The sequence below is a fragment of the Manis pentadactyla genome, chromosome 15, assembly GCF_030020395.1.
Source record: "Manis pentadactyla isolate mManPen7 chromosome 15, mManPen7.hap1, whole genome shotgun sequence".
Taxonomy (NCBI): Eukaryota; Metazoa; Chordata; class Mammalia; order Pholidota; family Manidae; genus Manis; species Manis pentadactyla.
In genome coordinates this window covers 11,212,238-11,317,839 of record NC_080033.1, presented here as the reverse complement: position 1 = coordinate 11,317,839, position 105,602 = coordinate 11,212,238, and the positions used below count along the sequence as shown (strand labels likewise).

The window sequence follows — 105,602 nt, the reverse complement described above, 5'->3', positions numbered from 1 at the left end:
TCTCTGGACCCCCTGCCCCTGCCCCGGGTCTCTTCCCTCACCCACCTCGAGGGACACTGAACACCCACGTCAGACCAAGTCCGCCACTGCTCAGAACCTTCCGGGGGCTCCATCTCACCCAGTGCAAAAGCCGGGGCCCCCCCACGGTGGCCCGTGAGGCTCCACACCATCCGCTTCTCATTCCCCCTCTGACCTCATCTCCTCTGCTCTCCACCTTGCTGCCTTCTCTTCAGCCACATGGATGTCCTTGTTGTTTCTCGAAAATACCAGGCATGTTCCCACCTCAGGACCTTTGCATTGGCTGTTCCCTCTGCCTGGGGGCCTCTTTCCACTTGGCTCACTCCCTTGCCACCAACGGAGAATGGATAAGTAAACTGGGTAGTTACACAAGGGCGTTCCCAATGAGAAAACACACAAGAATGAATCTCACACCATGGTGAAAAAGCCAGACACTAGATAATATATATTTTTATCCCATTTACATAAAATTCAAGACAGGAAAAAACAATCTATGCAGCCAGAAGTCAGAATGATAGTGACCTTGAGGGGAGTGTAGAGGCAGGATGGAAAGGAGCCTCTGGGTAGGTTCTAGGGGGCTGGAAATGTTTCTCCATTTGGGAGCTGGTAACACAGGTGTGTTCAGCTGGTGGAAATTCACCCCGCTGTACACTTATGGTTTGCACGGTTTTGCATGTGCACTTATTTCAATAAGCAGTTAAAAAAATCAACACTGTAATGAACCTCCAACTTCTACCCCTCCAGTTTTAAAATCAGTGTTGCCGGGCAGTTGCGTCTGGGGAGGTCTCTCCCTGCACACCAGGTGAAACCTCAGGCTGGACAGGGGAGGGTTCTTGACTCTGGACAAGAAAGAATTCTTGAACCGGCCAGATGAGTGTAAGGAAGGAAGAAATTTATGAAAGCAAGAGCAGCAGGGAATGGCAGCTGCCTTGCAGGAGCAGAAAACAGGAAAGTGCAGAGGGAAAGAGGGAAAGTTCTCGGCCTAGGGCTGATTCCCTTGCCAATTCTTAAAGCCAGGGTTACTTGGCGTCCTGTGTCCGCATGGATCTGCACTGCGTGGGGACCAGCCCCTACCCCCAGGATTTTTGGGAGCTGCAGAGTATAGGATGGAGTGAGATTATGTTCTGAGAAGTTCCCAAAGAAAGGTGATTTTCAGGCAGGCTACTAAGAGCAGACTGCACAGCTGTAGTTCCCTCCAGGTCACCCAGGTGATGGAACTTGCAGGCCTAAATCTGAGCTCTGAGCAGCCCCTCCCTACTTATTAGGAGTAAAGCAGAGACAGAGAGAAGACTTGGAAATAGAATGAAATAGCAAAGAGACAAAACATGATAATTTGAGCAGTGAGAATACTTTAGTTGAAAGTACGCACTGAAAGAAAGGAAAGTGCAGGCGTCCTCAGGGAGGAGGTGCGCTGTAAGGTTGGGGATTCTGTCTTTTAAGGCTTCCAAGAAAGGCGCAAAGGGCAGAGGGGGGAATTGTTGGGCGTAGGCTTAACTTGTGGTCTCAAGATGCTTACTGCTGGTGAGAGACACCATGTCTCTTCTCCTCTATTAATCAGTCCTCCAGTTAATTCTGCTAAACAAACCCAGCACAGGGGATTTATTTGTCCTGTTTTTCTCCAAGACAGTGGTTACCCTCAGGCACTGGAGTCATATCAGTTGACTGCTGCCCTGCCTTAAGATTGGGTGGGTTACCTATGTTTATCACAGCACTATTTACAATAGCCAAGACATGGAAGCAACCTAAGTGTCCATCAGTAGATGAATGGATAAAGAAGATGTGGTACATATACACAATGGAATATTATTCAGCCATAAGAAGAAAACAAATCCTACCATTTGCAACAACATGGATGGAGCTAGAGGGTCTTATGCTCAGTGAAATAAGCCAGGCAGAGAAAGACAAGTACCAAATGATTTCACTCATATGTGGAGTATAAGAACAAAGGAAAACTGAAGGAACAAAACAGCAGCAGAATCACAGAACCCAAGAATGGACTAAGTTACCAAAGGGAAAGGGACTGGGGAGGATGGGAGGAAAGGGAGGGATAAGGATGGGGAAAAAGAAAGAGGGCACTACAATTGGCATGTATAGTGCGTGGGGGACACACGGAGGGCTGTGCAACACAGAGAAGACAAATAGTGATTTTATAGCATCTTACTATGCAGATGGACAGTGACTGTGAAGTGGTATGTGGGGGGGACTTGGTGAAGGGGGGAGCCTAGTAAACATAATGTTCTTCATGTAATTGTAGATTAATGATACCAAAATAAAAAAAATAAAAAAAAGATTGGGTGGGTTATTGTCTGATTCCACGGAAGATGTTAGGAATCTTACTTCTCGACTCTCTGCTTTTTAAAAATGGAATCTTAGCCTTAAGGTGGATGGAGATCCTCATGTTTTTAATATGCTATTTGTATTTTAGCATTTTTATGGAAAATTAATCATGATGCTTGTCTTCCGTCTTTGCCGTCCATCAACAGGACTCTCCCAGCCCTCAGGCCTCAATCTGTCATTATAATGTGCTTTTACATCTGCACACCTGGCCACCCCCTCAGCTCCTTTACCCAGTCACCAAGCACTCTCCCCATGCACACTCCAGACCGTCTGCACAGGTTCCAGGAAAGAACTCAGGCGGCAGGCGAATGCGACAGAAGCCCAGCACTGGACTGTGGAGGTGGGCTGGGAGCAGGAGAGACATGTTGTCCCTAGGAGTCCGGGCAGGGGGAGGTGACACTTCCAGGAGGCCACTGCCCTAAGTCCTGATGGAGGTGGGGTTGGTGGCTTTGCAGGGTGCCCCCCAAGTGCTCAGGACCCAGTGTCTGGAAGGTGGACTGGAGCCGAGACTTCCTGGGAATGCAACCTTCTGGCACGCGCACTCTGTCTCTCTGTCTGTCTGTCTCCATCTCCCTCCCTCCTAACCTCTCTCTCCTCCAGAAGAAAAAAACCTCACATTTACATGAAGTTTTATTACATCAGACTGTAACCAAAAGATGCAAGTTCAAACTTTGACTCTGTCCATAAACTTTGAAAAAATAATAGTGCTTTTTTCTTTTTTGTATTGTTTATTTATAATTTTTTTTGTTTACTGGCATGACTTTACATATATGAGACCCAAGAAAAGAAAATGTTCACTGTTTGCACTCCTCTTCTGGCCATTAATACTGTTTGTTTCGTGTTCTGATTATTACTGGAAATGATTTTGTCACATAGGGCAGGGAGGCCCTCAGCAGGCCTCTGTGATGTCCTGAAGGATACAGGAAGGTGTGGGGAGGTTCAGGAAGCTGGGGGGGCGGGTGGGGCTGAAGGGGAGTGGATCCCAGGGGACACAGAGAGAGGGCTGGAGGTCAGGCAGGGACCCAGGTGGGACAGGCTCTGAGACTCCGGGCCATGCAAAGGAGCAAATTCTAGTCACACTAAAGCGAAAAACCACAGAACTTAGCATCAGGCTGGCCGTGGGGGAGAGAGGGCAGGGACAGAGGGAGTGCACTGCTCTGCAGGCTCTGTGCCTGGACACGATGATTCAGCCCAGCGGCTGGAGATAAGGAAGGGCAGGTCAGACCAACCACTGCAAGCTTCTGGGTGCCCTCCCTAACTCACAGGGTCCTCCTTGCACCCACCATACAGATGAGGAAACCGAGGCTCAGAAGAGGAAAGCCCGAAGCTGGAGGCAGGCTCTGGAGCCCATGGAACCCGAGTCTCCTACTTAACCCCTGTGCTTCAGAATCTTAACTTCAGGGCTTAAACCACCTCCAGTTATTGCTTTTTCTCCAATTAGAAAAGAAGATCACAGAAACAGAAAAACCAACCCCTCTTGACTACAAAGCCCCAGGCACTTGTGGGAGTGACAGAACTGCCTGGATCCTGTTTGCAGGGGTGGTTACACATCCTAGACATTTGTCAAAATTCATAGAACTACAAGCTCACACACACGACTTCAACTGTTTGGAAATAATAATATTACAAGCCAGAAACAAATACAATGGATGTACTTTGTCTGGATCCCAATTCAAACAGAACACCTGTAAAAGATGTTTTGGAGACAATTGGGGAAACTTGAATAAGGTTTGGCTATGAAATAATATTAAGGAATTTGTTAATTTTGTTAGATGTGATAATGCATTGTAGTTAGGTCAGGAAATGCACCCCCACCTTTATCTAGATGCTCTTGCACTATTTAAGAATGAACACGAAGATGATGCCGGGGTTCTTGCTCAGAAAGCTGAAGAATGAGCTTCACAAACACTCAAGGTAGGAGAGCAAGGTGCAGGCTTTTATTTAGAGATAAAGTGAGGGGACAGAACTCCTGGCTCATGCCACGAGGGGACAAGAGAGCCTGAGGTGGTGCGTTGTTTAGGGGATTTATAGGCACTACAGGATTTTTGGGAATTGAGGGCTTAGGGTGTGGACTTGTACCACCTGCCCTGCCCCCAAGGCAGGGTGGGTTGTTGTCTGTTTGCTGGGGCTGTTTACAGTGAAGTCACGGGTTATGCTTGAAGGGGCCCCACCCATAAGATGGCAAAATTCCTGCTTCTCTTCCAGGTCCTCAGTTCCCGCCAGTGCCACCTGAACCCCAATCACCCCTCGCCCCCCTAATCCCAGCACCTAGCCAATAGCCACCAGCCCCATAGAAGTGACACCACAATCACCCCATGCCCCTTCCTATATAACCCAGCACCTTTCCCTAATAAAGCGGAATTCTCCGGTGAATTGCTGCTGTGTGTCGCTCCTTTCCTTTCATTGGTGCCGAAACCCGGGAGACGGGACACCCCAACTGGGCCCCGTCTTCCCCCCTCCCGACACCAGCAGCAGCTTGCCCTCGTCCTCTTTTTCTGGTGCTGGCTCCTCACACTCTCTGGCCTTTGGGTAAGTTTTCCCCCAGAGTGGGCCACTCTTCCCCGACGAAGAGGGAACTCTCCCCACCTCAGGCCTTCACGGCTGAGGCCGACCCTCAGGCCCCCTTCCAACAGCCATAAACGAGGTGACTCCTTTGCGGATGAGAACGCTCCCTTCCCCCCCCTCCTTCCGTTCCTTCCGCCGAAAATTCCTAGTACTAGGTCCCTCGTGACTCCGGCACTCTGCCTTCTTAGAGAAGTCTGGGTGACGACCCACACTTCCTAAGAAACCGACTCGTATATGAGTTTCCGCAGACCCCCAAGGGTCATCGGGGACGCCCTTTGTCTCCTTGCCGTCTGCTCCCAGTCTGAGGGTCTCCGTTCGTCTTCCCCTGTTTGTCTCCTTCTCTGTCCTTTAGCCATGGGAGCCTCCTCATCCCTCCCTGGAAGCTCACCTCTTGAATGCCTGCTCAAGCATCTAGCCACCCTCTCCCTGACACCTGATATAAAACCAAAACTTATCCGCAAATACTGCTCCCAAGATTGGCCGACATGCCCCCTAGACAATCACAACCAATGGCCCGCAGGGGGAGCTCTTGATCCTGACATCACTCGCGATCTTTTTACCTACTGCCAGCGCCTGAAAAACTGGAAGGAGATTCCCTATACCGAAGCTTTCCGCCTCCTCCCCCCGTCCAGCCCCAAGTTCTCCTAGCCTGCAAGCCGTCTCCCCCGCAGAAACCCCCCGTTCCCTCCCTTCCCCCTCCTCTCCTACAACAGCCCCTCCCCCTTCCTCCCCCACCATCTCCTCCCCCACCTCACCCCCCTGCAGATCAAGCCCGAGGCTTTCAGCCCCCCTCTAACTAAGTCCCAGGAGCCTCCTCTGTCTTTGCCCCCATCACCTGTTTCTCCCCCACAGACTGAGCCAGAACCCTTCAGTCCCCCACCGCCGTGGGTCTCCGCTCTCGAGATATCTTCGCCTGCTGCTTAATAGCAGGTCTGAAAAAGGCAGCTCGTAAAGTAGTCAATTTTCAAAAGCTCCAAGACATAATTCAAAGGAGGGAGGAGACTCCCTCTGAGTTCTTAGACAGACTCCCTCAAGCCCTATTACAGTTACCAGCCTGGACCCAGAAACGCCTGACGGGAGACACGTCCTTATGACATACTTCCTGGCTCAAAGCTACCCCGACATTAAAGCTAAACTCAAAAAGTTAGAACAGGGCCCCGCTACCCCACAGACTGAGATCCTAACAGTGGCCTTTAAAGTCTTCCATAACCAGGAGGAGGAGAAAGAACGCCATAAACAAAAGGCTGATCAGGCCAATTTCCAAATGTTGGCCCAGCTGATAAAACCACAACCTGGGCGCCCCTCTACAGACAAGCCCCCCCCACAAGAGCTTGTTTCAAGTGCGGACAAGAAGGACATTGGTCAAGGGCGTGCCCCTCCCCCAGATCTCCTACCACCCCATGCCCCAGATGCCACAAAAAGGGCCACTGGGGGTCTGATTGCCCAGCCACCCGAAGGGGAGGCTGGATGAACAACCCCCATCCTAAGCCCGCCGTAGTGGGGCTGGCAGAAGAAGATTGACGGGGCCTGGGGGCTTCTCGCCCGACCATTTCCATCACCAAACAGGAGCCCAGGGTTACTTTAATAGTAGACGGTCGCCCCATCTCCTTCCTCCTAGATACAGGAGCCACCTTCTCAGTCTTGTGGGAATACCGGGGCCCTACCACGCCTGCCATTACTCCTATAGTCGGGGTACGAGGTAAACAGATTTTCCCATTAAACCCCCCCTTTTATGCACAATCCAGGACAATCCCATACCTTTCTCCCACTCCTTCCTAGTTATGCCCCAGTGTCCCATCCCCTTACTAGGACGGGACATCCTTTCTCTCCTCCATGTTTCCATAACTATATCCACTCCCACAGCCCTCAGTACTCCCTTTCTATGGCCCTCATAGCCAACGACCCCCCTCTACCCAATGAAAGCTCCAGTCCCGCCCTCATACACCCTGCAAATCCCAAAGTTTGGGACATTACAAGCCCCTCCGTGGCTCTATGTCCTCCTGCCTCTATCAAATTACGTGACCCCTCTCAGTATATCTGTCAGGCCCAATACCCCCTAACCTCTTCAGCCCTCACAGGCCTCCAACCCATCATTCAAGATCTTTTAAACAAAAATTACCTCAGACCCACTCACTCCCTGTTTAATACCCCCATATTAGCTGTTAAAAAAACCAACGGATCTTTCCGCCTCGTCCAAGACCTTCGCCTCATCAACATGGCCATCGTCCCTATCCATCCCTTAGTCCCAAATCCATACACCCTTTTATCGCGGATCCCTGCCTCGGCCTCCCACTTCTCAGTCCTAGATCTCAAGGACGCATTTTTTTCTATCCCTCTGGACCCCTCCCCCCAAGATTTTTTCGCCTTCATCTGGACGGACCCATATACAAGACATTCTGAACTACTCACTTGGACAGTTTTGCCACAAGGCTTCCGAGATAGTCCCCATATTTGTGGACAGGTCCTAGCTCAGGACCTCAAACAGTTTCATCATGATCACTCCGAGTCCACCTTATTACAATACGTGGACGATCTTCCACTCTGCAGTCCCTCGTGGGAACAGTCTCAACTTGACACTGCCTCCCTACTTAACCTTCTAGCTTCCAGAGGTTACCGGGTATTCCCTGTCAAAGCTCAAATCTCTTACCCTTCTGTCACTTACCTCGGATTTCTTCTATCTCAACAAAAAAAGTCCATTACCTTAGACAGAAAACGGCTCCTCTCTGACCTGCCCGTTCCCAAAACCAAGACAGAAATCCTTTCCTTTCTAGGCCTGGCTGGGTATTTTAGAGAGTAGATCCCTAACTTCTCCCTGTTGGCAAGACCCCTGTACGACCTCAGCAAGGGCCCCCCTGAAGAACCATTATCCTCCTCACCCCAACACTCCTTCGTTAAGCTCCATCAAGCCCTTGTGGAAGCCCCAGCTCTCCATCTTCCTGATTTGTCGAAGCCCTTCTCATTATACATTCATGAGAGGTCCAGTCAAGCTCTAGGAGTCCTAAGCCAATATTATGGCCCATCCTTTGCCCCAGTAGCTTATCTTTCCAAGCAATTAGACCCCACAGTTCGGGGATGGGCCCCCTGCCTACGGGTATTAGCCGCTGGACAGCTCTTGCAGAAGAAAGTTCATAAACTGACATTTCGGGGCGCCCCTTACCATTCTGTCCCCACATCATCTAAAGGATCTCTTAACCTACAAAAGTTTACAGACTCTCCCTCCCTCCAGACTCCTGACCTTACTGTCCTCTTTCCTCCAAAATCCCGTTCACCCCCTTTGCCATCCATACCCGAATCATGACTTTTTCCTCCTTTACTGCTCCCTGGCTCTCTCTCGCTTTTTTCCCTCATTCCTATTGTCTTCCCCGCCACCCCAGCCTCCTTTGTATGGCGATTCAAAGTCAGACAGACTTACACACAGCATCAAACAAAAATTACTGCCCTCATTGCCACATCAGACTGCCCTCTGAAAGGCTGCTCCGAGCCTTTATACCTCCACTTTCCTCCCTCCACCGAAGTGTTCACTAGCAGCTACCTTTATTCTCCCTACCTCTGCTTCCTCTATGACCAAAAACAAGCCTGTTGCAGGCGATGGCCAGACACCTACGGGGATGTCCCTACTGGTCTTGCGCCATTCACTACATGGGTAACTCCCGGTACCCACAGTATTGCTCCTCCAACCCATTCTCTTCAACACTAACAAACCCCTTCCTTACCTGGCTGTGGCCCATTGCAGGCCCTATAATAATCATTCTCCTCGCCTGTCTCTTCTTGCCTTGTAAAGTTTATCAAATCCCAAGTCGGTAAAATCTCTAATCAAACTTTCAACCAGCTTTTACTCAGGAACTACCAGCTTTTAGCCACAGAAGATCCCTCACCCTCACGTAACCTCCTCACCACACGCTGAGATGGACCCCTCTCTCCGCTGGAAACTGTTCCTAGAAACAATGGCCGCAGACGCCTGGCTCCTGGCACCCGTATCCTCTTGGCACCATTGGAATCAACAAGTCCTCGACCTATGGTTACAGGGAACCTTCACTGATTTCCAACCTGAAGAAGTCCACATCTACTCGTCCTTACTGTCGGGAGTCCTATCAACCCTTTCCTCCCAGTCCTCAAGCCCTCACTCCCTTCTCCGCCCCCGTTCAGCAGGAAGCAGTCAGAGAGAAAGCAACGTCCACAACCCCATAGAGGAGAAAGGGGGGAATGAAGGGCCCCCACCCATAAGATGGCGAAATTCCTGCTTCTCTTCCGGGTCCTCGGTTCCCGCCGGTGCTACCTGAACCCCAATCACCCCTCGCCCCCCTAATCCCAGCACCTAGCCAATAGCCACCAGCCCCGTAGAAGTGACACCACAATCACCCCATGCCCCTTCCTATATAACCCAGCCTCTTTCCCTAATAAAGCGGAATTCTCCGGTGAATTGCTGCTGTGTGTTGCTCCTTTCCTTTCAATGCTGAGATGCCCTTGCGGAACACTCAGACATTCCAGGCCAAGTTGCTCCTGGCCTTTTGACCTTTAACTGATCTCACTGAAGATGTCTATATTCCTAGTCTGGTATCTTTACCCTAGAGAATTAGTGTGACCTTGACTTTGCATAATGCTGAACACAGAGTTTCCATAGGGACTCTACATTGTTACATTGCTTTGACTGTAAATATCCTGCCTTGTTTTTTCCAGAGGCCCTCACCCTACTCTGACTACACCCATGGTCCCTGACTCAAGGTCCATCACTTGGGTTTTTCTTAAATATTAAAAAAAATAAAAAATGGAGATGGGAAAGATGAAATGGCAAGATGTTGATGGATCTTAGAGTTGTGTGATGGGCCACAGTGGTTTATTGTCTCTGTTTTTATATCTGTATGGAAATGTTCATGATCTAAGTTAAAACTTTTGAAAATGGCAAAGAGCTCATTGTTCTTTCAGCACTATTTGGAAAATACAGGAAACTAGAAAGACAAAGATAGCTGCCCCCACCTAAATCCCACATCATTATTGTAATTCATATTTTGATGTATTTCCATTCAGCCTTTTAAAAATGTGTCTATATTTTACATAACTGTGTGAGCAAATTGTTTATACAGTCTTGCTTTTTCCCCTCTTAAAACGTAAGCTGTTCCCCTGTTAAAACATCTTTGTGTAAACACAATCTCTAATGTTTGCCTGATGTTTACTCAACGGGCCAGTGTTGCCAGACGTTGAAGCTGTTTCCAGTTTCCTCCCATTGTAAATAATGCTGCGAGGCACTTCCTCCCGCGTCCCAGAGGTGGGATTTCTGGGCCGAAGGGTGTGGCCCCTTTGGCAGCTCAAGGTCAGACTCTCCACAGCGTTTCTGCCTGACCCGAGGTTGAAATGACCTCATACGGTTAAAGTGAGCTTTCACTGCTATTTGTTATTTCCTAAAGGTTTAATTCATGACTCAGCTTCATGAAAGGATGTCTTTTTTCCTTTTCCAGTTGCAGGAAACAGAAATCCATTCACACTAGCTCACGTCAAAAGGGAGTTGTCTCGGCAAGCAAAGTTAATATTCAGCTTGGACAACCTACCCTGCTTTATCAATTGTTGAGATGCTAAAATACATCTGCAGTGGTTGATAAGTCATGCTGCCTCACAGCCCAGTAAAAAGCCCCTCATCGTGATCTCGCCAACTGCCCTGGCCCCTCCCCCAGGACTTCGCAGACCTCCGCACGGGGCAGCAAGAAACGTGCCAGTATCGGCACAGCAATGGAGATTCTGATCGCTCAGTGTCCCAAGTATTGGCTGTTAGGCATGTTGATTCGTCTTCGATACAAGTAACAGAAAAGCTGACCTTAATGGCTCAAACTGTAAGGGGAATTTGTAATTGGAACATCCATATTTGGCTGGCTTCTCCTAAAACGGACACATTTGTCCTCCAGTGTCACCACGGACCCCATTTCTTTTCGTTCCTCTTCCCTCTTTCCAGCGGCAGGTCCTTAGATGGCTGCCAGCAGCCTCCAGGCCACAGGTAGCCTCACCCACGCTCTGCAGGTAAGCGAGGGGCCTTTCTCTCGCGGAAGTAGTGAGGCTGACTTTGATTGGCCTGATGAGATCGCGTGTCTGTGCCAGCGCCAATCACTGTGGCCTGAGGGGACCCGAATGCCCAGATTGGCAGAGCCAAGTCACATGTCCCTCGTTGGCCATCAGAACTACAAACGCACTGAGTGGTTAACACCCGCTGGTGAAGCCACAGCAGGGGCTCACATTACATTTTTAGCTCAGGAGTTCAGTTTCCCTTCTTACCGTCCTCTGAGTCCAGTTTGCTAGGTGTAAAATGGAGATAATGACACTCACGTCCTAGGGCTGCCGTGAGGATTCAGTGAGTTGCATATTGCCGGTGAGACTAGGGGTCATACAGGGAAACACTTCAATGTTAGCTGCTGGTGTTGTTACAGGACCATTCTCAGCTCTTGAGGCTGTAATTCTCTGCAAGCTCCTTATTTTCTGCACTCCACCCTCTTTCTTAGTTACTATTGCCGGGTAACAAATCACTCCAAAACATAGCGGCTTAAAACAACAACAGTGAGCCTATCATCTCACCATGTCTGTGGCCAGGATTTTGGGAAGCGCCCAGATGGGCAGTTCTGGCTTGGGTCTCGGTTCACTCAGGTGCTGGTTGAAGCTGGGGCAGTGAAGCAGCTGGGGGCGGGGTGCGCAGCTGTCTCTGTCTCCATGTTGTGTCAGGGCTTCTTCACGTGGCCTCTCCATGTGGGTTAGTTTGGGCTTCCTCACATCGTGGTGGTCTCGGCAGTGGGACTTCTCACTGGCAGCTCAGGCACCCGGTGCCAGTGTTTGACCACAGAGGTAGAACTGGCTCACAGGCAGCAGCACCTCCGCCACAGTTAACAAGCAACTCACTCGGATCCCAGGAGAGGGCAGACAAAGCCCACTTCTCAGACGGACGGGTGTCCAGGTTCTAGAAAAATACGTGGAGTGCGAAACGTGATTGCAGGCATCTTTGGGAATCACCCTCTGGCTCTTCTTGGTATTTGAGTACACTCTGTGCCATCAGGGTCCAATGTCATCCACCTGTGACAGTCGCCAAGTCCCAATTCTGAATGGAAATGGTTTATTGAGAAGCTTCAATTCCTTGGGATGGAAAACATAATAGTTTTCCTTTTGTTTTTTAGCGATTGCCTCCCATCTGCTAGCGATGTTCATTTCCTCTCACCTACCAGATAAAGGCCATAGGGAACCTAAGTGACAGTTTCATCAGGTTCTTTAAGGTTGCTCTCGTTTTTATTCATTTTAAAATATAGTCTTGGATAGTAGGTCATTTTGTGAAATGATGGCTAATTTTTTTCCCCCTCGATAGGTATTGTTTTTATTGCTCTTGTACAGATGGGGATACAGATGATGGAATAGGAAGCTCAATAACTTGTATGAGGTGATGCAGCTAAGAAGTAGCTGAGACTTGAATCCAGATCTTTGACACCAAACTCTTTCTCCAAGCAGTGAAATATGCTGTCTCCATTACAGGCTTCTTTTTTTGTTTTCACTGTAAAAAAATATTGAAGTATCATTGATATACAATATTGGTTTAAAATATACAACACAGTGGTTCAGTAGTTACCCATATGATTAAATCTCCATGATTGCTCCTGTTTAAGGTGTGTTAATGGTATTGTCATTCTGTAAGAGAATGTCCTTATTCTTAGAGGACATATACAAGTATTCAGGAGCCGAGACTCAGGAAGGTTCAGCAAATGCCACACGTGTGCGAGCATGCGTGGGTATTCGGAGAGAGAGGAAGCAAACGGCATGAAATGTTTCCTGCCACTGATTCTACGTGGAGGGTATGTGGCAGTTTATACTGTACTATTCTCTCAAGTTTTCTATAGATTTAAAATTTTCATTACAAATGTTTGAGGGGAAAAACTTTGGCTGGAACCTGATTCAAAGTTCATAGGGGACAGAAAGGTCTAGTTTCTCCTGAGCACTCTACCCATTCCTTTCCCTGCAAACAGGCTGGCGCTTACTTTCCCCACTGCATCCTTTTTTTTGTGGGGGCTGGGGGGTTGGGGTGGAAGTTGGGCCAGCCCTGTATCCTCTCACAGAGTTCTTTGGGTAGGTGGCTGGTCCTGATCATTCGCCATGAACTTTAGCTAGCAGGCAGTTGGCCACTTTTGTCCCCAGCTTTGGGCCCTATGAGCAATTCTAGAGGTCCTGGAAAAATTCATTTCAACATCCTTTTACAGATGTCTGAAGGACAGAGGCTGCAGTTGGCTCTCAGCAGCTGATGGCTGAGATTCTCACCCAGGGACAATGTCGGGGACATTTGGAAATGTGCAGGTTGGTTTTGTGATTGTCACAGTGACTTGGGAAAGGGTTGTTATGGGCAGGTGTTTTGGAACTTTTTAATCTCAGCATCCTTTTACCCTCTTGAAAGTATTGAGGACTCCAAAGAGCTTTTATTTGTGTGGGCAATACCTATTGATGTTTACTGTACTAGAACTTAAACCTGGCAATTTCAAGATACAAGAATGCAGACGCACAAGCTCCATTAGTTGGCAGAGCAATGACATCATCACATGTTGTGGAGCCTCTGGAAAACATTGTGCACTCATGAGAGAATGAGAGCGAAATAGGCAAAAAACATGTTGCTATTGTTATGAAAATAGTTTTGTGTTTTATGGATGAAAGTTCTCAGGGACTCCCAGGGGTCCCTGGGCCAGGCTTTGAGACCTGCTGCACAGGCATATATAAGCCTGGAGTGGTCAGGCTTGCCAAATGCGCTGCAGTTTAGGGGACAATGCAACCCCCAATGTTGAAGGTGCCCCTTGGATGGACTGGTATCCCTTTGGTTCAGTTATCTGTGGCCTGAAGGGGGTCCCTTGTGTACAAACAAGGCTGGGGAGGAGTTGTGGTAGGGGGCATCTCTGCTACAGTGTTCAACTTGGCACTAAATACTGGAAACCTCAGACATATACAGAGCCTCTGGAGCTACTGCCTGGGTTCTAATCCCCACTCCATCACTTCCTAGCTATGTGGCTTTGGGCAAGTTCCTTAACCACTCTGTGACTCAGTTTCTCAACAGAAAAGTGGAAACAATAACAGCATCTACCTCCCAGGCTGTTGGGAGAGTTACCTCAGCACATATTCAGTGTTAAACAAGTGTTTGCTCTGAGCATTATTGTTACTCCAGAGATCATTCAAATGCAAGAGGTCATCAATGGTAAGATGCATTGTTACTTTCAAATCACTCAGAAAGAAAAAACAAAGCTGCCAATTAATTTTTGACACGCGATCATTTGTAAAATGCATCCTGATTTCAGAGGCGTTAAAAAGTGGGGAAGAAGGAAAGCACAATAAAAATGTTTTGTTATGTACAGGTGTGTACAGAAGAATAGCTGGCAACAAAGGTGTCCACTATAGTACTGCTTACAATAGCAAATCATCCTGAAACCCCACAATCATGGATTAATCACAGAAGTTATGGGACAGCCACAAAATGTGAAAGGAGTTTTCAAAGATTGTTCTAAAACCCAGGACCCTTAAAAGTGAATCTGCCTCTCTCTTTCATTCTCTTTCTCACCTCCTCTCTCCTTCCTATTCTTTCTCTCCCTTCCTCTCTTTCTCCCTTCCTCCTCCCTTCCCCACCCTTTGCCATGAGTGCATAAAGTAAGTAAAAAGTGAAACTCTTCTACAAATAAAAGACTCTGAAAAAGGAATTCCATTCCTAGGAATTTACCTTAATAATGCAGGAACCCAGTTTGAAAAAGACATATGCACCCCTATGTTTATCGGAGCACTATTTATAATAGCCAAGAAATGGAAGCAACCTAAGTGTCCATCAGTAGATGAAGGGATAAAGAAGATGTGGTGCATATACACAATGGAATATGATTCAGCCATAAGAAGAAAACAAATCCTACCATTTGCAACAACATGAATGGAGCTAGAGGGTATTATGCTCAGTGAAATGAACCAGGTGGAGAAAGACAAATACCAAATGATTTCACTCATCTGTGGAGTATAAGAACAAGGCAAAAACTGAAGGAACAAAATAGCAGCAGAATCACAGGACTCAAGAATGGACTAACAGTTACCAAAGGGAAAGGGACTGGGGAGGATGGGTGGGAAGGGAGGGATAAGGGGGGAAAAGGGGGCATTACGATTAGCAGACATAATGTAGCCAGTGGAGCGGGGACACGGGAAAGGCAGTATATACAGAGAAGACAAGTAATGATTCTATAGCATCTTACTACACTGATGGACAGTGACTGTAATGGGGTATGTGGGGGGGGGCTTGATAATAGGGGGAGTCTAGTAACCATAATGTTGTTCAAGTAAGTGTACATTAATGATATAAAAAAAAATAAATCTCTGAAAAAAATGTCCCAGCCCCAATCTAGTGCTTTGTGGCCCAACTACCCAGAAAATAAAGTGTGTGCCCCAGAATGACTCACTCCAAGCCCAGCCTGGCCCATTCCCCACGGGCCTTTGCCATCCATTGCACAGCTTAAGCTAAATTGAACAGCTGTATCCAGAGAGTGCCGCTGTCCTTGTCCAACTGCCCATGTGCCCACCTGTCTTCCAGTGAGTGCATCCCTAGTGTCTCCCACGTCTGGAGCAGGCCAGCCCTGCCTTGGATCTCTGGCTCTACATCCCAGCACCTTCAGGACAAACCTGTTTTTGGAGAGGTTCGGCCAGTCTTACTGTTTATTCTAATCCTTACATTCAATTCTCTCTGTTGAAATATCTCCTGTGGTTTCTGTTTTCTTGACAAGCCTATGACCTCTGAGTATGTCCTTCCTAAACTGTTGATCTCCCCCTTCACACCAGTCCCCTCCACCACCATAGCCTTCTCAGTCTCAAATCAAGACTTCCACCTGCCACAGAGGAGCTCAAGCCAGGAACCCAGGCAGTGGGGACGCAACTTTGTCTCCTCCCTCCGCAGATCCAACCTGTCAGCAAGTCTGGCCTACCTCCAGAACAGGTGCTTCCACCTCTCCAATTTTTTGTTTTCCACAAATTTTTTAATGTGCACAAGATTTGAAAGAAAAGTACAAGGGATACCCTCCTTTTTATATGGATTGACCAGTTTTTAACAATTAGCCATCTCACTCTATATATCTGTATCATCTATTCTATAGATAGATATAGATATACAGAGAAGTACAAAGAGAGAGATGGCTAATTGTTAAAAACTGGTGAATATATATAGACATTTATTGATATTTTATAGGTAAATAGGTATAGAGAAAGAGAGAGATCCATTTGAAAATTGCTTACAGTCATTTTGTGAGATTTCACTGCTGTTATTTCACCAGACATCTCTCAAGAGCAAGGGCATTCTTCTACACAACCACAGTACCATTATTTACACCTGGAAAATCAAATATTAAATCAATACTACACAAAATATATAAAGAGCTCACATACCTCAACAAACAAAAAGCAAATAATCCAATTAAAAAATGGGCAGAGGAGCTGAACAGACACTTCTCCAAAGAAGAAATTCAGATGGCCAACAGGCACATGAAAAGATGCTCCACATCGCTAATCATCAGAGAAATGCAAATTAAAACCACAATGAGATATCACCTCACACCAGTAAGGATCGCCATCATCGAAAAGACAAACAACAACAAATGTTGACGAGGTTGTAGAGAAAGGGGAACCCTCCTACACTGCTGGTGGGAATGTAAATTAGTTCAACCACTGTGGAAAGCAGTATGGAGGTTCCTCAGAATGCTCAAAATAGAAACACCATTTGACCCAGGAATTCCATTTCTAGGAATTTACCCTAAGAATGCAGCAGCCCAGTTTGAAAAAGACAGATGCACCCCTATGTTTATCGCTGCACTATTTACAATAGCCAAGACATGGAAGCAACCTAAATGTCCATCAGTAGCTGAATGGATAAAGAAGATGTGGTGCATATACACAATGGAATATTATTCAGCCATAAGAAAAAAACAGATCCTACCATTTGCAACAACATGGATGGAGCTAGAGGGTATTATGCTCAGTGAAATAAGCCAGGTGGAGAAAGACAAGTACCAAATGATTTCACTCATCTGTGGAGTATAAGAACAAAGGAAAACTGAAGGAACAAAACAGCAGCAGAATCACAGAACTCAAGAATGGACTAATAGTTACCAAAGGGAAAAGGACTGGGGAGGATGGGAGGGAAGGGAGGGATAAAGGTGGGGAAAAAGAAAGAGGGCATTACGATTAGCATGTATAGTGCGTGGGGGGTATAGGGAGGGCTGTGCAACACAGAGAAGACAAGTAGTGATTTTACAGCATCTTACTATGCAGATGGACAGTGACTGTGAAGGGGTATGTGGGGGGGACTTGGTGAAGGGGGGAGCCTAGTAAACATAATGTTCTTCATGTAATTGTAAATTAATGATACAAAATAAATAAATAAATAAATAAATCGATACTACAGTCTATATGCAAACTACCCTGACTGATCCATAAACGTCCTTGACTTGACAGATCTTGATTTTCTCTTCCAAATTCTGCCCGATTCATGCTCTCTCCCCTCCCTGTTGCTCTGGCCCCGGTCTAAGTCATCATCCTTGACCCCCTGTTGGCCACCCATAGTCCTTTCTCCTGGTGGCAGCCTGGGCAAACCTTTACAAGTGTAAATCAAATCATGTCACTCCCCTGCTGAAAACCTTCCAGTGGCTTCCCATCCTCCTTAGACCAGAAGGCAAACTCTTACCTTGGCTTCCAAGACCCTGTCAGATCCGGCCTGCTGTACTCTCTCTGCCTTCACTTTGGATGGCCATTCCCATCCCTCATGACACTCCAGGCCTCCCAACTACAGCTTACTCCCAACTCCAGGACTTTGCCCTGGCCGTTCCCTGCTTCCAGGAACACTGTTCCCTCAGATATGGGCATGACTCCCTCACTTCAGTCAGGTCTCTGATGAAATGTTTTCTTCTCAGAGAGGGGTTCCCTGATCACCCTAAAATCACCCCATCACTCTCTATCGCTTCCTCTTGAGGTCGGGCAGGGATATGGGACAAGCATCATGACTAAGTTTTTCTGCCTATGATGAAAAATGCCAAGATATAAACAGCATAGTAAGAACAGGAGAGACTCCATCTTAAAGCTAAGATTCCATTAAAAACAACAACAACAGGGAGTTAGGAGGTAAGATTTCTAACATATTTTATGGTAACCAATCAATAACCTCACCTATCTTAAGGTAGGGCAAGCAGTCCTAAATGATAAGTGCCCAGTGGTTGAGGGCAACCACTATCTTGGAGAAGAACAGGATCAAGAAATTCCTTATGTTAGGTTTATCTTACAGAATATCTAGAGGACAGACTGTGGATATTGGTAAATGTCTCTCACAGGAGACAGATATCATAAGAATGCAACTGAAGCCTACCCACCCCACCCCCTGCCACCCTTTACCCCATTCTTGAAAGCTTTATTAAAAGACGGAATCCTAAGCCTTTGAGTGCGCCTCCTCTCCGAGTCTGAGGTTGCCTGCACTCGCCTTTCTTTGTGTACTTTTTACCTTAAATAAAGACTTTTCACTGCTCAGCTTACTGCATTTTGTTTGCCCTCTTCCAGTGGTAGGCATCTTTGTTACTTTGCTATTTCATTCTTTTTTCTACACTTAAGCACAAGTTTCACTCTCTCTGTCCTACTACAGACAAGTAGGGAAGGGCTACTGAGATCTGTGATTTGCGCTTGCAAGTTCCCATCACCTGGGTGACCCCGACAGGACTGCAGCTGTATGATCATGCTCATTAGTAGCCTGCCTGAAAATCTCTTCTTGCCTTTGGGAAGTTCTAAGAACATACTTTCACACCATTCAGTGCTCTGCGGCTCCCCCAAATCCTGGAGTGATAGGGGCCAAGTTCCCACACTCTGCAGATTCAAATGGACACTGGATGCCATGTGACTCTGGCTTCAGGAGTTGGCAAGCCATTTGCCCTATGCTGAGCAGGAGTTCAATGAACTCACCTTTCCTCCCTCTGCTCTTCTTTGCTCTCTACTGACTGCAAGGTAGCTGCCATTCCCTGCCACTCTAACTTTAATGAATCCCTTCCTTACCTACACTCATCTGAACTGCTACAAGAATTCTTTCTCATTCAGAGTTGAAAACCCTCCCCCCATCCAGAGTGGGGTTTCATCTAGTACGCAGGAAGAAACCTCCCCAGACACAGCTGCCTGATAATACTCTTGTTTATTTTTCTTCATATTTGTCACAACCAGCCACTTGTATTACACAGTTACTTGTTTATTTCTTTATCTTTTTATCCCTTCATTAAAATATCAACTCCAGCAGAGGAGGTTTTTTGTCTTTGTTTCCCCCCTGCTATGTCCCTAAGTCCTAGAATAGTACCTGGCACTTCGGAAGTGCTTGATACATACCAGTAAATATTTCCAAATGAAGTAGTGAGTGGACATATTTTCCCATTAGCCACTGCCCCAAACAGATTTTGAGTTCCATGAGGGCAGGGCCTGTGTGTGTAATTGTGAATCCTCAGCACTCAGTATCTGCTAGAAGCAAATATTGAGAAAGCGCATGTGAAACGAAGAAAAGAACATATATCTTCCGCAAAGTAGATGACTGGTTGCCTGAAGCTGGGATAGGAATGGGGAGGACTGCAAGTGGGCACAAGAGGTCTTTTTAGGGTGATGAAATGTTCTAAAATTGGATTGTGGTGATGGCTGTACAACTCTGAAAAGTCACCCTGAATCGTTAAAGCAATTAAAACGCATGAATTTCATGATATGTACATTATACCTCAATAAAACTACTGAGCAAAACAAAACAAAAATACTTGTTGAGGGACTAAATACTCCCTGGGAGGTCTGCAGGTCAGCTGAGCCTTACTTTATACCCTGCCCTGGGCGACCCTGGGCACAAAGTGGTAACCAAGGCAGCATTTGTCCCCGCCTTCACAGTGTCCCCCGACAGTGACAGCCCGGGGTTGGGGTGGAAGGCGGGATGGGGAGTCAGAGGCGGAGGAGTCAAGGCCGGGATTGGGGAAGCAGAGGGGGACCCTGTGCGCTGTGCAGGCTGCTGATCCAGATGGGAGGGGTCAGGAGGACTTCCTAGGGGAGCGAACAGCTGCGCCTGAGCCTGAAGGACTACGTTGTTCAGGACTGCGACGCCAATTTTTTTTTTTTAACACTTTTTCTGCCTTAGCACGGATGTGGCGGGCCTCTCCTTCGGAGCCACAAATCCGGCCCTTCCGCGAGTCCCTGAGGACAGGGCCACAAGGGGGAGCTGTTCCACCACGCCGTGTAGTGTCTTGATCCACTTGGCCTTGCAGGGGCCAGTGATCTGGCGGTGCGTTGACCTGCGCGGTTGTTTGTCCGGGCAATGTTCCCTGAGAGGCCACGGCCACACCAGGGCGCGTGGCCCGCGAAGAGCAGTGGAAGCGTACAGGCCTAGGGAACCGCGGATCGAAGGCCCGCTGGGGGGTTGGCCCGGAGCGGCCGCCTCGAGGGGGCGGGGCTTCCCAGAAAGACGGGAAAGGGGGCGGGGCGCTGAACACTGCTGCGTGGAATGTTCTAAACAGACCTCGCGGCCCGGGTGGATCCTAGTGACGGGGCGTCTCGTGGGGCGTGGCTCCATCAAGGGGCGGAGCTTTCCAACGAGATCGGGAAATGGTGGTGGCGCTCCACGCGCTGCAGCGTGGGCGAATTTCCGAGGGGCGGGCGGTGGGGAAGCTTGGAGCTGCTCTGGGGTGCGCGGGAATTTCCAAACGACTGAAAAGAGGGCGCTGAAGTACTCTGAACTGGAGGTACCCCCCCAGAATGACCCTGAACGGGGTGAGGAGGGGTGCAGTACTAGGCGTTAGGCGGGACGAGGTTACTGGTAGGGCGGGGTCGTGGTCTCCAAGTCGGTGGTCTGTTAGCCAAAGCTTGGGGAAAGTGGAAGGTGGCAGGTTAACCCCAGATCTACAGTCTATGGAGAGAGAAGCCCCACGAAGGGCGAGTCTCCATCTGGCCTGGGAGGGGAGGTGGGGAGAGTGGCCAGGAGGAGCCGGCGGGAGGTCCTTCGAAGATAATGGGTGTGGGGAGCTCCGTCCGGGACTGTTGGGGAAGGAGCTCTGAGAAAGACGTTGGGGGCGCAGGGAAGAATGGTTTTGTGTAGAGAGCTACCAGAGGGAAGAGGGCCTTAACTTTGTCCCCGATTTTCTGTGTACTTGTGGTCTGGTTAAACGGAGGGCAGGAGGGATGGGGCGGGCTGCCTGAGATGAAGTCAGAGAGCTCTGGGTCTGGACCTTTTCTGCCCCTCCCCGGCTAGCGCTTTGAGGAGGTGAATTGCTGAGATTGCGCCTTTGTGCCTGGCCCTGGGCTGGGACCTGAAGTGACCGAGACTGCCGCAGACCCACCCCTCACTCACACGGTCCAGTGGCGGATCAGATAGTGACAGCCCAGAACGGTCTGGGTGGGGACGGGGCGGCAGAGGAGTTGGTGGGCAGGGCACAGGGATGGGGGAAGCGCAGGGGATCCAACTGCGGAGAATGCCTGACTCAGCCTGAAGGACCAGAGCTGTTCACTTCAAAAGGACTGGATGCAGACGGGCCCTGGAGGAGGCTCCCCTCTGAGAAGAGGAGATCCTTGAACTGGGGGGCCTGAAGAATGAGTAGCGCTTTTCTTGGAGAAAGTGTGATGTCAGGACAGGGTATTCTAGGTAGGCAGCCCCGCATCTCCAAGGGCCTGGGAGTGTGGCCCATTGCCAGCAGAGGCCTTGGCTGTCTTCCTGGGCGTCCCCGTGGTGCTTTGGCAGAGCCGCCTGTCACCATCCAGGTCCCAGACCAGGATCCACAGCTGGTTGAGTTTGGCCACTAGTTTGGCTGGGATCACGATCATACGTGTGACCTTGGGCAAGTGACGCAACTTCCCCATCCATGGAATTGGGGGTAAGGTACTGGGTTTCACAAAATCAATCACCTCATTGTAAAGAGCTTTTAAAGAGTTAAACATATGTATCATATACTGTACTTAAAACACATAACTTGTAGATTATATCAAGGGACCCAAGAAACAACAGACTTAAAAACAATATGGTGCCATGTCAGATGACACTCTGGCCTAGGTTACTGAAAATGCAACTGCTAAAACAAGGATTTGCCAGCTCTGTCAAAGATACACTACTCCAAACCAGACTATATAAAATTTTAATACTGAACTTGTTAGCAGCAGATTATAATTTCTTAAATTCCTTGGTTCAAAATCTGTAAGAATCAGAAGTGGGGTGATGAATTTTGAGTACTCTTTAATACCCACCTCTCAAGGGCTGGGTCAGCGTTTGCTGCTACCCTTATGACAGAGGTTGTTCCCCAGAGACCCGTTTCACTCCCTCCTGTTTTAGGCGATGACTCAGGACGAAAGACTGTGTCACCACACCGTCTGCCCCCCACCCAGATACACACCCTGTTTTCCCCCGAGGGGCGCCGTTATATTCTTCCTTTATTGGCTGTCCTTGTATAATACAAATCTGTAAGTTTAGATACAAAAAAATCTGGAAATAAAAGATAGAAAAGTACCCGCCAGGCAACCCCCCTTCTCCCCGGACTCCTCCCCAGCGGGCACCGATGTGAGGTAACTGAGCATCTCCCTCCCCTTCCCCCGACCCCACCTCCTGGGACCCCAACTTGGCCCCTGCCCCCATGAGACCTTGGCCCAAAGATGTGGACCCCCGAGCTGGGGGGAGGGGTGATGGGGCGAGCCCAGCATTGGCAGTGAATGCAGCAGATGGGCAGAGGGAAGCCCTTTGCTTGTGCTGTGTATGGGGGGGATGCAAGCAGACTTGGGGCCCAGGAGAGCCCCTATATGGGCATCCCTCCTCCATCCCACCCAACACTGGAAGGTGGAAGGTCAACAACAGAAACTGGGAAATGGAGGTGGAACCGAGGGCACTCAGTGGAACTGTGGCCAATCCCGAGGCTGGGACGAAAGGGGGCAAGGCCAGCCCAAGTCTGGCAGTGAAATGGGTCCCTTAGCCAGGCTGGGGCTGTCCCTGAACTCCATCCTGCCACAACCTGGCATCACAATGTTGGTTCTGTAGTGGTTGTGGGGGGTGGTCCAGAGAAGGGGTTCAGGGATGATGGGGGCACAGCCCCAGGGAGCAGGACGAGGGGAGAGGCTGGGCCTCCACTCCTAGGTGTGGGGCACCTGGAGTTGACGGGGTGGGGTGGGCAGCTCAGGCTACAGTTCGATCTCGAAGGTCTTCTGCAGGTCGCCTGAGAAGGGATTGGATGGCTTCTCTACAGCAGGTTTGCCTTCTAGTGCTGCCCACTGGGCCTCAAAGGGGTCCAACTCGGGGGCCGGGGCTGGTGCTGGCTCCGGGGGCCAGGGCGCTCCACTGGGGCGTGGGTGGGCCTGGCCCCCCAGGGCGCTGGGTGCGGCGGGAGGTGGGAAGACCCCGGCTTTACCGAGCAGGGTGGCAGGCTGGGGCTGGAGCTGGGCGGCTGAGCAGAAGGCGTTGGCCACCATCTGTGAGGGGGTGATGCCCACCACGGGCACCCGGGGCATGGGCGGGTAGCCTAAACCCGGGTAGGCGGGCACAAAAGGGGGTTGCATGTGTTGGGGTGGCAGGAACACAGCCACCTGGGCAGGTGTGGTGTCGAAAGGCCCTAGGGGGGCGAAGGGCTGCAGGGCAGGGGGCACGGTGGGCACCGAGGCCGGTGGTGGCTGCTGTGCTTTGGCCGCCTGGGAAACCTCCTCCAGCCACCTCTCAGCCTCCGACGGGGTCCGCTTGTGCCCGGGCGGGAAGGCAGCTGCGGGGGGCACACAGGGCTCGCCCCAGGCCGAAGTCCCTGGAGAGAGGACACGGGACAGTGGCAGGAACCCGAGGCTGGGGAATCGGACTTGGGAGCCGGGCTGCCTGCCTTGAAGCCAGCTCTGCTCCTCCCTCACTGCACTGCCTTTGCGCAGTGGCTTGACCCTCCTGGACAGCATAATGGTTCTGCCAGGCTAAGAAAATACAGTTCTAAGATGCTAAGGTCCCAAGATGGAAAAGTATAGGCAAGACTGATGGTCACCCAGCCTGGCTTCCCTTCTGATTGGTCAGAGCCAAACCTGTTATTAAATATTTTTAATATCACCCTTGCTTCTGCTATTCTGACAATGTACTGTTTAGGAGGCTAAGATTCTAAGATCGCCTGGGTCTTTCTCGGCATGTTCTTTTTCTAACGTACTGGGTAAGGATCAGTGGTTTTAAATGTGTGTATTCCTAAGACTCTAGAGTTCTACATTTACACTACTTGCGATTCTAAGGTGCTTCTACAATTCTAGGATAAGCTCGTGGCTCTAAGGTGATTCCACGGTGCTGTGCTCCTCAGAGCACTTTTAAAGCTGTGAGATTCCAAGGTTTCATGGTTCCAAATCTGTCAGGTTCTAACATCCTAAGTTTCTAAGGCTGTAAGTTTCTAAATTTTATGGTTCTAAGACAAGGACGTTTAAAAATTGATCCATGGTTTTAAGGTGACCCCATGATTCTACTGTTATCTCCTGGTGCTAGGAAGAACCCAGGGCTCTTAAATGATCCATGGTTCAAACCTATGGTAAGCCCAGATTCCCAGGATCTCTGACATAGCTCTGAACAGAGCACGGGAGTGTGGGAGGGGCCCGGCGGGTGGCTGCCACAGCAGGAGGGCTGAGTTTACCTGCTGAGCCTGGCGGTGGCCCGGGTGCACCAGCACTGGCGAAAGAGGAGCTGATCTGCGTGCACAGAGCATTGATGCTGTCGCTGTCACTGGCCCCGGGAGGCTCCATTTCAGGCACTGGGAAGTCAGGGAAGGTTGGAGGTCAGCAAACAGGCTCAGGCCCTGCCCTCGACCCCATACCCTCAGGTGGCCTCTCTTAGGACCTGGGGTCCTTTCCCTCACAGGTGTGTGGGGCAGGGGGTCCACTCCACAGTGACTAACTGGCCTTGGCCACAAAAATGGTAACTCTGCATGTGTGTGTGTAAGACCTTAGTAGTACGACAGCCAAATAGTGTATGACATTTGATGACAGTCACAGGGACCCCCAAACCAAGGAGGGCCTCAAGAGCTGTGTGTAGCCACAAACCAGAAGAAATATTTAAAATGTTTAACAATAGATGTCAATAAAAAAATAGATCCAACCACATGTATGGCACAAGCATCAACTAGTCAGCATGGATGTCAAGCCATACTGTTATGCACTGCCTGGGGATCATTTGTCCTGTTTTGGGTGGAGAAGGAGGGCCCTGTCCACTCCACCGAGCCTGGCCTACAACACACATCATGAAGGCAGACAGGCATCTGTGCCAGCAAGACTCGAGACACTGAGCGGATGTGGTGGCCTCATGAAGGCTTGAAATTAGATACCATAGGGATAAACGAGAGGACGAGCAAGTGAGGTGTGCAGCCAGCGTCTGTGACATCTCAGCAAGCGGCTGTCTCCAGGGCAGCATGCATGATGTTGCAGTGAGCATCAGAAACTGGCCGCAGGAGTCAGCAGAAAGAAACATTCAATGGTGGGGTGCCCAGGTGGGAGGGTAAGTGGTTTCCAGATCAGTTTGTGATGACTGCATGTTAGTCCACATGAGTATGCAGGCTTTGAGGGTGTGGCATCAAGTGTGACAGAAATGCAGGTGTGCAGCATCCTGACAGGGATTCCCAAGAGTGAGCCCATCTGCCTGTGCGATGTGTTTGCACATGTGCATGAATCTGCATATGTGACTTCCAAGCCCGTGTGAAGCCAGGAGTGTGGTGTGTGAGTGTGTGCAAACCTGCATGTGTGATTTCTGAGTGGGACATCTGGATGTGTGCTAAGCGTGCGTAATGGTAACATCTGTTCTGCGACTTCCAAGTATGTGTAATTTTTGAGTGCACATGACTCTTAAGTGTATGACTTCTAAGTGTGTGAAATCCGTGTGAGTCTGAAATTTCTGTGTGGCAAGTCACATCCAAGCAAAAGTGCAGCCGGCTAGAGGACCATGCGGCTTCCAAATAAAGCCTGGGGAACCTGTCACTTCCTGGGGAGCATGTGTTACAGCTACCCAGGACAGCAAACCTGAGGGTTTGTGATGGCTGCAGGACAATGGAGTGAGTGTGCGTCACTCCCAACAAGTGGCATTTTACTCAGCAGTCACTTTTCAGAGTAGTCTAGCCTCCTGGCTAAGGATCAACACCTCCCACGCCAAGCCCCGAGGCTCTAACGGGCAGGTGTCTCAGAGTTGGCGGATGGATGCAGGAGAGCGGGCCAGACTGCATGGCTCCACTGTCAGCTGGGAGGAAAGGCAGCCCTCCTGCCTGTCTCAACTGGGGCAAAACATGGTACTGTGCCACCTCTCTCTTCTCCCTTTCCCAAGGCAGACGCTGCTTTCCATCAGGACACAGGTCACCTCTCTCCTTTGCCTGGCCCATGGCAGACATTAGTAATCAAACACGATGCTTTTTTCCCACTAAACTCTACTCACCTTACCCCTCACCTGCCCAGACTTCATGGCTCTACTGGCCAAATGCTGGAAGAGAGGACTGGTCTTTGGTACACCATCTCCCTCCAAGCAAAACGGGGCATTTGCATCGCTCCTCTCCCATCACTGCCCATGGCAGACACTGCTACCCGATGACGGTGAGGCACCTCCCTGCCCATCACTGTCCCCGAAGACATGCCTAATCAGTGATGAAGGGAGCTTCCTCTGCTCAATCCTTTGCCCACAGGTGACATCATGAATCTGTCACTGTGCTCCCTGGCCCTGTGATTCCCATGCACATTCATGCGCTTCACCTCATTTTTCCATGTTTGCAAATTCTGACAGCCTCACCTTGGGCAAAACAGAACATCCCTGCTGCTCTCTCTTTGCCCTTGCCCCTGACAAATTTTGCTAATTAATCATGTGGTGTGTGTCTTGCTCGTGGCAGATGCTGGAAGGAGACGGTGATGGGTGCCGTCACTCCATACTCCATGCCCTAGACAGACGGTGTTAATGCATCACGACCCTCCTGTCCTCCGAGCCTGTATCCCTCACCTGCCCAGACCTCATGGCTCTACTGGCCAAATGCTTGCACGGAGCATTAGCCTATGGCGCCTCGGTCTCCTCCTGAGCAACAACACGATCATCTGAACACTTTCCTCTTCTCCCTTGCCAATGGTAGACTTTGCTAATCAATCATGGCATCACCTCTCTCACTCCCCCTAACCACAGAAGACATCACTAACCGACTGTGACTGGTGCCACCTTTCTCCTATCCCTTGCCCGTATCGCGCACTGCCAGTCGGTCACGACTTATCCCCCCGTGTCCTCCCCCTTGCTGGTCGTGCCGTGTCCCGCCGCGCTCTTCTCCGCCCGCGGCAAACAGTCCCCGTCAGTCGGCATGCGCCTCCTCTGCCTTCTCTCTTGCTGACAGCAGGCGGTGGGACTGATCCCGGTGCTCCCTCCCACCGCGCCCGGGGCTCACCTGTGCCCGTCGCCTGGAAGTCGGTGCGGCGCTGCAGCGTGGACGGCAGCTCGTTCAGCCGGAGGCTCAGCTGTCGTTTGAAAGGCGAGTTCTTCTGGCTGAGCGCCGGGAAGCCCCGGAAGGAGCCCTGGCGAACCAGCTGCTCCAGGGGCGCGTGGCGCCGGGGGATGGCGGCTGCGGTGGTGCCTGCGGTCACGGGGGTGCCCGCCTCGCCCTTCTCACCGGGAGACGTGGTGGCCGGTGTGGGGGACACGTGCCCAGGCTGCGCAGGGCCAGGAGCTGCGGTTGGGGCAGCTGCTGCCTCTGCCAGAGACGCGGGGGAGACGGATGGTTGGCGGCGCCACCTCGGCATTCAAAGCCTCTCCCACCCAGCCTGCCGGACCTTTTTCCAGGGCCGCCTTCCTCATCCACTGTGGCCTGCCCTCAAGAAGAATGAATGAAGTGCCCTTCGTCCCCACCTGAGCCCAGGCCACCTTCCCCAGTGTCCCCCAACCCGACCCTCTGTGTGTCTCTAACTTTCTGCCCCTGACCTGTTTTTTCCGCAGCTCCTGCTATTTTTCCATCAGAGATCTCTGTCTCCCATTCTGATTAATTTAATGAACACGTACCCAGCGCACGACCAGTGTATCAGGCACTGTTCCAAGTGCCTTGCCAGTATTAACTCATCCGACCCTCACAGCCACCCAGGGAGGCTGATTCCACCATATTCTCCATTTTACACACGTGGAGACCGAAGCCCAGCAGTGGTAAGTGACTGGCCCGAGCCACAGTGCCGGGAGGGGGCGGGCGGACTCCAGAATCTGTGCTCCAAGCGGTGGCCCGACCTGTCCCTCCCTCTGGTCTGCTCCTCCACATCGTGCTCTTCCTCCGCCATTCTGTCTGCTCCTCTGTCTCTACCTCCCACCAGTCTTCCCACCTCAAGTACCTCCTCTCTTCTTCCAGCTGCTACCCATGATTCTAGGCCCAGATTGGCACACTTCCTCTACGGAGTTTCCAGATTGTTCTAGACCCTCATCCTGGGCACCATCCACTCTGCTCACACACGGACTGCTCTCTGCCCTCTGGGGTTCCTTGGTCTCCCCACGCAGCGCAAGAGGTGGGCTCTTCAATGGCAGGGTCCCCCACTCCTACCAACACACAGACACATACCCATCCATCCCCCAATCAGGACCCCACCCGAGCTGCAGCCTGAGTACCCGTGAGATTAAACTGAGGTCCAGAGAGGGCAGGCAGGTCACCCAGCACTTCTCCCGTCTTCTAGATGGAGGCAGCACGGTGCCCACCTAGGCCGGGTCTGGCAGTGGAACAGCCCAGGACAGGCTGGAACCAGGAAACCACCTCTGCCCCCACCTCACCATGTAACCTAAGCATGTCCCCTCCTCTCTGGGCTCCAGTTTCCCGAGTAAACCTGGGATAACCAGCCCAACGCCACCTCCCAGGCCTCCCATGAGGGTCAGTTCAGTGAACTGACTGAACTTCAGTGAACATTCAGTGCTTTGGGATCTGACAAAAGTTCGGTAAACAAGTTTGGGGGAAGGATCCTGTTCCCTGACGCGTACACTGCTAAGAGCTCTTTGTACAAGCGCAGGGCCCTGAGACTGTGAATCAGTGCCTTAAAGGTGAAACACCCCGTGATGTGTTCAGCAAAGCATCCTGCACTTTGTAAACTGTCGTTTTGCCGTGCCAGCTGCAAAGTGCTTTCTACAATACAAAGTACCTGGAAATTGTAATACCCTTGGGTGACAGCAAAACCTTTGGCCAACTGTAAAGCATATGACATTCTTTGCAAATTCTAATATCCTATGTAAACAGTAAAGAAGTATTTGTAAACTGTGAAGGGCTGTATGTGTCCCTTTGTCAACAATAAAACATCATACACTCATCAGGCCCTCTGTCAGCTTCGCTTTGAACCTGTTTTGCAGATGATAAAAATTCTTTACAAATTCTGAGAGATGATGTCAACAGTGAAGTCCCTGGTAAGCTATGAAGAGCCTTGTAAATGGTCACATAATTTATAAATAAACTGATATTGGTAAACTCCAACATTTCAGTAAGTGATAAAAGCTTCCGTTATCCTAACTTTTTAGTTAGAAATATTTGACACTTCCTGTGAAGACACACTAACGAACAATGAGCAGGTTCTCCTCATATATGCTACCCAGCGTTGAAATGTTACCCTATTCGATCTCTTTCTCCTTCCATAATTTTTTTCTGTTCCATGTAAGAGTGCTGTTGCAGACAGTTCACTCAACCCTAAAACCTTCAGATGCACCTCCTAAGAACGAGGACAGCCTCCCACAGAACCACAGTACAATTTCTCACACGGGAAATTTAACATGGATACGATCCCATTAGCTGAGCTAAGTCCGTATTCCAACTTCCCAACCATCCCCATCATGTGCCTTATAGATGTTCTTATACGTCTGTGATCCAGGACCCAGGATCCAGTTCAGGCTCACACACTGCACTTACTACCACTGGTCAGATCTCTCTGTCTCTTCTGATCTGAATCAGTTCCCAATGGTAGCTTCTTTGTAAATTCTAGGCAGTGTTTCCCAAAATTTTTAAAACTAGAATCCACAGTAAAAACCAAGTTAATTAATTAAATTACGCTGTAACTCAGCACATAATAACACTTATACTTAAAAACACACTGTTTTTAGAGCTTACAAACCACTTGGTATTTACCTAAAATGTTGGGAGTTTACTAGGTATTCTTCTAACTTTCTTGGTGGCAACCTGGGGTAAGAAACACCTTTACATGGTGACCACGTGTTTTCCACACACATATGTAAACACACACATATGCAAATATATACACTGAAATAAACTTATCTTAAACTATACTCACCCTTACTACATTCAACTACCCTGATATTTTCTAATCTTTTCTATTTCATTTTTTTTTAACTGCCTGACACAGTCCAACGAGCTGATCACAATCCACCAATCCCAACCAAGTAACAGATCTTGATATGCAATTTGAAAGTCTGGGAACCTTCCTGAGTGAGCAGATAATAAAATGCTTGGTGAGCTTTGCAGTGATTTGTGGCCCACACAGTACTGCCCCCAAAGACCTCCTTAAACTGAAGTGAGCTTTATAAACTGCAATCAAACTTTGTGGTTGGGGCTCTGCTCCATAAACTGTACAGTCCCTGTACCTCCATAGCTTTCCTGGCAAACTAGATCCCCGGCACCCCCCTGGCCCCCCCTGTGCTCAGCCCTGCCCTCTGGGCAGCACTCACCTTTCTTTTTGTCGGGGGCCTCTCGCTCGGCGGGCCGGCCGCCCCCAGACAGGCGGAAGGAGCCCTCCCGGGCGAAGCTGGTGCGGCTGGCGTCGAAGGCAGCTGTGACCCCACATTCCTTCTCCCGCCGCTGTTTCCGCTCCAGGCAGGCCGCAAAGGCACAGCCCACGGCGTGGCTCAGCCTCTCACCCTATGGGAAGGGGTTGGGGTGCTGAGGGACTCTATGGTGTGCAGACTGGACCCCAGGAGCCCTGGGTTCCAGCAGCCAGGTGCTGCATTTCCCCAGACAAGTCCCTTCACCTCTCTGGGCCTCAGTTCGCATCTGCACCATGAAGGAAAAACTATAGCCTCAGGTGAAAAAGCCAGAAACAGGAGAGCAATTCTGTATGGCTCCATTTATATGAAGTTCTCAAACTGGCGAAAATAAACTACGGTGAAGAAATTCAGAATGTGGCTGTTCATTAGTGGGCGGGGGTGGAGACTGACTGGGAAGTGGTGGGAGCCTGGAGCGCTGCCCATGTTCTAGATCTTGGTGGGAGTTTGGGCTGCACAGGTGCTAAAACTCAGCAAATGTACACTTCAGGCTTATGCATGCAGGTATTCTACTCCAAAAGAAAAAGGGCTGGAAACAAATACGAATTCTACTTAACGGTGTGCCTACCGAGATGTTTGGGGAAATCTTCTGATGGCCGCCACTTTGAAATGCATCAAAGTGAGATGGAAGGTAAGCGACAAAGTGAGTACAGACAGGTGTTAACAGGAGAATCTGGGTGGTGGGTGTACAGGTGACAGGTACAAGTCTTCTGACTTTGCTGCATGCTTAGAAATATTTTCTAATAAAACGTTGGGGGTAAAAGCACCAGTCCGCTTCTTCAGTGCCTAACTGGGGGCTTCCAAGGCCAGATTGATGCTGGCTTCCCATCTTCCATCTGTGTGTTCTCAAGAAAACTACATCACCTCTCAATGCCCAAGCCTCCTCATCTGTAAAATGTGGGCCCTAACAGTACCTACTTCACAGGGTTGTTGCAATAATTAGGCAAACTAATATATGCAAGGCATCTGGTGTGGAACCAGACACAGGGGCACACCACACATGTGTCAGTGTAAACCTGTCCATTCATTTTTGGAATCTTCACAACAGTGCCAGGAGATAGTCACTCTTATGAACCCATTTTTTAGATGAAGAGACTGAGGCTCAATCAACATACCAATTATAACAAATGAGTGGCAGAGTTAGGATTCTCATGAAATCTATCTGACTTCTGTTTCCTAACTAAGATGCTCAGCCACCTCTTAAACTTGGGGATAAATATCCTCCACAAAATACTAGCAAACTGAACCCAGTAACAGAGTAAAAAGATTATGCACCACGATCAAGTGAGATTTATCCTAGGAATGCAAGGTTGGTTCTACCTATGAAAATCAATCAATATAATACACCACATTACTAAAAAGAAGGAAAAAAACCACATGACCATCTTGATTGATGCAAAAAAAAAGCATCTGACAAAATCCAACACCCTTTCATGATAAAAAACATTCAACAAACTTGGAATGTAAGGGAACTTCCTCCACTTGACAAGGGACATTTGTGAAAAATGCACTACTAACATCATAATCAATGGTCAAAGACCAAACTTTTCTCTAAGAACAGGAACAAGACAAAGATGCCCATTTTTATCACTCTGAATTCAACACTGTACTGAAAGTTCTAGTGAGAGTAATCAGACAATAAGAAAAGCAGCCAAGTTGAAAAGGAAGAAATAACATAATCTCCATTTGTAGATGACATGACCTTATATGCAGAAAACCTTAATGAATTAACAAAGAAACCATTAGCGCTAGTAACAGATTCAGTGAAGTTGGAGGACACAAGAGCAACACACAAAAATCAGTTATATCTTACACACTAGCAATGGACAGTCCAAAAATGAAATTATAACAATTCCATTTACAATCGCATCTGAAATAATAAAATGGTTAGGAATAAATTTAACCAAGGAAGTGAAAGACGTGTACATTTTAACTATCAAATATTGCTGAAAGTAATTAAAGAAGATCTAAATAAATGGAAATACATCCTATATTCATGGATTGGGAGACTTAATATTGTTAAGATGGCAATATTTCCCAAAGTGACCTAGAGATTCAATACAAACCCTATCAAATACCAATAGATTCCTGCAGAAACGGAAAAACTTAAAATTCATATGGAATTGCATATGGACCCAGAACAGTCAATGAGATTTTGAAAAAGAACTCACACTTGGTGATTTAAAATTTTACTCCTAAGCAACAGTAATCAAAACAGTGTCATACTGGCTTAAGGTTAGGCCATATAGACCAATGAAACAGTATTGAGAGACCCACACATCCATGGTCAATTGATTTTCAGTAAAGGTGCTAAGAAAGAAGAGTGGAGAAAGAATAGTCTCCTTAACAAATGGTGCTGGGACAACTGGGTATTCACATGGAAAAAAGTGAAGTTGGATCCCTACTCACACCATTTACAAAATTAGCTCAGAAAGAATGTAAGAGCTAAATTTAGAAAACTCTTAGAATGAAACATAGAGTAAATCTTTATGACCTTAGCTTTGGCAATGGGTTCTTAGATATGACACCAAAAGCACCCAAAATAGATAAACTAAGCTTCATCAAAATTACAAACATTTGTACATCAAAGGACATTATCTATTTTAAAGTGAAGAGAAAGTATAAGTGTCTATATCTATATATCTGTACATATATCTAAATCTATGTAGATATCCCTATCTATAGAGACTTTAGGAAAATGAAAAGACAACCCACAGAATGGGGGAAAATTTTTGCAAATCATGTAACTGGTAAGAGTCTATTATCAAAAATATAGAAAGAGCTCTTAACAACAACAACAAAAGACAAACAATCCAATTAAAAAATGAGTGAAGGATTTGAATAGACATTTCTCTAAAGATACACACATGGATAATAAGTACATGAGAAGATGCTCAACATTGCTAGTCATTAGAGAAATGTAAATCTAAACCACAATGAGAGACCACTTCACACCCAGTAGAATGGCTCTAATAAAAAAAAGGAAAATAATAAGCATTGCTGAGAATGTGAAGAAATTGGAACCCTCATACACTGCTACTAGGGATGTAAAATGGTGCAGCTGCTGTGGAAAACAACTGGGCAGTTCCTCAAAAAGCTAACCCTAGATTTCATATATGACCCATCAATTCCACTCCTAGGTATCTACCTGAAAGAATTAAAAATGGGTATTCAAAGAAATACTTGCACACGAATGTCCACAACAGCACTAAAGGGTGGAAACAACTAATTCAAAACAACTAAGGGGTGGAAACAACCCAAATGTCTATCAACAGATGGGTAAACAAAATGTAGTACAGCCATTACAGTGGAATATTATCCAGCCATCAAAAGGAACATAGTACTGATATATGCTACAACACAGATGAACTCTTGAAAGCATTGTGCTGAGTGAAAGAAGCCAGTCACAAAGGCCCACATACTGCATGATTCAATTTGTATAAAAAATCCAGGCCAAGTAACTCCACAGAGATGGAAAACAAATGAGTGTTTGCTGTGCTTGGGTGGGAGCAGACAGGGGGTGACTGCTTAGGGGTAAGAGGTCTCTTTTAGGAGTAATGAAAATATTTGAAACTAGAGATGATGGTTAAACAACAATGTGAATGTACTAAATGCCACTGAATTGTACTCTTTAAAGTGATTAATTTTTACTTGAGTTTCACCTTAAAAAATAAAGGTGGAGAAACAGAAGATTAAAGATGGCAGCGTGAGAGGTGAGACAGAGGCCTCCTCCTAAAACCACTTATAATAAAAAAATATAATTATTACAACTAATCCTGAAAGAGTAACAGGAAAGAAGGCTGCTCCAGACTGCATACACCTGGAGAAAAGAACAAACCTCATGGAACAGGGTAATGTAACAAAGCCATGATCCGGCGGGACCCAAGCTCTTCCCTCACCTCAGCTCACCAGTGGGAGGGAGAAACAGAGCGGGGGAAGGAGTGGGGGCCTGGGACTGCTGAACATGTAGCCCTGAAAATCTGCTCTAGGAGCACAAACCCACATTGCATGGTGCTCTGGTGATTAGTGGGATTAGAAAGCTAAGACAGGCAGAATACCCGGAGAGACTGAGATTTCAGCCACTTGTGGAAAACAGGGATCCATATCTGGCTGCTCTGGGACAAAAGAAGGCGGGCAGTCTGAGAGACGTCCTAACAAGGAAACCCTTAGCAAGAGGGCTGCTAAAGAGGCAAGGATTGCACAAAGCTTACTGCTCAGGAGAAAGGACAGGTAGACAAAATTATCCAGGCACACTCTGCCCAGCAGGTTGGGAATTTTCAGGAGCTTGAGGCACTCCATCCCCCTGGTTGGATATGCAGCTCCAAGGTCCCCCCACTGTGATACGCAGCCTGCTGTGCCTTCCTCCCAGCCAGCCTGTCCCTGGCTCACAAACCAGCAGCCCCTGCTGTGGCATCAGGCCAGCCAGAGGGAAGCCCCACCTACAGCAACTACAATTGCAAAGCATAGAGGCTTACACCTGTGTGTTTGGCCCACTGGTTCTGGCAGTGGAGACAGGCAGAGCAACTGGGAAGCAGGAAACAGATCTTTCCTCCCCCCAGGCATCAATACCACTCCCCTGCAACCCCCGACATTACTCCAGGGGCTGAGCAGCTCCAGAGAGTAGAGCTTCTGGGCACTAGAGGGCGCCATATACAAATATGAAATGTCAAAGGAACCTGGTTCAAAGCAAAATCCTACATACACCAGAAAAAGAGTCAAACGAAACCGATCTCCTCAATCTTCCTGAAAGAGATTTCAAAATAAAAATCATAAACATGCTATTGGAGATACAGAAAAATAGTCAAGAACTCAGGAATGAATTCTGATCGGAGATCCCATCATTAAGGAATACAATGGAGGGTTTTAAAAGCATATTAGATACAGTGGAGGTACGATAAATGAAATAGAAATTAGAGGAGTACAAATAAGCTGAGGTACAGAGAGAAAAAAGGATCTCTAAGAATGAAAGAATATTGAGAGAACTGTGTGACCAATCCAAATGGAACAATATTCATATTGTAGGGGTACCAGAAGAAGAAGAGAGAGAAAAAGGGATAGAAAATGTCTTTGAGGAGGTAATTGCTGAAAACTTCCCCAATCTGGGGAAGGAGATAGTCTCTCAGGTCATGGAGGTGCACAGATCTCCCAACACAAGGGACCCAAGGAAGACAACACCAAGACATATAATAATTAAAATGGAAAAGATCAAGGATAAGGAGAGACTATTAAAAGCAGCCAGAGAGAGAAATAAGATCACATACAAAGGAAAACCCATTAGGTTATCATCAGACTTCTCAGCAAAAACCTTACAGGCCAGAAGGCAGTGGCATGATGTATTTAATGTAACGAAGCAGAAGGGCCTTGAACCAAGAATACTCTACCTGGTAAGATTATCATTTAAATTTGAAGGAGGGATTAAACAACTTCCAGATAAGGAAAAGCTGAGAGTATTTACCTCCCACAAACCATCTCTACAGTGTATTTTAGAGGAATTGCTATAGATGGAAGTGTTCCTAAGGTAAAATAGCTGTCACCAGAGGTAATAAAACCACAATAAAGAAAGCAGAACAATTAATTATAAAGCAAATGTGAAATTAAATCAACTACTTCCAAAGTCAGTCAAGGGATATACAAAGAGTACAGAATATGATACCTAATATATGAAGAATGGAGGAGGAAGAAAAAGGAAGAGAAAAAAACACTTTAGATTGTGTTTGTAATAGCATATTAAGTTAAGTTAGACTCTTAGGTAGTAACAAAGTTAACCTTGAACCATTGGTAACCATGAATCTAAGCCTGCAATAGCAGTAAGTACATACCTATTGATAATCACCCTAAATGTAGATGGTCTGAATGCACCAATCAAAAGATATACAGTATCTGAATGGATAAAAAAACAAGACAAGTCTATATGCTGCCTACAAGAAACTCACTTCAAACCCAAATACATACACAGAATAAAAGTGAAGGGATGGAAAAAAATATTTTATGCAATAATAGGGAGAAAAAAGCAGGAGTTGCAGTACTTATATCAGACAAAATAGACTTCAAAACAAAGAAAGTCCCAAGAAACAAAGAAGGACTTACATAATGATAAAGGGGTCAGTCCAACAAGAGGACATAACCATTATAAATATCTATGCACCCAACACAGGAGCACTGACATATGTGAAACAAATACTAACAGAATCAAAAGGGGAAACAGAATGCAATGCATTAATTCTAGGAGACTTCAATACTCCACTCACTCCAAAGAACAGATCAACTAGACAGAAAATAAGTAAGGAGACAGAGTGACTGAACAACACATTAGAACAGATGGACCTAATAGACATCTACAGACTCTATACCCAAAAGCAGCAGAATATACTTTCTTCTCAAGTGCACATAGAACATTTTCAAAAATAGATCATATCCTAGGCCACAAAGAGAGCCTCAGTAAATTCAAAAAGATTGAAATTGTACCAACCAGCTTCTCAGAGCACAAAGGTGTGAAAGTAGAAATAAATTATGCAGAAAAAACAAAAAATCCCACAAATACATGGAGGTTTCACAACATGGTCCTAAGTAACCAATGGATCAATGACCAAATAAAAACAGAAATCAAGCAATATATGGAGACAAATAACAACAATAATTCAAAACCGTAAAATCTATGGGATGCAGCAAAGGCCATGCTAAGAGGGAAGTATATTGCAATACAGGCCTATCTCAGGAAAAAACAATCCCACATGAAAAGTCTAAACTCACAATTAACGAAACTAGAAAAAGAAGAATGAATGAGGTCCGAAGTCAGTAGAAGGAGGGACATAATAAAGACTTGAGCAGAAATAAATAAAATTGAGAAGAATAAAACAATAGAAAGAATTAATGAAAGCAAGTGCTGGTTCTTTGAGAAAATAAACAAAATAGATAAACGCCTAGCCAGACTTATCAAGCAAAAAAGAGAGTCTACACACATAAACAGAATCAGAAATGATGAAGGAAAAATCACTCCAGACAACACAAAAATACAAAGAATTATTAGAGGATACTATGAAAAATTATATGGTAACAAACTGGATAACCCAGAAGAAATGGACAACGTTCTAGAAAAATACAACCTTCCAAGGCTGACCCAGAAAGAAACAGAAAATCTGAAGAGACCAATTACCAGCAAAGAAATTGAACTGGTAATCAAAAAACTACCTAAGAACAAAACTCCTGTACCAGATGGCTTCACCGCTGAATTTTATCAAACATTTAGTGAAGACCTAATACCCATTCTCCTTAAAGTTTTCCAAAAAATAGAAGAGGAGGGAATACTTCCAAACTCATTCTATAAGGCCGGCATCACTCTAATACCAAAACCAGGCAAAGCACCACAAAAAAAGAAAATTACAGACCAATATCCCTGATGAACATAGATATAAAAATACTCAACAAAATATTAGCAAACCAAATTAAAAAATACAGCAAAAAGATCATCCATCATTATCAAGTAGGCTTTATCCCAGGGATGCAAGGATGGTACAATATTTGAAAATCCATCAACATCATCCACCACAACAACAAAAAGAACAAAAATCACATGATCGTCTCAATAGATGCTGAAAAAGCATTTGACAAAATTCAACATCCATTCATGATAAAAACTCACAACAAAATGGGTATAGAGGGCAAGTACCTCAACATAATAAAGGTCATATATGATAAACCCACAGCCAACATCATACTGAACAGCAAGAAGCTGAAAGCCTTTCCTTTCAGATCGGGAACAAGACAAGGATGCCCACTCTCCCCACTTTTACTCAACATAGTTCTGGAGGTTCTTGCCACGGCAATCAGACAACACAAAGAAAAAAAAGGCATCCAGATTGGTAAAGAAGAAGTTAAACTGTCATTGTTTACAGATGACATGATGTTGTACATAAAAAACCCTAAAGAATCCACTCCAAAACTACCTGATCTAATATCTGAATTCAGCAAAGTTGCAGGATACAAAATTAATACACAGAAATCTGTTGCATTCCTATACACTAATGATGAACTAGCATAAAGAGAAATCAGGAAAACAATTCCATTCACAATTTCACCAAAAAGAATAAAATACCTAGGAATAAACCTAAAGAAGGAAGTGAAAGACCTATACTCTGAAACTACAAGACCCTCATGAGAGAAATTAAAGAAGATACTAATAAATGGAATCACATCCTGTGCTCATGGGTAGGAAGAATTAATATTGTCAAAATGGCCATACTACCTAAAGCAATCTAGAGATTCAGTGCAATCCCTATCAAAATACCAACAACATTCTTCAATGAACTAGAGCTAATCATTCTAAAATTCATATGGAACCACAAAAGACCCCAATAACCAAAGCAATCCTGAGAAAGAAGAATGAAGCTGGCAGGATTATGCTCCCCAACTTCAAGCTCTACTACAAAGCCACAGTAATCAAGACAATTGGGTACTGGCACAAGAACAGACCCATAGACCAAAGGAACAGACTAGAGAGCCCAGATATAAAACCAACCATATATGGTCAATTAATACACAATAAAGGAGCCATGGACATACAATGGGGAAATGACAGCCTCTTCAACAGCTGGTGTTGGCAAAACTGGACAGCTACATGCAAGAGAATGAAACTGGATTATTGTCTAACCCCATACACAAAAGTAAACTCAAGATGGATCAAAGACCTGAATGTAAGTCATGAAACCATAAAACTCTTGGAAGACAACATAGGCAAAAATCTCCTAAATATAAACAAGAGCAACTTTTTCCTGAACGCATCTCCTTGAGCAAGGGAAACAAAAGCAAAAACACATGGGATTACATCAAACTGAAAAGCTTCTGTACAGCAAAGGAAACCATCAGTGGAACAAGAAGGCATCTTACAGTATGGGAGAATATATTTGTAAATGACATATCCGACAAGGTGTTAACGTCCAAAATATGTAAAGAACTCACACACCTCAACACCCAAAAAGCAAATAACCCGAATAAAAAATGGGTGGAGGATATGAAGAAACAATTCTCCAAAGAAGAAATTCAGATGGCCAACAGGCATATGAAAAGATGCTCCACAACACTAATTATCAGGGAAATGCAAATAAAAACCACAGTGAGATATCACCTCACACCAGTTAGGATGGCCAGTATCTAAAAGACTAAGAACAACAAATGCTGGCAAGGATGCAAAGAAAGGGGAACCCTCCTACACTGCTGGTGGAAATGTAAGCTAGTCCAACCATTGTGGAAAGCAATATGGAGGTTCCTCAAAAAACTAAAAATAGAAATACCATTTGACCCAGGAATTCCACTCCTAGGAATTTACCCAAAGAATACAAGTTCTCAGATTCAAAGAGACATATGCACCCCTATGTTTATTGTAGCACTATTTACAATAGCCAAGATATGGAAGCAACCTAAGGCTCCATCAGTAGATGAATGGATAAAGAAGAGGTGGTACATATACACATGGAATACTATTCAGTCATAAGAAGAATACAAATCCTACCATTTGCAACAACATGGATGGAGCTGGAGGATATTATGTTCAGTGAAATAAGCCAGGCAGAGAAAGATAAGTGCCAAATGATTTCCCTCATTTGTGGAGAATAACAACGAAGCAAAACTGAAGAAACAGAACAGCAACAGACTCACAAACTCCAGGAAGGAACTAGAGGTTACCAAAGGGGAGGGGTGGGGGAAGGCGGGTGGAGAGGGAGGGAGAAGGGGATTGAGGGGTATTATGCTTAGTATACATGGTGTAGGGGGTCACAGGGAAGACAGTGTAGCACAGACAAGGCAAATAGTGACTCTGTGGCATCTTACTACACTAAAGGACAGTGACTGTAATCGGGTATGGGGGAGAATCGATAATATTGGTGAACGTAGTAACCACATTGTTTTTTCATGTGAAATCTTCATAAATAAGAGTGTATATCAAGAATATATAAATACATACATACATACATACATACATACGTACATACATAAAATAAATAAATCCTGGGAATTTCACTGCTTAATGTTTAGACCCCAAAACTGAAAAGTGGAAAGGAATTCTGCCCAAATCACTCTCTACCCAGAGGAGATGGCCCTTCTCCTTTCTTGCTTGGATTCTCATCCCCAAATACTTTTCAAACGGTAACAACCGCTCCTAGTTACCACACCGAACACCTACTATGTCTAGAACTTCATGTGTGTGACCATAACGAATGCTTCCCCAACAAGCCTGTGAGCAGCCACTGCTACTATCCCCGTTTACAGAGCAGGAAACCGAGTGCAGAGAGAAGTCACTTATGCCTAAGGCCCCACAGCAGGTGGTGTGACACGGATCCACACTAACCACGTGGCAGTGTATTTTCCAACAACAGTCACAACAAATTTGCCCACATGCTCTTCCAGAACCTTGTCACTCCCAAAGTGGAGTCTGTGTTCTCTCCCCTTAGCCTGGGAAGACCTCTGTGACAACCTGGACAGACAGAATTCCACAGAAGCAATGCTGTGTGGTTGTGGTTTCCAAGACCAGCTCCAAAAAGGCAACACAGCTTCCTCCTGGCTCGCTTGCTCTCTCTCAGTTCGCACTGCACCACCTTTTAAGAAGTCCAGCTCTCCTGCAGCCTCCATGCTGGAGAAACCCTATGGGGAGGGCTTATGACCACACGAAAGAAAGAGCTGGCTGGCCAGTCTCCTGGTGTTACCGCTCCAGACACCATCTGATGCAACAGCATGAGACACTCTGGAGCCAGACCCACCCGGCTAAGCCTCTCTTAAGTTCCTGACCTACAAAACCCATGACAGATACTAAATAATTGTAAATTTTAAGCCACTAAATTTTGGAGTAATTTGTTACACAGCAATAGATAACTGATACAACCACTATGATATGCTCAGGGAACAGTTGCTATGGGCTCACAATTTCCAGTATCTCCACACGAGCCCCTGGAAGTACTTACTAATCAATATTTAAACCCTCAAATAATTTGTTTTCCACCTCTGGTCTGAGATCTGAAATTGTGTGTGTGAATAAGGAAGTTGGGGGTACTGAATAGTTCTGAGGGTTCAGAGCTCTTTAGAGTGGGGATTTCTGAATCCTTGTGTGGAGACTGATGTCTTCACAGGACAGGTGTCTTACTTGTCTGGAATCCATTCTCCCTGCTTCTGATAACAGCATCCCACATTCCCTTTGGGGAGCTTCTCTTGGACACTGGATAACTCAGTGTCCCACCCTCCCCTGGACAAAGGGAAGACAGTGACCCAAGACAGTCCCATGCCCTCTCATCAGCATTTGAACCCAAAGCATCGGGAGGTGGATTCATCTTCGCAGTGTTGCCCTGAAGGAACTGTTATCTGGCACAGCATCGCCAGGCTGCCTTGCTCTGTGCCCTTTCTGATGCTTAATGCTCTGATTGCCCCTTGATTTTGTGAGAATCCTCATCTGCTTCCATTAATTTTACTTTGGATTTAAGCTAACCAGACTATGTTTCTGTTGCCAGCAACCAGGAACACTGGCTACTGGAGGGGACTGAGACTGTGGCTTCCTACCAACTTGGGCAGGGTCTGAGGTCAGGGTCTAAACGACATGGCAGAATAAAGATTCTATTTTCCACTATCTTCTGCAGCTAGGGATGTTCGTGTGACTGGGTTCAGGCCAAAGATATATAACTGGAAGTGTTGCGTGGCTCCCAAAAATGAGAGCGCATGCCTCCCTCCTTTATGCAGTTGGAATGAAGATGTGAAGGCTGGAGTGTGGGTAACCATGTGGGATCATGGAGGGGCAGCCATACTCCAGTGCAGAAACAAGATAAAGGAGCTGCGGTCCTTGACGAGCGGGGAAGAGCCACAGCTATGGCCCTCTGCCTGCCTCTGGAAGCCTTTTACATGCAACAGAAACACACATCTACCTCACTGAAGTGACTGGTAGCAGGGGGTTTCTGTCATAAGCCTTAGAATTCTAACTGAGAGGATGCTTCTGAGAAGACAGTCTCTTTGTGGCTTTTATCACATTCCCAGAGGGAACCTTGATCCCCCCCACTTCCAAAAGTTAAAAGGCTGTAGGCACAATGAATCAAGGCTGAAGGAAGAGTGGGTGCCCTGGGGTTATTGCTTGAGAAGGGCCCATGGAGCCTGCTGGGGCCAGGGAAGTTTACAGCTTGTCCTAGGTGGGGTTTCTGCATCAGCAAAAATTCATGGAGCTGCACCTGGACCATCTGCACACATTACTGTATGTATATGATTCTCCAAGAGAAAAATTAGAGAAACATGAGGAACTCCAGATAATGTAGAGGATGTTAACTAATGTTTTCCTGAGCACTTCCTAAGTGCCAGGCATTGTTCTAAATGCTCTGCATTAATCCACTCGTCTCACAGAATCCTCTAAGTTAGGAGCTATAAGTACATCCCCTTTTCCAGATGAGGACCCGGGGCACAGAGGGGTGAAGTGAGTGACTTGCCTGACTCCACACACCCGGCTCGGGGCGGGGCTGGAATGTCAGGGCAAGGAGAGGAGAGTTGGCCTTGGGCTTTGGCGATACTCACGGAGTCCTTGAGCGCCAGAAAACAGTGGCAGATCCAGCGGCGGGTGGTCCCGTCACGGCAGATGTAGGAGAAAGCCTTGTCCAGGTTGCGGTCAGGAGCACAAAAGGAGACCTTTTCGATGGTCTGGTCTACCAGCAGGTCCTGGGAGAGGCCGGGGAGGCCAAGAGAGGAATGGGAACTGGCTTTCATGTACTCACCCCACATTCCCTGAGTGTCTGCTCTCTATCCTGTCCTGAACAGGATGGGCACCCAGCACTCACTGAAACAGCTGTGGGCCCTTCTGGCATGGGGCTCCCAGTTCAGTGTGGGAATCAGACCTCTCACCAGATGGAGACAGCTCAGCATCACAGCCACGTGTAACAAGGACAGCACAGGCAGAGGGGTCAGGGCTGGGTGGGGGAGACACAGGGGCCCATGGGAGCCAAGAGGTGGGCGGTGCCTGAACCAACTTCAGGAGGAGTCAGGCAAAACTTCCCGGAGGAGGTATTAACTAGGCAAAAAGGCAGGGAACAGTGTTTCAGGCGAGGGAACTACCTGTGCAAAAGTGGCCAACCTGTTGGATCGCTGACCTAATTCTCACTGGAGGCTGTGACCTCCCTGGGCAGTCCCTGGGCAGGGGCTTCCGCGGTGAGCAGACACCCAGATTCTGGCCCCGCAGGACTCCCATCTGGCTGGGCAGACTGACAGTCAGCACGTACCAGCTGACACCACTGATCTGAGCACTGACGCTGGACCAGGCATACTTCCAAAGTATTTGCACATCTCTTCTCACTTAATGGTAGGGCCATTTTTATCTCCATTTTACAGATGAGGGGACAGAGACATAGAGGGTTAAAGCTCATACCCAAGGTCACCCAGCTGGTGAGCTGGGCTGGCACTGGAGCTGAGGTGGCTGCTCCAGTTTGTGCTCTCACCCACCATCTATGCCAGCTCACAAAGGAGCAGAGAACTCAGTCCTGAGTTACGACTGGAGTGTGCCACGGTGCGGGAGGTGCCCATGGGCTAGACGGCCCCTGGGGGTGGCACATCCCGGAGATGCATGGGAAGCGTCCTCAGCCCTGACTCGAGCGGGGACTGGAGGGAGCCCCGCTGATGCCCACCCCCACGGGCTGCCTACCTTGGTCTTGTCATCCACCACTCGGAGTCCGTCTGCTGACACCCAAAGAACGGACTTCACGGACTTCCGGCCCATCTGCGGTGGGGGGGGAGGATAGATAAACGGGGCCTGGCCAGGGCCGCCTCTTCCGGGCTGACCTCACCCACTCCCTGCTCCCCCCTTCACTCACCGCCTTCAGCTTCTTCACAGCATCCTCACACACGTGCATCCCGCGGGACTCCTCCACTTCCACGTGGCCCAGGTACTGGGGGCGATGGGGGGAGGACATGGAATAAGCACAGGGATCAGTAATTCCTCGTGTCCACTGAGCGGCTGTGACGCATCACACAGTGTCTTAAGTGCATCACACGTACTCACTCACTCTGACCTCAACTCCGCAAGGTGGGTGCCCCATTCCCACCCGAGACATTCAGGTGAGAAAACTGCAACACAGAGATAGTGATTCCCATGGTGCCTCCATGCCTGGGCCTTAACACATCCCTGCTGTCCTTCCGTGTGCCAGTGTCTGGGTCTGGGGACTGGCCCATACAATGACTGATGGGTGGAATGGCTATTTCCCCGAGTTCCCCAGTGGCAGCAAGCGCAGGTGCCCCCGGCTGTAGTTCGGTAACACAACTTTGTCTCCGCGAGCATTTCCTGTACCTCCTGATGGACCTCTCACACTTGGGGTCTGCTTCCAGAGGAAGAGAAAATAAGGCGGGAGGGTTGTGACCATCCCCTGCCATCTCCCAGTCAGGAGAGCGCCGAGTCCAGGATTTGAACTTGAATCCTGCTGTCTCCTTTACAAACATATGTTGTAAAGAGGCAGGCTGGTCTAAACTAGAAGGCACTTAACAGTAAAGACCTTTGCAAATGCGACAGAATTTTTGTGACCTTCCAGTGTCCTTTGGAAATTGGAGCTCCCACAGAATGAGGTGACTCCAGGAAGGATGTCCCCTCCAGGTAATTTTTCTTAGTCCAAGAGAAAGTGTGTTGGTTTTCAAATCTACCTTTGAAGGACCAGGCTATGGTGAGTCGGGCTCTTCCAGGTTCCACAGGTCTTTGGGGACGCGAAGCCCCTTCCACACAGCCCAGGGCCTCAGCCACCTCGGCCAGGGCCCCAGGCCCCGCATGCGCACAGCCGCTGCTCGTGCCCTGCCCACTCACCCTCACTGGGAAGCTGCACGTGCCCTTGCGCACTGCGTCCTCGTCCGCCTGCCACTGGTGCGGGCGCGATGCCTCGGGCACGTAGGCTGGCTTCCGCCGTCGCAGGCTCTGCCGTAACTTGTTCATGGTGCCTGCCCCGTCTGGTGACACAGAACAGGGGTGCTGGTCAGAGCCATGGAGCACAAGGGGCATGGGCACAGTGCTCAGGGAGCACAGGGTCAGATAACATGGAAGCAGGGTCACAGGCTCAGAGGGTCACTGGGTCAGAGGACATGGCATTTGGGTAACAAGGACCCGCAGCAATTGGAGACATGAGGAAAGTGGGCAACAGAAGACAGGGGAGTGGGAGAGTCAACAGTGGGAACTCAGAGGACATGGGGCTAAGGGGGTGGAGGTCTGAGATGGTGGTCATGAGGCGCAGGTTTTAGAGGCCTGGAGATTGGGGATGTGACAGTCAAGAGGCATGAGGATCCAAAGTAATGGAAAGTTGGAGCATTGGAGAGCTTTGGAGGGAGAGAGGACACAGAAATCAGGTAATGACCTCATGGCTTTTGTGGGTACAAGGTCAGGAGATGAGTGGTCAGAGGGCAGGAGGTTGGAGTTCCATGGGTTAGCCACAGGGGATGTGGGGACATGGGTCTGCCTTAGAAGGTCCAGGGATTGTGGTCCTAGAGCTCAGGTCAGAGGGTGCAGGGACAGGGGCTTGTCTCTATGCCTGTGAGGTACTGCCCTTCCGACAACTGTGTGCTTGTCTAAGGCAGGGGCCCATGGGCGGTGTGCACCTGGGACCATCAGAGGTAAGGGTGGGGGTGGAGGTGGCCAGCTACTAAGAAAGTCTTCACTGACTAATAAGCTATACTGACAGCCCTGGAGGAGGGTGAGGGGATGCCGAGGAGAGCACCAAGAGCAGATGGGGACTGCATGTGTGTGTGCGTGTGCACGTACGCGCATGCGTGCATGCAGCTGGTACATTCTTGAGGTGTCTGTGAGGGTGTCTAGATCTGAGCATGCAACTATTACCTATGAGTGTGTGTATTTCTGGAGGCTGTACAGAAGGATGCATGTCTGAGAATGGTTGTTTATGAGTGTGTGTTTGTGAATGTTGTTCATGAGGTAGTCTGTGTCCAAGAGTGTGGTTGTTCTCCATGAGGGTAGGTCCCTGAAGGTTGCTGCTGAAGGGCAGCTATATGTGAGTGTGGGTGTGGGTGTGTGTCAGGCAATGCTGATATCGAGGATGTGTCTTCGTTTGAAGTGAAGCTGTTGTCCTTGAAAGGGTATGTGGATGACTGTTGTCTTTGAAGCTGTATGTCTGTGAAGGTGTGTCTACTGTCTGATGACTGATGCCTATGACACTGTGTGTCTGTGAGAGTTAACCAAGAGACCACGTCTGTGGCCAACAGTGCAACTGCTGGTGGTGAGGTTGTGTGTCTGTGTCAGAGCGTGTGGCTGTGTTGTGAGAGTATGGGTCCTTGAGTGCTGTTGTGGGACTGTGTCTGTACGGAACCTGTGCATCTGTGAGGGTGTGTAAGAACATGAGGTTGTTGTCTTGCATTGTGGGTGTTCTTTGTGAGACTGTGTGTCTGAGCCACACAAAAGTGTAGCTCTTTATGAGATGTGGGGCCATGGGTGCTGTTTGTGAGGCTTCATCTGCGATCTGTGCATGTCATCTGGGAGACTGTGTAAGAGTACACCCGAGAATCCCAAAGACGTGACATGTGGTGTCTGTGGTGGCCTGAATGAGTGGGTCTAGGTGTTGTCTGGGAATGTGTCTATGTTCATGTGACCCTGCCCCTGTGGATATGGGGACGTTGGTGTGTCAGTGTGTGTTGCTGCATCCAGTGTGTGTGTCTGGGAACATGTGGGGCTTTGATGGTATGGAGTATGCAGGGGAGACATTTGAGGGTCCATTCATGAGTGTGATTAGGCCTGTGTGACTGCAGGGACAGTTCCTCTGGTCGTGCCAGGCAAAGCCACCCACTGACCCAGCCCTTGCCCTGCCCCCAGCTGGTCACTCACCTGGCTCCGTCCTGGAGGTGTCAGGGGGCCCCAGGGCCCCACAGGGGGCTGGGGGCAGATGATGCTCAGGCCTCCTGGGTCCACCCTGCCCAAGGGGGTAGGAGAAGGTGAAGAGCTGGTTTGGGGTGGGCCCCTACGTCACCTCCTCTTTGGACATCAGCCAAGCCCCCTCCATCTCAGGCTCCCTGATGAGAGCCCTGGTTGTCATAACAACTGTTACTAGGGAAATCAACCACCTGGTTGCAAGGGCCCAGGAATGAGTAGATGTGTTTCAGGGGCATTTGTTGGGGTTGTCCTGGCCTCAGGAGGCCCTCGGTACCTACAGGGATGGGGTAAGGAGGGAGGGGCTGTCCTCTAGACACATGTCTGGGGCTAACACAAACACACACTCACAGGTAGGCATGCAACTCATGTCTACAGTTGTCCCTAGCACTTGGCACCAGCTCTGCACCTCTAGTGACACCTAGACACAACAACAGCTACACACACCAGATCCACAACAGGCACAGCCACTATACAGTCATCTGGTCACACACCCATGCTCAAAGACACACAGTCTCTGCTAGGGACATTTGTCTGCATGCATGAAGAGTCCCAGCCTGTCTAGGCACTGCCACAAACATCTGGTCTCATCAGCTACTGATATTTGGGCACTTGTGTTTCCTCAGCCACATACAAAGAGCTGGGCCCAAGCACCCACCGTCCCCGCCCAGAGCAGCACATGTCCAACCACACCCAAAGACAGTTATGTTTCCTCAGGCACCCACCCAAGACCTCACATCACAGACCTGCCCACATGGAATCACACCCAGTTACAGGTCACCTGCTAGGACCAAGTCACATACAGACACGACCACAGCCACACACGTCATCACACATGGCTGCACTGCTGCATGTTGACATCTGGTCAAAGAGCACGATGACATTTGGTCACACACAGCCACTCCCAGTCACAGTCACTTGTGTTCAATCATCTACAGGAAAACAGCTTCACATGGACACTCAACACCAACTGTATTAGACACACCAACATACCTTTTTTGGTCACATGGTCACATATACCCAGTTATACAGGCACACATTCGGTCACAGTATCAGCCACACTTACATGGAGTCCTCTGTACCCAGTCACACACAGAGACACTGATGGCCACGGCCCATGCATTATGGAGAAACAGGCATGCACGCTCAAGACATGCATACAACCACCACGGACACTGTCCCCAAAGATGGCCACATGCAAATACAGCCAGCCAGTTGGTGGTTCAGTCACAGCCATACACATTTCAGAAACGGTCACATATGTAAAGTCAGTATCAGTGTCCACATTACCCAGCTATATGTCACAGGAAGAATAGTATCACCCAATGTGCTATACCCAGTTGTACCATGTCACACCATTACAGAGAAACACAGTCCTTTTGCATGAAAACACACAAGTCACACAGACAAGTATGTGGCCACACAAAATTATAGCTCCATGTGGACAGACACAGTACCTCACACATGGAGACATCAGCATACAATTTCCATTTCACACACACGAGCACAGTCAGGTGTATGCTCAGAAAGACAGTGGCCCAGACATAGCATTCAGAGCTGTGTTTACACCAAAGACACGGTTCCTGATAGAGCTGTGCACACAGTCAGGAGACAAGCCACTCTGTTACATCACACAGATTCAAACACTTGTAGTCCAGCCTGCACATGGACACACACACACACACACCAGTCACACAGCCACAGACAAACTCTCACAGACTATGACACAGGCACAAGTACATATAGTCATTGAGGGTCACAGACATGCAGGTCACACACAAACAGAAGCCACAGTCACATACAACCCCCCAACACAAACACACAAAGTAGACGTGTCTATTGCTTGAGTCATATGTAATGAAACAACCCACTATTAACAGTCATTCAGGGTTCAGACCCCAAGTCAAATACATAATCCAAATCACACATACACAACTATAAAAGCAGATAATCGCTCAGTGTCAACACACCAAGCTGGATGTAGTCATTCATACAACACTGGTCACACATGCAGATGTCATTAACAACCACTGTCCTACACACATACAAGTCTATTACACAATCCATTACATCGGCACAATCTGATTCTACTTGCAATGGCAGTACCACACCCAGAGTTGCAGGGACAGCTGTGTGTCACACAGACACATGTGTGACAAACATATAAAGTCAGACACAACCACAAACATTCAGAGTCACTGAGATGCACATGGACACAGAATCATAGACACAACTCCATTTACAGTCACAACTCCACCCACATCTCCAGTCAGCCACACACATGCCCAACCTGACTCAACATATACACTGTCACATAGCCAGTTATAGTTACCAAGGCACACCAGCAGGGTCACAAAAGATGTAATCACAGACACAACCAGTCACAACCATGAACATAACTCAGGCACACGGTTCTGTAAAAGTACAGGGTTCTGCATAGTGAGCAGTTGTCATATACACACACAGTCACACAAATGTTTTGGGGTCACATACAGACAAATCACATTTTGAGAGACAACCACAAGCCTGAATCACAGACACACACACAGGATCCTCATAGTCACCAGCTGTAGCACACATACACATACACATACGCACACAGCCAGTCACACAAACCCAGGGTCACACTCTTAGCAACCTCCCCATCGCGTGCTTTCCCCCTTCCCCCCAGGTACCACACACAAAGCCGCCGTCACCGCAGACGCTGCAGACAGACAGGGCTGCACTCGGTCCCTGGGGAGTCGCAACCCCCACCCCTACAGCGTGAATCCTGGAGCCTGGGGGACCAGAACTGGAGGGAGAGGCAGCACACTGTCTGTGGGTGGGGCTGCTCCCAGACAGATGGGCAGCCCCAGAGACCCTTGACCAAGCATTTTGGGGGTTGCCTGAAATTTCCCTATTTTATTCAGGCAGGTGGGGAGGGGTGGAGCCCCAGGACAGGGACCTTGTTTTGAAAAGGGACTATTCCTGGGATGCCGCCCAAGTATTGGGGGGGATGTGCCCAAGATGCCTCTGTAGCCTGGGGACAGACTGTGCCAGGAATACCCTCAGGCCTTGACTTGGTGGGGAAACTGTGCCCACAGACCCCATCATAAGACCTTGCCTACAGGATTGTTGTGCTCAGAGACCCCCTCAGGCAGGGAGGAGTGGGGATTGCTTCTGGTCTGGAATCGCCTCCTGGAAGCCTTGGCTTGATATGGGGGTTGCTCCCGACAACATTCCCAAAACCTTGCCTAGGGAGTTGTACCTAGAATCTGTCACCCGTCCTTGATTTTTTGGGGCGAAGGTCTGTCTGGGATCCCCACCTCCAGGGCTTTGGCTATGCCCGAGATCCCTGACCTCCCAAGCTTTGGCTTGGTGGGGGCCAGTTCTCGGACGCCCCCCTCCCAGGCCCACCCTCCCGAACCTTGGCACCCACTCTCCATCCGGGCGTCGCGGCCGCCTCCCACCCTCCGCCACATCAGCAGCGCCGCCCCCCACCCGAGCCCCCCTCTCCCGCCCTTCTCACGCTGGCCGCCGCGCTGCGGGACATCCAGGGCCCGGGCGCCCCCGCCTCCCGCGGTCCCGGCTGGGCCCGGCTCCCCGAGTGCTGCTGCCTTAGCGGTGGCGGCGCGGTCTGACGCGGGCCGGGGGCCGGTGCGGGTTGCACGCGCGCGAGCCTGCTCCGCTCCCCCGAGGATTCCGTTCCGGGGGCGGGGAAGCGCCCCTCCCGCCTCCGCCCCGCCCATTGGCCCTCCGCCTGCTGGATATGCAAAAACACCCCGCCCAGGCACCGCCCCCTGGCCTGCAGGCCTCGCCCACACGCAAATGACCCTGCCTTTCCCGGTGCGGCCACCGCCACGCCACGCCCATTGGCCGGTCGCTGGCTGGGCGTGCCGAAGATCCTCGCTGAGCCCTTCCTCCAGGTCCATCCAAGCGTGGGCTTCTTTCCCTTCCGTAACCCTGATCTCAGTTCCTTGTCTATACCTCGGTCCGAAGGAGTTGCCTCGGGAAGCGTCTTGCTGGCCCACATGCCCAAATCTTCCAGCTAACCCCACGGTTCTCCCAGCCCAGCGGGGGCGGGCAGAAGCGGTGACGATGCACTTTTTGCAAAGGATGGGAGGGAGAAAGAACAGACCCCGGCGTCCCCGTGCGCCACGGGTTCGACTTGGGGGAGGGGAGGGGGCGCTGGGCTAGGCCCAGGGCGCGGTTCTGGCTGCCGCTGCACCCCTGCTCGGCCCAATTCTGTGGGTTTGGCAAAGCAGCTGGCAGGGGCCTTAAGACCCATTAGCAAAGGAGAGGTTGCCGGGAGCCAAGTGAAGGGAGCCGGGTGCCTGGGAGGTGGTGTGTATTGTGGGGAGGCCTCAGCTGCCACAGCCCTTTGGAGCAGGTGGTAAGCACGTGCGGGAGGGGCGGGGGGGGGGGGCGGGAAAGGGGAGAAGGAGGTACCCGGCAACAGATGGCCCAGGCCCAGGCCGAGCTGGGGCTTTTAGAGAAGAGGGTGGGAGGGGACTGGCCATCTGCACCTGGACGCAGCCCCAGAGCTCCTCCCCGTGTCCCCCTCTCCCCAAAAGCGCAAAGAAAAGGGTTAGGGGGGAAAGGGGAGGGCTGCTTTTATTCGGACTGAATGTTCAAACACACACCCTCCTTACCCCTCCCCAACACAGAGGATGGAACCTGGAGAAGGCAGCTGGGGAAGAGGGTGAGGAGCAAAGGTGACGCTGCCTCCGTCAACACCACTCTTCCCCTTGCACTGGCCAGATCGGAGGGAGACCTGGGGCAGCGGTGAGGGGCTCCCCCTCTAGATGAGTCTGGGTCGCTGTGAAGGCTTGAGGGGTGGGCTAAGGCTCGCAAATGGTGGCAAAAATAATCTCCGGATGTCCACTTTGGGGTGGGGAAAGCAGAATATGGGACTGCAAAGCTACGAGTTCTCTAGCCCCGCGGAGCTAGGCAAGACTGGGAAGTCCAAGAGAGGGTCCCCAGAGCAGAGTGGGAAGAGGACGGCACCCTATGGGACGGATCCCAGGATGGAGGGTATCTGAGGGGTCTGACCATAAGGCCCTCTGGTCAGGAGGCCGCGGGCAGTGGCTGTGCTTGGCGACTGGCCCAGTACCGGTGGTAGGTGTCCTGGAAGAGGTCCTGGCAGGCAATGTGGGCACGGAGGCGGGCACAGGCCAGGAAAGCCCCTGCCAGCTTGCGGTGCAGGGCATAGGTCTCCTCGGGGGGTGGGCGGAGCCGGTGCCGTAGCAGCACAGGAATGAGGCCCTGGATGCGGCGGGCGGTGTCACCCACCCCAAAGTCGTAGGGGCCCTGGGTGGCAAAGGGCTCCCCTAGGATCATCACTGCCTCCACGTGGGCATCTGCAAATGCCTAGGGGTAGGGGAGAGCAAGAGGCACTGGGTATGGACAGTATGAACTGGCAGCCCTCCACTTGACCCAGAAGAAGCCCCCAACTCATACAAGCCCCTAACTCTAGAAGAGAAAGCAGCCTCCACTCCTTCCAGAGCCCCTAGGAGACAAGCAGCCCCCTAGTCCTCCCAAAAGAAATGGCCCTTCACTTCCTCTCAGAGCTTCCCATAAACAAGGAAGCCTTGGTCTCTCTACAACAGAGAAGCAGCCTCCATCCCTGCCCATTGTACCCACTAGCAGCCCCCACATAAACAGTGGTGCCCATTTTCCCAGGGCTTCTCAGTAGCCAAGCAGCCCCCATCCCCCCACTCCTCCCATAAGAGATAAGCTGCCCCCTCCCCCAAGAATTCATACCCAATAGATACCAGCCCCCTATGCCCCAGTGTCTCCTGACCTTGGTTTCAAAGCCTGTGAGGAATTTGAGGTCCCTGGATTTCTGCAGGACCCGGTCTCTGTCTCCATGCGCAGCAGCCATCACCACCTGGGAAGATGGGTGTGAGCAGAGGGCCAAAGGCCAAGCAGCAGGGTTCACTCAGAGGTCTGAAGAACTGGGGGCTAGAAGCCTGGCCCTCCTCATACCCACTGCCATTCTCACCTCCCCAAGCCCTCTCACCTAGAAGCCTCACCCTCCTCACCTTACCCCTGTCTGTTGCCCTCAAGACCGTGCCAGAGCCTGGGGGGGAGGTGGTCAGGGTTCTGCCCACATGGATGAGAAAGCAAAGCCTGCCTGGAAACTACCACAGTGAAACAGCACAGGGGGAAATAAATGCTAAGTGCTGCTCATGGGTCCAAACACTCAACTGGACAAGGATGTGACTATGACGCAGAATTGCATCCGAGATGCCACTGTGCCGTCTCTATGATGGCATGGTTGATGTCTGACGTCCGTTTCCTGCACTCACTTGGAGCCCAGAGACAGCAGGGATTCTGGCTGGGTTTAGTCCCATGTGGTCCAAGGTCTGGCACTCAGGAAGTCTTTGGTGCATCTCTGTTTAGCAAACTAGTGTGCGAAGCTAAGCACCTCTTCAGTCGTGAGTGTGTGAACGGAAGGCAGGAGTTGAGGACCCAGGCACAGATGGACAGAAGCAGGAGCCAGCCTGCCTCAGCTCAATCTTAGCTCTGCCACTTGCTGGCTGAGAACCTCTGGGCAAGTCACTTTGCCTCTGGCCTCCGCTTTCTCATTTGTGAAGTGGGGATGATGAAAGTATCTTCCTCATGGCTTGTTGTGAGGACAAAGGAAATGGTATCTGTGGTGTGCTTAACACCACACCTGCATGTAGGAAGCACCACAAATATTGTGCGCTCCTCTTACTAAGAAGTGATCTGAGGGTCCTCGCCATGGCAATCAGACAACACAAAGAAATAAAAGGTATTCAGATTGGTAAAGAAGTTGTTAAATTGTCACTGTTTGCAGATGACATGATATTGTACATAAAAAACCCTAAAGAATCCACTCCAAAACTACTGTAACTAATATCTGAATTCAGCAAAGTTGCAGGATACAAAATTAATACACAGAAATCTGTTGCATTCCTATGCACTAATGATGAACTAGCATAAAGAGAAATCAGGAAAACAATTCCATTCACAATTGCACCAAAAAGAATAAAATACATAAGAAAAAGCCTAACAAAGGAAGTGCAAGACCTATACTCTGAAAACTACAAGACACTCGAGAGAAATTAAAGAAGATACCAATAAATGGAAACACATCCTGTGCTCATGGATAGGAAAAATTAATATTGTGAAAATGGCCATCCTGCCTAAAGCAACCTACAGATTCAATGCAATTCCTAACAAAATAAGATAGCATTCTTCAACAAACTAGAGCAAATAGTTCTAAAATTCATATGGAACCACAAATGACTGTGAATAGCCAAAGCAATCCTGAGAAGGAAGAATAAACCTGGGGAAATCATGCTCTCCGACTTCAAGCTCTACTACAAAGCCACAGTAATCAAGACAATTTGGTACTGGCACAAGAACAGACCCGTAGACCAAAGGAACAGACTAGAGAGCCCAGATATAAAATCAATTATATATGGTCAATTAATATACAATAAAGGAGCCATGGACATACAATGGGGAAATGACTGCCTCTTCAACAACTGGTGTTGGCAAAACTGGACAGCTACATGCAAGAGAATGAAACTGGATTATTGTCTAACCCCATACACAAAAGTAAACTCAAAATGGATCAAAGACCTGAATGTAAGTCATGAAACCATAAAACTCTTAGAAGACAACATAGGCAAAAATCTCCTAAATATAAACATGAGCAACTTTTTCCTAAATGCATCTCCTCGAGCAAGGGAAACAAAAGCAAAAATGAACAAATGGGACTACATCAAACTGAAAAACCTCTGTATAGCAAAGGACAACATCAACAGAACAAGAAGGCATCTTACAGTATGGGAGAATATATTTGTAAATGACATATCCGACAAGGGGTTAATATACAAAATATACATAAAGAACTCACATGCCTCAACACCCAAAAAGCAAATAACCTGATTAAAAAATGGGCGGAGGATATGAAGAGACAATTCTCCAAAGAAGAAATTCAGATGGCCAACAGGCACATGAAAAGATGCCCCACAACACTAATTATCAGGGAAATGCAAATAAAAACCACAATGAGATCACCTCACACCATCTAGGATGGCCAACATCCAAAAGACAAACAACAACAAATGTTGGTGAGGATGTGGAGAAAGGGGAACCCTCCTACACTGCTGGTGGGAATGTAAGCTAGTTCAACCACTGTGGAATTAATATGGAAGTTCCTCAAAAAACTAAAAATAGAAATACCATTTGACCGTGGAATTCCACTCCTAGGAATTTACCCAAAGAATATAACCTCTCAGATTCAAAAAGACATATGCACCCCTATGTTTATTGCAGCACTATTTACAATAGCCAACATACAGAAGCAACCTAAGGCTCCATCAGTAGATGAATGGATTAAGAAGATGTGGTGCATATACACAATGGAATACTATTCAGCCATAAGAAAGAAACAAACGCTACTATTTGCAACAACATGGATGGAGCTGGAGGATATTATGCTCAGTGAAATAAGCCAGGTGGACAAAGACAAGTACCAAATGATTTCCCTCATTTGTGGAGTGTAACAGCGAAGCAAAACTGAAGGAACAAAACAGCAACAGACTCAAAGACTCCAAGAAGGGACTAGGGGTTACCAAAGGGGAGGGGTGGGGGAGGGCGGGTGGGGAAGGAGGGAGAAGGGGATTGAGGGGTATTATGATCGGCACACATGGTGTGGGGGGTTCATGGGGAAGACAGTGTAGCACAGAGAAGGGAAATAGTGACTCTGTGGCATCTTACTACACTGATGACAGTGACTTCAATGGGGTATGAGGGGGGACACGATAATATGGGTGAATGTAGTAACCACACTGTTTTTTCATGTGAAACCTTCATAAGAGTGTATATCAATAATACCTTAATAAAAAATACATAAATAAAAGTGCTTCATAATCTCAAAAATAAAAAAGAAGAAGTGATCTGAGGGTCCTTACTTGCCAGAAGAGGAATAAGGCTCAGCAGGGACTAGCAAGGCGAAGAGTGGGACCAGGGCAAACCTTAGCTGCTGAGCAGCCCTTTCTTGGAAGGAAGAGAAGGGGATACAGGATTAAATCTGGCAGTTCTATTCTGTCTCAGCTACCCCAGCCTGAGCCTGTCTGGCCATCTGTCAGGACTGTGGTCCTTGGGGGCCCATGTGACAGGGCTTTTTCAAACTGGAAAAGGCTGGGGAGAAGGGAGGAGGGCTATGTTAAACAGGCCCAAGGGCAGAGGGCACAAGACGTCCCAACTACCCAGAGGCCTCATCTTTGGACCTCAAGTGGCCTGTGTGTGAGGGGTGGTGGTGGGGGATAGTTATCAGCTCCTCCTTTGTTTCCCCATTCCAGGGGGACCCCATATTCTCCCAGTTCCCAAGCCAGAGCTCTGGGCCTTGTCCCCGACACCTCTCTTCTCCTCCCCACAGCCTTCGAGGGCTCCCAGCTCCCAGTCTTAAAGACTACTTGTTATTCAGAGGGAGTTTTCTAATTCTGACCATGTCCCTCCTCTGCTCAAATTCCTTCCATGGCTCCTCAGGCAGCCAGATAAAATACAGCCGAGAAGCATGGCTTCTAAGACCCACAGTGATTTGGCTCCAGCCTCGACTGCCGGCTCCTGCTCTGCCCCACTGCGGCTCAGTCAGAACACGAGCTTCCTTTTGGAAGAGCCTCCAGGACCTTCCTACTCCAGTGCGCCCTGTACAAGCAGCTCTGACATCATCACCTGGGGCTGTGTTAGAAATGTAGAATCTTATGCCTAACTCCAGACCGGAATCTGCATTTTAATAGGATCATAGAGGGGAGGGCAGTGTTTCTCATCAAGTCTGAGAAGCACTGCTTTGGAATGTCCCTTCTCGCCGCTTGGCCTTTGCACATGTTATCTGTCTGGAATACCCTCCTAGCTCTGCCTGGTTGGTCTCCTTATCCCTTAGGTCTCAATGCTGATGTCTCTTCCCCTGGGAAGCTCTCCCGGACCCCCTAGGCTGGGCCAGGCTTGTCCTCTCGCTCCCACAGTCCCCTGTACTTCCCCATCCCACACTAACCCCTCCGGGTCCTTACAGTCTGTCCCCGACCTCGTGTGTGAGCTCTCTGATGGTCAGGACCCGGGTTGGACTGGTCACTCTTATTCCCAGTATCACCCAGACAGAGAGAGGTCAGAGAATACTTGAATCGGTGACTAAATGATTACAAGTTCAATCTCAACAAATTAATGAGATGGCATTCTTTGTGACCTCTGGGACAAATCCACCCTGGTGGGTGGGAAGGATGGGCAACATAAATGAGGAAACACTTCTAAGGAGAGCTGCCCGCTAGGGAGCAACCTGCCAGGGAGGTACGAGAATGTAAGGCTGGGCACTATAGCCCTAGACAGTGTGGGGAGGTGACAGGAGAGCCACTGTTGGCCTTTCTCTTAAGAAGGGGCTACTCAGGGGTTGGGAGCATGGGTTCTGGACTCAGACTCCCTGAGTTTGAATTCCAGGTCTGCTGTGACCTTGGGCAAGTGACATAACTTTTCAGAGCCCCAGTTACTTCACCTGTAAAATGCATTAAAAATGGTCCTTTACCCATAGAGTTGCTGGATGGTTTAGATCAATTTAAAAGTGCTTGCCATAATATCAAGTGCTTGGTATTTGTTAGCTATTGATATCACTATTACATATTACTTCTTAATTCCAGATAACTATATTTCTCCTTCTCACCCTTGCCTCCCTATGTGGCTTGAGGCTTGGCCCTTCAGAGACACTAGGGTTGGGGACACTCACCTCAATGTAATGGTCCGTGAATTCAGTCCCAAATTCTCGACTTGCACCAAAGTCCAGCAGAGTCACCTAGGAATGAGGGATGGTAAAAGGGACACTGGGAGTCCACCACTGTTCCTACTGTCCAGCAGGGGTACCTAGGGTCCACCCCTCCCTCCCCATATCCTGCCTCTCCTGCCAGAGCTGCCATCCAGCAGCCTCCTGGGGCTCCTTCCAGTCCACCCCCATGTGAAGCTGAAGGGACCTGGCTTTTATTTCTTTTGTCCTAATCATTTTCAGGACAGGTTTTAGGCACAGGAAAAAATCCAGACAATAAAATCCATGGAAAAGTAAAATGAACCCCACAAGTCCCACCACCAGCTTAAAATATAAATCCAATCCAGAGGGAGCCTCCGGTGTACCCTGGCCTGATGCTACCTCTTCATGTCCTCATCCTTTTTTCCAGGGTCCCCATTTTCCTGAAATTATTACTATTATTAAATTATTATTTCCTGAAATTCCCGTGTGTGCATTTCTACATGTTTTATATATGTGTGTACCCATGAGCAATACACAGTAATGTTCCGCATGTTTTAAAACTTCACATCATAAATGGTTGTTTATGATAGTTATCCTGCAACTTGTTCTTTGTGCCCAACATGGTTTTGCAGCTTATCCCCATTGCTGTGTGCAGCTCTCACTCATTCATTCATTTTTTTTCACTGCTGTTACATGAATATATCACAATGCAGTTATCTGGTTGATGGATATTGTGGTTTCTGGGTTTTGCCATTAAAAAGTGCCCAATGAACACAATGTGTAAGAGTTTCTCTAGGGCAGTGGAGTTTAAAGTACTGATCACAACCCACAGTAGGAAATATAGATTATACTGGGCACCAGCATACATGCATACATAAATATAAATGTCAAACAAAACTGTCCCAAAATAATATGGATCCTTCCCATTTGTGACACTGATATTTTCTATTCTATGCCTTAAAAAAAATAGCTCATGGACCCCAGTGAATTGATATCAGGACTCGTATCATCGCCTGGAGTTAGAAAAACATGTCTCTGGGTATGAGCCTAGGAGGGATGCAGGGTGTCTGTGCACTTGGGAGGAAGAAGCAGCATGAGACTGAGGCTGGAGACTCAGTGGGGCCACATTACATGCGGCAAAGTGCTCAAGAGCTGATCCTGAGGGTGTTGGGGAGCTGCGGAAGGGGCAGCTTGGCTAGATTTGTGTTTTAGGAAGACCTCTCTGGGGACAGAATGGATACAGACCATTTTGGAGAGCCATTTGGCAACCATACATCCTGAGTGTTTCAGTCTAAACTCCACCCCCGGGCCTTTGGACACCCTGTGTTGTCTGCTGGGAGTGCTCTGCTCTTTAGATGGCTGTCTCCTTTTAATCTATCTGGTTTCAGCTTTAATGGCACTTTCTTCAAGAAGCCTTCCTTGACGTCACTCACCCCAGGCTGGGTCAGCCACTTTCCCTGGCTTCCCACAGCCCCCGGGCCTCCCCCATCATGACCACTTTGGCTTGTGCTTCCCCATCATGGTAGTAATTACTGTAGGTCACCATTGCCTAGTGACTGGTCTCCCCACTGGGCTGGAAACTCTGAAAAGGGGACGATCAGGGTTGTCTTGGCATCACTGTCAACAGGCAGTAGGTGCTTGGTGTGTTCTAAATGAGCAACAAGTGTGGTGGTGATGACTAAATGACTTCAAAAATTGTGCTTCCTCTTCTAGATTGTTACACTTTCACTAGGAGGCCACTGCCTAGCCAGGGACTCCATTTCCCAGCATCCCTTGCACCCAGACAGGCCATGTGACCAGTTCTTATCAATGGAATGGTAAAGGGAATGACAGGGCACTTTTGGCCAAAGCAGTTAGGCAAGGGGTTACCCTTTCAACCTGTTTCCCCTTCCCCTGGAAGGAGAGCACTGCCAGGCCTAGAGGAAGACACAAAAACAGAAGGGAAGGGAAGGAGCCTGGGTCCCTGAATCACCATGTGGAGGAGGGCCAACCAAACCTATTATGTGGGTAATAAACTACTGTTGTATTAAGGTACTGAGATATTGGGAAATATTTGCTACAGTAGCTAATGTACCCTGACACATATCACGAAGAACCTACCTGGTGGCTGGAGGCATCATACAGGAAGTTGGCCCAGTTAGGGTCTGTCTGCATGAATCGGAACTCAAATAGCTCCCGTAGACACAGCCTCAGGAGCTGGAAGCAGATCTGGGATGGGAAGACAGAGTAACAGACAGCTCAGAGTCATCTGCCCCTATAAAGCCTCTCCAACCTGGAGAGGAACCTTAAGTCTGTCTGGCCCACCCTGTCAGCCCTGCCCTGGGGCAGGCCCACCCAGCTGTTGCATGAGACCATGTACCTGGTTACGGGTGTCCTGGCTCAGGCCCTGGCACTGGTCTAGAGGGACCCCTCCAGCTAGCTCCATGCCCAGCACCCGTGTCGTGCACAGCTCTGTGATCACCGCTGGTACCCGGAAGAAGGGGTCACCTGCCAACAGCTGCCTGGGGCAGAAAGAAGGGGAGGGGAGGGGACTTCATGCTTCAGGCCCATGTGGCCTCCCCCTCTGAGAAGTCCTCCATGAACAGTCTATGTCTCAGCTTCCTTCCTGCCTTCCTTTTGCCTCTCTGTCCTGAGTGATGGCCAATACCTGGCTGGACTGACATTCATTCAGACATTTCATTTATTCACTCAACAAACATCTCTGCAGCACCTACTCTGTGCTTGTCCCAAAGCTGGGTGCTGCTGGAGACCCAGTTACCACTTCCCTCCTGGAAACACTTCTATGACTTCCAGTTGTCCCAGGATGAACTTAATATATTAAGCTTGATGAGCACCACTTTTTTTTTATATCGACTTATTAGTTAATCCACCCCAAGAACAGTCACTGATGATCTGAGACCACAGTGATACTCATGGGTCCCTCCTGGTGTCATTACTCTGAACCCTGGTTAATAAAGGGGAAGACTCTTGGTGTCTGTCCCTGTTAGATGACACTGGGTGACAGACAGAGCAGTGGATGAGCCCTGGGCCCTCCCCACACACATACCAGACACCACACTCTAACTAACAGACACACAGACCAATACTAGACTGACAGAACACGTGGAAGTATGAGATTTGGGAGGCAAAGAATGAGTGAGACCACTGGCTGGGGACCTGTGGGAAGGCTGGAGTGGGGGTAGCTCTGGAGCAGGGCTATGGGGTAGGGCCAGGGGCATGATGTAGGCTTTATTCTGAGGGCAAGGGGAATCCTACAGGAGAGGGGTCTCCCAGATCCCCCACGGAAGTGCCCTGGTCCAGCTTACTTTACACTGTCCTCCTAAAGTTCCACTTTGGAGCTTGTATTTTTGTCCTAGTTTATAAAATCTCTTTTTAAACTACTTCTCATGGCCCAGGCCCCTATGCTAAGCATTTCATCAGCACAGTTCCCATTTATCCTCACTCCCCTATGCAGAGGATACTCTTCCGAGTGTGCAGATTTAGGCCACCGAGCCTGTTCAGGGCCAACCTGGGACTGGACCTCACATCTGAGTCCAGGGCCCATGCCCCTAACCACTGCCTCCTCTCACTCCGTACCTACAGGACTTGATTCAATAAACGTATGGGCCATACTGCAGAGGATCGCACGAGGTGCAATTAATTGCTGCATATCACGATGCTTCTAAGACACAACCTCATCGTTCTCTGTAGCTGTAGTTCATTCATCTTCGCGGGTGTATGATATTCCAGTGATGAATATACTGCAATTTATTTATCCATCCTGCTGGACAAAGCTGATAGATTTGGGTTTTCCCAGTGAGCCAGTGAGGACTGTCATTGCTCTGAGCATTCTGAAAAAGTCTGATGGTGTCTATGAGCATAAGTGCCCCTGGAGTATTTAGCAAGGAGGGCAACTTTGGGTTTATGTGAATACTGAGGCTCAGTGCTGCCAGCATGCTTATAGCAATTTCTCTTCCTGCCCACAGTATATAAGGGATGTCCTGAAGCTCTCTTGTCCCCAACTCGGGACACTGTCAGGCTATTTAATCTGTTAGTCCAGTGAGTGTAACGTTATCTCACTGTGGAATTAAGTGCTTGTTGACAAAAGCATGTCCCCGTGAGACTGCAGTGGTTATGTGTCCCATCGGACATATGAGAAAACCAACAGAGAGAGGAAGTGACATGTCCAAGTCCACAGAGGACATGGGATCAATGAAGTCATGAGTGCACGAATGGGTGGATGAGCAAATGAATGCAGAGAAAAAAGGTTTGCCAGCCCTACCCCAGTTCCAGCTGCGGGGGAGGGGGTGTGGGGCACGGGATGGGGGTAATCCACTTCCCACTCATCCTGGGAGGGAAGGAAGGAGGGAAGCTGGAGAGAAGGGGTCCCTGAGGGGCCTGCACGTTGCTCAGCTCACCTGAAGTTCTGGGCACAAGCTGCTTCACGACGGTAGTCACACTCCCAAACTAGCTCCTGCTGCAGGGCCTGCAGGCTCTGCTCAGCAAACAGGCCTGAGGGGGCAGTGGTGTCAGCCAGGGAAGGCCACAGCCTGTCCCACCTTCCCCCTGCTGCCCCTCAGGCTCCAACTCAGAGATTTCTTCTCTCGCTACCAGTCGTCTCTCACTATCTGTCCCTCACATGCCTTTTACCTGCATTGTCTGTCCATGCACTTCCCCTCTGTCCTTCACACAACTGCAGCCTCTCCTGGGGCCTGTATCTCTCATAGGCACAGATTCCAGTCCCCAGACATCTCTTCCGCGGTCACATGCCACTTACTCCCTCTTTTTCACATTCTCACATGCTGCCCTCAGGCCTCGGAGTCTTCCTTTCTAGGCCTGCCACTCTCACTCTCACACACACACACACACACACACACATACACATACACATACACACTGCTCCGTCTTCTTCAGGCGCTTTCTCATGTGCTGTGACAAAATCATGAGGTCCCGCTTACACTCCCTTCCTGTTTCTGTGGCTTTTTTTCAGACTGACAGTCCCTCTCTGGATATCCTGTGTGTGTGTTTATGGATTTCGGTCTGGGCTTCTGTCTGAGCCTCTGTCAGAATCTCTACGTTTGTCTTCCTCACACACCAGCACTCTCTGGGCTCTCCCTGCCTTGGTGCCCCTTCTGCCTCAGACACACAGGCTTCCACACCTGCTCACACTCACACACAGGCACACCCTGCTCAGAGCCAGCTGCCCTCCCTCCATCTGGCCCCACTCTCTCTTCGGAGAAATCCCCCCGCAGTCGGGGGTGGAGCAGGCGCCTCACCCTCCGGCAGGGCCACACTCATCTTGAGCACTGCCAGCAGGTTCTGGATGTCACTCTGTATGCTCTGGGCAACACCTGGGTACTGGGAGGGGGGTAGCAGGGAGTGTCACTCCTCTGGGACAGCAGTGTGCCGCCCCCACCCCAGCTGGCCTCCCCTCTCACCTGGATCTTCACAGCCACCGGGGTCCCATCCCTCAGCATGCCCTGGTGCACCTGCCCGATGGAGGCAGCAGCAAAGGGCACCTCCTCCAAAGAGACTACCTTGGCCTGCCAGTCCCCGCCGAGCTCCTCTTCAAGAACTCTCTGGGGAGAGAGGTCCTAAGAATCATCATCATCATTAAAGGCAGCTGATTTCACTCCCCGTGCTGAGCACTCTCCGTGTTAATTGGCTGCTACCCCACTTTACAGACAAGGAAAATGAGGCTCAGAGGGAAGTCTCTTGGCCCAGGTTGATGAGCTAGGTCCTGGCGGAGTGGGAGGCCCAGCCTGAGCCTATACTCCCGAGAGACTGCGGGCTGTTGTGGGGATTGCCATTATGCGTAGTTAAGATTGGTAATAATCCTTTGTTATACTTGTATATTAAATTATTTACTCAAACCTAGTAAGATAAAGGAGAGCCAAAATTACAGAGCGCTTCCTGCGGGCCAGGTCCCATTGGAGTGTCCCAGAGGGGGACAGTAACTACCCAGGGTCACAGGGAATGAGCAGCACAGATCAGAAGGCAGGCAGGCGGCTGGATTCCAGATTCTACACCCTTACCCAGTTATTAGAAGAACAGCTCATGTTTTGGGCACTTACTCAGTGCCAGGCGTTGGGCCAACCTGTTTACAGACACCATCTCCTTTAATTAAAATCCAGTAATAATAACAGCTAAAACTTTCATGTCACTCATGATGTGTCAGGGCCCTTCTAAGTGCAAGTGCTGAACATATACTAATTAATGTAACCCTATGATGTGGGTGTTGTTACTGCTATTGCCATTTCACAGATGAGCTAACTGAGGCACAGAGAGGTCAGGCCACATTGGTACTAAGTGGCAGAGCGAGGGTTTGAACTCCCAAAGTCTGGCCCCTATGCTCTACTGCTTCTTCAACAGCCCTGACAGAGCCCTGAGCCTGCCAGGGACCGGGCTGAGCACTCTGAACCACTCTCTTGTTTAATCTCATTTAATCACAACAGTCCTATGAGATGTGAGCTTTAACGATCCCCACTTGACAGATGGGGGAACTGAGGCACAGAGTCAGACAGGGGGTAGGGCAATGAACCTAGGAAATTCAGGCAGAGTGAAGCACACCTCCCTCACCAGTCACCCAGCACTGGGCACTCACCAGCATCTGCCAGCGGGGCATGAAGTCGGCGCTCTGGCGGACCCGCTCGAAGATGTGCTGCAGCTGGGGGCTGATGAAGCTATTGTCTTGGGGGACAGAGGGGGTAGGGAAGCAGTGAAGGAGCAGGGGAGGAGGGGCCCCCATGGGAGTATGTGCAGTCAGGGCTTGGTGGGTGCAGTGGAGTAGAAGTGAGGTCAGGGGTTAGGAGTCGAGGGTCATGATGTACCTTGGATGCTGAGCATTTGGCCAACCTTGAGGGCGGCCCCCCGAACTGCACACAAGGTCTGCACAATCCGCTCAGCATTGGCCTCTGACAGGAAAGGGCTGGAGCCTGGGCGGGAGCCACCCTCTGGGTTGGAGATAACCATTAGCATTACAATCACAAACATAATCATTATAATACCACTGCACACCCATCAGAATGGCTAAAATGAACAAGACAACACTAAGTGTGGAGCAACCTGAATGCCAGCGCTGCTGCTCAGTGTCATGGCACAAGCCCTTTGGAAAACAGTTGGGAGTTTCTAGTAAAGCACATGCCTATACCCGAGGCAATACACCCAGGAGAAATGTGTCCACCAACAGGTACTCTGAGAAGGCTCACAGCAGCACTATTCATTAACACTCCCAAACCAGGAACAGCCCAAATGACCGTCAAGAGAAGAAAGGAGTAGTCATGGAGTGAATACTACAGCACTGATTCCACAACCTGTAACTCCTCACAGCAACTTGGCTGCACCTCTCACACAGAATGCTGAGCAAAAGAGGCCAGACACACACAGGAATACACTGTCCGATTATACTCGCATAAAGAGCAGGAACAGGTAAAACTAATGTCGGGGGTCAGAAGCCCTGGAGTGGTTACTGTGGTTGGAGGAGTGGCCAGGATTGGGCATGAGAGGAGCTTCTGGGGAACCAGGGCAATGATTCTCAGTGTGGTCTGGGGGGCCCCTGAGAAGCTTCAGGAGGCTCTGTGAGATCAGAGCTATTTTCATTCTAATAACAAATGCTATTTGCCTTTTTTTACTCTCATAACTCCCAGTTTTTCCAGAAGCTCCAGGACCTGTGATGATGTTGCTCTGACAGCTGATGGAATATGTGTGTGTGTATTCTTGTGTCTTAAAAACTATTCAATCTTTACTACAGTAAATATCCACTAATACAACCCCACCTAAACAAGCTCCTTGGGGTCCTCATTCTATTTTTATTGAGATCCGATTCACATACCATATAATTTACCCACTTAAAGCGTAGTTCAATGGCTTTCTGTATATTCAGAGTTGTACAACTATTACGACAGCCAATTTTAGAACATTCTCATCACCTCAAAAAGAAACACCATACCTATTAATAGTCATCCCAAATTTCTCCCAACCACCTTTCCCTGAACCCTGAAACCACTATTTTCTGTCTCTATAGATTTCCCAATGCTGGGCATTTCATATAAATGGAATCATCTAATGTGTGGCCTTTGGTGTCTGACTTCTTTCACTAGGACAGTGTTTCCAAGATTCATTCACATTGTAGCATTATCATTATGGGTGACAATATCCCATTGTATGGATATAATACATTATGTTTACCCATTCCTCAGTTTTAAAGAGTATGCAGAGACCCTTAGACCAAAAAGTTTGAGAACTGCTGTATCAGGGTTTCTTGATCTGGGAGCTCAGATGTGTCCACTTTGTGTAGATGAACCAAGCTGTACACTTATGATATATGCACAGCTCTGTATGTAAATTAGATTATTCAATAAAGTGTTTATTAAGCTTTTATTTTTTTAAAAATTGAGATGTTATAATGAGGGCTCACCCTGCAGCAGGCAGAATGCCAAGCGTCTGTGTGGATTCTCTGCCTGAATCCTCACAATCACCCCAGGACGTAAGAACTACCAATGCCTTCATATTCAAGGTGAGGAAACAAAAGATTCAGAGAGGTACAGTGCCTAGCCCTGGGTCACACAGCATAGAAGTGGCAGAACAGTGTGCAGACTCAGTTTGGCCTCACCCTAGAGCCTAATCCTCTACTGACCCCCAGGCTTTTTATTTTGAGAAAGAGCCAAACAGACAGAAAAGGTGCATGGATGGTAACATGAACACCTGCACACCCGATTCAACATTTTAAGATTCTGCCTCATCTGCTTTCCTTGTGTGTGTGCCCAAATGCTTACCACTATTTTTTGCTGACCTATTTGCATGCAGTTGTACTCAACCTGTGCGAGTTCACAATCACAGTGCCATCCTCACACCTAAGAAAATTAACATTAAGTCTCTCATTTGCTCTTCAGATTTTCCCATACTTTTCCCAAAAAGTGTTTTGTAGTTACCATTTTTGAACTGACATGCATCAGGGTTCACATATTTCATTTGTCAGTTATTTTCTCTTTAGTGTCCTCTGATCTGGAACATCCACTCTCATTTTTGTTTTAAGACACTGACTTGCTGGGGAACCTCACCTACAAATGCCGATCTCTATACATCTCACTCCATCCCCATTGCACACAGACGCTCACTAGTACTCCTCTGGCTTCAGCTTTCCTAAGGTCCTGATGGCTTAATTTTTTTTCTCACATGATATGCTTCTATTCATCACAGCCCTGACAGTGGCTTCGCCCTGTTCTGAGCATTCCACAATGACCCAAAGAGATGGTTACATTATCATCACTTCCATTTTCTGGGAAACTGGAGCTCTGGGAAGGGAAGCCACTTGCCCCAGGTCACACAGAAGGCCAGGCAGTGTGGCCCACTCACCTGACTGTAGGTGTCCTCCTGGCAGCGACTTCTTGGCCGCCTCGGCCAGCACTCCCAGCCCTAAGCCCACAGCCAGTCCTGGAGAGTAAGAGAGGAGCTAGGTGCCCACTTGCCCGGGTGAACTGCCCGCAAACTGTACGCCCCCTGCCCAGTTCCTCTTTCGTCTCTGTCTCTGTCTATACATATTTGTCTCCCAACTCTCTGCATCCCTCTGTCCCCAACTGTCTTTTACTCACCATCTCCCTGCTTGGGGTTCCTGTCAAGGTGGGGCTACCTCTTTGTGTAGATGAACCAAACTGCACATTTATGATATATGTACAGCTCTATATGCAAATTAATTATTCAATGAAGTGTTTATTAAGCTTTTCTTTTCTTTTTTAAAAAATTGAGCTGTTATAATGAGGGCTCACCCTGTGCCAGGCAGGCTCTCTCTCTCTCTCTCCATGTCGGTGTCCTGGGCCAGCTTACCCCAGTTGTGCATCTAAGTCATGTGAGGAACTTTTGTGAATAATGAGGTTTGGATTAAAATGACCTGAGTGGAGGCCTTAGAATTCTTTTTTTCTTTTAAAGCATCCCAGATGATTCTAGTGCACAGCCAAGAATAAGAAGGCCCCGAAGTGACCCCACCCCTACCTCGCCAGGTGTGTCTGTCTTCCTAAGACTCCTGTTTCTCTGCCCACACCTCTTCTTTCTGCTCACCTCTTTTTCTAAGTCACTTCTTACTCCATTTCTCCCCTTCCCTCTACCTGGCACATGTCTAGGCCTCTCTCTCTGTTCCTTTTGATGCTCTTTCTCTGGCTCTGATTTCCTCTCTTTTGTCCCTAAAGATATCTTGAGTCTTTTTGCTTCTATCACTGTCTCTGTAAAGAATCATTGCTGGCATTTTCTGAGCACTTTCTACCCGCTAGGAACCATGCCTAGTGCCTTAGATGCACTAAGTCATTTTTTCCTCACACCCTTGTTGAGGTAAGTTTTACAGAAACACTCCCATTTTACAGGAGGAAACCAAGGATTAGAGAAGTTAACACCTTGTCCAGAGTCATAAAGTGTGGATGCAGCAGAATTACCCCTTAAACCCTGGGCAGGCTGGTGTCAGAGCTCTAACCACTGCGTTCAACTCCCTCTTTATACTGTGAATCAGTATCTTTAAAACCTGAGCTTTGACCCACAGTAAACAAGACATCAGCATTATAATCAGTAGAGACCAATGTATACATAATGTTTCATGAAATAAGACTTTCCCTTACGGTACACACACCTCATACTTTCCATTCTTTTCAACGCTGCTTGCAACCCACTAAATTATTTCATGCAGATTGTGACCTAAAGTTTGAACAATCCTGCGACATGACCTGGGGTCAAGTCACTTCACCTCCCGTAGCCTCCATTTCCTTGTCTATAGAATGGAAATAAACACTTACGCACACGGTGCAGAGCGATCATGGGTGTACAGGACCTTGTACATTCCAAGGCCTCAATACATATGTTTCTCACTGTTTCTCTTGGTTTTGCAGGCCTTTACCTTCATTCTCTTTTTGTCTCTCCCTTCCTGTCTCTGATTCACCCTCTCCCTTGCTTCACTCCATAAATGTCACCTCCTCTAGTGTCCCACAGTCACACCTACCCCCAAAGTTGGCCAAGCGGCTGATGCGGGAGACAGGCACCTTGCGTTCCCGAGAGCGGTCACTCAGCTGGGAAATGGAGAGCAGGTCTGAGGGCAGGAAGGTGGACACGGTGTCCAGGGAGTCCAACCAACCTGCCGCCACACCCTGCCCCAAGCTCAGGAAGCCAGCTGCCTTCATGGGGTGTTGCTGGGTGGGTGAGGGGCGATGCTACCTGGGGCCGGGATGTCTTCCTGATCCTGGCCTCGCGAGCCCTGCGAATGTCCTCCTCACCCAGACCTCTGCCAGGCCCATCCTTATGAAACCTTTGGGCCCAAGAACCGCCACATGGACCCTGCAAGAGACATGAACATTGGTAATGAGTGGAGGACATGGGATCTGCCTGGCCCTTTTGTCCCCTCAGCCTCTTCCCTTTGAAGACCCCTTCCCAGGCTCTTACCCACCAGTGGGGTCCAGGCCCCAGGGCCCCACAAAACAGACCAATAGTCCGGCCCAGTGGTCCACAGCTCCCCCTCAGTAGGCCCCTGGCCTCCAGCCACATCGCCTGGGGGAGAAAAGGAGGGATTATTCAAGGAGGAGTTGTGGGACTGACCTTCCCGCTGCCTCTGCCAAGCCCTCACATTCCTCTGTGTCCACCCTAAGAATCCCACTCACCAGACTTCCTCCCCTCTTAACAGGCCCCCCCAATTTCTCCTAGTTACTTCTACCCTTGCTCGGAATCCATTGCTCTTTCTGCGCACCTCCCCAAACCTACTTTTTTCCAGTCCCGCTTCCCGCCGTTGCTAAGGTCCTCCTCATTTGCTACACACCCACAGATCCTCCAGGGCTACCTCTCCATTCCTGATTCCCCACCAAACCCGTTGCTAGGAACCGCCTTCCCCTTTGTTGCTAGGTACCCACAATTCCTCCCCTGTTCCCCCACAACCCGAGCCCGTTACTGGGCACCTCTCTGGTTGCTAAGCACCCACCGCTCCCCGGTTCCTCCTCGGCTACGCACTGGGGCTTCCCTGAGCTTCCGGGAGTCTCTGCATGCCCGCCCTCTCGTCAGACAGCCAATGGAGAAGCAACATCTTGTTGACTGGCATGTGAAGAGGCGGGACCAGGGGCGGAGCCTAAGGGTGGGCGCTGAGGCCTGTCGGGGATTTGCTGGAACACCGTGGTGGTGCACGTGCCCTTGTATGCCCGGCACTCACCTCAGGGTTCCTTGTACGCGGCGGCCCTTTTTGTTCTCTATGTTTTCGCAAATATCCCTTACCCTTACACACTCCACACCCCTGTCCTGTGCAGGAACATCTTGACAATCTCCTTTCTTATTTTTACCCCCATCAGGCTCATCATCTCTTTTGAACACACATCTTCCCAGCCAACATTTCCTTTTCACATTTGCACACACCCCTCTGCTCCAAACACCCATCTCCTAGCACCCACCCTCCTCCCTTGCCCTTGTAACCTTCCTGCCTTGCTGCCTATCTCCTCACACTCTCAACTCTCCCGTGTACATAAACCCCCTCACATTCAGCCTCTTGCACACCAGGCCCTGTTCCCGCATATACCCTGCTTTTCTCCACTCTCGCCCACCTGCTGGATGGCTTGAGTGGGAACCCTCTGTTTCCTGTAGGCTTGACATTTCCCAGAACACACTCAGCCAAGATTCCCAGTGCTGAGTCAGGAGACTTGGCATCCCAGAAAACCAGCTCCCAGCCCATCTGGGGGTGTGGGGGATGTGCGGGGAGTGGGGGGGGCGGCAGGATTAAAGCCTGCTCCCCTCCACAACAGACTGACTCATCCCTCTTCTCACTGTTTGTAATAGAAGCAGCTGGCTGGGGCATCTCTCCCACCGCTGGGAGAAGGAGGGATGTGACGCTTTCCCCACAGAACCCCCTGCCCCTTTCTAACCCCCTTTGTCAGGAATCAGACCTCCCTGTCTGTGCCCCTGTGCTATATGACCTCAGAAGAGCCTCCCTCCTTTCTGGACCTCAGCTTCCCAGCCTGTATGATGTGCTAGGAGGCCCCCTGCTATTACTTCTCACTGTTCTTAAAGAGATGACTCATTTTAAAGCCTTGGTCCTGCGCCCAATGCTTCTCCCCCAGGTGACTCAATTCCAGGACAGAAACCACCTCTTGTCCTCCTCTAGATTAAGGGTCTGACTCAGGAGCTGGGTGACAACTCACCCTTGGGGGCAAAAATATATAAAAAGCATCTATGACAATAACCCTACAGGATTGTGACTGGTGGTGCCAAGTCTGGTGCCACATGTTCACATATATGAGGTCATATCAAATAGCATGGTCACTACCTGCAAAGGCTAGAGGCAGGCAGACCTCTGAGCCTCAGTGTCCCTGTCTTTAAAATGGGGCTGTAGCACCTACTCTTGTTCAGTGTTAGAGAGAGATGCAGTAAAACAGTGTCTGCAAAAAGCTTAGTATGAGGCCTGGTAGAGAACAAGAGTGCTACACGTGAAATTTCTTTTGGAAACATTCTTTTCAAAATTTTTGTTAAGCACTTAGCATGTGCTTTTCTAGGCACTGGGGATACAGCAAGGAACAATACAGGCTAAAAGTTTTGCCCTCTTGGTGCTGGCTTCTGGTGAGGGGCACAATAAAAAAAAATTGTAAGTATATTTAATAAGGCATATATGCCAAAAAGAAAAATAAACCAGGGGAGAGGGCCAGAGACTGGAGGGAAGATTTTGAGTTTAAATAAGGTGCTCAGCGAAGGCCTTGCTGAGGAGATGACTTCAAACAAAGACCCAAAGGAGGTGAGGGAGGGAGTTATTGGAATGTCTGAGGGAAGAACATTCTAGGAAGAGGGAACAACAGGTACAAGGGTCCTGTGGTAGAAGAGATCTTGGAGAAATAGAAAAGAGGCCAAGAGGGGAAAAGACAGAGGAGATGAGGTCTGGGAGGTGACCTGAGCCAGATTACATAGGGTATAGTGAGTCACAGTGAGGACTTGTGACTGTTACCCTGAGTGGAATGGCAACCCTGGAGGATTCTGAGCAGAGGAGGGACATGATCCGATTTAGGGAAAATGCTCTGACTTTGCGCTCTTCCTCGAAAACCCCAGCTTCAAAAGCAAGTTCTATCACCCAGTAGGGACTAAAAGCCCAGCCTTTGCATTAGGTGGGCGGGTTCAAATCGATACAACCTGGATGTATGATCTCAGACTCACTACTCTACCTTTTTGTGCTTGTGTTTCCACCTAGAACGATGATTCCAACCTCACAAGATTTAGGGTACAAAGAGCTCAGTATTGTGCCTGGCACAAAGCAAATGCACAAATGTGAATGTTGTTGTAAATAACTACTAATTCCTGTAACAGCCCTGTAAGAAAATTATGGTTGTTATCCTCCTTTTTATAGATGAGGAAACAGGCTCAAAGGAGATAAGTCTGTTGAGAAAGATTACCCCATTAGTGAGTGTTGGAGCCAGGATTTGAAACCAGGCATCCCAGCTTCAGAGTTTAAGGCCCTGGCTTTGCCCCACCACTAACCTCACTTTTTAACCTTAGACAAATTATTTTACTACTCTGGGCTTCAATTTCCCTGTTGGTAGAACTGTGTGGCTCTTGTGGCACTAAACACACATTTTTCTAAACAATAAAATATTAAATATCCTCATTTACAGGTGAAAAATCTGAGCCTGGGGCGGAGGGAGTGTAAGTCATTCGCTCTAGGCAGCACAGTTAGTAAGTGGTAGAAAGCGAGTCTCGAACGTACGTAGCGTAAAGTCAGTCCTTACTCAGAGTAAAGAATGGGCGCGGTGCTGGACTTGTCACCGAGGGTTATAAGAAGGCTAAACCGGTCACCTGAAGGTGTATAAAGGTTGGATTAGTTGCGGGGCGGGGCTTAGTGGAGGAGCCCCACTGGACGGAAACCGGGATTCCAGCGCCCAGGTCCGAACCTAACCAGCTTCTAGCTCGCTGAGGCCACACCCTCCAACGGAGACGGGCGGGGCCAGACGAGACCCGTCCCTTTACGTCACGTCCGCCTGGGCGGGGCTTCTGGGCTTTCCCTGGAGGCGGGGTGGGAGGGTGGTGAGTATCGGTTAACCCCTGCTTGGCCGGGAGGGCTGGAACTCCGCGGGCCGGAACCCGCGAGTTGGGGCTCCCCGGCCACACCCCTTGCGGGATTTAAAAGGGCAGGAGGGGCCGGGTCAGACCCAAGCCCGAACCAAGGGAGCGGGCATGAGGCGCTGCCCGTGCCGGGGGAGCCTGAGCGAGGCGGAGGCCGGGGCGCTGCCAGGGGCGGCCCGCATGGGGCTGGAGGCGCCTAGAGGGGGGCGGCGGCGGCAGCCGGGGCAGCAGCGACCTGGGCCCAGCGCAGGGGGCCTGGCGGGGCGGCCGGAGAGACGCGGGCCTCCGACCCAGACCGAGGGGTTCAACCTCGGGCCTGAGCCAGGGACAGAACGACAGCTTGAGCCTGAAGCAGCTGGCCTCGGAGCACAGACGGAGCGGTCCAGCCAAAATACAGAGCCAGATAGGTTCAACCTCCGGACACATCCAGAAAGGAGCAGTCACTGGTCAGAGCTGGAGACAACTGGTCCCTGGACGGAGAATGAGACAGATGGCTTTTGGACTGATCCACAGAAGTCCGATCTCCTGTCTAAGCCAGACAGGGCCAGCCTGTGGACACAGCCTGGCGTTGATGGGCCCTGGACAGACCTAGAAATACATGGGTCACAGACCCAGCCAGAAAGGGCCAAACTCTGGGCTGATAACCTATGCCCCCAGCAGAACAGGTCTAGCCTCCGGACTCGACCAGAGGGAGTCTGTCCCTCAACAGAGCCAAGTGCTGATGGCTCTTGGGAAGGATTGTACACTGATGGCTCCAGGACACAACAGGATATTGAAGGCCTCTGGACAGAGCCTCACATCGATGGCTCCCAGATGCAACAGGATACCGAAACAGCCTGGAAGCAGGTTGGCATTTATGGTTTCCCAGCACAAGATTCTGATGGCTCCTGGACTGAGCCTGGCGCTGACGTGCCCCAGACACGAGATGCACATGGAACCCAGACAAAGCCTGAGACAGACTGCCTTTTGGGGGAGCCCAGCCAAGATGGCTCACTAGAGGAACGAGAAACCGGGGAATTGGTGACTCACCTGTACTCTCACCTGGAGTGTAGCCCTTTGACCACTGTGCCCCGCCTCATCATCACTCCTGAAACCCCTGAGCCCGAGGCTCAGCCAGTGGGACCCTCCTCTAGGGTTGAGGGGGGCAGTGGTGGCTTCTCCTCTGCCTCCTCTTTTGATGAATCTGAGGATGACGTGGTGGCTGGAGGTGGAGGTGCCAGCGATCCTGAGGACAGGTCTGGGGTGAGTGGGACCCATCCTGCCCATGACCCCCAATCCCCCGCCCCCTCACAGATCCCTGATCCCCTGTGTTTGCTTTGAGAAGTTTTCTAGCACCCACCAGCAATCTCATCTCCATGCACCTCTTCCATCCAGTGATCTCTGACAGCTGGGTTACTAATCCACTCCGTGCACCCTCCTCCTAATATTCTCCTTTCTCCCTCACCCACTTCCTCCCATCCTGGGGTCTAAAATGGATGGCCGCTGACTGACTTCATTGTGCCCAGGAACCCCTGAAATTATGTGACTGCATGAATCTGTGTGTGTATACACACATATTTTTGCAGCAAGACCCTATACCTTCTGTCAGATCCTCTAGAAAGTCTGTGCTCCCAAAATCTGAAGAGCACTAGTTTAGGAAGACAGAAAAAGTGCACTCTCTACCCCCAGTTTCTTAGTCTGGGGCCTGTGGCTACCTTAAGGGGTCATGAACCTTTGTTAGTCCTTAGCCTACTCACTTTTGTAGGCAGTGAGCCCCCAGCATTTATCAGACTCTTGAAGGGCTGTGTGAACCCCAAAGGCTAAGGGACCCCCAACCTAGTCAGCGACCCTACAGTTGCCCCCCAGATCCCCAAGGGGCCCCCTGCAGACTCTTGTTTACATCTGCCGCCTCACTCCCAGCTTGGGTGTGGTTCTCCCCTGGTGAATCAGGAGGGCTGGTGGGGCAGGTTCAGGAAGGGAGGGTCAGCATGGAGACAGGTATGAGAGCCTCATGTGGATTGGCCTGCTGGGTCCTCCCATTGTCCTGCGGCCCCTGGCTGGAGTCTGCCCTGAGCCTCCATTTTCCCACATGCCTGCCTTAGGAACATGTTCACACAGGTGGCTACAGATGTGAGAGACAGACCTGCCTCAACCTGCCTGTGCCAGAGCAGAGGAGCTGACTGACCCTCTGGGGCTTTCTGCCATTGCTATTCTCTCTACCTACTCTCTCATGCCCCTGGCATCTCACATCCTTGGCATGATCCCCGCTGGACTGGAAGCGAATGAGAAAATCAAATAATAGCAGCTAGCACTCAACTCATGTCCAGATCTCTGCTAAGCTCCTTGCTGCTTGACTCCTTTCATCCTCATACAGCCCTGCGGGGTAGATACTATTACCCCCATTTTATAGATGAGGAAAACTAAGGCCAGAGAGGTCAATACATTTGTCCAGTCATACACTTTGGACGACACAGAGCTAAGATGCCAGCTCTTAATACCAGGCACTTTTCTAAGTGTTGTATACGTGTTAACTCTGAATCCTTATAATAGCACCATGAGATTGGAATGATTGTCTCCATTTTATAGATGACACTGAGGCCTGGAGAAGTGAGGTCACTAGCTTAGGGCTGCCAAGTCAGTTCAGAGTCAGGATTCTAACTCAGTTCTGGCTGAGTTTAAAACCCAGTCATTTTAATCCCTGCAATATGTGAATGGATCCACCCCTCACTCGCTTTCCTCCCAGGCTTCCCTGCCCAGTTTTATCTCATCCTTCTAGAGTCTGCCTCCAAGGCACACTTCTGATCCACTTTTGACTTCCCCTGCTCCAGCACCTTCCACGGCTCCCCAGTGGTCAGAGCTTCCTTCCCGCGTTCAGCTTCCCTTCACCCACCCTCCCTGACCCTTTCTGCTTCAGTGAAGTGCAGGCTGTTCCTTGAACACCGAGCCACCATCCAACTCTGCTTACTGCTCAAGCTGTTCCCACCTTCCGGAAAACCCTGGAAGCCACACAACTCCTTTCTCGCTGCATTTTGAAATTCCATCTGACCTTAAAGGCCCAACTACTTTCTTCCTTTCCTCCCCACTTCCTTCCTTCTCACATCCATCCTGTTCTCCTGGTCAGACACGATGGTCTGAGCCCTGAGCCACTATTCTGTGTCCAGTGCTGTGTTGGCTTTGCTGGGCACACAGCAGTGACTGAGACATTGCCCTCGGGGAGTGCCCAGCCAGTGGAGGAGAGAGACCTCCTATGAGGTCTCTATTTGACCTTCCCAGCATTAAATGCTTTGTCTGCTAGGTAGCCAGGTTCTGAGGGGGTTGGAAAAAACATGGCCTTGACCCAGGGTAGCAAGGGGATGAGACTGCCCATCACCATGCAGTGGCATCTACAAGTGCTTAGGGCCGGGGTGGCAGAAGTCCAGAGGGCTGTGGAGTCCAGAGGAGGTGACAAGTCAAACCTGGGGTATCAGAGAGAGCTTCCTGGAAGAGGAGACATGGGAGATAACAGCATCATGAAGCCATCTGAGAAATCCCAGATTGACCATCAGGTCCTGGTAAAAGGACAGAAAAGATACTGAATCTGCTTATAATTTAAAAAGACAGTTTCAACTAACCTCCTGTGATCCAACCACTGTTTTTGGAGCACCTACTGTATGCCAGGCCATGGGCTGGGGACACAGTTGTAACCATGACAACCCCAGTCCCTACCCTCAGAGCTTGTAGTCCAGCACTGGTGTGGTGGGTAAGCCCAGGGAAGTGGGATCAGACCAGAGATAGAACCTGAGCACTGTGCTGTGTGATTTAGGCAAGTGATTCACCCCTCTGAGCCTCTGTTTCCTCCTCTCTAGCACAGTCAACAGTCCTCCTGGGGCTGTGTTTTTACGATTAAGTAGGTTAATGCACGCTGAGTCTTTGTCATTGTGTCTGGAATGTTCCATGTGCTTAGTAAACAGGAACTTTTATTAATCACCTCCTCTCCTTGGCTGGCTGCTGGACGGGGAGAGGGAATAGCCCTTCCTGAATATTGCAGTCCAACACTGTGCCTCTGTTTGACCTTCCCAGCATTAAATGCTATGTCTGCTAGGTAGCCAGGTTCTGAGGGGGTTGGAAAAAACATGGCCTTGACCCAGGGTAGCAAGGGGATGAGACGCAGAGCTTCCTTCTCTGAAAACAGCCCATTCTCCCAATACTTGCTAAGGGCCTGCTGTGTGCCTGGAGCAGAGAACACGCTTGTGTATGTGCACATGTGCATGTATGTGAGCCAGACACTAATGGGTCTCAAGAACCTCATGGTTAAGTCAACATGATGCAACTAAATCCTTGTTTTCTGTTTGTTTCTATGTTTTTTTATTGCATACACACGCTCTGTCTTTTTCTCCTTTCTGTCTTCTTTGTCATTACTTTGTATCTGTGTCTCCCTGTCTGTATTTCTCTATTTCTTTTTTTTTTTTTGTCTTTTAGTAACTCTGTGTGTCTCTCTGTATTAATCAGGATAGGTCAGGATTTGCTGTAGTAACAAACAACCCCCAAGCTTAGTGACTTGGAACAAAAAAGGATTGTTTTTGTTCATACTTCACATTAACCATGGGTCACTAGTAGGTGAGGGGATCTGCTACATGCTGTTTTCACTCAGAGCCTGGCTGAGGAAGCTTCCATTTCTCTTTCCACACTATCCCACTTCCTTCCACAACAGGGAAAAGAACATGGAGAGTCACCCAAAAGTGACACTTCTGCTCACATGTCAGTGGCCAAAGCAAATTCCGACTCTGCCACTGCTTTCTTTGTGTCTGTGTCCCTCTGTCCTTCTTGAATGGGTAAAGATAGGCCAGGTTTTGTTGCAGTAACAAGGGATCCCCAAATCTTGCCCTCCATGTTAATACCAAGGACTTGGAAACCTCAGCAGTGTCCCGAAACTAAGTCAGACCTTCTGAGGAAAATAATAGAGGCAGGAGATCAGTAACCCAAATTCAAAAGGGCAGGGACACGCCTGAAGGGGGTCAGACTAGAGCTGTTTGGTGAGCAGCTCTTATGACTGCTGCAGTCTCTGTCTTTGTCCCTGTCTCTGTTGTCACTTTCATCCATCATTGTTTCTGTCTCTCTTTGTGTTTTGGCCCCCATCCATCAACACCTGCTTCTTTCCATGTTTGTGTGTATGTGGAGGGGAGGATTTGGGGATCATTTGTTACTGCAACAAACCTGGCCTATCTTTACTCATTCGAGAGAGACACAGATACAAAGAAAGTGATGACGGAGACGGAGAGAAATGGACAGAGGCTCTGCCCCACTTTTGCTGAGGCCTATGGGGGATCTCGTGATTGCTGAAGTAAGTGGGCTTTGCTCTTCCCATGAAGCTTGGGAGCGGCGAGGCCCCTGGTCCTGGAGAGACCCTAGGTCTCCCTTGGTTCCCTCTCAGCACAGCACCCCATCCCCTTTCTTGCTTGGCCTCTGCCTTGACCCCGTCCCACTCTGCCCCACACAGAACAAACCATGGAAGAAGCTGAAGACAACTCTGAAGTATTCACCCTTTGTGGTCTCCTTCCGAAAACACTACCCTTGGGTCCAGCTGTCTGGACACGCTGGTGAGAGAGAGGGCAGGGAGGGGTGGAAGGTAGACAGGGTCGTGCAGAGCGCTTCTCTCTGTAGTTTAGTTTCCGCATCTGTAGAATGGGCTTGGTGAGAGTCTCCACCTCATAGCGCTGTTATGAGAGGGGCTTAGGTCTGGACCAGGCCATTCATACATCAAGGCCTGGGCTGTTCCTTGTTATCCTGGTATTGGGGGGTAAATCTTCAACCCTGGGGACAAATGGGCCTCGACTCAAATCTTAGTTCTGCTCTTTGTGGGTGACCCTGGGCAAGTCCTTCCCTGGGCTTCAAGTTTCTTCATCTGTAATATGGAGATAATTACACCTTCCTTGCAGGGTTAACCGAAGGGTTAAAATAAAAATGTATATTGAGATTGAGAAACAGGCCCTCATAAATGGAAATAATCATTCTTTGTCCTCTTCCTGTGTCCAGAGCATAGTAGGCCCTCAATACCCAGCAGCATTAACGGTTTTTCCCCAGACCTAGGACAGTGTCTCTAGCATAGAGTAACACCATACCTAGCATAGAGCCTTTTTTGTAAAAGGCTAGATAATAAATATGTTGGGTTTTGTGGGCCAGATAGTTTCTATTACAACTACTCAGCTTTGTTGTTGTAGCATGAAAGCAGCCATAAATCATACATAAACACTTGAGCATATCTGTGTTCCAATAAAGTTTTATTTACAAAAACAGGCACAGGTAGGGACTAGACAAACTGTACTTAACCAGCAAAAGAAGACAGCAAGGGAAGTTCCTGCCTTGGTCATCCTTAGATCTGAGTCAGAGAAAAGGCAAGGCCCCCTGACACAATAAGCATAGGCCTGCCATCTCTACATGTTGTAGTTACTATTGCTGAGTTAAAAAACAAAACAAAACAAAACAAAGAAACTCAAAACTTAGTGCTGACTTAAAAAACCTAGTGGAATAAATTATCACTGTATTGCACTCACAGATTTTGGTCAGGAATTCAGACAGGGCATGGCAGGGGTGGTTTGTTGCTGCTCCATGTCTTGGAGGTCATCTAGGGCAACCCAGAGGCTGCGAGGTAGAAAATTTGGAAGTACTTTCACTCTACTACAGCTGAATTGATGCTGGCTGTTGTCTGGGTCTTAGCTGGTTGCTGAGGCCACCAGCTGGGAAGCCTATTTGTGGCTTCTCTGTGTAGCTGCTTGGGCTCCCTCACAATATGGCAGCCACAGAGCAGTCAGATTTCTTAAGTGGCAGCTCAGGACTGCAAAAGCAAATGTCTGCTAATAAAGTGGAAACTGCATCTCTTTTTATGACCTACACTATGAAGTTATAGGGTCATTTTTGCCATAAGCCCTCCCAGATTCAAGGATTAGGTTCCACTATTTGATGGGGAATAGCAAAATTCTAGACAAACCTGTGGGACAGAAGCTATTGTTGCACCCATCTTTGAAAAACAGAATCTGAAAATACAGTCTGCCTCAATAAGAATTTGTAACTCTAACATGCCCTCTCTGCATGGTCCAGGAAATGCTAGATTTATAAATTAAATAGGCCCTGGTTGTTAGCACTCTGCGACTCCAGACAAGAAGCAAAAGCAGATCTGCTCTGGAGAGTCATGCTCTGACTCAGGTCCCACGAAAATTCCCACAGTTGACCATGAACTTGTAAAACAAAATCACAGAACAAATGAGGGAAAAGTCTGCTGGGAACAGGACTCTTGTTTAAACAAAGAGCAGAAACAGGCCCTTCCCTTGCTACCCCTGGCCAAGATTTTGAGAGCTGCAGGGAGGGAGAGAAAGCCCTGCAGAAGGGACAGCCAAGGTGACGGTGGCCAGGACCTGATGCATGCAGGAGACTGGAGAGTGTTCTCTTGCTGAGGCTGTGACTGACTCTCTATTGGCTGTGCTGCTTGTAGGAAACTTCCAGTCAGGAGAGGATGGTCGGATTCTAAAGCGTTTCTGTCAGTACGAGCAGCGCAGCCTGGAGCAGCTCATGAGCGACCCCCTGCGGCCTTTCGTGCCAGCCTACTATGGCCTGGTGCAGCGGGAAGGCCAGGCCTTCAATCAGATGGAAGATCTCCTGGCAGACTTTGACAGCCCCTCCATCATGGACTGCAAAATGGGCAGCAGGTAGGTAGGTAGGTCCAGGGGCAGCCAGAGAGCAGAGGTGGAGGCTCTGGGATGAACGTTTTTGAAGACAGTGCCAAGTCAGTGTTCCCAGTGGTTGTACCTGCACACACACCCACCAGCAGTGTACAAGCATTCCAGCTGTTCTTTGTTCTCCCATCTGTGATATGAGTCATAAGAAATACCAAATATGTATTTCGCAGGTATATTTGGTCTTCATCCACAGTTCCTGAAAACACTGCAGTCTTAAAGGCGAAATGAGTGTTTTGTCATGTTAATGAGAGACTTTTGGACCCCACCCAAGGGTGGGTGTTGGAGGCTGAATCAGCCAAGGGCCAATAATTTAGTTAGTCACGACTAGGCAATGAAGCCCTCACAAAAACCCCTGAGAAGAGAGCGTGATTGGATCCCGCTTCTCAGTCGGGGAGATCTATGCTTGGGGAACCAGAATGCCTCCACCGTGCCAGGCTCCAAGCTCCACAGGGATAGAAACTTCTGTATTTGAGACCTTGCCCTGTGTCTGTCTTTATCTGGCTGTTAACTTGCATCCTTTATGGTGTCACGTTTTCCTGAGTCCTGTGAGCAGCTCTAGCAAATTAATTGAACCTAAGAGGGAGGTCATGGGAACCTCCAATCTGTAGCTGGTAGGTCAGAAGCACAGGTAACTGCCGGGGGCTTGCAGTGGACGGGGTTGGGGTGAGGGGGTGGGGGTGGGGTGGAGGGTACTCTTGTAGGACAGGAGGCTTTGACCTGGGAATCTGGTGCTGTCTCCAGGTAGATGGCATCAGAATTGAGTTCTTGGACACCCTGCTGGTGTTCGAGAATTGCTTAGTATTATGTGTAGGAAGACCCCCTCCCACATGCTTACACACATTGGAATCAGGTCAGGGAACCCCAGTGGAGTTATACTACTATTACTGCTGTGTATAATATTGTTATCGTTTTATATACATGAAGGAAAAGACTCTACCATCTCAGTGCCTGTTTAAATATTTTCCCATTTTTGTATTGGGCTTTTTATTTTTGATTTGTAATTCTTCATATATTCTGGATACAAGTCTTTTGTTGGAGATACAGACACACGTTCTCCAACTTTACCATTTCACTCTCTTAATATTGTCTTTTGATAACTCAAAGTACTTTTAATTTAGTCCAGTTTGTCACCTTTTTTTCACTATAGTTACTAGCTTTGTGTTTAAGAAATCTGCCTACTTCATGATCATGAAGATCTCCTATGTTTTCTTCTGACAGCTTTATTAACTGTCACATTTATATCTGCATCTAGAATTTTTTTACCTGATGTGAGGTAGAGATTGAGGTTATTTTTTTTCATACGGATATCCTATTGATTCATCACCATTTATTGAAAAGGCTTCCCTTTCCCCACTGGATTGTAATGCCTAGCTTGCCACAAATTGGATGTGTGTACGTGTGTGTGTCTGTTTTTGGACTCTGTTCGGTCCGTGGATCTGTTGTCCCTCCTTGTGCCACACTAGTTTCATAACACGGCTTGGTATCAGGGAGTGTCAGTCCTCCGGCTTTGTTCTTCATTTCCCTTATACCATCGTCTGTGTCCCAGGACCTACCTGGAGGAGGAATTGGTGAAGGCGCGGGAACGACCCTGGCCCCGGAAGGACATGTATGAGAAGATGGTGGCTGTGGACCCCGGAGCCCCCACCCCTGAGGAGCATGCCCAGGCTGCTGTCACTAAGCCCCGCTACATGCAGTGGAGGGAGACTGTCAGCTCGACTTCCACCCTTGGCTTCCGGATCGAGGGTATCAAGGTGAGGGCCAGCAGCTGCTAGCCTGTCGCTAGCGGGCTGGGAGCTAGAGCGGAAGCAGGACTTCTTGGGGATTGTGGGTGTCAAGAGAAGCTGGAAAGAAGCGAGACCTGGAGAGCAGGAAACTGCAGACATGAAAAGACTGGGGTCCAGTGAGGTCCTTCCTGTCTTTCCCACATCCATCAGAGCCCAAGCTTTGTTTCTTTCTGTCCCTGAGCAGCTCCACATTCCATCTGCTCCCCTCCCTGCGGCCCTGTCCTGGTCTGTGTGGTGTTCTTCAGCTCTGAACCCTGATCCACTGTCCAACACAGGAGTTGGAGGGATCCTTTTTCCCTTTTACATAGAAACATTTTTTTTTCTTTGTTTCTTGGTAAATTGAATCTAATTGTGTGAATAGGTGTTGACACAGTTCAAAAGTCAAAGTAATATTGGAAAGGGGTGTATAGGAGAAACCTCCCTCCCAACCCTGCTGCTGTCCTTATTTGTCCCTTCCCTGCTCCTGCCTTCACCCCCACCTGCTTCTGAGCAACCACTTTATCAGTTTCTTATATTTCTTTCTGCAAATAACAAACAGATGCATTTGTATATCCTAAATTCCCTCCCTTTATTACCCAAAAGGTAGAGTTTTCCATATCATTCCATAGAGGATCTCCTCTGCCTGTATTTCCTTTTTTACAGCAATGTAATAGCTCTTTGCGGATGTGCCACAGACCCCTATAGATGGCCACCTGGGCTGTTCCCATTTTTGGCCATTACAAATAATGCCTCAGTCACTTTGTACTTAAGACATTTTGCAAGTGTATAGGTTTAGCTGTAGACTAGACTCCCAGAAGCAGAGCTGCTGGCTCAAAGATTGAGTGCATTGGGAATTCTGCTGGAGATCGCCAGCTCTTCTCATAGGTGTTGTACCATTATGCATCCCACCCGCGAGGTATGACAGTGCCTCTTCCGCCAAAGCCCCACCTGAGCCATCTTGCTAAGTTTCAAATCCAGCTGCCATTCTCATATTCAGTAGCCTTCTGTGGCTCCCTAGGACCCTGGCCTCCAGAGTCTAGCCACATCTCTCACCCCTCTCTTCCTCGTTCTCTGCCTGCAGGCCACAGTGAAGCACTTTCATTTCCTTGAAAGGGTCTTGCTCTTGCCTGGCACAGGGCTCTGCACATGCTATTCCCTCTGCCAGGGCTGCTCTTCCCCCTGTTGCTGCCCTGGTTAATTCTCAGTCATTTTCCTGTCTCTTTTCACATTTTTCTTCCTCCAGGAAGCCCTCCTTGATTGCCATTCTCCTAGATCAGAGCCCTCTCTTTACCTCCTCATAGCTCCCTATACTCCTTCATTATTCTTATCTCCCTTGTGATAATCTTATTCAACTTCTGCCTCCCTCATCTGACTGTGCCTGTCCTCTTATCTCCATGTTACCAGTGTCCACAAGGGACCAGGCACAGTGTGGCAGAATGACTCAGATGGCTTCTCCTTGCCCCTCTTAGACATGCAAAAGAACATGTCTCAGTTCTGGAGTGCTTGCTTACCATGTGCCTTACACCCAGTCTCCTCTAATCCTTATACCAGATTTAAGCAGTAGATACCAACACAGTTCCCATCTTCTAGATGAGGAAACACCCTGCAGCAGGTGAAGTGACTTGCTTAGGGCCACTGAGCTAAATAGCCATCATGGTTCAAAGCCAGGTCCACCCCCATCCAAAGCCCACTTGACTAAGCCGGCTCAACCAGGGGGTTCAAAGTTAGACTCAAAAGGACTGGTTGTTTGGAAATGTGACTTTGGCTGCATTGAGCTGGGCTGGGCAGGTGGGCAGGCTTCCCCTGAACAGCAAGTGTATGTGGAGGCTGGGAGTGCCTGAGGCTGGCTTGGTGTTGGGTGTGAGAAGGAAAAGGCGCGACAGTGCATCTTCACCCCTTGCCTTGCAGAAAGCCGATGGGACCTGCAACACCAACTTCAAGAACACACAGGAGCTGGAGCAGGTGACAAAGGCACTGGAGGACTTTGTGGATGGGAACCGTGGAATCCTGGTGAGCTGGACATACATGCCCCAGATTTTTTTTTTTTTTTGAGTATTAGACATTTTATTTCAAGATTTTAAAGTAAAAAAACAGGTACACAAATACAGATTACATTATGATGAGCAAGGCAGTATTCTACATAGCAACAATCAGAACAAAACAAAATTTAAAAAGTAAATGTAGAGGTACTAACCAAGCATAATACCTGATATCCAATTCAGGTGGCATACATATAAAATGGTCTGATCACATACACATTTGTACAAAATAAATTTTCTCTTAGAACACCAAAATTCCAACTATTCTGTCAACTGCCTTATTCCCCTGGTATTTTGAGAGAACTTCTGTATAATATAAAAGCAATTGACACATGCCCCAGGTTTATCAGCTAAGACCACCACTGCCATCATTCCCAAGTCAGTGGTCTTTTACTTTGGGCCAAGGTTGGCAGATCCTGGCTGAACCATCTGCAGTCAGCTGGTGGCTTGGCTTGGACTGGCTGGTGCAGGAGGGCCCCCTTCACATGTCTGGTGATCGGCTCGCTGTCTCAGCTCATGACTTGCCCACTTGTTTCCCATGATCCGGCAGGCTAGCCTGGGCTTGTTCTCATGGTGGAATCAGGTGGCCCAGAAAACAAGTGGAAAACTCAAGCCCTCTTGATGGCTTGGCTCAGAGTAGCTACCACTTTTGCCATGTCCTATTGGCCAAAGCAAGTCCTAAGACCAAGCCTAGATTAAAAAGAAACAGACTGTCTTGTTGGGAGAAGCTGCTAAGAAATGAGGGTATAATCTCCCAACACAGTCTTGTCTGTGCCACCTGGATCATCCACCCACCCCCAGCCCCCCATTTCCCCCTGGCTCCCTAATCCCACCCCAGCCGGGGTCTGCCTGATCCTCTGGGATATGGGACGAGGACAGAGCTCAAGGTGGGTAAGGACCCACAAGGTCCCTATGCTAACCAAGAAACCCTCCCTCTCACACAGAGAAAGTACGTGGCACGCCTAGAAGAACTTCGTGAAGCTCTGGAGAACTCTCCCTTCTTCAGGACCCACGAGGTGCGAGCTCCGGCTGCTGTGGGAGCGGCGGGCCCTGTGTGCGGGTACAGTGTGAGGGTCCCAGTGGCTCTGAGGAGAAGCCACTGACAGAGTTGCAGTCCAGAGCTATGACAAGGAGACCCCAAGTATTGGGGTTTGCTTTTTAGGGTAGGCAGCAAAGGGGATTTCAGGGAGCTGGGATAGTTGTGACTTGCTTGAGCCTGAGCACACAGTGTACCCTCTAGGCCTCACCTTCCTCCTGACTTGGGGCTGAGCAATAGTCCTTCCCTTGTGGGGCTGCTGAGATGGGAGACAAGCAATTGTTGAGCAACTGTCAAGCGCCTTTTATTTATTTATTTGGCCAGATGACTGCTTTGTTTTATTTATTTATTTGTTTGTTTTGTTTTCTTTAATCTACAATTACACGAAGAACATTGTTTACTAGGCTCCCCCCTTCACCAAGTCCCCCCCAACACACTCTGTTATAGTCACTGTCCGTCAGCATAGTAAGATGCTATAGAATCACTACTTGTCTTCACTGTGTTGCACAGCCCTCCCCATGCCCCCACCACCACATTATACATGCTAATTGTAATGCCCCCTTTCTTTTTCCCTGCCCTTATCCCTCCCTTCCCACCCATCCTCCCTAGTCCCTTTCCCTTTGGTAAATGTTAGTCCATTCTTGGGTTCTGTGATTCTGGTGCTGTTTTGTTCCTTCAGTTTTTCTTTGTTCTTATACTCCACATATGAGTGAAATCATTTGATACTTGTCTTTCTCTGCCTGGCTTATTTCACTGAGCATAATACCCTCTAGCTCCATCCATGTTGTTGCAAATGGTAGGATTTGTTTTCTTCTGATGGCTGAATAATATTCCATTGTGTATATGTACCACATCTTCTTTATCCCTTCATCTACTGATGGACACTTAGGTTGCTTCCATTTCTTGGCTATTGTAAATAGTGTGTCAAGCGCCTTTTAGAGCACAGAGTGCATTTAACTCCTAGTGCTTACTTTATAATCATACTTATTTACAAGTGTTACCTGCATTCTGTGTTTGGTGGCTCTCCCCCTTCCCTCCTCCCTCCCTCCCACAGCCTGGGTGTCTTTGGAAAGTCTCTTTGGAAGCATTCCTCCCTGGGCTGCCTCACAAAGTCTGAGGAGTGGTGACTGGTATTGCAGTATGCCTCCCCTCCCCTCCCCTCCCAAGCCCTCCTCTTTTGCCTGCCATCTCTGACTTCACTCGTCAGGAAAGAGCGTCAGGCCAGGCAGGGCCGAAGCCCCGCTGATTCCCCAGCCCTCAGCCTGGGCAGTTCTGTAGGCCTGTCTCTGACCTGTGGATGGGGTAACGGAGTGCCTGCCTCGGCGTGCTGCAGGTCCAGTGGGCTCATAGGGTGAACCCTCAGTTTATGCCCGTTCTTACTGTCAGGCTTCTTATCAGACAACATCCCCCTCATCGTCCTGTCCCTGCCTTCGAACCTCACATGCAAGCCACAGAGAGGCAGCCCAGGGACCTCATTTTTTCTGTTCTTGTGTTTGGTTTCGTCTGCCTGGTGACTTATTGTTTTAAAAAATGAGTTGCCAACATTTAAAATATGAGACTTCACAGCAAAATTGGGATTTCCAGTTTCCTTTGACAAACTGGGGGACATGGTAATGCTGGGCAGCTCACCGTATGCCAACAGCCATCCAGAGTGGGGAGGCATCTGCCTCTTCCGACAGTCACCTTGCCTGCCCAGTTGTCTGATCCTCTGGAGCAGAGGGGTTTGAAACCTGACTGGAAAAAGGGAGGGGCTTACATACCTGGAGTTAAGTAAAGGCAACAAAATAGTTTCTATGTCAAGACACACAGCATGTTCTGAGAGCTGTGTGCTAAGCACTTTGGGCATTTTGTAAGCCTGGGGATCATGGAATGCTGCCAATGACCTCAGGAGGTCGGGGCTTTTACTAAACATCATCCCCATTGTACAGATGAGAAAACTGAGACCTGGAGAAAGAAGCCACTTGCCCGGGGGTCCCCAGCAGCAATATGGGGAGGTAGTAGCCACTCCTTAGCCTCCATCAGGCTCTCCTGATGAAGTCAGGATCCTGCAGGCATTTGCATTTGTATCCTAGCTTGAAAAAGGAAACCGGTTTACATTGGTTGTACAATTGCTATACTGGCAACTGTTCTAAGAGCTTTATGTGGATTAATTCATGCATATGCCAGGCAACCTTTGAGGTAAGTGGTATACTTTTCCCATTATTCCACTTTGTATATGAGGATGCAGAGGCACTGAGAAGTTGTCATCTGCCCAAGGCCAGAGCCAGAAACTGGCAGAGCCAGGTTGTGAACCCAGGTTGTCTGGCTCAAGTTCATGCTGTCAACTACTCAGCTCAGCTGCCTGCTGGCAGGGGGGACCTTGGCCAGTGCCTGCTCCTCCCCTAACCTCCCACCTCTCTCCCTGCAGGTAGTAGGCAGCTCCCTCCTCTTTGTGCACGACCACACAGGCCTGGCCAGGGTCTGGATGATCGACTTTGGGAAGACAGTGGCCCTGCCTGACCACCAGACGCTCAGCCACCGACTGCCCTGGGCCGAGGGCAACCACGAGGATGGCTACCTCTGGGGCCTGGACAACATGATCCACCTGCTTCAGGGGCTGGCCCAGAGCTGACCTACTTGGCCGCCACTGGCTTTATCTACTGGATTATGCCCGTCAGGCTGGAGGAGCCTGAGATGCTCGGGGGCCTGAGGTTGGGGGAGTTGACCTCACTGTCGGGAGAGGTTGTGTTGTGTACCACACAAGACCTGAGTGGAAGATATGAAGGGCTATGGAGACCAGAGAGTGCCTCACCCTTTCATAAGCCAGGGGTTAAGGACTGGAGATGGGGAGAGACATGGCTGGGTCTCAGTGAGTCAGAACTAGACTGGTTCCTCTGAGCGGCCAGGAAGATCTATGAGGGGCTACCAGAGGCCACAGCTAAACCACATACCCTGAAAGAACACGATTCCCGTGGCTGGCTGTTGCAGGGGGTGTCACTCCGTGGATGACTGCCTCCGTGGGGCTGCAAGCTGGTTCCGAGGCCAGCGACCAGTCCCAGCTGTGGTGCCAGGTGCCCAGGAAAACTGGACCTCGTCTGTGGTCAGGTGCAGGAGCTGCTCAGCCACCGGGGAGTTATCTGAGGCCATTCAGGTGCTGACAGGCTGAGGGGAGTGGGATAACCATGGGGCTGGCCCGAGAGCTGCCGCTGCTGGGTGGGCCCCAGTTCACCCTGTCCCTTGGCCCCATGATTCTGGAACTCTAACCTCCACAGACCAAAACCACGCCACGTCCCGTGAGCACTGTGGCCAGCACTTCATTCCTCAGGCGCCAGCCTCAGCCTTGGGACTTCTGCCTCCTGCCCTTTACCCTTTCTTCCTTCCTCCTCCCGTGTGTAGGGGCAGAAAGGGCTTTCAGACGCCAAAAAGCAGGCTCGGGAATTGGGAATGAGCTGCCTTCCTCAGGAGGCCCCTCCTCCTGCCCCTGGCCCCTGCCGTGACTAGTGCCCACCTTGGGCAGAGGTGCAGGGTAGGTGGGGCCACTGGCTAGGACTGTGGGCTCACAACCTGGCCCAAACCAAAGCGCCCAGCACCCTCAGGTGTGGGTGACGCCCCTGTCCCCCTCTTCCTGCTCCTGTGACTTTGGGTTCTGGCCCATGAGGCTAGACTTGGGGAGGACAGACAGTCCCCCATTCCCTAAGCTGAAGCCCTAAGGTCTCCCGGATAAGGAGGCGCACTCCTTTTCTACTGACCATCTTTACAATATTTATACAAGATGTCTATTTGTTCAATGGGGCAGTATGGGGAACAGGAGGCAAAATCACTTCCCATGCCTCCCCCACCATGAGGACACCCCAGTAAACAGCACATTCATAGTCAACTTCGTGGACTTCTTTCTTTTGCATCTGGGATATGTGGGCTTGAAGCTCATAATCTGGGCATCAGCATTGGGTGTGACAATGGGACAGGAATGAGTTTGGGGCAGTGATGCAGGCTGGGAGCCCACTGGCTCATTCGTTCATCCACTGAGCTGCTACTTGTACTGGGCTGGATGATGTCGGAGACAAACCGTGACAAAAACAGCTCCAAGCCCTCCTCAGGGGCTCCCAGGACAGTGCCAGCCAGGGTGTGGGGGCTGGGGTGGGGAGGGGCACACTCCCCTTCTGCTAGAAACACTACATGGCAGTTTCTCTAAGACCCTTTGCGGGGCACTGGGGACACAGCAGTGACCCAGACACACCTGTTCTTTTCCTTTCAGAGTGGAGGAACAGGTAATCATTAATCATCTTTCCGTTTGTTAAGATACTGCCTTTGAATCCTGGCCCTGCTTGCCAGCCATGTGACCTTTGGCCAGTGGCTGCACTGCACTTACCCAGGCCTCAGTCTCTCTAGCTGTAAAATGAGGAGGATCTAGTACCTTCCTTGCAGGGTACTAGAGGATCTGAGGAGTCAACACGATAAAGAAGTTGGCAAGAACTGCTCTCAGCTGCATTTCTTTTGTTTTTAAATCAAGTGGACACCAAGGTGGGGAAGGGGCCGAACCTGGGACTGAGAGCATCCTCTCTGAGAAAGTTAGAAAGAGTCAAGATGGAGCAGCTGAGTTCTTAGCAGGGGGCTCCAGGAGGGAACATGACACTAGGGACCCGGAAGGCCAGCAGGACCGGCGGCAGAAAATTTGAGGAACACCTGGGATGAGGAGAGCTGGCTAGAAGGAAGAGTCCCTATTCTGAGCAACAGGGACATGCTGGAAGTTTCTCTGGAGGGGAGTGCTGTGACCTGGCTTGCACGTAAAAGCTTCCTGGGCTTCTGCGGGCAGCAGGGGGCCCCTTGAAGAGGCTCTTGCAGATGTCCAGGGGTTTAGAAGAGGGTGGTCACCAGTGAGAAACATGGTGGCAACATTCAGATGGCTGGGGGCAGGAATGGCACAGGAATCTCGGGGCTGTGCTGGGGTCAGTCTCCCTCCTGGTGAGAGGGAGCCTGTCTGGCTGGTTCCTGGCTATAACCACAGCTCACAGAGGTGCCCAATACTGGGGGACAGGATGGGACGGGGATGACTCTGCATGAAGGGTCTCTGGCTGGAGGTTCTGAGTCCAGCTCAAAGAAACAGGCTGTTGCAAAGATAGAAGCTGTGGCTCGGGCCCTGTCACCCAGGCGCAGGGCTGCACAAGCTAGTGGCTGGACTCCTGTGGTCTGAGGAGCAGGAACTGGCCGCAGAGGCCAGCCCGCACCCCACCAGCGGGCACCACGTATGCCCGGCCGTCGGAGGCCCGCATGGGTGAGAAGTCGGTCAGCTGCAGGTTGCTATCTCGGACTTGGTTGTAGTCCCACAGCTGGTAATGCCAACTCTTGCCCTGCTTGGAGAGAAGGTAGACAGCTCCTGAGGATCCTTCCTCCGGCAGGGATGGTGGCTGGTTGGCTGTGCCCGGCATGGGGTGAAACAGGCCTGGCAGCTCAAGGTCTTCCACATAGCCAAGGCATGGCATACCCTGCACACCCAGCAGGACCCCTGGGAGGGAGGAGGCGGCTGTGAGCAAGAGCGGAGCCCTGACTGGCACCAGGGCTCAATGAACACCCCCGACAGCCCTCCAGGGTAGGTGCCACTTTGATCCCCAGGTTACAGAGGTCGGCCGGGCCATGGGCACACAGCTGGGCTGGGCTTGGACCCAGACTGTCTGGCTAGCAGAGATGCAGCACTTTAAGTCCTGCCTCCTATAGCCTGTTGGCACAAGGAGGCAGAGAGGTGACATTAAACAGAGCAAACACTGAAACCCAGTTGTCTCCAGTAGTCCAGGAAAACGGATGCTCAGAGAAAAGCCCTCAAGGCCGCAGAGCCACTGGCAAGGGATCGTCAATGCAGGGCTCGTGCTGTGCAAATCTGGCCTTTCAGGCACGTGGAATGAGGAAGACAAAGCTGATTGGAGCCAACATTACTGAGGCACGTAGCATGTCAGGCACTGTTGTGAGTTCCTTGTGCTCTGCCAAGGAGACAGGTACTACTGTCACCCAATTGTCAGACAGGATAGTAGAAGCCCAGACTCCCAGAGCCTGGAAGGGGCTAGACTGGCCCTGGAGCCCAGACTGTTGATCCTGAACCCACACTCTGAGCTTCTGTTCATGAAAACCCTGAATGGCAGGCGTCGAGGCACCTACAGACCACCAGGTCCCTGCTAAGTACCCTGTGAGGACAGGGAGAGCCTAGCCCCGGTCCCTGCCCTGAGTACTAAGGAGGAGTTGGTGCTGGGGTGAGGACGTGAGGCGGGGCGATGTTGGGGGGGAGGAGCAGGATGAGAGCACAAGGTGTGGGAGGGGACTCACCTGCACTCACTGCCCAGTGGGCCTTGTGGCCCTTCCTCTGACACGGCTCGTGGTTGAAGTCCTCGTCGTAGCTGGTGCTGGAGTTAAGGCCAAAACTGTGGTGTGGACCCTTCTTCAACCCTGCCCTGCCCTGCCCACCTCCAGGCCCTGGGGTACGGGATGAGGAGGGGATGTCCTGTCACAAGGTGCTGTAGGACGCGGTGCCTGTTGGGACCACCCAGGCCACCACAGAGCAGCTCCGCGTGGCAGCCCAGCGCCTCCTGGGCCAGCTTGCCCATGTCAGCCACTGTGGGACAGAGCAGACACAGAGAGATGGACCACTGCATGCCTGGCACTGTGCCAGGAGCTCCTCAGGGATGGCCACCCCAACCCTCACCAGCACCACCTCCTCTTGTACGTATGTAGAAAATAAGGCACAATGAGAGTAAGCCGTCTGTTCACGGCCACTCGGCAGGAGGTGGCGGAGCTGGGCCGGAAGCCTAGGCAGCCTGGCTCCAGAGCCCACCTTGTACCCCTCTACCCAGCTGGGTGGGGACAAGGGCCTGAGAAATGCAGTGCGGCCTCCTCGCGTGCCTGGCAGTGTCCTGCCCAGCCTCTCCACCCCCTCCTGGGGAAGAACGCCTAGCTTGAGATGCTCCTGCGCCTAACTCACCAGAGAACATCTCTCCCTGAGCAGAGTAGCCTCTCTCCACCGCCATCTGCACGAGTCCCTCCAGGGGGATGCTGCGGTGGGGCGCCAGGAGAGTGCCTGCCATCCACAAGGCCACCAGTCCACACCTGGGGAGAGACAGGCCCAGTCCCTCGACCCCGAAGTCCTGTCTTTACAGAGCTCCCTCTGCCCCAGGGGCTGCAGTGCAGAAAGGCTTGCTGCCCTGGGGCAGTCCGCCCCCTTTCTCCCAGGCTGGGTGGGGAGAATTTGACTCCCCTTCAAGGGAGAGAGGATGGCCAAGGCCTGAGCCCAGGGCTGGAGGGCTGCGGTGGGGAGAGATGTCACCTGGCCTTTCAGGAAGAGAAGATGCCAGAGCGGAATCAGAGGTGACGGACCAGGTTTACTAGCTCGCTCGCTCGCTCCAACTGTGTTTACTGTGCACGCTCCCAGGACCCTGAGCTGGTGAGCTCCCCCTTTCTCTGCCCTCCCACTCCTCCCCAGGCTGCCTGGGATGAGCCCACCACTCCCAGCCTCCAGGTCAGTCCTCACGGAGCTCAGCACAGGCAGAAGCTTGGAATGAGCAGTGGAAAAGCGTCGGGGTCCCAGATCAGGGCACGTACTGTGGGCCTTCTTGGATGAGGGAGGGCAGGTCAGCACAGAAGAGAATCCACTGCAAGTCACTTCTGAAACTGAATCAGAGCCTCACTCAGGTCACGTGGCCTCTGGCTCCTAAAAGTCTCCCCTTGCAGTCTGGCTGAGAGTGGGGTGTTGACGGGTGGTGAAAGGGACACAGGCCCAGCTGTCGTTTGGGCCAGGGGCAGTTCCTGGCTCAGTCACTGACTTCCTTGAACCCTGATGAGGCACCTGCTCTCCTGAGCCTCAGTTTCCTCATCTGCTCAGTGGGAATCATCCTTCCACTGGCCACTCCCTGCTGTTTTGTAGGGGCCAGCAGTAGATGCATGAAAGCTTTCCAACAGGAGCCTGAGGCACTAGAGGAAATTTATCGAAGGGGTGTCTCTATACCCAAACTCTGTTCCCCCCCTTCTCAAGCCTGTTTCTTAGACTGTTAAATAGGGTGAAAATCCCTTAACTCGGCCTGATTAAAACCAGGTAACAATGCACCCCCATTGGGTGGGGCAGGACAATGAGCCTTTATTTCTATTCCAACGCTAGTCAAAGAGCAAGGCTGCGAGGCTCCTGGTTCCGAGTTTGGGGCACGTTCCTGATAAAAACGTTATCACGGTACAGTGATTAAAAGCATGGAACTCCACTGCTGGAGCTCCAGTTGGGCTCTTCCTCTTCTAAGCACTGTGGCCAAGTGACTTCACACTCTAAGCCCCCATTTCCTCATCTGGGAAATGGGGATAACAGTTCCTCTGTCATAGCATAGTTGAGATAATTAAATACTTAAAAACACTTAGAACTATGTCGGAAACATGGCAGACATGCACTGACGGATGGTTGTTATTTGCACTAAATTTGCCTCACTCTTACAGCAGAGTAGAAACTAGTCTAGAAAATGGGAAGTTTCTTCTGTCAATCTTCTCCCTCTAGCAAGGAATCGCTAAACCGGGGCCCACAACCCAGTCCAGGTTAGCCCCCTTGCCTCCCGCCTGGGCCCCTGGGTGCTCCAGCTTCCTCCAGGGCCCCCTGGAGTCTCACCACCCCCACTCCCCACAGGTGGCCTCCCTCTTGTGCAAAGCCCTCCACAGCTCCCTAGTGCCTTCGGGACTGTCCACCTTCCTTCCATCATATGGCCTGTGCTCTGTGTAATCTGGCTCCTGCCCTCCCATGAAATCCCTTGGTTGTCACTTGCCCTGACCCATTAAAGAAACAATTGCACATCTTTTTTGGCCTTCTGCACAAGCTGTTCACATACACCCCTGCATGACTTGCTTTCCAGCACTCAGGGATCCCCTCCTCCAGGCAGGCCTCACTGACCCCCAGCCTTGGTCAGGTACCCCTTCTGGGCTCCCTCATCACAGCTCTGACCACTCCAGGCTGTCACCTGGAGAGAGGGATCTGTCTCTCCCACTGAACAAAGTGCTTGTGAGGGCAGGAGTTTTCTGCTTTGCTGAAGGCACATGCCACTGAAGGGATCTGGGTAGGGGCCTGAAGCAGTCCAGATGCTGGACCTTGAGGAAATGGGAAACCCCAAGGGGGCTGAAGTCCAAGGTGGTTGGGTGAGACCCTGAGTGAGAGGCATGGGGCACAGAAACCCTACCGGTCCTTGTGCAGCTTCAGGAGCCTCTTCACATCGTCTCTGCTTCTGGGGACTGGGCCAGCCTTCTCAAAGGCCTCCTTCAGGAGCTGGCTCTTCTCCAGGCCGAAGACATGAGGGGGAGCAACTCCCATAGCAGCGGGTGGAGGAGGCAGTGGGGGTGGTGGGGGAATAGGGGCCTGGAGGCTCGAGGGAGGGGATGGCAAAGTTAAGTTGGGGAGGTTTGGGGGTAGAGAGGGAGGAGAAACGATGGTTTGGGATGCAGGGGTCCTGGCAGGAGGGATTGGAGGTTCTAGGGGAGGAGAGCATGGAGAAATCATTTTGGCGTCTATGGCATTGCTTGGGAGGTGGAGAATGGAAAGGGAAGGATCCTCCAAAATGGGTTGGTCACAGGAGCAGAGATTCTGAAGGTTTTGCAGCTGAGTTCCAGAATTTGGGGGCTAAACAGTGGGCCTGAAAGAACCGGAGCAAAAATTCGTAATGAGAGGTCCAGGCTGACTCAAATCACAAGAGGTCTGAGGGCCAACAGGACCTGGGGTTCTTTAATCCGGACCCACATTTGTAAAAGTGAGGCTGGGTCGCAAGGCTCAAGGAGGGAGACTGAGTAGGAGTTGTTATTATTCGGGGCTAGATTTGGAAACCTGTGGGTCAGTTTTGGGACATGAAGGCTGAGACCTAGGGTGAAGGGCCGAAAGGGCCCAGGGCAAAAGAGTGAGGAACTTAGGATCTGTACCCCCTCACATCCCAAGCCCGAGATCGGAACCACCGCGCTGACCTTTGAGTCAGAAATCAGCGAGTCAAAAGGACACCTGGCAAGGAAAACAGCTTAGTTGTGGAGAAGGTCCTGTAATCAGAAAGCAACAGGAAAAGTCCGAAGGTTGGGAGAGGCTCAGAATTCCGAGGACGTCAGGAGCCGCTACATAGCTGGGATGAGGAATGGAGTCGGCTAGTAACACAGCCTCCCCTTCCTGCAAAATGGATGCCGCAGCGAACATTTCCCGTATTGGGTGGTGGGGCAACTCGTGTCCGCCCCTTTGGTAGTCACGTGACGGAGAAGGGGGGGCGGGGAAGAGGTGGGGCTTCCAAAAGACTGTCTCAGTAAGAGCCTCACAGAAAGAGTCGCGTCCCCTGTGGCCGGAAGTGCGTGAGGGGCGCAGCCTTCACTGATTGGTCCGTACCGCTACAGGTCTTGCGCCGGTGGTTGGGGTTTTTCTGCCGAGGCGGGAACCCAAGTGTGGTTTTGATTGGCAAGTTCTGGGTCCTGGGGCGAGGATTACTCTGATTGGGTAAACTACCGAGTTTCCGCACGGGGATTGGCTGGCAGGAAGCCAAAGGCGGGACCAGGAGAGGAAGCTTTTGTGATCGGCACTTAGAAATTAGCAGGCCCTACTTGCGGGAGCTTCAGCTCTGTTGGTGAGTAATCTCGAGTGCAGGCGGCCATCGGCGCCTGGCGGACGGAGCGCTTGGCGCCCGGACTTTTCTGCACTTCCTGTGGGGAAACTTCCCGCTGCGCGAAGCCGGGACGCCGCAAAATCACCTTTAATTGGCTTTACATCCGGGTTTTTTTGAGGGGTGGGCCGCCCTTTGATATCGCGGGCCAGTGGGCATCGCCACTTAGGACGCTCCCCCTATTGGGTCGCGTAGAGCATCCTGGGACTAGTAGTAAACTTCTCGAAATTTCCTCACCACGCGGAGGGAAGAGGTGTTCTCGCTTTGTTTTCCAAGCTGTGCCTTTCCCATCACTCCTCCCCTGCTTTCTAGACTTCCTCTCGGAAGGAATAGCCCTAAGCAGCCCGTTAAGCCTGCGTCGGGACAACGAATTTGGAGAAACCGAGGGCTGAAGTTACCATTTTCTTTATTTCAACCCTACGTCGGCACCTCACTCCATGGCAGTTCCCGAGACCCGTCCCAATCACACTATTTATATCAACAACCTCAACGAGAAGATCAAGAAGGATGGTGAGTTCTTGGGATAGTCCAGACAACAGACTCTCCCGCACCCAGGCCCCTCTTTCATCCCCAGCACCCACTTCTGTTCCTCAGCCTTCTCCAGCCAAACCCTTAACGTTAACCCCTCGGCCTTTGCACGATGCTTCCTCTGTCTTTAATGCTCCCTCAGGTCATATCCTCTGCCCACTTACCTGTTCACTGTTCACTTTTTAAGGTTTCACCTCATAGGACCCCTCCTCCAGGAAGCCTTTCGCAGTCCTTTTTCTCCTTAGGTGCCTGCCTCTGACTTCCCATAGGCCCTGGCCTTACCCCCTCAAGCCCTGATTGTTCTGGGCTGTCTTGGGACTGTTTCTCCACTGGCCTGTGAGGTCTGTGAGGGTAAGAACTGGAACTGTTGTGGTCACTGTCGTGTTCCCAGTGATAAGCTTACAATGAAAATGCTTCATTTCAAAGTGAAAAATGAAATGAATGATAATGATGGCTAACACTGTATAAATCTTGATCACGTTTATTGCACAATGACTTGGCAGGAAGGAGCTATTCTCATTTCCCAGATTAGGAGACTGAGACTTAGGCGATGTTACTTGCCCAAGGTCACACAACAAGACAAAGTGCCGGAGGCCTCCAGTATAGAATTCTGCTTGAGAACTCGATTCTTGACATCAGATACGCTTTCCATGCGCTTCAGCATATTATCACCTTTGTTGCACCTCATTTTCTGTATTGGAAAACTGAGCAGAATCATAATACCTACTTTGCATAGATGTTACAGGGATAAACTAGTTAAAAAGTGCCATGACAGGGTGGGTGGTCAGGGAAGGCTTCTGAGGTGGCAACACTGCAGAGACCTGGGTGCGTGGGAGGCACCATGTACATATCAGAAAGGTGCTCCTATTAGAGGCAAAAGCCAGTGCAGAGATCCTGAGGCAGGATCAGTGTGGCATGCCTGAGAAAACCTGGAGGGCCAGTGTGGCTGGAGTGGGGAGAGATAAGGTTGGACAAGTTAGCCTGTGTCACGGGCCTGTGTCAAAGTGCTGGGGACAGTGACAGGAAGTGCCCACATTTATAGGGCATTTACTGTGTATCTTTGGTGTGTGTGACTTGTGTTCCTCATACAGCCACCCTGTGAGGTAGTATTGTTATTGTTGGCCTCTTACAGAGGAGTACACGGGACCACTTGAGTGGTTCTTAGCTTCTGCTTATATTGCTGTCTCTAGGGATAACTGACCTTTGGCATTCTGGGTATTCTGTCAGTGGACTGATGGTTTCCCTTTTTGACTACTTTACTCTCAAAAGGGGAGTTCAAGCCCCAGAACATGCGACTAAGGTCTCTAGCTACCCATGCGTCTTTCCTTCCTCCATTGCAGAGCTGAAGAAGTCCCTGTACGCCATCTTTTCTCAGTTTGGCCAGATCCTGGATATCTTGGTATCACGGAGCCTGAAAATGAGGGGCCAGGCCTTTGTCATCTTCAAGGAGGTTAGCAGTGCCACCAATGCCCTGCGCTCCATGCAAGGTTTTCCCTTCTACGACAAGCCCATGGTGAGCACTGAGGGTGTGGAGGGTGTGTGTGCACATGCATGTACGTGTAAAGTGCTGCAGCGGACTGGGTGGGTCTGGGCCTCCTGTCACCTGTAGTCCTGTCCCTTAAGGATGGGACTGTCTCTTGCTCTTCTTCAGCATTCACTGTTCATTGTACTGGGGTAGGGAGCACACAGTGACCAAGGGAACCCCCAGCCCTGTCCTGTCAGGCCCGTAAGTGCTGTGGGAGAGACAAGCCTGCCACCAGATGGTGGTGACCCACAGGGGTCAGGACTGGGATGGGAGAAGTGCACAGAGCTGGGGGAGCTTAGGTGAGGCACCACACCCAGTCTGTGTTCATTGAAGGCTTTCTGGGTGTGAGACTTGGAGAAGAGTTAGCTGGGGGAGGAGAGGGAGAAAGGGTGTTAGGTAGAGCAACCATCTGGACTATGGCCTACAGATAACCAAGAGTACATGTAATTGAGGAAGTGAGCCAGGTTCATTTGACTGGAGTGAAAGCTCGGAGGTTGGGAGGTCATAACCTGGTGAGAATGTCAGAAGTCAGGCTGCTCAGGGGCTAAAGTTTGTCCTGAAGGTGGACTTGATTCTGAGGGTGCTGGGGAGCCATCGAAGGCTTTAGGGAGATATCTCTGGCTATTGGTTAGAGAGGTTTAGAGGAGGGAGATGAGGGTCTATTTGCAAAAGCAGGGCTGCGTCAGGCTGGGAGGGAGAGCCAGGGCGTGGGAGGAAGGGGGGTGGCCTGCAGTCTGGGCAGAATATGGGGAATGGCTTGAAGTCCCTGCCCTGAGCTAGAATTCCTGCCATGTCACTGGTTCTTTGGAACCCTTTCTCTTGTCCCTCAGTCAGTTGAGTTTCACCTGGTTGGAATATGCCTCCCTGAATCAACTCCCTTGGAGAAGTGACAGCAAGTGTCAGTGTGTGGAGGTCACTTTATGTGGGAGACGGGGGTCCCAGGGACAGCAGGGCAGCCTGCAGCTCTCACCTCCATCTGGAGAGGGCAGCCCTTTCACTCTGCCTACTGTCACCTGTGGGTGTGCAAGCCCAGAGTTGCCACATCTCCCATTGTCTTTCTGGGGCAGCTAATAATAAGCTTTTGAGGCATAAAAACCACAAATCTTAAAGTTTTGACTCTCCCCTGCTTTTCTTTCCAAATCACTGCGTGGACCGTAAGCACTCAAGCATGTGTGAGTTGTTTCAGGGAGTCCTGTGTACTACCTTTGAACTTCAGCAGTGGCCTGCTTCTCACTCCTACTGTGCACTGGCCGGGTCCCCGCCACCACCTTGCCTTGACAGGACTGTAGCTGCAGCCCGCTCACTGGCCTCTTATTTCCACCCCTGCTCCCCACACGTAACTATTCTCCCTCCCACTGCTGCAGCGTGTCTTCCTGTACCCCAGTGAGATCTCGTCACTCCCGTGCTTATAATGCTCTGTGACTCCTGGTTTTCTCAGGAAAAGCAAAGTCTCTCCTTGGTCCCCAGAGTCCCTGTTGGCTCTGTGACCTTGTTGCCTTTCTCCCTGTCATCCGCATTAGCTGCCTTGTTCCTTGATACACTGTTGCCTTTGCTAGAATGCTCTTTCCCTGGGTGTCCACACAGCTCCCTCTCTCCCTCCCTCTGTCTGTGCCAGTGTCACCTCACTGAGGCCTTTCCTGGCCACACTCTGAAAGTTTCAGTTCTCAACACTTCACATCCCCATCTCCAACTCACTTTTTAATCATTGTATCTTCCCCATCAGATAAACTCCATGAGGACAGGGGCTTATGTGTGATGATGCTTGTTAACTGAACTCCCAGAGTATAGGTCATCCACAAACAGCTGGGTGAATGAGATTTAGCCTGGAAGACAGACTCCTGTGGAACCAGAAACCCCCCTGCGTGATTCTCCTGTCCTAGTCTCATGTCCTCAGGCTTCTGCCGTTGGCCAGTTGCTCATGGCTGTCCCATCTTCCCTTCAAAATTCCAGTAAGACACCAACAGCACTTAACTATGATCCAGCTGCTGTTCAAAGCACTTTAACTCATTCATTCCTCACAGTCATCCTTTGAAGTGGGCAGTGCCACAGTCCTCATTTTATAGATGAGAACATTGAGGCCAGGAGAACTCCATCAGGTTACTTACAGGCTCCTGGTAAAGTCTGCTTTTGTGCCCAGCGATTTGGCCCTGAAGTTCATGCTCTTAACCCTTCTGCTTGTCTGGCAGCGCATCCAGTACGCCAAGACTGACTCGGATATCATCGCCAAAATGAAGGGCACTTTCGTGGAGCGGGACCGTAAGCGGGAGAAGAGGAAGCCCAAGAGCCAGGAGACCCCAGCCTCCAAGAAGGCCGTGCAGGGTGGGGCCGCTGCCCCTGTAGTGGGGGCTGTCCAGGGGCCTGTCCCGGTAAGCTCGGGCCCAGAGACACACGCTTGTCACCACCAGGCCATCCTCAGCCACGCAGTTTAGCTTGGGGGCAGGGTGTGGAAGGGCCTCCCCAGGGGATTCAGTCCCTCCCTTGGATTGTTTGTAGAGACTGTGTGTGCCCATCTGGGGGGCGGGGGCTGAGCACCTGGGTGACGGTATCTCCCCTGGGTGGTACTCTCCCTGTCTGCCCACTGGTTTGGCAGGAGCTCTCCTTCTCTGTATCTTAGTCTCTTGGTTTCTTCCTCCCCTCAACTTTGATTTTGCTGTCTTTGTTTTTTAAGTGAATATCTATGTAGAAAATCCAGCATAGGCTACTAACCAACTGATAGGATTAACAAGTAAACTTAATTCAGCAGGGTCACCAGATAGAACGGCAGTATGGGAAAAAATGAGTTTTATTTCTGTGTGCTAACAACAACCAGGCAGACTTCAAATTGAAAAATGGCTGTGAGGGGTAAGTCCAGACAAAGGGGTACAAAACTGCCCACTGAAACTAAACATGCTGAGAGCAGTTGGAGAGGATCTTTGCAAAAGGATGGACTCCCTGCTGTTGAGATAACAGTTCTCTCCAGATTGATCTGAGGTTGAGTGCGGTTAAGTCAGAATGCCAGCAGGAAGTTTTGGGGACACTGGCAGCCTGTTTCTAAAGGTCTGTGGAAAGGCAAAGCAAGGCAGGTGTGGAGAATAAACTAGGGGACCTGCTGTAGTAGTAATATCACGATGTGACACTAGCATAAGGGTAGGAAGAGGCCTAAGGCAGCCTGGGGCCAGGGGACAGAATAGAGTCTAGAATCAGATCCACATGGCAGGTTAGTCAGCACAGTCCTGGGGTGAAACGACTTTTCCTAGTGAATGATGCTGGACCAGTTGGATGCTCCCTCCCTCAGCTATACGTAAGTTAATTAGAGATGAATCACAGACCTAAATGTGATGGCTCAGACAATAAAGGTTCTAGAAGAAAACAGGAAAATGTCTTCATGACCTTGGTGAGGACATAAAAAGTGGAAACATCCTGTTTTCTAAACAGGATACCCAAAGCATGAGGGACTAAAGAAAAGATGGACGAATTACATCCACTCCTGAGGTCTCCAAGTCTGTGTGTCAGCCTTTCTGACTGGGTCACGCTGTTTGTCTGATCTCTGCTGCTGCCAGCTCACCGTCTGGCGTCAGCGATGGTGTCTAGGCCACTGTCCAGGTTCCCTCTTTCACCTGTCCCCTCTTCTGCACCCAGCTTTCTGTCCACCTTTGATTCAGGTGCACTTCCACTTCTGGCCTCCCCAGCTCCCCTGGGTTCGTGTGATGTGTGCCAGTGGACTGTCTCCCTACTTTCCCTTGCTGCCACCCCTCCCATTTTTTACTGCATCTGCCCTGACCATCCCTGTCCATCCCTGCCTTCACCATCTCTTTTTTCTTTGTAGGTCTTAGTCTATTTCTTTTTCCTTAAAGTTTATTTTTAGAAACAAAAGTACAGCATACCTCTTAGAGCATTTATCTCCACTCCTTTTTGTTAACAATTGTTGCCATTTTCTTTAACTTCCTGCTTTGACGTTCCCCTTGACCCCAGGTCTGTTTTGCTCCGTCTCTCTTTGGGTGCCCTTTTCACCCCCTTCCAAGCCTGGGTCTTCCTCCCTGGGTCTCACCCCCAGGGTTTCCTCTCACATTTTCTCCTCTCTGCCTTCTGCTGACTACAGAAGCTTGTCTCCCACCTGCTGGCTGCCCAGCTCAGTCCTGCCCACCTCCTCTCCACAGGGCATGCCGCCGATGACTCAGGCGCCCCGCATCATGCACCACATACCGGGCCAGCCTCCCTATATGCCACCCCCTGGCATGATCCCACCTCCAGGCCTTGCACCTGGCCAGATCCCGCCAGGGGCCATGCCCCCACAGCAGCTTATGCCGGGGCAGATGCCACCTGCCCAGCCTGTAAGTATCTAGTTCAACTGGGATCGCAAATAAATAGAGCATGGGAATGGAAAGGGACTGGTAGGGATGCTGCTTTAGGTGGGGTGGTCTGGGCAGGCCGCCTCGAGGAGGTGCTCAAAAGAGGAGAAGGATGTGGCAGTGGGCTCAGACCCTGGCGCAGAGAGCGATTGGAAGGTCAGGGTGAGGCTGGAACAGTGGTCACCACCTAGATGCATTGTGTGACCTGCTGGGCACCTGCTTATGGGGACAGCAGTGCCCTCTTATGGCTTACAGCCTTGTGGGGGCAAGGCTGGGTAGACTGGGGGCAACGTAGAGTATGTCAGGTGAAGCACTGGAGAACTCCAGCAGGGTGGGGGGTGAAGAGCTCAAACAGGACGCAGGAGGGCCCTCAGTAGACAAACGGACTCCCTTCTCTTCCCTGCAGCTTTCAGAAAATCCACCAAATCACATCCTGTTCCTCACCAACCTGCCAGAGGAGACCAACGAACTCATGCTGTCCATGCTTTTCAACCAGTAAGTGAGCCTGCAGCTGGGCAGAGCCGAGGGTGATGGCCAGGAGGTGCTCCCATGGGGTCAGGCCTCAGAATGCTGGTGGAGCCCTGGGTCTGCCTAGGTTTTCCAGGCGGGACAATAACTGGAGATGTAAAAGGAGGAGACTGAGGCTGGGTCTGTGACCCAAGGGGATATGGTGAAAAGGCTGGGGGTCAGCAGTAGCCAGTGTGTGCCAGAGCATTCTCTGCCTTCACTGGGGTGTGGGAGCCCAGGCCCTGGGCCTCATCTTTCTAGTCTAAATTGGAGACATGCAAGGTACCTGTAAAACAACATACTGACATCATTGAATGCTGGAGTCCCAAGGGGGTGTAGAAGGGCGTTCCTCCCAGTGGTTGTGGTGGGGAGTTGGCAGCGGCCTGGCAGAAGGAAGAGGTCAGGTTCAGGTGCTCACCATGGCATGCTGTGCCATGCAGGAGCAGAGAGAACAGCGAGAATGGTTCTTGGTAATAGTGCTGAGAAAAAAAATTTAAGAAACAGAATAAACTAGGAAAACAATACATGTACCCTTCCACAGAACAATGCATATGTTCTAGAATACTGATTAGGAAAAGGATACCCAGGTAACGTGAAGATGGTGCCTAATGGGAAAGGAAGGAGGGAAGAGAAAGAGAAAGAAAAGGAAGCAGATCATGAAAGGGTAGGGCTGGTTCCTGGACAGGTTGTGTGGGTTATGACAGAGAAAGGACATGGGGTGGGGGCAGTGTTCTTTCCTTGATCTAGGTTATGGCTGCATGGGGATTCATGTTAAAATTGTTCATTAAATGATTGGTTTGAATTGTACACACTTGTTTATACTACAGTCTCTCACCTTTGCACTGTATCTCAGGCTGGATAATTCTTTGGTATTGGGACCATCCTGTGTGTTGTAGGATGCTCGGTGACATTGCTGGCCTCCATCTACCAGGTGCCAAAATTTTAGGGGGAAATGGCAAGTCTGGATCCCTGACATCTGTTCCCCTCTTTCAGGTTCCCTGGCTTCAAAGAGGTCCGGCTGGTCCCTGGGCGGCATGACATTGCCTTTGTGGAGTTTGACAATGAGGTGCAGGCAGGGGCTGCTCGCGACGCCCTACAGGGCTTCAAGATCACTCAGAACAACGCCATGAAGATCTCCTTTGCCAAGAAATAGCACCTTTTTCCCATGCCTGCCCCTGCCCCCTGTTCTGGGGCCATCCCCTCCCCCCTCTTGGCTCAGCCCCCCGAAGGTAAGTCCCCTGTGGGGGCCTTCTCAGAGCTGTGTGTGAGTGAGTGGTCGCCACACAGCATTGTACCCAGAGTCTGTCCCCAGACATTGCACCTGGTGCTGTTAGGCTGGAATAAAAGTGTTTTTTTGACATTTGGTTTTTCACAACCACTTGTTCTCTTCTTGTCCAGTGTTTCCCTTTCCTGCACATCAGAACATTCTAGGTGTTTAGCGCTTTCAGCGTGTTGGGATTTGCAATCTTGGGAAAACATAGAATAATGTAGTAAAATTATCTAAGCTTAAGTCACCTTGACTACTTTGGAAAATTTCTGTTTGTCTTAATCCGCATTCAGGGCAGGAAAATTGAAACTCAGGCTGCCATGTGCAGTTGGGCAGGTTGTGTACTGCACAAGGTTGCCACCTTTAAGGGAGCACCATTCACTTTGTAGGCTTGTGTGTTTATTCCAATAATTTTTAATGTGATAAGAGTGTTAAGAAAGGTTTTTTTCTTTACCTTTTTCTAATCTTCGTAAAGGTGGTTTCTGTAGCAACAGTCCCTCAGAAACCATTCTAGGAACTTTTAAGAAGGAAGGGAATTGGGTGCCCATAAAATCATTGGAGGGATCGTAGGAATGGCAGTCTGGGTTTGAGACACTTGAGTTGCAGTTTGCAACCTCTGAACTGCTGTCTAGAGTTCAGGAAGATGGCCAACACTGCTAATGAGAGTGCCCAAACTGACCATCACACGTGGGAAGCTATGGACAAGGAGTGTGGCCACTTTATACTCAGCAGATCTCCCTTGCAGGCCATTCATCAACTAGGAGCCTCTGGCAGTTGGCTGAACCAAATTCTCTTCCAGTGCCCCAGCTGCAGGGGAGTCTAGGAAATGTAATTTCTTGTTGGACAGTCATTACCCAGCTGAAGCTATGGAAATGGAGGGGTGGTTAAATGGGGTTCCTTCCTTAGCAGTCTGTCTCACATCTGACCTGGGAGATTATAAATTGGCTAAAAAAAACTTGCCTAAGACCCCATCTGACGCCTGTAAGATGGGGAAAATGAGGTCATTTTGCCAGTAGAAAATAAACCACAAAAATAAATACAA

General features: G+C 49.8%; 5 protein-coding genes and 4 long non-coding RNA genes across 20 annotated transcripts; 5 read left to right on the top strand and 4 right to left on the bottom strand.

Annotated features, from left to right (window-relative positions):
• Nucleotides 1–3,496: 3,496 nt before the first annotated feature.
• Nucleotides 3,497–12,916, bottom strand: LOC118918115 (uncharacterized). The gene is made up of 3 exons (XR_005026982.2): nt 11,230–12,916; nt 4,000–4,040; nt 3,497–3,605 (listed from the first exon to the last, which is right to left on the bottom strand). It is a non-coding gene; the product is annotated as an uncharacterized LOC118918115 (long non-coding RNA).
• Nucleotides 12,917–13,136: 220 nt separating this feature from the next.
• LOC118918116 (uncharacterized) lies at nt 13,137–30,474 on the top strand. Its single transcript, XR_008994112.1, has 3 exons — nt 13,137–13,227; nt 27,848–28,048; nt 28,245–30,474. It is a non-coding gene; the product is annotated as an uncharacterized LOC118918116 (long non-coding RNA).
• On the top strand, nt 17,179–18,353 carry LOC130681056 (uncharacterized). Its single transcript, XR_008994114.1, has 2 exons — nt 17,179–18,129; nt 18,165–18,353. It is a non-coding gene; the product is annotated as an uncharacterized LOC130681056 (long non-coding RNA).
• Nucleotides 20,439–27,383, top strand: LOC130681055 (uncharacterized). The gene is made up of 3 exons (XR_008994111.1): nt 20,439–20,666; nt 26,006–26,177; nt 27,255–27,383. It is a non-coding gene; the product is annotated as an uncharacterized LOC130681055 (long non-coding RNA).
• NUMBL (NUMB like endocytic adaptor protein) lies at nt 22,034–51,597 on the bottom strand. 4 transcript variants are annotated; one of them, XM_057493109.1, is made up of 10 exons: nt 51,459–51,597; nt 47,451–47,535; nt 45,435–45,574; nt 44,458–44,532; nt 44,289–44,363; nt 43,172–43,312; nt 30,549–30,737; nt 27,303–27,609; nt 24,540–24,656; nt 22,034–23,690 (listed from the first exon to the last, which is right to left on the bottom strand). In XM_057493109.1, exons 3-10 carry the CDS (start codon nt 45,558–45,560, stop codon nt 23,080–23,082), a joined length of 1,641 nt encoding a protein of 546 aa, XP_057349092.1. In that variant the 5' UTR covers nt 45,561–45,574; nt 47,451–47,535; nt 51,459–51,597; the 3' UTR covers nt 22,034–23,079. The 4 variants fall into 4 exon arrangements, with proteins under 4 accessions (XP_057349092.1, XP_057349091.1, XP_036752395.2 ...); XM_057493108.1 differs by lacking the exon at nt 51,459–51,597 and adding an exon at nt 51,001–51,220; XM_036896500.2 differs by lacking the exon at nt 51,459–51,597 and adding an exon at nt 51,001–51,218 and having other exon boundaries at nt 27,303–27,605; nt 30,548–30,737.
• Nucleotides 51,598–52,067: 470 nt separating this feature from the next.
• COQ8B (coenzyme Q8B) lies at nt 52,068–73,251 on the bottom strand. 5 transcript variants are annotated; one of them, XM_057493112.1, is made up of 16 exons: nt 73,098–73,161; nt 72,375–72,453; nt 69,634–69,738; nt 69,409–69,528; nt 69,197–69,263; nt 67,573–67,650; nt 65,049–65,171; nt 64,823–64,908; nt 63,657–63,797; nt 63,495–63,576; nt 62,637–62,730; nt 60,599–60,740; nt 60,340–60,447; nt 58,225–58,290; nt 53,275–53,361; nt 52,068–52,841 (listed from the first exon to the last, which is right to left on the bottom strand). In XM_057493112.1, the coding sequence occupies exons 3-16, from the start codon at nt 69,733–69,735 to the stop codon at nt 52,539–52,541; spliced, it is 1,599 nt and encodes a 532-aa protein (XP_057349095.1). In that variant the 5' UTR covers nt 69,736–69,738; nt 72,375–72,453; nt 73,098–73,161; the 3' UTR covers nt 52,068–52,538. The 5 variants fall into 5 exon arrangements, with proteins under 5 accessions (XP_057349095.1, XP_036752400.2, XP_057349094.1 ...); XM_036896505.2 differs by lacking the exon at nt 72,375–72,453 and having other exon boundaries at nt 73,098–73,251; XM_057493111.1 differs by lacking the exons at nt 72,375–72,453; nt 73,098–73,161 and adding an exon at nt 72,936–73,056.
• A 91-nt stretch (nt 73,252–73,342) lies between these two features.
• ITPKC (inositol-trisphosphate 3-kinase C) lies at nt 73,343–89,651 on the top strand. The gene is made up of 7 exons (XM_036896501.2): nt 73,343–74,511; nt 78,725–78,824; nt 80,714–80,927; nt 82,504–82,708; nt 84,629–84,730; nt 85,704–85,775; nt 88,203–89,651. Exons 1-7 carry the CDS (start codon nt 73,381–73,383, stop codon nt 88,404–88,406), a joined length of 2,028 nt encoding a protein of 675 aa, XP_036752396.2. The 5' UTR covers nt 73,343–73,380; the 3' UTR covers nt 88,407–89,651.
• ACTMAP (actin maturation protease) lies at nt 89,647–95,946 on the bottom strand. Of its 3 annotated transcripts, XM_036896506.2 has the most exons (7): nt 95,732–95,944; nt 94,960–95,409; nt 93,356–93,424; nt 92,739–92,863; nt 92,243–92,372; nt 92,087–92,157; nt 89,647–91,277 (listed from the first exon to the last, which is right to left on the bottom strand). In XM_036896506.2, exons 2-7 carry the CDS (start codon nt 95,274–95,276, stop codon nt 90,940–90,942), a joined length of 1,050 nt encoding a protein of 349 aa, XP_036752401.1. In that variant the 5' UTR covers nt 95,277–95,409; nt 95,732–95,944; the 3' UTR covers nt 89,647–90,939. The 3 variants fall into 3 exon arrangements, with proteins under 3 accessions (XP_036752401.1, XP_057349096.1, XP_036752403.1); XM_057493113.1 differs by having other exon boundaries at nt 94,960–95,944; XM_036896508.2 differs by having other exon boundaries at nt 91,126–91,487; nt 94,960–95,946.
• Nucleotides 95,947–96,219: 273 nt separating this feature from the next.
• On the top strand, nt 96,220–104,669 carry SNRPA (small nuclear ribonucleoprotein polypeptide A). Of its 3 annotated transcripts, XM_036896510.2 has the most exons (7): nt 96,220–96,369; nt 96,718–96,915; nt 98,274–98,446; nt 100,645–100,824; nt 102,595–102,768; nt 103,193–103,281; nt 104,287–104,669. In XM_036896510.2, exons 2-7 carry the CDS (start codon nt 96,843–96,845, stop codon nt 104,444–104,446), a joined length of 849 nt encoding a protein of 282 aa, XP_036752405.1. In that variant the 5' UTR covers nt 96,220–96,369; nt 96,718–96,842; the 3' UTR covers nt 104,447–104,669. The 3 variants fall into 3 exon arrangements, with proteins under 3 accessions (XP_036752405.1, XP_036752407.1, XP_036752406.1); XM_036896512.2 differs by lacking the exon at nt 96,220–96,369 and having other exon boundaries at nt 96,625–96,915; nt 98,309–98,446; XM_036896511.2 differs by lacking the exon at nt 96,220–96,369 and having other exon boundaries at nt 96,626–96,915.
• Nucleotides 104,670–105,602: the final 933 nt, after the last annotated feature.

Bases quoted from the DNA above. Each gene is read 5' to 3' on its own strand.
- NUMBL (XM_057493108.1), bottom strand. From the start codon at position 51,024: ATGTCCCGCAGCGCGGCGGCCAGC. The intron at 45,575-47,450 runs GTGAGTGACCAG...CTGTGTCACCAG, and splicing joins CACCTCCAGGACGGAGCCAG to ACGGGGCAGGCACCATGAAC. The intron at 23,691-24,539 runs GTAAACTCAGCC...TCCTCTCTCCAG, and splicing joins GCCACCGCCAGGCTCAGCAG to GGACTTCGGCCTGGGGCGAG.
- SNRPA (XM_036896510.2), top strand. From the start codon at position 96,843: ATGGCAGTTCCCGAGACCCGTCCCAATCACACTATTTATATCAACAAC. The intron at 100,825-102,594 runs GTAAGCTCGGGC...TCCTCTCCACAG, and splicing joins CTGTCCAGGGGCCTGTCCCG to GGCATGCCGCCGATGACTCA. The intron at 102,769-103,192 runs GTAAGTATCTAG...TCTTCCCTGCAG, and splicing joins AGATGCCACCTGCCCAGCCT to CTTTCAGAAAATCCACCAAA.
- COQ8B (XM_036896505.2), bottom strand. From the start codon at position 69,735: ATGTGGCTGGAGGCCAGGGGCCTACTGAGGGGGAGCTGTGGACCACTG. The intron at 64,909-65,048 runs GTACATCATGAC...CTGTCCCCCAAG, and splicing joins CCAAATGCTCAGCATCCAAG to ACAATAGCTTCATCAGCCCC. The intron at 60,448-60,598 runs GTACATGGTCTC...TTCCCATCCCAG, and splicing joins GCCAGGACACCCGTAACCAG to ATCTGCTTCCAGCTCCTGAG.
- ACTMAP (XM_057493113.1), bottom strand. From the start codon at position 95,276: ATGATTTCTCCATGCTCTCCTCCCCTAGAACCTCCAATCCCTCCTGCC. The intron at 92,864-93,355 runs GTACGTGCCCTG...GTCTCTCCCCAG, and splicing joins CTCATCCAAGAAGGCCCACA to GTGTGGACTGGTGGCCTTGT. The intron at 92,373-92,738 runs GTGAGTTAGGCG...TCTGTCCCACAG, and splicing joins TCAGGGAGAGATGTTCTCTG to TGGCTGACATGGGCAAGCTG.
- ITPKC (XM_036896501.2), top strand. From the start codon at position 73,381: ATGAGGCGCTGCCCGTGCCGGGGGAGCCTGAGCGAGGCGGAGGCCGGG. The intron at 80,928-82,503 runs GTAGGTAGGTAG...TCTGTGTCCCAG, and splicing joins GACTGCAAAATGGGCAGCAG to GACCTACCTGGAGGAGGAAT. The intron at 82,709-84,628 runs GTGAGGGCCAGC...CTTGCCTTGCAG, and splicing joins TCCGGATCGAGGGTATCAAG to AAAGCCGATGGGACCTGCAA.